The sequence below is a fragment of the Onychostruthus taczanowskii genome, unplaced genomic scaffold (assembly GCF_017590055.1).
Source record: "Onychostruthus taczanowskii isolate IOZ18803 unplaced genomic scaffold, ASM1759005v1 scaffold21, whole genome shotgun sequence".
In the NCBI taxonomy this organism is placed as follows: domain Eukaryota; kingdom Metazoa; phylum Chordata; class Aves; order Passeriformes; family Passeridae; genus Onychostruthus; species Onychostruthus taczanowskii.
This window is the reverse complement of record NW_024499351.1, coordinates 10,764,675-10,908,853: the sequence shown is the minus strand read 5'-3', so window position 1 is coordinate 10,908,853 and position 144,179 is coordinate 10,764,675. Positions and strand designations below refer to the sequence as shown.

Genomic DNA, 144,179 nt, shown 5'->3' with positions numbered 1-144,179 from the left:
ACAGGGCCAGTACTTCTTAGTTCATTCCCACAAACCATATCAAAACATTCAGATCCTCCTTGCTCCTCCCTCTGAAATCTATAAATTCTTCCCACCAAATCCATAGATAAGGGGATGAGCCAGGCCTCTGCATCCATTTTGATCCTTACTGGCCTTGAAGTGGTGTAGAAATCTGATCACTTTATCATTTTCTTCCTGGATTTCTCTTCAGACTCACTCTTCTCTGCACTCACCCCTCATTTGGGTGTTTGTCCTTTCAAGAAAACATAGTAATTGCTCTGGATTTTACCAGGGGACATTTTGCTTGTGGATAAACCTGTCCAGATGTTGGCATTTACATCAGAGCTAGACGTCTAGACATACTTTAACAGTCAGCAGGGAGAAACAGGCATTCTGGGACATGGGTAATCTCATTTTAAGGTAGATGTTAAAAAGCGTTCAGATGAACCAACTCCTAGAAGTGCCTATCTCTCTCCATTGGCTATAAAGATTGCCTGGAGCAGGAGCTCAAACATAAACATCAAAAGTTAAGGGAGATGAAAGTGTATGATCCTCAAAGTGCCTAATAGAAAGACACTTCAGTAGTCACTGGGCTTTGGGTCTTTGTAGTGCATGAAGTAATATCTATGTGTTTTCCATTATGTGATCAAATAGCAACAGCAAAGAAGAAAGAGTATTTTCTATGAAGGAATCACAACTCTTTATTCCTTTTTTAAGGTATCTGCTCACATGCCTAAAGACAGCCAGGCTTCAGCCTCAGCCTCAAGCCCAGCAACTTCAGTTTGAGTATTTTTGCTGCCATCAATGGAACCAAATTGCCTTGTCTCAGCAAGAGGAAGAATGACTCTACAGCAAACTTCATTCAAGGGAAGAGCTGCTTGTCTGGCATCACTGAGCAGATGCAGTCTTCCATAATGCCAGCTCATATGTCCCCAGAGTAATGTGAGGCAAAATACTTAATTGTCTCTAAATTTATATCAGAAAGGTGTATCAACTCAGCTGCCTTCATTAGCACAGCATGCACCTCATTGCCAGTAGGACCTCAGTTTGTCCATCTCATGAGAGGAGGCCACACAGACTCCCCCAAGAGTAGACATTGCAATTACTACCTGCACTGATGATGCAGACCAGAAACCCCAGATAGCAGGCTTTTAATTAACTTGTAATCACAAAATACTCTCATATTTAGACACCAGAGTAATTGTAATGACAATATTATGATAGGTGGTAGAATGAAACTCAAAAGCCTTGACACCCTCCTCCCCAAATCAAACATTTCTTCATGTTTTTCACACAAGAAAACAGATAAGCACTGGTGCATATTTCTGCTTTTTTTTTCCCTTTCTTTATTAGCAAGGCTTACTGTCACTTTATTAAATTTCCTTTCTAAATTTAGCTACATTCACACAATGTCAGCATCTCAAAAAGACTTTTAAAGACACCAGTATCTCTTCATAACTGCAAAGCCCTGGATTGTTGGGGGGAGTCTTGTTGCCCAAAAACAAATTTTCCAAAAATGCCTGAGCAAAGAGGAAGGTTTTTGTGAGTTTCATGCTCCAAACAACCTTCCTAATAATGTGGAAGTGTCAGGGAGATTTTGCACCCTGAATGATCTGCTCTGCAAGTATTCAACACTGCTTTAATTTAATTTGTGTCAAACGCCTAGTGGAGTTCAAAAAGCTATCCACAGTTCTAGTTCTTCTGCCTTTCAGACAGTCTACTGCTAAGGAGTAATTTCCCTGCACTCTCTCTTTGTGTTATGAACTAGGATTGTTTTTCTCAGTTTTGTTTTTCTTGTTCTCTAGGAACACTTATTGGCAGAAGTGTCTTTGTTTCTTAGAAGTTCATCAGCTCTTGCCATCTGTTTCTCCCATGATGTCACTGCTGTCACTTTTGCCTCATCGCTATTTCCACGGCAGTCAGTCAGAATTGGATGCCTCAAATGTCTGACCTCCACTAGGAATTAAAAACCAGAGTAGAAAGGATATGAAGAAACAAGGAAAGGATAATGGGAATCAAAACCAAGGAAAAACAATTGCTCAGAATATCTGACTGTGTCTAAATGTGATTCTTCTGCTAAATTTCTGAATTACGGCATCGTATTTTAAGAATGTCTTAAACTTTGCCTCCAAAGAAAACCTGTTTGAATTTATAGACTTCAAGAGGTAGATATTTAACAATGTTTTCACAGCATTTTAAAAGGAGTGACTTCTTTTCATTTTCATACTCAGACTCCTATAACCTGAACATCAAGACATGGTGTGAGAACTATTGGCACTTCCTACACCATAAGAAAGAGAAAAGCATGTTGACTTTTAAGTAGAAGAACTAATTTATTTTTCTTAATATTAACACCTAATAAAAATAGGAAAAGAATAGTGTCTTTGTTAACAACCACTCTCTAAATTTAGACAGGAGACATCTGTAGGTTCTGAAACATATATCAAAATCAAGGAAAATGCCAATGCAAAAACTTTGTTGTTTCCTTCTGAGAAACAGAAACCTTTCCCTCTTCCCATTTTACTTTCTTGTCCTGATTACACAATGTCAACAAACAAACAAGACCATAAACCCAGTTGTATTTTCACTTGGCAGGGCACCTGTAGCATGTGCTTGTTCTTACATAAAACAGAGCTTTCTAGCCAGTTTTATTGCTCTCTCCAGTATCAAGATGCCCACAACATTCCAGCCAGGAGCTCTCCACTGCTTCTGGGATTGTAACCATGCCAGAAATACCACTGCAAAAAGGAAGGCTTCCTTTCCATATACCAGAAATAATATTTTGCACAGATCCCCAGCTTGCACAGGTTAGTGTGACCACAGGCTTCTTCCTCAGCCCCCTGTAGTGTCTATCATGATGAAAGCTTTTGAAAACGCTTTGTACACTGAATTTCCTGGAGGCGACGGGAGGGCTCAGTGTGGCGTTCTGCAATCTGAGCATCCATCTAAGCGGCTGTGTTCCTCATGGAGTCCCAGCGCTGTGTATGCTGCATAACTGTGCTAGCTATTACTGCAAAGCGGTGCAGCTGAGCCTGATCTCAACACAGCTGAAGCTCAGCACTGCCAAGAACAGAGTGTGTTCGGCGCTGTTTTAGGACGTATGGCTTGTCTTCATATGCAGGAGCTCTCCTTGTTCTTATTACCTCTCTGGAGTGCCAGAGTCCTTGAGGTAAGCAAGAGACTCTTCTCCTCCCTTGCTCACAGTGAAAACTGCTTGCCTCAGTTTGGAACGTCTTTTAGCTAGAAATTATCCCCTCTTGACATTTGTCTGCTACCTGGTTCATCCCAGAGCATATATCCCCATATGCCTATCCAATCATCTCCAGAAGGAATATTCATTTTTGCTTGTGGAGACATCTCTTGCTACATCCTCAGTTTCATCTTCAGGTTGTTTCTTTTGTCTTTGATTTTATCCTTTCACCATCCCAGAAAGAGATTCCTATTCTTGACATCTCATATTTGGAGATGGAGATGAATGAGCACAAAGATTTTTTTTATGGATTATGTGTCTGTCTCATTAGCAGCATGCCTATCTTGGTACATTAGTACAAAAAGGCTGTTCCGAATGGATGGTATATTTTTTTAAAGTTGGGGAGAGAGGCTGTGGTAGAACAATTTTTTTTGCTCGGTGGTTGGCTAGTGTAAGCCAAGCAGAGATAAAGGAGGATGTATTGTCACTGCACAGTCATCATAACCCCTCCAGGTGGCCCTTCCCAGGAGTTCCACGTTCCCCTTGTACAGTTTCAAGTGAAACACCCATCAGTGCCGCCCTCTTCTTCAAACATTACCTGAGCGTAACTGATCCTTTTCAGCAGTTATGAATGAATACACAAGTTTTGACGGCCTCAGTAATCTCCAGCTGCATCATCTGTTTCCACATACTCATAATCAGACTTTCCTCCTCCTCCTCCCCCATTTCACTCTATACCTTGTCCTTGGTTTCAGCTGCCCTTGCCCTCATCAGTTACTCTCCATATCTCAATTTACTCTAGAAGACTCTCCAGCCATCTCACACCATTCATCCTTACATTCCCCAGCCCTACCAGACTTAAAAGTTTAGGGCACAGATTTTTTTCCTCGTGCGTGCGAACAGCAGTGGGTGGAGTGGCTGCTGAAATCTTACTGGATCTGCAATATGGGCAGTGTGGTCTGTATGCACTTAAAAACAAAACCTTGGGGGAAATTCTGGAGCCAAGCTAAAATGTCAGGATTTTGCTCAAAAGGCCAATAGATCTGCAGTTGAGAAAATGAATCACTGGCACCAAACAAGATAAGGAGGAGATGAGGAAAGTTAGGCTGTTTGCCTAGAAGCCCTTCATACTAATCCTGGCCTCTGACTTTGTGACCTGACAGAGGGATTGGTAATTTGCCTCTAGATGAAGAGGCTGCTTCAGCAGGAGAAGTGAGGAAGAGAGCATTTTGGTTTTTTGCTTCACCTAGCCTGGCAATGGCCATTTCACTCTCAACTTCACTGACCCGAGTCTGTCTCATCAAAAGAAACCAGAGTTCAATGTCTATTCTGGGAAATACAGATGGAAGTGAAGTGAAGGAGGGGGAGACCCGTTTCCATGGTTTCAAGCTCTTTCTTTCTCGATGTTGCTTCCCTCCTGTTACACAGATAATATCTCCAGTTTCGAGGCTCAGGCACAGCTCTGCCTCCTGTGGCAAGGCAGGGTCTTTCGCACCTTGGCAAATTGTTCACTGAGACCTAGCAGGGAAGCCAGCAGTCTGCTCCTGCTCATGTCAGGGCAGGCTCTACCATGTGTTGCATCCCAACTTCCACTGTGTTTTCAGGTTGCTGTGTCCTACTGCAACTTCCTCCTTCTCTTCAAGCTGACCCTCACAAAACTGAAATCTAGCTGCATGTCTCCCTCGGCTGCTCTGAACCATGGGGATACCTCTAGGATAAGCTATAACCCTCCTCTGTCTTTCTTTCCCCAGGACAGGAGGGTTATTAAGTCCCCTTATTTCCCTCTCTTAACCTCGCTGAAAGTATGCCCCAGCAACACCATTTCTTCAAGGACATCTTTTTTAATTCCCTTAAAGCCTGCATCTAAGTAGGTCCTGCTGGTGGCATGTAGGTTGTCCTTCTGGCAGGGGCTGAGGTCAGCCCACTCTAGTCCTCTCCCTCCCTACTGGCCTGCAGCAAAACCTCCTGCCACTTTCCCCCTCAGCACTCCCTCATTCTTCCCCCTGCTCAAGCCTCCTTCCCAGAAGATCCTCCCCCAAGACCAGAGGCAGATATTCTTCCTGGAGACTCTGTAAAGGAAAAGAAACAGCTCAGAAAAATCTCTTGTATTGCCCTGGGCTGGGACTGAATTTTCCTGCAAACACCTGCAGCCTGTTTTTTCTAGGAAGAAATTAATGTAGAGAAGCCTAGAGTTGGCCTTATGGCTACAAGTCCAAATGCAAGAAAAGTGAAGAAGGAACTAAAAAGATAGCTACCTTATCATTAAAATTTGAAAATGATTAAGCTTATCTTATTCTTATGAAATAGGGAAAAAGCAAAGCATCAGTGTTAGGGGTCTGCAGTTGAACAAGCTTTACTTGTAGGATAAATGGCTTTTATTCTTGGTGAGAGACCTAAACTGTGTTTACAAATAATGCTGACGGTCCAGCCCTGACTGTGCTCCAAAAATGCAGCATCCCTACTCCTGGATTGCCTCAGCACTGCATCCCCAGAGGCAGGGAGAAGCAATAAATCAAGAGTAGCTATCCAAAACATGAGACAACTTTTGAGCAATATTTTCTTGTGCCTTGTGGTATGTAGAGGGCTTGCTGTCTCCACATCCCCCTAGCAATTGCTCTGGTAACAAAAATATTATTGTCTACATTGTCATGGACAATAAAGACCCCTCAGGCTCATTGTTTTAGTGTCGGGATTTAACCCAAGTATCCTTACCACGCCTCTGCCTCTAAATGCTCTGATTCAGTGACTTGGCTGTGAGGTGGTGAGTCACTCCCTTCCATCTGCTGCTTGGGTCAGCCCTGCAGGTGGGACAGAGGTGATGTGAGGCCCTCGGGCTGGCCTGCAAGCCAATGGCAAGATACACCCCTGAGGAAAACAACGCTTCAGAGCCCTTTGGATTAGAGTACTTGTGAGGCGATCAGTGTGTCTCCTTCACACTCTTGTCCAACCCGTGGTTCTACTCCTATGGACTCCATCACATCCATGAGTTCCCAGGTTCTGTGTCTTCTGAACCCTAGAGGGTACTAGAGAGCAATATTCAGTTTCTTGAGGAGCAGGACATTTGTCTGAGGTCCCAGAGGTGTCTTCTGTGAAACTAGGAAGCAGCCCTATTTACCTTGGAGAAGCCTTGGAGGCACCAGGGCCTGTACATCCCTCTCATTCACCATCACTCTCTGAAGGAACCCAAGCAGGAACTGGCCAGTGTAGGGAACATGCAAAGCCTGGCAAAGGATGTATTTCCCTCTGGAGTTTCAAGACAAGTGTGTCTGGGCCCCAGGTGAGCATAAAAGGATGCTAATGCCTCCACCTGTCAGCACCAGTCTAATAACAAGGGGTCCCCTTGTTAGCAACTCCCCTGCTTTACCAGAGACATTGCTCAGATATTGTGGTGATGGAGACCAAAGAAGAAAAGACATGAGCAGACCAGGCAATCTGTAACACATTATTGCAGCCCTCTGAGCAGCGACTGCACATATTCCAGCATGCAGTGTGAGCACATACCCTGCCCTGCCTGGAATCATAATGCAGAATGGGATCATCCTGAGCCCATCCCATCTAGGCACTCACCCAAGTTTCAAAAGTTCTGCCAGTACAGACACAAGAGAAACATTTCTGCCCTTGCTGCTCTGCCCCACTATGACAGCAGAAGAACAGCAGAGAAGAACAGAGCAGGAAGTCAAGCAGACCCCACCAAATGATGTTTATGAGTGTAATGACCAATCTTGGTGACTTGTTTCCGCCTCCTGGACTATGCAGAGTCCTGACATCAGTAAAGCCCTTTTGCTTCTGGAGGCAGAAGAAACTCTGATTCCTGACAAGCCAGGGAGACAGATGTTAGCAGTGCTGAGGAGCATGCTGGCCATTTGCCAGCTTCTTGAGGTTGGCATGTTAAATACACCTGAGCATAGAGAAGATTTGAATAAAATCTGACCACTCACAGTTGTAACTTTCTACTTGGGCAGCAAAAACATGCAAAATTTCACAAAGCATGGGTTAAAACAAAAATATGCTTTCACAGCAGCAGGAAAAATACCTAAACAACTTTCTAAAGAACCAATGAGTCCTTTGCAAAATCTCACTCCCATTGTAGAACACTAACAAAGGGTTCAGCTTCAAGGTAGAAATGGATCTGTCACTGAACAGCTCTAAACAGTTCAGCAAAGCAATCTTGACATTCCCTGTGCCATTCAGCAGAACTACTGCTGTCATCTTGGTATTGCCTGAGACTTTGAAAGAAGAATGAGACATTACTATGCAGAAGTAATTTTTTAAAAAGTCGCAGTGGCTTTTTTTGTCATCTTGCAAGCAAGAAAAGAAACAACTCATCCTTTGGCCCTGAAATTTGAAAATGCAATATAAAATACAATTTCAATGCTTGTAAAAAGCCAGACCGCATTATGCTATCTTCAGGTATTTTGTTCTTCCATCATTGTAAAACAACAAATTCTACCAAAAATCTATGAAGCTCCTGACAATCACTGACTGTGCTATTAGCCTACAAAAGATATAAGACTTCCATGATCAGCTCTCTGCTATCTGACAAACTTCACTGTGTGAGCAACCATTGAGGATTTACTATTTCTCACGTCCATCACCTAAAGTACCTGTTTGTGGTCACCTGGATGAAGTGTTTCTGCACCCACACAGCTCAAGGGAGAACCTGCTAGGAAGTGCTCTAAACCCCAGCAAGCTTCCCAAGTAATTCTTCATAAAACATTCCCACCCTTATCACAGAATCACCAAATCACAAAATCTTTAAGGCTGGAGGATACCCTTGAGATCATCTGGTCCAACCATCAACCCATCACTGCCACTATCACCCCTAAACCATATCCCCAGGCACAACATCCAGACATCTCTTGAACATTCTTGCTGACTACACCATCTCCCTCGGCAACCTATTTCAATGCTGAACTGCTCTTTCAGTGATTTTTTTTTTTTAATATCTAATCTGAATCTCTCCTGGCACAACATAAGGCAATTTCCTTTCATCATTTCACTGGAGACATGGTAAAGATCAGCCCCCACCTCACTGCAGCCTTCTTTCAGGTACTTGAGGTCCTCCCTTTCTCCAGACAAAACAACCCCTTCCTCATAGGATATGTTTTCCAGACCTTTCACCAGCTTCATTGTCCTTCTTTGGACATGCTAAAGTGCAGAGCACCTGCCAGGCAGCACACACATGGTCACACCATCACTGAAACCACACCATGGTGAGGAAAGCCAAGTGCACCAGTGGTTCCAAGTGCAGGCTTATGCTCAGGCACAAATTTAGGGGACACATCCCTTATGAAACCGTGGGAAAGACAGCAGCTACCCCGATAGCAACAATCAAAGTTCAGGTTTCCAGCAAGCTTTTAAAATTACTAGTCCTCCTGCACTAGCACTGAGATGAAGGCAGATTTAGAAGCTATTTATCACACTTCAGGTTCTATTATCACTCCATTAAAAAAAAAAAAAAAAAAAAAAAAAAAAAAAGTTTTAGACCTGAACACAGTCAGTTATTTGGCTTTTGCTATGCATACACAGGGAAACTTCCTAGTAACTTCTTGCACTGTCATCAAATACCAGGAATTTGTTCCTTTCCCCTGAACTAAGCTCAGGCTTGAATTCTCAATTCATAGACTTTGAACTTGATTCAGGGTAACATAGTTTTAGCTGAAGTTCACAGCCCTTAAGGCCATAGAGAGCCAGCCAGAACATCTCATCTAACCTCATAGCTGCCTCCAGGCCACAGATTTCAGCAGCTCAAGATCTACACTTGCATTCAGCAAATCTTTGCTAGCAGTCCCAGGAAGATCTCCAAGAAGGTAAGATATTTATTAGGTGGGGCTTTTTTCCTAATGCAGCTTTGAAAGAAGAAGCCATACAATTATGGTTCAATCTCCATCACTCCAGTCCTTATACCCTATCTGGATAAGGACAGGCCACACCATTTCCAGCTGCTCTTCTGGGTCTCAATACAGGGCTTAGGATGAGTCTTCTCAAGCCAGTGATTCTGCCATTTCTGGAACACTTCCTCCTGTCCCCAGTTTGCCTCAAGACTCCACTGTTTCATCCCATCCTTCCCCACTGGTAAACTCACAAAAATGACACCTGAAAAAACATTTCTGAAGGTCAGTTATCCAGTCCTAATAAAAAAGGCTAAAATTTCCATGTAATTGCAACCAAGAGGCTATGTTGTAAAAACTGAGCTCATTCATAAAGAGAAACAAAGGGGGAAGCTGTCCACAAGGAACAATTCACAGAGCACATCTCCGTCAGCTTTGGCCCTTTCCACAGACCTTTGCTTTGGTACCCATTTACATAAGGTGTTCCCAGAAAACCTCTAGAGGAGAACAAAGAGAGAGGTGAGATGATCTTCTCTGCTCACATGAAGGCATGAGGCAGAAACTACATGAGGATTTATGACATACTTTTTTTTTTTTTTCTTGCTTTCACCATCTTCAGAGAGTCAAACAAACTGTCTAGCTAGTATGAATGCTCATGGTCAAATTCCTGTGGGAAATATTCTTGCTGAGTCAAGCTGGCGGAAAAACAGAAATTCTGCTTTGTGGGAAATTCCAGGACCTCTGTTTTCTCTCTAAATTAATGAGAAAAGTCAGAAACCAAACTTTTCTGCAAAATGACATTTCCAAGTATTTTTCTTGAATATTTGGAAGAAAAAATAGGCCAGTCTGAGTTTTACAAGCCACAGCTCTCTGAGATGTGTGCCAAGTATAAAACTTTTTTGACATTTCTGTCTGCAATTCCAAAAGCCACATCACACTGCAGTAAACAAGTGCAGCCACAGAGACAGTGCTCCTCTCAGCATCAGATTGCCCTGCAGAAAACAGTGTCTGTGCAGGCTGTGTCTACAACCTCCCCCTAGCAGACACACCAGGCTGGGAGGAGATCCTTTTCCTTGCAGGGTCATTTGTTGGGCTCTCTCTTCTGATATCTGTGCAAGGTGAAAGTGTGTTTACTGTTTACATTGTGAGTACTTTCTCCTTCTACTGTCATTACCTCTCCCACGCACTGTGTGTGTTCCAGTGACGTGCAAAGGAAGCTACAGCTGACAAAGGGAAGGGACAAGCTCTTAAGACCTCCCCAGAGCTTTGAAACAAGGGCTATTACAAGGAACTATCTGTGCTTCATCCAGTGTAGAGTGTAGGCACACCCACACAGCAGCTCCTGGAGCCTGAATTGTGTGATCTTGTGCAGCACCAGTGAGGCTTGGAGCAGGTGGGCTCATATAGCACACACTGGACTGAGTTCATGAGGCTGAGTGAGGAGAACTTCAACCCTACATGGTTTCTCTGCATCAAGAAAAGGGAGTAATGGCCAGCAGAAGATGGCTTCATGACGTGGTGCTCAAAGGATAGACCCTTTCCAGCACAGTAGGACATCGGACCACAGCCTCCAAAGCTCAGGGTGTAATAGGGGTGGGAAGAGGGACAGGAATAAACCAAGACCTGATGCTGCTCTTGTGTGCCAGAGCTGCACACATTTTCTGTAAATCAAGACAGAATCAAGCAAAGATTCCGTTAAATAAGGCAGTCCCAGGACAAGGTCTCTCAAAGTGCACAGATATCAGGGACAAAAGACGGTTTAACAGAAGTAGGATGAAAGAATTGTTCTGTTAAATCCAACAACCCTGCTTCCAGACTGCTCTGTGGCATATTTGTAACAGCAGCATGCTGGGGAGACTGCAAATGCAGGTGTTAAAAGTTACACTATGAGATGCAGGAGGACTTTAGCTAGTTTAGGCACTGAAATTTACCGAGGACTGACTGGAACCCAAAGGAAGTGGTGTGTGTGGGCTTTTCACTGGCAGGCAGAAACAAAAAGCATGACAAATCACTGCAAGCTCCTGATGGGAATTAGTAGACAGAAGGGCTGCAAGGCATAGACATGAAGCACATGTAAAACAAGAAGCAGAGCCTAGGAAACCAATTAACTGGATTATTTCTTCTTGAGCTGGAGTATGAAGTTCCCATCTTGTAAAGATGCTGTATCATTCATCATTCATCTTCAGCAGCTATAAGAGAAAACAATACAACAACAAGAAGGGATTTTTATTTGTAGTTTCTGCTGTCACGGTGCTGTAGGGTTACAAACACAAGCCCTGATTCTACTGTGTGTTTCTCACAGGTGCCATCTCCTCCTCCCCCTCCAGATGTGATAGGGTTAACTCAGCTGTGCACTCATAAATTGCTCTTTACAGGACCAGGGCCAGAGTTTTACCAGCAAATTTAGTTTTGGGAAGTGACTTTTAGTAAGGCTTAAAAGATCTGGAAGAGAAGAGGTGTGAAACTTCCAAAAAGCTTCATCATTCTCACTAATTCCCCCAGACAGGAGAATCAAAGGCCAAGCTACCTGATCACATCCCTCCTCCTTCCTTCTCCACAGATCAGGAAACAGCAGCAGCAGCATGCCAGAGTGGTAAGAGTGACCTGTGGTTGCAGGTACAAGGAGTAGTGAATTCCCAGGAAGCTTTCACAGAGCCATTGCTAAGAGGTTTTTAGGGACAATATCCTACCAAAACTGAGGTGTATAAAGAGAGTAAAAGGAGGAGGAATATATTAGAGTGATAGTCAAAAGGCTAATACCAGCCTAATCTGAGATTTTAGCTGCCTTTGAATCCATGTGGAGTACTTTGGGCCTAAGTGAGATTTCAGTAGATTTCAGCCTGGTGTTATTTTCTTTGCATAGGAGAGAATTCCCACAAACAAAAAGTAGACTGCTATAGAAAATTTCCTAGCTCCACTACCAAACCTCAGAGGGGAGAAGAAATAAAAAATAGCAGGACTAGCAGCATATTGTGAGATTTCCCCAGTTCTTCCACTGCAAGATCCAACCTTTAAGATGCACATGGTTTATGCCAGCAAGTGTTCATCCACATGATAGAGTTAACTCATGTAGTTTACTGTCCAACCTCCCTCTCCATTAGCTGACTTCGCAGAAGAGCAGCTGTGCCTTACTGGCTCCTCTCCATGCTTTTGGGGGCTTATCCTGTAGCCTCATGTGCTGTGCAGGCAATGGCATGGCTCTACAAACCCTTTCCCAGAGGACTGGGAGGGAACATGTGTGTCTGACCCAGAGGAGGGAAGAGAGCCCCTGGAGGACTTGGCAGTACGGGAGAGGGGGTAGCTGCACCCGCATTGCAGAGCAGTTATGTCAGCAGCCTTGGTGTTGCACTCTAGCCTATCTCCTTGGCTGGCCAGCCAGCTCAAAAAGCATCTTCGATTTACAGGGATGTGGGTGTGGATAAGACACAAGTTACCAGCAACACTGGAATTATAATCTCATTAACTCTGAACACCCACGCTAAGCAGAGAGGCCAGAGAGGCAGGATGAATCCTAAAGAGGAATAGGGCAGTCAGGCTTGTAGTACTAGTCCAGTTGTAGCCTTCCCGCTCTTTCCCTTCAACTCATACACCCAGTGATCTCACTGCCAACTGCACAAACTGAGGGCAGGACATGGTTTTCCTGCCAGCATCCAGGATACAAGATCTCAGCAGCAGGACCCCTTCCCCCCGCCTGCATTGCAGCCACTCATCCCTCCTCCACCTCCACCCTGAGACCCTGCAGCTGGGCCCAGAGCACACAGCCAGAAATGGAAGTCGTCAGTGCAATCATTGTTGGTTTCACAACCTCCTATTACTGCAGCTTTACAGTTTATTTGCTCTGTGTGCCAACAAATGTGGACACATGCACTGTTCCTGTGGATATCCATGCACTTGTATGTCATGCTACCCACCTCCTAAAGTAGAGGGGAATGTCAGGCCTGTGAAAAGGTGATATTCATGGTTTGGCTGCTGCACATTTTGTGGTCACTCTGTGTATCAGATGGGCATGGGAAATTCCTGCCAGACTCTGGCAACAAGTTTCTCTCTTGGCTAATTTTTAATGGCAAAGGTTTTGTAATCACCATCCGAGCCTGAGGAGCAGAAATTCCTGAGGGGTAATTGGCTTTGTCGGTCTGTTGGGCGCACTCAGCCTTGATCTCTTCAATTACTGTACGCATGTTCCTCCTCTCACGCTGGCAGTGAGAGCTGCAGAGGGCAGGCTGCCGGCTCCATGGATGGGTGCGTGTCTTCAAGCAGCGCAGCCGCCTGGCAGCTAACGCAGTGCACGAGGCGTGGGGCAAGGCTAGCAAGAACCAAGCCTCAGCTTGGTGGGAGCCAAGGAAAAAGATCACTGAGGAGACCTGTGGGGACAGGGGACAAATGAAGTGGGCCTCCTGTTGGTCCTCTTCTACCACTTGACACAGGTTGCTGACTACAAGCTTCTTCACCTGCCACCACACAGGGCACCTCGTTCTCATTACCAGCAAGGAAAACACTCCCAAATTCAACTCAGCTTCAGCTGGCAAAAAGTCTGCACATGCCAGGGTGGCTTATTTTGGATGAATTTTCTGCCAGCAGAGCAGCACATTATCTTAAGACTTGCCAGCATTACTGTATTGATGGGAGGGACAGGATGACTTTTCCTTCCCTTAATTAATGGAGTTATGCAGGCAAAAATTTTTAGGGAATGGACAAGGCTGATGACCCCTTAATGCTGCCTCATCAGCACACAGCATTTAAAAGAGGTGTATGAAGCATGTGTAACCCTCTTGGGCCCTCTGTGGGGCCCAAGAGGGTTACACATGGGCACAAATCTTCAGGCCTAACATCTGTTGTATCAGATTACACACTGGGGTCTTGGGCACAACAGAGTCAGGATACATGTGCACAATCCTCCTCATGCACCCCATGTCTTCATCATGGTCTAAACACTACATTTCTCCACATTACCCCCAGTCCACCTCTGTCCCACCAGCCCCACATGCTGTTCCCATCCTGCTCCATCTTCCTCATCTCCTCCCAACAGCAAACTCTCTACTACTGCCTTTTCTCCTCCAGCCCTCAGGTCTGTCACCCATTCCCAGATCACCCCAGGAGTTACTGCCCCTACGGCAGTGGCCAGGGAGTTGTTCTCCAGCTCCACTGTCCTGGAGTTCACCACAGGCAACTTTCACTCCCTCATCTCCTCTAATTGCGGTCAGCACCCCCACAGGCTGGGGGATCTCATAAATACCACGGTCTTGTGAGGGAGTCTTCCATCCAGTAATTGACTACACTTTCCAGATGCTCTTCCAGCAAGAAATTAAAAAGCAATGTGACCCTTGTCGAGGGTGCAGGCACCCCCTGCAATGCAAACACCCTCTCCCAGGAAAGCCTGTCCCCACAGACATGGGGCTGGCTGAGCTGGCAGGAGCCACAGTGACTGGAGCCACTGGGGGGCTGAGGGGCCATAAATCAGGCCTCTCCTGGCCCCTGCTCTCCCCCAGACCCTTATCAGCGCCACTCAGCACAGTGGGAGCTACAGGAGGGATGCGAGCAGAGATAAGGGCCCCACTGGGGCAGACCCTGCTCCACTGGGAGTCTCCAGACCCTGCAGGCACACGGGCTGGCTGGCGGTGCCCAGACCTCTCCTCTGGGGCAGCGGGGGGCACACGGGTCTCCTCCCCGCTCCCAGCCCTGGCTCCTGACAGCCCTGGGGGCTGCAACCTGAGTGTCCAGCTCAGCCTGTGCCTCAGCAGAGCTGGTGCCTTAACCTGGGCAGGCTGTCACTGCCATCCCCTTGCACCCTCATCCCCTCCTCCCTTTGTCACATGAGGAACAGCCTTAATGAAGAGGCTTAATGAAAAACAAACAAGCTGGGAGCTTTACACTTGGGGAACAAAAGAGCCACAGGTTGACACTGTGAACCAGTACCAAGGTACCCCCTCCCAGCTTTGGCCATGGAGTCATACTGAATCCCAGAGGACCTGTCTTGGTGGGGACCATTCTGAGCCCCCAGGAGCACCTTTTCCTCAGCACCCAAGCAGTGCCATCCTATTCCAAATGAGCATCTGCACCGTCCAGCAGTGCTGTGATGGGAAAGGAGGCGCAGCTGAGTGTCTTTCTTGCTGCAGGCCTCATTCTTGGCTCAGGCTCCAAAAAATGTGCCACCATGGGGCAGAGCTGACACCTTGCTGGGCTTTGCAAGAGGCCAAATAATTGGGATCAACATAGGGTGCAGGACAAAGAAGTGCAGGGGAAGAGTTCAGAGAAGGGTCGGGGAAGACAGAGGTCCTCAGCAGGACTGAGCAACTTGGGGGTGGGGCCAAGGGACCAGGGGAGGGAGGCTTTGAGAGGGAAACGTGCCCTCTGTGTGCTGGGTTCCTGCACCCCCCAATCCCCAGCACAATGACCTCCAGGGCAGATATGACGGTCTCCAGCTGTAGGGCTCTCAGGCAGGGGAGAGGGGAAATCCAGTCTGAGGGAGGGCATTCTCCAGCACCAGCGAGGAGTGGAGAGGAAAACTCTGAGTGTTGTGGCTCACTCCTGTCCTGCCATAGTTGGTGGCTGGGAAGCAGAAGCCAGGGCTGGTGAGGGGAGGTAAGACCAGCTCTGCTCCAGACTGTGGAGCAGAACAGGGCTCCCTGTGTGGGGCACAGAGGGAAGTGCCTGGGGAGCACCAGTGATTCACAGCATCCAGGGCAGGCACAGATAAGTGGTTGAAAGGTCTCTCACCCTGCTAATCCTGCTTCCTTTCAATAGCTTTAAATCCATCACTTAAAAATTCAGAGTTTCTCAGTTGGAGAGCTGGGTGGCCTACAGGATGAATGGAGCTCTTCACCCCTGGGGCAGGAGGGAGACTCCAGAAAACAGGGCCAGGAAGGTGCTGGCATGTTAGCACGTAGCTGGATTATAATTTACACGCATACGCCATATACTTACTCCCATTAGCATCCTGGCTTGGAAGGCACCCAGTCTCCTTTCACCCCTGAAGGAACTGACCTCATTAGAAAACAGTCAGAAGCCTTCGTGGTTGCCTGCAAAATAGCTACACCTAAACCAAAGCCTTGAACATCAGGCTCATTGCCCTTTGATGGAGTTAAAAAGATGGCACTTTCCATTGCAGGCAATCTCAACGTGGCAAATTTCCCTGAGGGGACACAGCACACAATGGCATCCTTGCTGTGATTTCAGTGACCTCGGGTGGCATGCAATAGGGATCACTTTTGTTTGCATATTTAATATAGCATCTGTGAGAGACTGCCCAAGGGTCTAGTGAAGATCAATTAGCTGGTAGGAGAGAAGTCTTTAACTGCATGGTTAGTCCACATAAATTGTGGCCTTGGAGGCAGTTAAAATGGTATTGAGACCATGCTTAAGTATGGTTTTATTGTTGTCACTAGCACCATTCACATTGAGTGTGACAAATACTGTCCTCCTCCTGCACTCTTCTAGGAAAGGTGCAACCAGTTCAGAAGCTGCAAATAAGTCTTAGAGATAGGTGAGATCCTCAAGGGTCAAACCAGCAGTCCCAGATACACAGAAGGGCTTTGCCTCTGTGTGGACTTGTCTCCAAGCAGCTCACCCACTCTCCCACCATTTTGGAAGGCCACAGTCCCACACCATCCCTTCATGTCTTTTTCCACTGTGTTTCTATCATCTCCACTTAATGAGTGCTGTAAAACCAGCTCCCTGATCTCTGTGGACAGGCCCAGGATTCCAGGTTAGGAGCTGGAGGTAGGAGTGTTGCTGAGTCTGTATATTCTTCCAGATCTCTCCCCTGCACACTCCTCCGTGCAGAAATATCACTGTTCCTATCAGCAGTTTTGGAGCTGACGTCCTTTGTGACGCAGGTAACATCCTCAGGGGTAACGAGGAATCATCTCCCCACACTGGGCTCCAGTGCCCCAGCTGGGGAGAGCTCACGCTCATCTCATTGCTGCTGCTCATGGGATGCTGCTGGATCACACTGGCTCGCTGAAGGCCAGGCCAGGTGACAAAATGGAGCAGTGCAGATTTAGCTCCACACAGAAAACTGCCCTTTGAAATTCTGCTCCCCTGCTCCCAGCAGCCGGTTTTCCTTCCCTCAGGCTGTTAAAAAGCCATGCTGTCAAAAGTCCTTGCATGCCCTGTTGACCAGCACGTCCAAGCACTGAAACCAGTACAGCAAATGTTGAAAGTGCTGGAACTCAAGCCCACACTCCCCAACTGGCCCCTCCATCGTGTTGTCACAAAGAGGACTTGGATCACTTACAGGAACAGTGGACTGTATGCAGTAGTTGTTCCAGGAAAGGAGCAAGATTCAAGGCATGGCCTCAAATGCAGCCTCACCATTACGCCAGCATGTATCTACTGCAGAAAGGTGTTTCCAGAGACCCCATCTCATTCCCTGCCCCGATGTGACCACATGAGAAGCTTTGCAGTAGAAAGACATCAGGCACTGTAGGACTGGATCAAAGGGAGTTCACACGGGGAATGTCTAAAGCAAGGTGCTGAAGTGCTTTCATGCCTTGCTGCTTGGGGTCAAAGCTCTCTGACTAGTTAGGTGCTAAATTCCCTCATTAGCCCCAAGCTACTGCCTCAGGTCAAAAGCAACTTCAATCACAGTGAGAGAAGCAGGTTCAGCTGCTCTTTTAACTTCCTTCCTTCCTTCCTTCCTTCCTTCCTTCCTTCCTTCCTTCCTTCCTTCCTTCCTCAGCATTCCCACACTTGTCCCTAGAGGTCTTCTCTGTTGTGCATCAGCAGCTGCAAGCGGGGACAAGCAGAGCAAGGGACATGAAGGAGAGTTCTGCTTATCTCTCCCGGAGGGAATTTCTCACCTCCACTCTGTTCTGCTCACTGCCCAGGAGGCAGCCCTGTCGCCAAAGACAGCGTCTGGCCGGCTGTGTTGACAAAGTCACAAGAGATGTGGAGTGCACATGGAGATCAAGGCAGGGCTGACTCAGGCTTTATGCTTGTTCCCAGTGTTCTGCTCATCAGAGAAAGGAGGTGGGGGTGTGAAGGGGAAAAGGCCTGTCTTCTGCACTGTGCCGAGACCCAGAGCAGACCTGGGCTCCTCTGTTTCCCCAGCCCCGCTGCTCTCAGCCACTCATACTTCCCTGGCTGGTCTCAACCAGAGACAGCACAGCGTTGACAGCCAGAAGCATCACTCCCTGACCTTTGCAGAGAGCAGAAAATGTTTTCCTCATATTCAAGTAGTGCTGTCAAAAACTGGTGAAAGTTCCTGTGTCAAACACATCAAGGTTTTGCTCCCAAACTTGACAGGGAAGCAAGTTCCTCAGGACAGGCATCCATAGAGCATGCTGTCTCCTTCCTACTCTTCTGCTCTCCTATTGCAGAGTTCCTCATCTGGATGATTCCTCATTCAGATACTTATCTGCTGAGTTTGGCATGAACTCTTAGATCTGAGCGCTCTGCCCACGATCCTGCTGCACCCCTGTTTGTAAAGGATCATGATGATATACACTGTAACTGCCTGGCAGAGGAGGACAAGTTCACATTTGCCTGGCGCTTCTCATGCACATATCTCGACTGATTGCAAGTGCTCATCCGTACCTCTCTTTAGCACGGAGCTCACTTGCCAGGAAGGGATTGCCTGTTTCCACAGACTGGGACCAGAACCACTGCCAACACCTCCAGCAGCAAGGGCAAGCTGCTCAGAGTGCCCCCTCCCCACATCCTCCCAGACATCCAGGCTCTGTTGCCCCCTGCTCACAGCCCCCCAGCTGCTCGCACCACCTGCCCCCTTCATGCCCCTGTCTGCCCCTACAGCTCACTTCAGTTAGGTGGGGAACTCAGGTGCACTCAAAAAAGCCTCCTGCTTGCATTGCAGCTCTCCCAAGCACTTTGTACACTGCTCTCTGGCTGCTAGCACTTGGTAAAACGCCAGGGGAACCTGGTGGGCTCCCAGGATTGAGCACACATCCTCAGCCCTAAATAATTGCTGTCCTTGCCACTTGGGCAGACTGGGATGAGTTAGCATTAACATTTCAGTACTCGTGTATCCTTCAGTGGGTATCCTTCCTAGTATAGAAATGTTGCTTTCAAAAAGCACCCCCTATACCTCTGCTTGTATCAATTTCATTGTGAGACTGACAAAATGAAGGCCAGCTTAGCCTGAAATAGCTGCATTTTTAATAGCGTTCGACTCTCACTGAGGGCAATAATGAATCCCATCCCCCGAGGGGCAGCAGAAGTGGTGCTGAAAATCTGGCCCGCAGTGCTGCCGCTGCCGGCAGCCCCAGACACGCAGCGGTGTGGATGCAGGACGCCTCACCGGGAGGGAAGAACAAGTAGGACTTCCCCTTCCCTGACGCTCCGTCTCCACCTTTGTGTTGCAAAAACAAAGAAGTTTTGGGTGTGATCCCGCCCTGCGCCCAGCGGCAGCTTTGGTGATTGCGTGCACAACGTGCCCGCTCCTGGTGCCGCTCATGGAGGAGGAGGGTGTCTGTGCCATGGGCACGCTCCTCGGCCCCCGAGGCACCATGCTTCTCTCTCCAAAATACACACGCCTGCGTCTCCTCCCATATGCCGGCAGCGGAACAGTTGCTGGAGACTTTTCCATGCTGCAAGCCAGGTTGGATGAGGAAGGCTGGGCTCTCCTCAAGGTGTCCAACTGCCTCCTAGCATGAAATCGTGGAGCTGATCAATGCAGATGAGCACGTAGAACAGTGTGTGCTGTCTCAGCCTGACTAAAAGCGCTTACGGTTGACAGCCAAACCTGGACTGACCTCTTCCAAGATTATCCCAGGGAGCAGGGATCTTCTTCTCTAGTTCTCCTTGTTTCATTTTATTATTCGGACCCTTATAACAATATCCAACTAAGCCCCTCAGGCTAGAAATCAAGGGGCTGCAGTTTTCCTCAGCGGTCAGTGGAAGCCAAGAACAAGGAGAGCCACATGCTAATTCACTTTGCAACCTAGAATAGCACATACAGGGTCAAGGATCCCACTACCAAAAAACAGAGAGAGGGCCTCCATCTGTATGATGGAGGGTATAAGGTGTCAGAAGGAAAAAGGATCAGAAAAATCCTCTGACTCTACTCATGCATGACTGTCCAACTAAAAACCACTGCTAAAGCAAACTGTGAAGACCCCAGGCTGGAAGGAATGGAGTTATAGTAGTAGTAGTTTGGCTCCTGTGATGAGGAGAGGAGCCTGTGGTAAGCAAGATGGCAAAGCCTGCCATAGCCAAGCTATACAGTAACATTAGCTGTCAGAAGCAGAGTCTCTGGATTATTCACTCTAGGCTGCTTTTTTTTTTTTTTTTTTTTTTTTTTTTGTTTTTTTTTTTTTTTTTTTTAGGTCTTACTCTGCTTCTTCCAAACTCCCAATTCTGACAAGCATTCTGGACAGCCTGCTAACTGTGTGCTAAATTTGGCCTGGAAGAATATATAATGAGAATAGAAAGACCTGACTCTCTTGGGAGCTCCTGCTATACTTCAAAGGATCCAGGAGTTACCAAGTGGTTTTGAAACACATCCATGACTTTTGGCCGACTTTCTAATTGCCTCTGAGGAGGGAAGGCTGTGTGCATGCCTGGGAAGTGGCGCAGGCTAGGAGAGGAAAGCAGGGGGTGTTCAGTGGGAGTGGTGTGGGAGACAGAGGGTTTTGCATGCAGTGTGGGGGCGATGAGTCTATGTGCCAAGAGGGGATCAGGAGGATCAGGAAGGATGGACACAGGTTTTCTTCTTGTTGCTAGAGAGTACAGATGGCATGGTGGAGATGAGAGGGTGGAAGTAGAACGAAGAATAGCCATCAGTGTCCAAAGGGAAAGACTTGACAAAAAAGAGAGGTGCAGAGCTGGTAAATAGGACTGGGTATCAAAGGAAGAGTACAGAGAGAAAAGACAGCCTGGGAACACACACATCCACGGCATGGACATCCACATGCATGCTGAGTTGAGACTTCTGATTCTTCATGTGCCCACTCAGTAATAACCCCCTGGACCTCTCAATACCATAAACACCTCTCCAAAGGGAAGTGCTTCCTAGGGCTGGAAAGGATCCATGAGAGCAGGCTCTCTCATTCAAAACTCTTTTCACCTTATACTGGTTTTGCTGCATGTGTCAGAAGGAAGCACGTATGTGTCTGTTTCATGCTGGACACTGCCACACAGGTCTTATAACTAGCTTAAGGTGTCACTGTACTGAGAGCAAGGGGGAAACAAGATAGTTGGGAATGCAAGATCCAACTGGACAGAAAACAGCAGAGGCCCTCTTTGTATCCCTTCTGTCTTGTCAGATCTAACATTGCCCAAGTCAGGGCTGCACATGGATGAGCTGCTGACAGAGCACCATGCAGGCGAAAGCCTGGTGCTATGCCAGGAAGTATGTGTGGCACACTGCTAATTCAGAGAGGGGCTATCACCCTCAAAGGCACCACTGGCATTTCAGTGTCTGCTCTCTCATGGATTTATACACACCTGGCCATCCTGGGGTGCCTTAGGTGGAAAAGCAACTGCAATGCATTTATCACAACACATAGAGATGCTCACCTGCCTGCCAGCTGCTTCCTGCTGGTCTGCTGACTTGCTACATCACTCTGTGATGAAGTGGACGTGAACATCAGCCTTTTTGACACCAGTCAGCAGCATTCATAGCTGTTACTTAATAACTTGCTCCACAGGAGCTGCTTGCCCAGAAATACAGAGGCAATGGCCTGTCTTCTGCACTCTCCATGGCTGCCAGACTGCATCCCTGGGGAGGCCCCAGCCCCACCACCCACTTCCCACCTCCTGGCAGCAGTGAGGTGGGTGGCAACATTTAATCTCATGCATAAACATTGCTGCTATTCAGTCCTCAGAGCTGGCAAGATGAGAGTGTACCACTGGTCTGTACCCCAGATTGTAACATCCAGCCCTCTTACCAGCCCAAGAGTGCAGAGGCACACACACACAGCCTCTCATCCTGGGCCCAAGCACAGCTTCCAATGCAGATCTGCTCTCCTACCCGGCACTCATAGACAATGGGAATGGTCTCATTAAAAAAGCTGTGGACAGAATGAATCACAGCTTCCCTCAGGCCTCATCTCTGGCCCTTCCCAATGAGATGAGATTGGCAAAAAGAAACCAGACCATCACCCAGAGCTGGCTGCTAGCTTTTTGCAGCACCAGGGGGAAACACCCTGCTTGCCACTCTGGGACCAGGCTCACTCAGTAAAGAAGTGGAAAGAAAAAGCACTCCATCGAGATGGTAAAAAAGCCCTGGGTCCACACCAGGGCCTGCCAGGGAACAGCAGTCCTGAAGCTACTGGCCATGCAAGGAGCTGTGAATACTGAGATACGCAGGCAATGTTGTAGCAGAGACAGAAAACAGGTCTTCAGCAAGGGGAGCAGCCAAAGGTTTTCTCCAGCACCCAGCAGTGATGACTGTGTCTTGCTCTGAGCTGGTCTGCTCTGTCCTAGAGAATGTAAGAACTAGCACCTATTTTACTTGTCTCTCCCGGTTCTGGTTTCAATTGCTTGTAACTTTCCTCTTTCGCCACTTGGGCTGACATTTTCCAGGCCAGGCATTTGCCTTAGCCTGTTACAAGAAAAAGAGGAGAAAAAAAGGAAAACAACCCAACAAAAAAGACCCATGCCCATTTAGGGATTTTGACCATTCTCAGACTACCAGAAGGAAAAGGGGTTCTTTTGTCCATGCTAAGAAAATCAACACTTAAAACTTGTTAACTGAGAATTTGCAGTTTAAAGCGAGAACTTGAAATTAGGCAAGAGAAGTGCCTAGGTGCCAAGAATATGTCTCTGCTGTCCCCAAGAAAAATATTGCTGAATTTTGATCCAGTTATGAGCTCGATACTCACGTAGAAGAGATTTGGCTGAGTTGGCGGCTCCATTGCTGCAAAGTTTCTGCCCCAAGTGAGTGTGCTGTATGTCCACATGGAAGTCTCAAGCATCAAACCAAACTGGTCCTAGACCAGAACATCTGCATGTCTCTCTGTCAGTGTATGTGGGGTGCGGCATGTTGATGGAAATGTTACTTTCTATGAAGTACATATACATTTGCCTTGTAAAATCTTGCTGAATCTTCCAGTCCCAGTTTCCAAACATTACCTGAAAATACTTGCCAGGTCTACCCTAACTTCATTCACTTCACACACCTTTTGATTTCTGCCATGACCAAGATTGTGTGTCATAAACACCTCTAGTTTCCTTCCCTAGAGATGACAAATTCATGTTCAGCAATCCTAAAACCAATGTAAATCAGAAAAAAACACATAGGAAAAATGTAACATGATAGTATTTCTATATATCCAATCTCCTTATGTCCAGGAAGTTAAATCCTAGATGCAAAGAAAACCTTAATCCCACCACTTCCTCACTGGAGAGGTTTGACAATATTTTTAACCTCTATTGCTATGTAGACTCTTTCATCTCTGTAGTTTCGGAGCTAGTCCTAAGCAGTGTTGATCCTGACTCTGAGACTTAGACCTCTTATTCTTTTGCCCTGCCTCCAGAGGAGGAACTGGGGGGTATTTTGAAGCCTCCTTTCTCAGGCATTATGCTTTTGGATAGATGTTGCACAGTGGGGAGCACAGCTCGCAGATGTCTGCTCCAAGAAGAGTTCCAGAGAGGAAAACTGACTGAAGGAAAGCCATGGCCCTTTCCAACAAGGGGTACTGAGCTACATCTTTTAAGGTATTTGGAAGTCCAGATTTCCAGATTCAGTTTTCAGATCAGCAGTCCAGAAAGCAGAAAGCAGAGTAAACCACAGCATTGACGTACATAGTACTTTTCATATCAGGACTGCTGAGCATTTTATATCAGTTTCACCTCCCAACAGACCAGACTTTTTCCTTTTGCAGAGTAGAAAACAGACAACGAATATGAGGTGAATTACCCACAGACAACAAGTAAACCATATACAGAGTTATGAGAGGAGCCCAAGTGTTCTGACTCCTTTCATCCTGCTCTGACCAGAACAGTGAGCTGCAGTAGCAAATGCCACATGCAGATAATAATAACAACATACATTTTCGCCTTATAGAAATGCTGCACCCTTTAATTTTTGCCAAGACTTTTGTGTACACTTCTTTCTTGTTCTGCTAAGTATTTATCCATGGCTATGTCTAGCCACGTTGATAGCAATGCAAGTTCTTTCATGGTGCAGGGGTGTTTTGGTCCTTCACTAGTTTCCCTGAGGACACAGAGCATGCTGGAGGGCATGTGTCACATTCTGCATGCCACTGGGATGGCTTTGGGACATCTTAATGATTTTATCCCCTGTTGTTCTAACAGAGTTTGAATTCAGGGTGAAAATGCCTTGCTGTGCCATGTAAGAACCCAGGCATGGACTGCTTTTTGCTAGCCTGACTTATTGTTAGCACCACCCAGAACTTCATCCCTTTGTCTTTTGTTGGCTGCTATTCTGGGTCTATGTCTCCCCACCAGAAAGGGCATAGGACTGAGAGCTCCCTGCAACAGAGGCCTTGCTCTGTGCAAGCTGTCCAGCTTCTCCGCAGGGCTTACAAATGGTTATCTCAACACACGCTCATCCTCAGCCTTTCATGAGTGCTGAGAGCTTCCATCACAGTGACCACGCTTTGTTGCAGCAGATGTTGTAAATCTGGATGACTGTGTAGAAAGCATGGAACGATTTCTGAGGATGACAGAGGTGGGACCGTGTGGGAAGAGATGGGATGGAGTTGGGCAATGGGACGCGCCTGCAGAAGCACATGGCAGCACAAAGGAGCACATGGTAGCACAAAGGAGCACATGGCAGCAGAGAGAGGCTTGTCTCTGCCAGACCCTGAGGGGAGGAGGTATCACACAGCAGACCCCCTACAGGAGAGGAGCCTGCCAGCAGCTGACAGACGGGTGAACAGTGCGGGATCACTCCACAGAAGGACATTTAGAATGCGTATTGCTGATGTGGCAACATGGGATAGGTCACGTAGTGAGAATTACCATATAAGGTAATACTGTGCCTTGAAAAAATGTACAAAACTAGCTCATTTCTTTTGAGTAAACGATTCAGATTTCCTGCTGGTCTGGGTCCATGTCTTGGTCACTCACAGGACCAGAAGAGCCTTCCCTAAAGCCTGGGGGACAACAGTATTCTTTACCGAGTCCCCACCATGTAATTCCTTGCAGAATACTTTCTTCCTGCTGCATCTTGCCCTGTTTCAGATCTCCTCTTCTGTTTGTTCTATGAAACTATCCATTAGATAGTTTCCACAGATGGCCCCCAAGCATCAGTTCACTCATGAACAGCTCTGTGAAAGTCTGCGTGAAATACCAGCAGCTCTGAGGGATGTGCAGGTGCCATGGGATCCTTCTGTCCTTGTCATGAGCGAATCCTTTGGATGGTGCAGATATTCCCACAAAGTGACAAACTCTGGACTGGTTTCCTGAGGTCAGTCTCTCCTGTCATATGTTCATGTCCTTTTGAAGAACAGTGAATACTCAAGAAAGAAACATAATATTCAAAAGCATTTATATAAATTAATAGGTATGGATCAATTTAATCAGAGATGCAAACATCTCTGGGCAAACTGGACAGTAGGACCAGCAATAGCTGGTTCTCCAGCAGGCTTGTGCAGTTTCCACGCCCTTGCTAAAGCAGAGGAGTGTAGAGGTAGATAAATCCATATCCACTGTTTGCTCTATCCCTTTTCCATGCTCTCCTCTATGAGCACAAACCAACCAGAGTATTTGCTTGAGCCTATCCCCAACAGCCCATTTGAACCCTACTCCAGCTGAGATCACATTGGAAGGCATTTCTCAGGATGACGGGCCAGCTTTGCTCCAAAGAAGGGCTTAAAACAAAACAACCAAAGCCATTCAATTAGAGTTTAGGGCTTAGAAGGCCCCTTATCTCATGAAAAGACAGATTTAAGTTCTCTGATAATTTATAAAGTGCTTAAAAGTTTAAAGGGGAATTGGGCTTTTATCTGAACTACCAGATAACACAAAGAGCACAAAGGCCACGCACAAGTCAGCCCCAGGGTGCAGTCACTTCATCGTAGAGAACTTCTGCTTTCAACCATGGATCTGATCCCCAAAAATTAATAGCCAGACTCCCAGACTCTCATGGACTAGTAGCCAGGCCAGCCTGACAAGTCCCTGTGGCTCAGACACACAGTCACGTAACTCTAGCCTAGAAAGTCCTTGGGTGTCCTCACTTAGTGGTGCCTGACAGCTCCTGTGGTGAGATGGGCTGGATGTCCCGGATGCCTTTGAGTGAACATCCTGGCACTGAGGGCTTCTCCCACCACACCAGTGGCCAGTGCTTACTTAATGACAGTGTGTGGTGTGCTTAGCATGCCCTAAGCAATGTATAGTTGGCCCAAATGCTCCCAGAAGCTTGCCCAACCTGTTTTCCTTTCAGCTGGTATTTCAAATAGCCAGTTATTATTTGTGTGGTTGAGGCCATCATTCATTTACTCTCCTAGTAGACTTTTGCTGTCTTCCCAGCTGTCTTTCTCACATGCTCATGTCCACTCTGGCCACTGCTGACAATGGTGTCCTGACAGGCTGAGACCATCATCGAACAGTGGAGGGAGGAACACGTGTGAGACACAAAGCATACCCTGGAGCTGGCCCTGGGTACTGGCACTGGCTCCTGCAGGAGGCTGGGACTCTCAGGCTCACGGCAAAATTACAAGATTCCTCAGCACTGCCCACACATAAAAGAAATAACTTGCCCTTTTAGCTACAGGGCTAGCAAAGCCTGGGGTTCCTGGTTAAAAAGGGATGTTCTTTGTCCCTAGACATCTTCTCCTCACCTGCTGCATTAATTCTTGTCCCACAGCATGCAAGGGACAATAGCAGTGTGCATAACCTAGAGCTAGATACCTGCCAGCGAGCAAGTGGTGTTCACATGTGGTGACGGTGTGGCCAGCTGATGTCTAATGGTTGGGATCTCTTTCCTTCAGAAATCACTTGTTTCTATAATTTCACCTCTTCTGACAGCTACAACATTACTGGTTTTGAAACTTCTACTGCTCTTTCAGATGTGATTGAAGCTGACTGACATGTTACAAAGCTACTGGGAAAAGGGAGGATGGACAGCCAAAGAAAAATTATTTCCTTTGGAAAATGGGCTTTTAAAATACCTGAATATAAACCAGACTTTCTTCTTTTGTGCCGACCTTCAGTAAAAGTTATGTCCTTCATCCAGCACTCCTAACCCCGACAGAGAGACCTGACAGAGAGACCTGGCCTAACCCCTGACAGAGAGACCTGGCCCATCCTTACTGAACCAGACTACTCAGTCTCTCAGGACTGAATGAATCAAAAACTCCACCTTGCATCTGCTTTGCTGGCAGCCCACAAGAGGATCAAAATGTTCCCAAAATAAAGCATTATAGAAATTGTCTGCCAAATACTTGTTTTGAAGGGCCTTTATTGCAGCTTTTCAAGTCCAAGTGAAGGTTAACTCTGGAGATTTTGGAGCATCACTTGGAGAGGCAGCCTTATCAATCTCTGATCTGAGGGCCAGGAAATCTGAGTCCCTTTCCCAGCTCTTTCTAGGACCTTCCACATTATCTTAGAGAAACAACTACTTTTTGTATTTTCTCTCTCAGAGTTTGTCCATCGGCTTTATTTAAACTGTCTTCACTTTGGGAAGGAGGCTGGCATCACTGAAGAAGTGACCAGCATTTCCAGCATGGGGCCATGAACTTGACCAACAGGGCAGTACAACACTAATAGCACACAATAATAGATAAGGACTTGGCAGCTCTTCATTCCTGGAAAAATATTTGCAAGGAGATAAGTATAACAGAATATTCCTAATTGGAAGTGACCAATTAAGAAGCCAACTCCTGGCATTGCCCAGGACAGCCCCAAGAATCACACCATGTGCCTCAGAGTATTGTCCAAACGCTTCTTGAACTCTGTCAGGCTGGTGCTGTGACCACTTACTTCCCTGGGGAGCCTGTTCCTTGGCCAACCACTTTGGGTGAAGAACCTTTTCCTAATATTTAGCCTAAACCTCTCCTGACACAACTTCAGGCCATTTCGTCACGTCCTGTCACTGGCTACCACAGAGAAGAGACCAGTGCCTGCCCCTCCTCTTCCCCTCACGAGAAAGCTGTAACTGCAATGGAGTCTCCCCTCACTTTTGTCTTCTCCAGGCTGAACAGACCAAGTGACCTCAGCTGCTCTTTATATGGCTTCCACTCAAGGCTCTTCAGCATCTTGGTTGCCCTCCTTTGGAAATTCTCTAATACCTTAATTTCCTTCTTATATTGTGTCATCCAAAACTGTATACAGTATTGAAGGTGAGGCTGTGTCAGTGCAGAGCAGAGCTGGACAATCCGCAGCCTGCTCTGGCCAGCAATTCTGTGCCTGATGCTCCCAGGATATGCTTGCCTTGGCTGCCAGGGCACTGCTGGCTCATCTTCAGCTTGCTAACAACCAGGAGCCCCAGGTTCCTTTCTGTCCCACTGCTTTCCAGCATCTCATTCCCCAGTCTGTCCCTACATCCAGGGTTTCCCATTCCACGTGCAGAATCTGGCACTTTCCCTTGCTGAACTACACATGGTTGGTGATTGCCCAGCCCTCTGATTTCTCAAGGTCTCTCTGCAGGGCCTCTCTGACTTCAAGAGAGTCAACAGCTCCTCCCAGTTTTGTACTGTCTGCAAACTGCTTAGTATCCCTTCCAGTCCTGTGTCCAAGTTGTTTTTGAAGTTGTTGAACAGCATGGGGTCTAAAATAAAGCCCTGTGGAACCCACTAGTGCCAGGTCCCCAGCTGGATGCCAGCCCATTCCCTGTAACTTTGTGCCCAACCCGTGAACCAGTTGCTCACCCATTACATGATGTATTTATCCAGTTGTGTGCTGGACATTTTGTCCAGAAGGATCCCATGAGAGATGGGATCAAAAACTTTACTGAAATCCAAAAAGATTACATCAACATGTAATAGATGCATAATATGTAAGTACATAATATATGTCTAAGGGAATGCATATATATATATATATATATATATATGTATAATATTCACATCTATAAAGAACACAATAAAAGGTGTGGGAATTGATATATTTAAAGAAATAATTTTGAAAATGTTTGGAAGTGTTTGGTCTGGTCATTGGTACTGGCAATGTGCATGGGACATAGGAAACTGCTCTCAATAAGTGGCATGTGCCACACAGACAGGCCTGTCCAACACACTCCATGCAGCCAGTGAGGCTCACTCCAGGGACCACTGCATGCCAGTACTCAGGAACTGACAGCCCTTGCCTGCTGAAGAAGATTTTGTGTATACATCAGCCACTTGGCTTGTGTGGTGCTGAGCATGGGAACCCCTGTGAGATGGAGGTGTTCAAAACATTCATGAAACATTAGAACATTTCTGGAGGTTTGTGCTGTGGTTTGTCCTTTGGTTTAGGACACCACCAGAACCAGCCAAGAATACTTTAGCGTAACAACATTCTCATTCGCATGGCTGGCATGCTAACATCCTCATTCTTACCTTGCATGTCTGTCAAGTATAAGCAAAGTGTCTATTAATTGTGTCTGACTGGATTTCAGCTGCTCTTTTAAAAGGTTGCTGATACAAGTTTAGACAATAGGCCAAGAGGAGGCTGAATCCCCGTGGAGAACACACAAGGCATTCTCTTGTGTTGCTGATTTAATAAGGAAGAATTGAATACTCCTGTTTAGAAAGGCCCAAATACTTTGAAGGTTTCTGCTTGAATGGAAGTTGGAATTCACTTTGGCTGTGCTCTGACACTCTGCATGCTCACCTCCCCACACTGCCCCAGCCAAGGATTTTACTGTGGGAACCTCCTCAAGAATAGCATCTAGCAATCTAGAAAATGCTAGCTTTTTGTGGGAAACCCTGTTTCTAGAAGATACCTCCTTCCAAATGTGAGGCTTATCCTCCGAGGCCAGCAACAAGAGGTGACGTGAGATACATGATATTCAACACCCAAGACCATAAATGAGGTGATCAAGAAAATTACATTTACTTTGATTATGAAGCACTGGGGATTTGCTAATAACAGATTTCTGAGAGTTCATCTGTAGGCAAGACATAAATGTATCACTTGAGATGACAAATAATCAATCATAAACTCATGGGCTGCTTAACAATATGACCAGGGTTGAAGTGCCCCAGATACATGGTTGGGAATGTTACTCACTTGATTGCAGTCATGACTCCTCAGGTCCACGTGGAACCAGAAACTCAGCCAAGATCTCACCAAGCTGGCCCTAGCTGCCAACTCCAAACCCCTTCGCTTAGTCAAGTCCTCTGTGCAATACACACTTCCTGCCCTATCCCTTGCCAAAGTCCCACTTATCTGCAGCTCACCCCCAGCAGCAGATGGAAAACATCCACAGCAAGAAGCAATGGGAAAAATCAGCTCTGGTTGGCTCCTTACCTCTCAGCAGGCTCCAAGATCAGTGAGCTGTGCTGGCTCCCTATCCCAGAGAGTGCTGCCATCTCTCCCTTTCCATTTTAACTGCTTCACATAAGGAGTGGAAAATTCTGCAAGGGAATTAAGCTGCTGGGAACACTGGTAGGCATTAAGTTGAGAATAACCTCTCACTTGCCTGAGTCACAAGAAACACATTAGTGATGGAAGCAGGGTAAGTCAGTGCCATGATGGGACACAGGCATGGATGTCTCTGTGCGTCAGATGCCATAAAAAACAATACCCCATGCATTATATTTATTATATATCTTTATAAGAGCCCAGGGCAGCAAGATGTGCCAGTCTGCACTGCATTACAGCTTTGCAGAGCTCCAGACACAAGGCACAAGCAGGCACGGCTCACTCCCTGGCAGAGTATCTCATGGAGCCGTGTACTAGAATTTCGTAAGGGCCGTGTGTCCCCCAGCACGGGAACAGGAACAAATGCCGTGTGCCTAACGCACCCGAGTGTGGAGGCTGCGCATTGTTGCAACTTTCATAATCACAGCTTCATATCTCTGATGTGATAACAGACAGACAGTTTCTATTACGCAAACACCACCAGGTAGGGCCAAGCAACCCACAGCAAGGCATCACTGGCATTCTAGGAATGGCTCCGGTCCTCTGCTGCCAAAACACACCACCCCCAGCACGTCCCAGTGTGGTGATGTGCCAACGGGGAGCTACAACCATCTTTATGTGGCAACATGGAGTGCCTTTTGGGACTGACAAGGAGCATCTTCTGGGAGGGATACTGTGAAGTCCTGCTGCACAAGGCCAGCAGCTGGATGAGTGTGGAGCAGCTCAGGCAAGACCTGACACCACACAGGGTGCCTGTTGCTTATATAAAAAAGCTAATAAAGCTGGTTATCATCCCAGAAACTCTTGCCTTAGGTGTCAGCGGCCATGTGGAGGACACCCAAAAGCAATATACATGCTGGCTTTGCTGCCCAAGGAGAGGAATGTATAGTAGCAACTCAGCAGTTGGATTTTGTTGGTCCTTTAACAGATATCTAGCAACAAATGTGGAGCAAAGCTCTTTTCAAAAGGCACTTAAGCATGTGTGGATTAAAGTTAAGCATATGTATGTGTGCTGTCCTAGATCATATCCATTGCAATCTCAGGGCCTGTGTCTGGAGAGGCTTTGTTGGCAGAAGGTGTCTTAATGCAAAATGCCACCTACTGAGAATAGGCTTTTGCTGGGTCTCCTGCCTACATGGAAGACATAGCAAACCAATGTGCAGAAATAGAGAATCACCCCAGCACGTGTAGAGGCTCCAAACATTTTTAGTCACACTCTTCAGAAAAAACCCAAACAAATCCAACAACCTCTAATAGTTGCATCTTGCTCAGAGACTTTTGTGAAGCAGCCTAGAATGCACATAAAAGAGACATACTCACACCTCTGCCTGCTGAGGACAGACACATTCTTCCATTCCTTAGAGTGAGAATATACTGCAGTGCATTTATTTGCAACCAAAAGCACAACAGGAAAGGCCTCAGCGAAAATTCATCCAAAGAAATTGTAAAAGAACAGTACCAGGGGCATCAAATGAAAGCAGCAAGCAAAGCACACAGTAGGATGTGTCTGTTTACACAACAGGTAGTGAGACTGTAGAAGTTCATAGGGTTTAAAACCAGCAAAAAATAATGTGTTGAAAAAAAAAATGCAACAAAGATACTAGGTCTGACTCAGAAAGTCCCCCCAAATTACGAACTGTGGGACATAGGGGAACATTTGGGAGATGTATTGCTATACATTTGCCTTCAAGTAATGCTCTTTGCATGTGTTATCAGCCACTGTTGGAGACAGGCTGCTGGGCTCCAAGAACCCTTGGTGTGACACGGCACAGCTGTTCCTCCCCTGTGAACACACACTTCTTGCTTGGTGGGGGCAGAAAGAAGCTGCAGACTCCCAGCAGTCAGTGCCAGAAGGAACACCTCAGCTTGGATCAGGCTCCGTCCCATAGCTGGTTGTGCATGATCAGGGATAGATATTTTGCTCAAAATGAGATTGGGCAGAGACTTGAATCTGGGCATTTCTCCCTAGGTACAAACACTAGCATGCACCCCTCATATTTCAGCTCTGAAAAATGTAAGTTTCAGTCTGAAAAGCACATTTCACACACAAAAAGTGGAAATTTGACACAACACATTCTCTGCCAGAATAGCTGAAATATTGTGGCTTCGTCCCAGCATAGACTGAGAGCTAATTAGAAAGTTTTGGAAGTTGTTCCCAAACAGAACTGCTTTCCTCTGGTTATCTACCATGGCAGTCTCACTCCAGAAATACACAAATATGTCCAAAAATACAAGGATGTGCATCAGCAATTCATAAATGTATCTGGAAAAGAATTGCACAGTCTATTTTACACAGAAGTGGTAGCATGACTATGGTTTGAAGCTGAGGCTCTGAGAAGTGCTCAAAGCTCCTTTTTCAGTGTTATGAGAGGAAATGTCAGAGGCCAAGAACATGGGCAGTGTTGGGGGGGAAGCTGGAATATCAGCCACAAAAGGAAGCTTCCATGATTAAAAAACACAGCAGAACGATAGTAAAGTATCATTCTAACACAGTAATGGCAATTCCAGGCACCCATACTCACAAATCAGATTTAAAAAAAAAAATCATGAGCTTTGTTTAAAAATAAAAAATTTAAATACAACATGGTAAGCTATAATTTTTATATCTACAACAGAGCATTTAAGTGTTCAGACTTCATACTCCCAAGCTTTTATTGATGACTCTTTGGGCTGGAAATTTGTTTTTAAAAGTGCAGGAAATGTGGGGAGGAAAAAATCAAACTGATTTCGTTTTTTTTTTTTTTTTTTGTCACAGCCCCTTTGAAATCCTTGCTGTTACATGCAGAGCATCTCCTGCCTAAGTCAGACTTTGGCCTAAATATTTGCCCTGAAAAAGACTTTCAAAAATAGCAAAGTCAGGGAAGAATAGGGCCAAGGATCCATTCATGACTATCAACACTAAAATAAAATTTTAAAATAAGGAAAAAGAAGAGAAACTTGATAAAGATTTTTTTTGTTTGGTTCTTTTTTTTGTTTTGTTTTGTTTTGTTCCTTTTAAAAGATATATATAATCAATAGCGTGAAACAGGGCAGCCAAATTTTATGGATTAATTGATGAGTAAATCCACACAACTCAAATGCCTTATGAGCAGAATAGCTTGCAGAGTGTTAGGAAAAAGAAGGAACAAAGATGTTAGCTGGTTTTGCTACACAGAAAAAAAATACTTTAAAGTAGCTGCTTTTCTGTGCAAACAGTTCCTGACATTCAAGGTCATTACTGAATGATTAACTTACCAACTCATTAGAGGCTATTTACATTGTTTATGAGCATATGAACAATTACACAATGAAGATAGTGAAACATAATCACCTAATAACAGCATATAGTTGTGGCATGGATGAATTGGATGATCGACGAGATCCTGTTTAAGCGCTGCCAGCAAGTTCCAGCCTGCCCTGATCATGGGGTGCTTGGAGGCTCCTTCCTCATCTCCTACAAGCAGCAAGCCCAGGAGAGGCAAAAATAATTCCCAGGGACACTTGCTATAGGGGGGCCACAGAGGGAAAGCAAGGAAGGAGGCATGCACATCCTTGCAGGGAATCACAGGTGAGAGGCCCTGTACAAAGCCTCAATACCAGTGTCACTGCCACAGAGACTGTACTCAGGACAAGTGGTATTTGGGAGTGGTTCTCATTCTGTCCAGAGGCAAACTCCAAATCAATAATTTGATCCTGATGAAAGGTGTTTGACAGGCAGCTTTGAAGATCGAAGGCTTCAAGGTATAAAAAAAGGCAACACATGCAAATTCAAGTTATGTTAACAAATTAACTTCTTACAGTATCACAGCTCCTGCTTCATATAGGCTTCCCCTGAGCACTTCACCATTCAAAAACAGAAAGGCCGACATGGTCCTGTCTTAACCAAAACTGATGTCTCAGGATAAAAGGCTGTCTCAGGGATGGTAAGGAGAAGCAGTGATGTTGGAGACCTAGCTCCAAACTAATACCAAGTTATGGAACAGAAACTCTTCAAGTGCAGCAAGCTCCCTTTGCAGAAAAATCCCATGCAGGAGGAACATCCACCAACACCTCACAGTGATGTGAGCCCTTCTAGCCCATTCAGGCTGAACTTCTTGTGCTCAAAGGATGTTCTGCGCAGTGGCCAGGATCTGAGGGAGTGGCTGATATAACAGAAGGCTCTGCTGCCACTCAGCAGGATCTCAATGGCTGAAGAATTGGCCAGAGGGAAACCTGGTGAGATTCAACAAAGGCAAGCGCAGGGTCCTGCACATGGGGAGGAAAACCCCAAGTGCCAGCACAGACTGGGGACTGACCTACTGGAGAGAGCTCTGTGGAGAAGGACCTGGGGTTCCTGGTGGATGACAAGTTGTCCATGAGCCAGCAGTGCCCTTATGGCCAGGAGGGACAGTGGTGTCCTGGGGAGCATCGGGAAGAGTGGCCAGCAGGTTGGGGGAGATGATTCAGCCCTGGTGAGGCCACCTCTGGAATACTGTGTCCAGTTCTGGGCTCCTCAACCCAAGAAACAAAAGGAGATATTGGAGAGGGTCCAAGGGATGCCACAAAGAGGACGAGGAGTCTGGAGCATCTCTTATGAGGAGAGACTGCAGGAGCTGGCCCTGTTCAGTCTGGAGAAGACTCAGAGGTGATCTCATTAATGCATTTAAACCTCTCATAGGAGGTTGCCAAGAGGATGGTGCCAGATTCTTTTCAGTGGTACCCAGCGACAGGATGAGGAGCCATAAACTAAAACACAAGAAGTTCCACCTCAACATGAGGAACAACTTCTTTCCATTGAAGGTGGAAGGCTGGAACAGGCTGATCAGGAAGGTTGTGGGGTCCCCCTCTCTGAAGACATTCAAAACCCACCTGGACTCATTCCTCTGCAACCTGCTCTTGGTGACCCTGCCTTGGCAGGGGGGTTGGACTGGATGATCTCCAGAGGTCCCATCCAACATTAAAAACTCTGTGCAATTCTGTGTGATCTGGTCAGTTGTCCCACATGCATTGGACTTGCAGATGCACTGCAACAGGGACACTGAAGCATGGGCAGGTCAGGGGAGTGCAAGACTGACTGTTTGCCCACTGGCAGCCAAGAAAGCCAGAGACCCTCAGTGTTCGGTAACCTCAAAACAATGTCTTGGATGAGGTGTATCCAGAAGACAGTGCTTTATGGGAGGTGACAGAATCAGCCAGATGTATGCTACCACTTAAGAATATATGTGGTCTTCTAGAAGCCATCCTATCTACTGCTATCACAGCATCTGCACTTATCAGAAAGCTGCCTGCATCCCCCAAAATGCTCCCCAGGTTGGTAGCAGAGGCATGGCACCTCACACACCCTGTCTTCCTGTGCCTTCAGCACTGGGGGTCAAAGCTGTGACCCCTGGCAGAATAATATGCCCATGGTCATGAAGCAGAGTGGTGGCAGGAACAATGTCAGATCACAGCCATGGCACTATCTGCAGGCACCTGTAAGGGGTTTGGTTTGTTGTCATTGGTGTTTTCTCCAGTCACCTTCCTCAAACAAATATTTTTGCTGCTGTTTGATGGGAAGAGAAGGAGTGCACTTCAAACAGAGCTGGAAGTCTGACAGCACCTCTGAAGTTTCAGTACAGCATGATCACAACAGTCTAGGACATTCTGGGTGGAAGTCACCCACTGCATTGCTGGAAGTGCTGAACAGTCACACACAAAGCACCCTCAGCATAACACAGGGAGAGGCAGAAGAGCCCTTGCCTTGTCTGGGAATGTTTTTTTCCATGACAGTGCCCAGAAAGGGGATGAATGCTCCCCTGATGGGGAAGACAAGCAAGAAGGACATAGATGAAGTCCAATACCAGTTTCTGTAGGCAAGCCAGTGGCAGAACTACTGTGATCTACAGCTCCCTGTGCCTGCAAGCTCCTCATGCTGCTCTTATTCCAACAAGCCCAGTGCTAACCATATGCTACAGTTTCCCATCTGCTTCCAACCCCATCCCAAGCTCATGCCTCCAAAGCTGCCAGGGATTTGTATCCCAAAGCCCAGGGAGTAGTTCCTGCTTTTTGGCCTAAATGCAAACTGAAGTTCCAGCAAGAACTGCGCTATCTCTGAATGAACCACAAGGAAATCTCAGCCCAACTCAAAACCCACAAAGGAGAGGCAAAGGACTCAGATCCCTGAGTTACCCTCCCATCTTCTCTCCCTTCCTGCCCTGAACAGGATGGTCAAAAAGGAACATGGTGATTTATTAGCGTAGCTCTTGTTCTGAAAAGAGGCCCTGGGTACAGAACTGCTGAGCTCAGCTGAAACTGGGCATCTCCCACAGGCAGCAGGACAGGGAAATTTGTGTCAGCTGAGGAGTGACCCTGCTTCACGGTGTCCAGCTGTTTCCCTTCCTGCCTGAGACAGCACAAGCCAGCCTACCCACTTCCCTCCCCCAAACCGACTGTCACATTTGTCACAGACTACATTGGCCTAAATAGCTAGGTGTCACGTAGCCAGCAACCCATACGGGAAGATCTTACATAACTCAGATAAATGGGACAAGGTCAATGCCAAGCCCAAGCTCCTCTTGCAGAAGACCCCATACCAATAGGTTCTTGCAGCCCTCCTGCAGCATGGGGGGCTGTCGGGTATGAGGCAAAGCAGGGGTTGCCCGGGAGCCCTGGCCACTATCCACAGGCAGATCAAAGGGCACTGCTGATATGTGCAGGAAGGGATTCCTGGTAGGATTTGCAGGACTGGAATTTGCCATCATCAGTCACTAACCAGCAGTGCCAGGTCAGGTGAGATGGTTTAGTGAAACCACAGGTGTGGCCCTTTGTCTGTGCCCAGCGTCTGGCACAGTGGAGTTTTACCTGTGTTACCTCACATCCCCTGTGCCTGTTCATTCAGGTTCCTCTCTCTATTTTTAAACAAGGTGTTTAGTGTCACCCAGTCAGGAAAATTACTCTGTGCCTTCAGGAATAGAAGCTGTACCTTATGTCTGCTTGCTCCATCCCAGGGGAGTCTCTCAAGGGTGATACCATTTAGCAGCCGTTAACACTGCTCCTTCTTGCATTTCTGCTGCATCTGCTCTGAGACTGCAAAGCCTGCCTTTATGGGAAACTCACTGAAAGAAGGACAAAGGGAGCTGAGTTGTAGGAGAAGAAAGCACAGGGAGAATAGGGGGCAGGATTGTGTGTTTTACATTTTTATGGAAAAGGAGGGAGGATAAAAAACGCAGTCTGGGGAGATGGGCCAGGGAGGCTGGGTGCTGTGGGCAGCGCTAGTGAAGGTCAACAGCCTCACAGTGCCGGGCCAGGATTTGGGAGCACTGGCCTCAGGAGCAGGGACAGATACCAGCTGGGAAGGACAGATCTGAAGAGGGGCCTGCCCCATGCAACAGGGAGAGGAGAGTGGTCAGGGGGCAGAGGCATACAAATTAGGAAAGGTTTTGTGATAATGTGGGTTTTCCCTGCTTTCACTGAGGGAAGAAAGGACTTGCCTAGAAAAGACAGGCAGTTTCTAGTCTTGGTGGTTTCAGAGAAAAGCTTAGAGTCGTGTCCCAAGAGGAATTTTAAGGGTAAGTGGTTGGAAGTGAGGAAGGAGGGGAAAGGCTGTTAAATACAAATACTTTTACTGATATTTTTACTTAATCAATTTGTTGTGCATTTCCAGTTGGCAAATTTAAGAGTCAGTAGGCAGGGTGGCTGCTCTCTAATCACCTCTGCCTTGCTGGAAGATGCAGCACTGCTCCAGCTCTGTGGTCCATGCTGCTTGGGAAGGGTCCAGCCCCACAGCGAGCCTAGTGCTTCCATCTCACTTCCCTCTCCTGCATCCCCCATGTCCCACTCTGCTTCAGGGAGCATTGACTCCTTTATTCAAATCCCTTTCACACAACCATACATTGTCATGTTGTGTTCTGCAGAGTCCAGAGAGCAAGTGTACATGTGTAGTGATGACTTAGTGTCCTGGTGCCACTAACTCTGACCCATGTGGGGACAGGAGGCCAGCTACAGGTGTCCATCACCTGGAGGAAGCAGTGGATGAAGAGTGTTTTTATCACGTGTGGAGAAGGAAAACCACAGTATCAGCTGGAGGCCAAAAACAACAGCCGGTAGAGGAGGAATTCATTAAGAGAAAAGTCAAGAGAAGCAAAGTATGTTTATGTAAAGGCAGAGCCAGCGGCAAGCCATCCTGCAACCCGCAGCCACAGAGGGTCAGAGCTGGAGCCATGCCCACCCAGCTGCTCCCACACCAGCCATCTCCTCAGCTGGGCTGTCCTGGCACTTGGCAACCCTCCTGCCCTCTCTCAGTTGGCCTGCAGCGTTCCAGCAGAGGGGCTTCACCAATCTTGATGTTTTCACACCCCCCAGCATCATCATTTGTTGCTGAGTTTGGGGCACTCAGGCAGCAGTGGGCCCTGGAGCAAGTAGGTGTTTTTTCAGGGCCCAAGGCTCCACAGGGGACACACACCCCTGCTCCTCATGGCTTCTCAGCTTAGCATCCCCTCTGGCACACAGGCCAGCAAGTTCCCAGCAAAACAGTTGGAACAGACTTCAAAAGGATTTACAGGGAACAACCTTTCTATCTCTTGATCCTCTCAGCTGCACACTGGATTAGGGGCTGGCTGAAGCCTGCAGCCCCCAGTCTGAGGCTCTCTCCCCTCGTTCTCTGGGGATGCACCAAGGACCTGCTTACCCCAAGTCCCTCTGTTTCCCATGCTGGCCTGAGGCAAGTCCTGTCCTGTGTCAATGCCCTTTTCCGGGCTCTGGCTATTGGGGCACAGGGGATCTCACAAGGATGTGGGATGGGTTTGCCCAGTACAACACAACCTGGTAAATCCCAGTAAGGCAGCAGTGTCTTCTCCACCTTGGGACTGCCATTAGGGCTGCCCCAGGCAGAGACCTTTATCAAGGAGGAGAGAACTAACCGAGACCTTGTATTCCCTGACTGTTTTTGTCAAGACTTTTTCCAATAGGTGGGGATGGGATCTGAGGTGGGGTCACTTCATGAAGACAGGAAACTGCTCAAGCAAAGTTCATACTGCAAAAGTGGAGATATTTAGCAATCACAAAAAAAAAAAAAAAAAAAAAAAAAAAAAAAAAAAAAAAGTAGCCAGCATAGTGGACAGGGTTACTGCAGGCCAGAACACCAGGGCTTCCTTCCAAAGGGGAGGAGAAGGGCTGAGAGGCAGCATTGGAGCAGCAGAGCAAGGGTCGAGGAAACAGGGTGTGGAAGCAGCATTGCCGCACTTAAAGCCCACTTTTACCACTGACTCCTTGCAGGGCTCTGTGTAAACCTGCTTTGTGCCCCAGCCTACTCCTACAAAACACAGAGGGGAAAAAGGTGGGATGATTTCCAAGGGAAGGTGAAGGTGTCTTGTGTTTAGAGAGCTGCTGAAAAAGGGAGAGGACTCCAATCTGCCACTGCAAGTGATGGATCCATTAGGCTCTACTGGGACAAGTTGTTTGCTGAACCTTCGGCTCCCATGACACTCTCCCCACAGCTGGGCTAGCCAGTGCTGTGGGGGGACTGCACTGGGAGGTGCTGGGTAATCACTGGACAGAGTCACCACTGCTGCCAGTGCCGCTTGAGCTTGTTTGTTTTCCTTAATCCCAAGAGGCAGCATCTCTGACATGGCAGCAGCGTGATTAACAAGATCCAGCATTGCTGTCACAAGCATGTAATTATAGGTTTCCTGTGTCACTCCTGCTGGGAGGTCAGTGACTTGCCCTCCCTCACTCCAGCAGAGTGAAGCCGCCAACTCCCATTTGCCTCTTAACCCCCTGCCCAGCTCCAGCCTCCAGCCTCCACTGCCCTGGCGAGGGAAGGGACAGCAGGCTGTGAGGGATCAGGGAAACCCAGAGCAAAGAGGAGGGGAACCAGGAAGAATGGAGAAATGGGGGCTCAAAAGGCAGACCACAGAGGATCCTCCCGCCTTGTAGATACTCAGTAGCCTTAAGTTTGCCCACAAGACTCTGTAGCACAGTGGCACATGCTGAGGTGGCTCAGCAGCTGCCAAGAAGGGGCCTGCCTTTCAATAAAGGGTGTCTGGTGCATTTAGGGAGGCTGTCCTTCAGACCCCACAGCAGTGGGAACTGCCTGTTCAAGGGAGACCTTGGTCTCAGAGTGATAGGAAACATTTTCCTCAAGAGCACAGGGCCCTGCTGGAAGTCAATATGAGGATTGCACTGCCCACAGATGCAGAAAAGTGGAAACTGTGCCCTGTTGCCCCTCCCATGATCCTTTTAAGATATCACCATACATCTGAGACCATCCTGAGAGGCCTGGGCAATCTTTCCCATCTCCTACATCCACATACTTCTGCCTACAAGTATATAATACATGGGAGTTTTGCCACAGTTTGCCCATGTTCTCCCAAAGGCACTGCAAAATAATTTAGGAGGCCCCAAAGGAATCATACTGCTCTTCAACATGTATGTTTCCCTTACAACTAGCAGGCTGGTGAGGGAAGCAGAGAGGGGCTGCTCTCACCAGATCAGTTTCTGAAGCTGTTGTACATGGGATTATCTGCAAATTGCAGTGGAGAAGGACCCGCTGCTGGCCTGTCAGAACAAGAAGAGTTTTTGTGCCACATTTGCTCCTGGAGAGGGCCAGGTTTCCTCAAGCTCTGTTTGTTTAGTTACCCCTACAGAAGGGAATCCATCACATAGCCTCCTTTATTAATGCTGGCAATCATCTGCAACCAGCTGTTGCCCAGCTGTCAGAGCTGGTATTGTATGGGAATCCCTGCAAAAAGAGCCACATCTTGTTACAGACCTGGGCTCCAAAAGAGATTTAAGGAAGAGCCTGGGAGGATATGGAGGCAGCCTTTTTAGTGGGGTTACTGGTACAGGCAGATGCTGCCAACCTCACCTCTTAGCCACACAACAAACTGCAGCTTAGCTGTACTCCAAGCTGGCCGTGTCCCCATAGCAGCCAGTATGAACGCTCACCCTAGGCAGGAGCAAATCCCTTCTGTCTGAGGAGCTGCTGCATGGTCACCAGTTCTCAGCCCGAGCAAAGAGTAGCTCTCTCCAAATCACTGCATGCTGTTGTATTTAGATGGGGGCCAAAGCCCAGACTTGTGTGTTCAGGCCAAAACCGACTGGCACCTCATATGTAAAGCTAGCTGTGAAACTGAGTCTCAGTTCTTCCTTTACTGATCCCAAGTATTTGCATCTAGTCATGCATACCTTCCAGAAGATCATCCAGTTTCTATCCAAAGACATCAAGAAATAAAGAAACCTCTATCATACACAACAGAGTGCTCCAGCAAAGAGTTGGCTCCACTACTGAAAAATTCTGTCTTCATCCTAGTTTGGATTTTGCTAGCATGAGGTAAGAAGCAGGCAAACCCTACCTGAGCTGTGTACTCACCTGGCACAGTTACCAAGAGCTTCAGACTTGAAGTAACTGCTGTATAAACCTACATGGGAGCAGACGGTGGGAAACTTTGTTGTGTCAAAAGGTAAACAAGACTCATCCATAAAATGTGCTGTGAGCCGGGGCAAGACCTAGAACCTCAAAGACAGAGGGGGAGGGTTTTAGAGTTCATACCAGCAGCCATCCCAGCCACAAGCCATTGCTCAAATATCGAGGTTTCTCTGACACAGAAAACAAAGGAGCACGGAGGTCCTTCAAATGAGGGCTTCCATAAGCAGCCTCACATCACAAAAAACTGTAATAAATGCACAAGCTTAGGGGTCACTGGGTGACTTAGCTATAAAGATACTTCTTCAAGGGGCAGCACAAAGCTACAGTGGGAGTGCAGAGACAAACTGGAGGAGGCGTGAGGCAGCTGTGTGGATCCTGCCAACCATCCTTCCCACTTCCTCCACAGGGAGCAGAGGGGAATGCTGCAGCATGCTGGCCTGTGGTGAGGATTACTGCTGAAATCCTCAGTGCATGCCCCGTGTCTGTGCAGTGATACAGCACTCTGCACAGACAAGGCCTCCATAAGTAGCCATCTTACTCCTGACCACTGCACAGTCCCTGAAACTCCCCTGTTTTCCTTCCTGCACCCCTCAATTCACATGACACAACACCTTTGTGTTTCTGAGTGTGCTTGGGGTGATTCATAGGCACACGGACAATGGCTTGTTTTAGCGAGAGGCCAGGGAGGAGCTGTGCCTGCCATGACAGAGATACTGCTGCTTTCCAAAACACTTCCCAGAAGGGAAACCCTTCACCTTGCTGAGGGCAATGTCATGTTGGCTGTGCTGCTGCGGGGTTAGCAGTGACTGACACAGGCAGAGTCCCCTTCCAGAATGTGGGAGCTAATCACTTCTGCTGTCACAGCCCCAGAGGTGGGAGTGTGTCCCATAGCAGATGAGACACAAAGTGCAAAGCCCAGAGGTGTCGCTTCTGGAGGGGACTGGGATGATGCTATATACTGAACTTCTACATATATGAATTTCTATATAGTGGAGGGATCAAAATGTTTGCATACAATGCAGGTAACTTTGAAAGCAAAGCACAAGGCATCCTTTAAACACCAGGCAAGGAAGAGGCAAGCAGCTATTTGTCATCTACAGCACTATTAGATTGGTTAGGACCACCACGGCCATCAGTCCCAGTGTGGGCAACTACAAGCTGATCTAGAGAGATCAAGGACATTCACCTCCATCTTCTCCATCACTCACGTAATTAAATGTGTCATTTTTCTCTTCTGCAGTTCACAAGAACATTGCCTGCTGGCTAAGGGAAGCAGACTATGCCATGCGTTACAGAAGATTAAAAATTTGTTCTGGCCAGTCTGATTTGGATGGAAATACTTTCCTGTTCCCCAATCTTGCATTTCCTTAAAGCTTGAACACATGCATTAGACATGTCAGGCAGGTCTTGGAGGTGTTTCTGTGTGCCACTAAAACCACCAAGATACCCCACAACATCTTATATCTAGCAGAAGCCAGTAACTTGTGCATCAAAGGGGAAAAAAAACCCAAAAACCTTTTTAATTTCTTTTCATCATGCTTTCTAAATGAATCAAAAGGGGCAAAAAAGTTTGTTAGTGGGTTTATATGGGAACTTGAGACAGGGATTAATTTAGCAGAATTGTGTATATCCCCCAGAATTAGTTAGTGCGCTGCACCAAACTGAAATGAGATCACTTTTCATGTCCCTTTTGGCAATATCACCAACTGGAACATCCAAATCTCAATATTGCAAGCTTAATCCCTCCAGTCCAGAACCCCGTTATTCTGATATCCGATCCCCTCCATAAACTCAGCAGTCCTGCCAATGAATTATGCAGCTGTCCTAAGTCTTAAGCATCAGCTGCCATCCCCATGTAAGATCAAGATCATGAAGAATGGGAAGAGGGACAAAAAGTAAGACAGTTTGCTTTTTCCATAGACAGAGCATGCCCTATAGCACATCCCAGGAAAAGCGCCAGAACTCCCCAAAGTGCCTGTGCTTTTCTAGTTAAGATGTAGAAGAAGGGTGAGAGGCACTTGATCTGTGTATTGTATTAAGACCATTTGTTGAACTTGTATTATTTTAAGATCTTGGTCCTTGAGATTTCTATGAAACTCCATTTTTCACTGCTTCCTTTTTTTTTTTCTCTATTTATCTAACCCACAGATGTAACTGCTGCGGGAAGTACCGACAGGACATGACTCAGAAATACATACAAGCGTATCACTCTACATTTATGCAAGTAAATTCCCATGGATTTGCTGCCAAGGATGGCTGCATTGCACTGGATGTAACAGGTACTTGTACCAAAGTCCTCAGGGCCCTCTGAGCTGGTGTAAATGATCCCTCCTTGGACACCCGGGGGCCTTCTCCCATGAGAAGGAGCAGCTATACTTACTCAGGCCTGTGACCCACCACCAGAAGTCACAAAATCATAGAATCACTCAGACTGAAAAGGACCTTAAAGGTCATCAAGGCCAACCATTAACCCAGAACTGTCCTACTACTTTCTGCTAACAAAAGCAAGGAAGCTGATGGAGAGTGGCGTGTTTTGGAGTGTGAGGTGAGATCATACACTAGCTGACCCTGCACCAGGAAGTCAAGCCCAGCCTCATCTGTGACACCTCTGTTGGTCTTTATCTGATGGAAATGTGATTAATCTATCCACAGCTGGGTCTGATGGGGAACTTGCAAAAGGTGAAAGCTCAGTGAGGCGAGAGGTGGATGAAGGATTGTTTGGCCCTGATGGATAAAAGCTTTCCTGCAACTCAGGCCGAGGGGAGCAAGACTGTGAGCTCTGTCTGAGCAGGACAGAGGAAAACTGAAAGTCGGCAAGAAAAAGCAAGCTCTAGCATGCTCCTTTGGGATACTTTTTGAATGTCATTACTATCATGCTATGGCCAGCTGCTGAAGGAGATCCCAAATTACAACAAAAGACACAGGTTCTGGGAGTTCTGTAACAATGACATAAAGCAGGACAAACATTGCCACAAAGACATAGGAGCAGCACTGGAGAAGCTGACCCTGCTACCAAGCTCTGCAGAGGAGCACCAAGTCACTGGGCCTTTTCTACATGTCCTGCCTGAAGGATATGTAGATTCATTCCTTCTTGAATTCTGACTGGCAAGGTGCTCCAGAGGGAAGCAGAACTTAAAAAAAAACAAAACAAAAAAAACCAATACACAAATACAGTAGAACAATGACGAAGTAAACATTTAGCTGCAGCACATAACACTTTCATTGGGAATTCCAGAGAACTCCGATGTCCTTCATGACAAGGACCAGTTAAATGGTCCTTGCAAAAAAGGCATTTCCACTTTATCAATCAGGAAACTTAAGCACCAGGAGATTCCAACCGATGTTCCTAAATGTTCTTTTAAGAAGCCTTAAATCAGATGTCTAAAAGCATCTACAGGCATGTTAAAAATGGTCTCAGTCTTTCCAAGATTTTTCATGTCCCAACTGTTGCTACCTGAATAATTGCCAGCTGACCTACTTCAGCATCCATTACCACAAACATTTCCATAAAGCTGACAATTATTATTTTTGATAAGAAGGCATAATTCAACTACTCAATTTTTCTAATTCCAAGGCTCCCAATGCCATTTCCACCTGATAAAACAGAGAAGAAGGTTGTCAAATAATTTGCTTAAAATTTCTCTGAGTTTTCACAGCTACCTCTTGCACAGATTTTTTTTTTCTTAATCTGAAGGCAGCAGACTCATGCATGACTATATGGGGCCATTTGATCCTATCACCAAACAAACGCCCCCCCTGGAAATCAGGAGCTAGCAAGTCCCAGCAAGAAAAATCTGTGTTCCAAGACCATGGATGACTGTAGTTGAGATCTGTATTAACATGTTCTTTCCAGGCTAAAAGAGAATTCATATTTTTTTATTGTAAGTTCACTTTATCCAGACTTCTGGTTTGGATCACTGAATCGGATGTTTGAACAAATCTTCCCACTGCTCCTCTTATGGCAGGATAGCAAGAGCCTTTTTCGACAGGGCTGTTACTATTTTGTAAGATAAAAGCACACAACTTTTTGAACATCAAAAAAGTGACCCTTCATCACTTACAATGCAAGTAGGAATTCCTGACCATGAAAATACTGATCTTAACACTTTCCCAGTCTGTGTTAAATTAGTAGCTTTCATACGCAGCACTTCGGGCCATTTATGAGGCGCATTTCCTGCAATCAAAAACATATGTCCCGTAAATGGCCCTTTTCTAAGTTTGCTTTCCTAGAGCAGCTGGCCATTCCTGAGAATACAAAGGAGAATATATCTAAGCAAGTGTAGTGTTTGCTGATACCCGGAGTTGGCTGGGAAATAGAAATCCCTTCCAGCAAGAAAGAAAAGAAGAGTAGCTGAGTTTCTTTTTAAGGAAAATACTAAACTGAAAAATCAAAAACCCTGTCTTCATTAGAGTTCCACAAAAATTAAGCTTTACAAGAACCATGAAAATTTCTGGCCTCCTGGCTGTCCACCTGGTAGGGATATATTTGCTTTCTAGAGCAGGTGAGCTATCAAAAACCTAAGGGGGTGACTTCCCATCTCCCAGCCTTCTTGCATCTCTGATTGCTCAGCTGCATCTCTGATTTCTGGACCTGAAGGGAAGGCTGCACAGAAAGAAAATTTCTGTTAGTCCCTGCCTACAATGCTCTTGGCAATTATATTTTCTTCTTGCAAAAAAAGAGCCAAGGATACTTCAGTTTGATTTTCCCAATGGAAATCTGCAATTTTGTTACAGAAACTGCTGAGTTAGTGAAAATGGCATTTTCCATTGGAGAATTATTCTGATGGAAAATTTCCCAACTAGCTTTATTAATACCCTTAACATTGTTTTGCCATTCCTCCTATTTGTGTATCAGTGTCTGGCCACTGAACCAAATTTCCAGCCAGGGCTTTCATAGCTATCATTCCCAGAGGGCCATCATGTAATTCTTGGAGTACAGTAGACCTGAGATTTATTACAGTAAGTGCTCTGGTGCCATACGTTAGGCAACCTGGATGTGTATTTCAGTACTCTCTTCCCAGCCAAGAAGGCTCAAAGAGGCTGTGTGCTAATCCCATCTCCTCATCCTTTCATCAGATGTCTCCGTCCCCTTGGCATGTTCTCTCTTTCATATTGTGTTAAGATACCTGCTGCTCTCCAGGTGCTCATGGTACCAGTCACTAGCTATTCCTGCCACACCACACAAGCAGGAAATACCCCAGAAAATCTTCCTTCTTCCTAAACAGACTGTTCCTGCTAACACTGAAGCCAGTGTTCAGCATTCACAACCAGAGTAAATTGTTTCCTCTTGAGATAAGATGTGGTTAAACCGCTGACCTCCCAAGATGACCCATGGGTCTTTTCTCTGGGTGTGAGCACAGCACTACAGACAGATGCCAGCGAGCTCCAAGTGTGGCTCTTTTGAGTATTTTACCCTGATGTCTGGCTTTCAGCATCGGTGTTTCAGGCACATGGCGATGTGCTGCGAGCTAATTCTACAGGCAGTTTCATTTTCTGTTAATGCAAAGTTGTTTGCTTCATCTGGAACCTTGGCACATCATGTGGATCAACATTACTTCTGTCCTTTGTGCACTGGTCTATTTAGGGAGTGTAATAGTGTTGATGTGTTGGGCAAGACCCATTGGTAATAACTGCCTCTCCCCAGAAAGGAAGATAATTGTGACATATCTTGTAGTTGAGGTGCCTTGAGGATAGTCTCATGCCTTACTGTGATTTATGAATATCATCTACAAGACCCACAGCATATGGCTGAGACTCTGGAATAATCACTTTTCCCTTATTTGCTCCACAGCCATTCTTGACAGCCTCACAAGTACCTCTGCAGACACCCCTTGTTGTCATTTCCAATAATCTCTGCCTGCATTGCTCTGAAAGTTAAAAATGTTCTGCAATAGCAGGGCCAAGACCCTCCATCAGAACATGGGTGTGGAAACTATCCTAGTGTTGGCCTGTTATGCTGGAATAAAACCTTGTGTGTCTTATTCACAGGAGTTTTTTGCATTCAGCCAGCAATCCCATAGGCTTGATAAGTTTTGCTTAGTTAAACCAAGGCCAAGAATATTCAAATTTGTTCAGAGCAACTAGGGAACCACCACAAAAGGGAAAACCCCAGTCCTCCTCACTGACATCCTTCCTTAGCAGAGGGAGAGGAGAGGATCCCTGGTCCTGCCCATGTTGTCATTTTGCCTCTACACAGGTTGTCCTGCGGATGGGTTCTCAGAAGAACAAGGGAATTAAAATAATGTTTTTCTTTCAACAAAGCTTTCTCTCATTAATTTTTTCAATATTGGTACTCCCCCAAAGGACTTTCACCCCTCCAAGGGGAGACTTTCCCCCAAAAGGGGAACAAAAAAGTTTTGTTTCAGGCTGTTTGATGCTGTTGCAACTCCCTGTCTTCTGGAGTAGCTGTATCCTTTGACACAGCAGTTCCTAGAGCACATTTTAAGGCCAAATCAGCCTCAGTTAATAACCGTTTTTGTATTGCTTCATTTTACATACCACACACTAACTGCTCCCTTGACACAGTATTTAAACTCTCTCCAAACTGGCAATACACTAGTAATTTCCTTAAACATCCCACTTCCCCCCCTCCCCACACATTTAGAAATTGTATAATTTTCCTTTTTTTTTTAAATTGAATTTTTCAGGAGCCTAAACACAAGACCATCACAAGTGCCTTTATGGAGAGAGGATTTGGGATAATTCCCATCATCTAGGCAACCATTTCACCCACTGGTTTAACAGAAGCCACTATTCTGTGGTTTCCTCTTTAGCTTTTTAGCAGCCACTGTATTCCTGGATTATAATCCCACTCTGGTCACCATTTCTTGTTTTTCTTTCCTTCTTAGACATAATACAAAGAGCCACATGGTCACGGATCAGAGCTTAGTGAGTATACACAACAGTCTCTCCCACTACAACTTGGCCACGAGTATGGAGTAAATGTTGCTTTCTCCTTCAGCATTTTGGCCTGCCTTCTTAACCATTTATTTGCTTGCTGGAGGTTGTTTAGTTTAGGGATGTAAAGAACAGGTTTGATTACATATTCCCCCAGAATATCTGTGAACTGATCTTGGGCACCTGGTGATCTCCATGTCAGGTGCTGCTCTCATACCAGTGAATCCTCTGGGTTCAAACACCCAGGCTGTTTTATGTACGTGGTCAGCGGTGTCGAGGCCTCACCACAGCACACAAATAGCTCACACCATTGCCAACACACGTCTCTGCTCACAGCTTCAGGCCTCTGACCTCTTTTCTTCTCTCTTCTCCATAAGGGACAATGTGGTGCCTTTGTTTCCCACTTTACTGATAGGGAACCTGAAATAAAGAAACCACCACCATGCAGCAGTCATGGGGACTCAGCCTTCCTGTAAGGCACTGCAAATGCAGCAGTTAGCTGCCAGGATGGCTACGAGTGAATGCTCTGTAATTCCTCTCTATGCCATGGGGGATCTCTTGTGGCACTACAGGTGCCAGGCAGAGGCAGAGGTGCCTCATGATGCTTGTTTACTCTGCAGACACTGTCTCTGCTCATGCCTAGGCAAGAAAATGTCTGATGTGCATCAACTGTGGAGGGCACAATTAGGAGCAGAGAAAGGGGGGCCATGCCTCTTAGGAGAAAGAGAGAACTGGGGGGACAGTGCATCAGTACACCAGGCACCCAGGAAGGGAAAAGCATTTTTCACACCTTCCTTCTGGCACCACAGCATATTCTGGCAGGGCTGTGGCAATTCACTTGGGGTGTTACATCATTGGGGCCTGGCAAAAAAATGCTGAAAAGAAAGAAGTTTCACCAGGCACCCAAGCACTGACTACAGGCACAACAGCATTGTTGGAAAGGTACTGAGATGTCAATGAGTCACAGGTGCAGAGTCACATCAGAAAGGGGATACCAGCTTGTCCCCTCCCAGTCCAGTTTCAGAAGGAGTTGCTGGTCCTGCTAGTGGTATTTTCCATGTAAACTTGGCAGAGCTGGTGGTGCCCAGGATTAGCTTCCTTTAAGGGGGGGAAGGGAAAGCCAGGTGATACTTGGAGTTGTGCTAGCCTGATCCTCACACAAAAAGAATACTGGGCTCTTCCCAGGCTCTGCTTCATTCTCTTGCCTGCATGAGAACGACATCACTCAGTGGGGACTGGCTGGGAGGGCAGAGGAAGAAAGAAAAGCCCAAGGAAGCTAATGCAGTTATGCTACCTAGGCTGGACTCATGTACAGTCATTAGGGGCATTACAGGATTCCCCTGTTTCACAGAGGAATTTAAATACCATGACTGCTTATTTGGCGGGGCTTTTCCTTCCTCTCTGACGTGTTCCCGCTGCCCCTGCCTTGTTCATGCACCACGCACATGACACACCTCAGAACAGCTGCAAACTCTCATTGCTGTACAGAAAATAACAGGCCAGTAACTCCTCTCTGTTTTCTTTTAACTTAAATATGATAAATGTCAAAGAAAACATGAGAAATTACTTTGGCCTGAAGCTCAGTATGAACAATAGTGAAAGTCAGGTTTAAGGCAATTTTCTTTAAGGCACTTATCTTACATGTCTTGCAGAGCATTGGTGTCCTGCCTCAGGAGAGGAATATTCCCACCTTTCCAAAAGCACCAGGCTAAGCATCAGCTCTGCACAGTTCAAGGCAGCCTGTCTGCCAAAGCATGGAGCTCCAAGCCATGATTTCACATGAAAAGAAGAAGCTGTTCAGGAGCATCTGGGGGAGAGGGCCTGCAAAGGAGGACTGTGCTATCGCAGGCATTGGGAGGCTGCAGCACACAGGCAGAGCTGGGGTCCAGGGCTGGACCAGCAAAGGCAGGAGTGCGGAAAGATGCTTTGGGCTGGAATGAGTCACAGACAGGAATGGAGAGCACAAGCTGAGCTGCATGGATGATATTTCCACAGTTGCTGTCTGCAATAAATGTGGATCTTGCCTCTGCCCTTGGTCTAGTTTTCCTCATGGATTCCATGGAGCCATGGTTAGTTGGCTGGTTGGTTGAAGCAATTTCAAGCCCAAGAATAAAGCTGGAGCTGCCTGGAGCAGTGCTACTGTCCACACACTGGGTGACCTCATGCATGTATACACCAGGGAGGTACATTCACCAGGATGACCCAGGACCTGCAGCTTTAAACTCCAGCTCTAAGTGTTGCATCAGGTTATGTAAAGTTCAGTTGCATCACGCACTGTTGCACAATGCAGCCTGATGGCAGCATGCCACCTTCATTCATCGATCAGGTCTCATCGGCCACAGCAAGCTGGTCAGGAGAGAGGTGTCTGCTCCTCAGGGTACCCCAGTGTGGGAAAGCCTCTCCCAGGTCACCACACCCTCCCAAAATGTGCAAGGGGAGTTACCACCCAGTTCTCTGTGGTATTTGGCACAACAGCAGCACAAGAGCCCAGTAGGGTGAGCAAGGCATGAGCTGCCCAGGTGGCCTCCTCTTGACCAAAGCTGAGACCATGTCTTTTTGGTGAGACCCTCTCAATGCACTGCTCCATGGGAAGCTCTGCCAGGCAAAATGTGCCATTTCAGAGCCCAGGACCAACCTCACCATGGTGTATCAGTGTGGCACCTCTTGCAGGTGGTCTTGGTCAGCCCAGCCCAGCACTGAACCCAGCCGATGTAGCTGTTGCTCTAAGCATTGCTTCCAGGATCTGCAGAATGCATCTGCAGATCAGCCAAGGATAGGGCACAGCACCAGCACTGCCCTGCTCTAGCAATTCAAGTCATGGGAAAGATGGTGAGTGGCTCTTCAAGGGCCAAAGGTGACAAGAAAGCAGTTGAAAATCACAGACCACCAGGAGCATACTTGAAGTTCAAAGGAAGTTTGCATTTATCTCCAGAGAGCCCCTGCTCAACACCCCTCCCTGGATTTGCTGGGCCACCCATGGTGGCAGGCTCAGCAATGTTCAGTGGATTCACTGCTATTGTGTGAAATGCTGCCTTCTTGCCAAACGGCGCCCCTCCTCTGCTAAAAGCGCAATCCCGCGATGACCCACTCCAGGGCGCGGCATTGCAAGCAGCGGCCCATCCACCAGGATGAACTGGATGAGAGCCCTGCAGCATGGGAGGATCTCTTCTGGGAGGGTGCAGGGGCACCTACCTCTGAGCGAGGTGCTCTGTCCCCCTCCAGTGGCAGAGACCTACAGGAATAAGGCTTCGCTTGGCCAGCTCACCAGCCACAGCCATCTCATGCCTTCCATAGCAGAACGTGGGCATTTTGGCCATCGGGTAATGTCACATGTCATAGCCATGGTTCTGAAGCCACCAAGGCATTGTACCTCTAAAGTCTTCAGCATGAAAGGTGCCCTCGTGTGTGGTCCAGTAGACTGTGGGAGACCCCAGCCAACTAGACCCTGATCCTTTGCAGATCTTGACATCAGCAAAGGCATACAGACCTTCATGGCTATATTTACTTTTAAAAAAATAGTTTTTGACTTCTGCTTCTTCTCTGCCCAAGATGTTGTTGCTAGAAATGGAAGAAGGAAATCCCCAGTGTCTCCGTATACAAAACTACATATTTGTTTTTGCATTTGCCATGCCTGCATTTTCCTTGTGGAGCTGTAGTTGAGCAGGCACATGCAACCCTACCTGCCCCTGCAGTACATGTATCTTCACGGGGATCATCCCAGCTCTTGTGGAAGAACACAGGAAACCCCAATGCAACAGGGATCCACCCAGATTGTGGCATGGAGATGCTCAGGAGATTCTCCTAGAGCAGCTGCTGGTAAGGTGGTAACGCAGCACAAGATGTGGACACAACTTCCCTGCAGACCAGATCACCTTCATGTAGCAGGAACATCCTCCAGCCTGGGCATGAATTTGGCACAGAGAGGATGAAGGTGACAGGTCTGGGAATATAAAGGAGCCTGAAAGGCTGGCATGTCTTGTGATTTTGCTCTGTGCAATGACAGGAGGAGAACATGTCCACACCCTCATGACTGATTTTAACCCCAAGATATTGTACATTAGCTGCAACAGGAGCACACACTGGGGAAGAGAGTTACAACCAAGCCACAGCCCAAGTCTCCTGCAGCTATTTGCTCCCTCCAGGAAGGTACTCTGCAGCCAAAACCTGGCTTTGTCAGGTTTGCTCAGCCTGTTGAGTAGGATGAGGGTTTAATACCAGTCAGTCAATGGTGAAGTGTGAGGGCACACTGAGCTGGACAAGGGCATGGAGTATTTGTTGGACCTACTGTGACCTCTGCTGGCTTGGTCTGAAATTGGTGTGCTGGTTGACTTTGGCTCACCAGAGTGTGGTGGGAGCTGGTCCACCTGCGGCAAGGCTCTCCAGAGCTTCCACACTGCAGTCCCTGCGAATTGCTTCCTCCAGAGATGTCTTTTTTCTCACTCCTGATGTAGACAGAATGCAACACCCTTAACACCTCTGGAAAGAAAACTGGCCCCAATCCTCATGGCAACACCCTTCTGTCATGCCTGGGCATGCCAAGTTTAAGTGGTGATCTCCCCAAAAAATGATATGAGGTCAGGGAGTGCCACTTTGAGACCGCAGGCTTCATGAGGCCGTGGTGTCCTGCTCCAAGTGGACTGGTGGTTTGTGGGTTCCCACCACAGGCCTCCCCCATCCTGCTACTAATGGGCCATCAGAAGACCTATGCTACGGAAGGGACCCTCTTGTGGAGGACGCAAATGATGCCCTGAGCGACTGTGACCATGAGAGGCCATGACAAGTGCCTGCTTCAGTCTGCTATAGATGAGCCTTGGAAAGGACACCCCAATGAGCAGAACAGCTCACCCCCTTCAGAGTTGCTATCTCAGGGTCTGAGTCTTGATCCATTTTTCTCCAAAAACAAAGCAGATTTAAAATTTTCTGGCCTTTCCTAAGCCTGGCTGCTTGTTCCTGAATCCATGCTGCAATGTTCTGCCTTCTCAGGGGCATACTGATGACAAATTTTCCTCAGTGCAAAGTTGCTTAGGAAGCTCCTGCCCTAGCCTGATGTTCCGGACCCTGCACAGCAATGTGTCCTTCCTCTTGTCCCTCACCACCTGTGGTGCCACTACATCAATGTACCTGACCACAGAGACAGCTCATTCATTGAAATGGTTTGGGCTTAAAAAAAACAAAACCAAAAAAAAAAAAAAACAAAAAAAAACCAAAAAAAAAAACCAAAAAAAAAAAAACCAAAAAAAAAACCAAAAAAAAAAAAACCAAAAAAAAAACCAAAAAAAAAAAAACCAAAAAAAAAACCAAAAAAAAAAAAACCAAAAAAAAAACCAAAAAAAAAAAAACCAAAAAAAACCAAAAAAAACCCAAAAAGCTTCTAAAATTAAAGCAAGTTTTGTACCCTCTCTGTGATCCAGCTTGCAGATGACAGCAGTAGCACAACCAAAGGCACAGTCAACCTCAGCAGAGGGGACAGAAACCTCTGGCAATTTTTGCTGCCAAGAAAACTGCAGCTCTGAACGGCACCCTTGGGGTTTTGGGACCCCAGAAGGAGGTGTTGCTTTGCTTCTCTTTAGATCAGGGGTTTGATCTTGCCTGTGCAGGCAGAGAGCAGGAAGCTTTCTGTTTTAAAGGAAATCTGAGCTTTCAGTTTAATCCTGTGTTTTTAGGAATGCCTGGATCTTAATCCAAGCCTGGAGTTTGGACTGTTTTAAATGGATGTTGTGTGACATTTCAGAGCTAGTTGCATTTAATTGGTGACTTAGAGTCTGTTCCCACTGCCTTGTATGAAGTTTTAGACTACAGTTTGATGAGAAACACTGAAGCACATTCACTTACAAACCCCTCTCCAACCTTTACATATAAAAAGAAACATGGAGGGAGAGAGAGAGGCAAAATTATTAACAAACCAGTATGGTACTGAACCTCACTCTGAAAATAAAAACCAGAGACTTATTGGTAGTGACACAATAAAGTCTCACAAGTTATTCCCATAAATGATACTGCAGGACTAGTTTTGGTTTGTGCTTTTTCCTATGCAAGTTACCTCATCTACAACAACACAAATGTTTATTGTAGCAGAACTTTTTCAGTAATTAAGCATTTCAAGATCAATTACTTCTGCAGCACCAAACAGGACTGAATGGTCATACAGATTCAGAATTTTGCAGTCATCTGACCTCTCTTATAATTCAAATACTCTTCATCATAACGAGCACACCTTCCTCTGAGCTGTTTGCTCCTGATAAACACAGGACAGATTCTTACCAGTGCCGCAATATGTACTGAACAAACATTGTATCATGATCTAAAAATAAAACCTGGTGAAATGAAAAACTGAGACATTTAAAACCCCCTATAAGACATTCCTGGGCTATGGGGATGTCTTTTGAAAAGCCAGGACATGCAGACAAATGACACAACACATCCTTATCAGACAACCTTTGTCCCAACCCATCAGACTGCTTCTCTCCCACATGATGTATAGTATGGACTTGTGGACTTGACCTAATTGTGATGCTTTAGTAAGAGCCTTGCCTTTCTTTAGCAAAGGGGATTGTCCACACAGACAAGGGGAAGTGATTGGTACACCACCAGATATCTAACAGTGTCACTGAAGAAAATATTGACAGCACTGAATAAATGATGGTGAAAACCACTAGGCAGAAGCTTTTGTTATTACCCTTACTATTGCATTTGGGTTGCAAAACCACCTAGAAGATTCCAAATCCCATCTTTAAGCCCAGTGTGCAAGGCTGACATACGTTTGCCAAAAGCTGAGATCTGCTCCAAGCAACACATGAACTGAGAAAGGCAAATGAATGAAAAGCATAGAGAGGGGCAAGGTGATGACAGAGGGAGTTCCCAAATACATGCTGTGCCCCACCACAGGATGAACTGAATTTTCCAGGTCTGAAACAAAACTTGTACCATCAAGAGAGTTATGATGATTGTGACTGAGAGAAAAACTATCCTGCAATATCAGCCTTGACCTCAGTGAAGCAAAACCCTCTTAGTCCCTGAGGCAGGGTGGAGTGAAGCAAGATAACTTAAGGAAAAAGAGACTCAAACACTCCCAAAACAAGAGGCTCAATAACAAGCAAAGAGTGACTGAGCAGGAAGGCAGTTGTGGGCTCCTGCAGTGGGCTGCAGGCTGAATCCCCAAAGCTGGAAAGTTCCTTTCAGTGTCCATATAAATATTTCTGTAAGTTATTTTTAAGTGTCTGTTTTGAAACTGAAGTATATTTAGACGAGTTAAATGAAAATGTGGTTTAAAGGAAGCTGCTTCTTTAGAAATTTCCCACACTGGGGAAGTCTGCTCAGCCACGCTCGGTGCATGCCAGGGCTGCCCGGTCCCGCGGGCAGCTTTGCAGGCCGGCGCCATGCGGCAGCAGTGGCACCGCGGGGCAGAAGCAAGGCCACCTCTCTCACTGGGGACAAGACAGCCGTGCAGTAGCCCCCTTGTTGGCACAGGAACGCTGGCAGCCCACACAATGTTTCCATGTTGCTTTTTGATCTTGGCATGCCAGGAGTGGGGTAAGATGTGGTACAGCACATGAGAGAGGAGAAGGGGGAAGGAGGAAGTCCTAGATCTAGGGAAAGCCAGCTTTCTTCTTCCTGTGAGCCATGGCCGAGTGACTTTCCCAGGGCGCAGCAGGGGTCATGACAATAGTCTCTTCCCAATGCAGCACAAATCTGGGGTACTCATCACGTGTGGTCTGATCCCAGAGCACTTGCCACAGATTCAGGATGTTGTTTTGGCCAGGATCCAACCTGGCTTGAGCGGCCAGCACCCTTTTCACAGAAGTCAGAGATCAATAAAGTTCATGAGATGGACAGCATAGTTCCTCTGCCTGGTCAGTGGACCATGGACCACAGCATGCCGTGTTCTACCTCTCTGTTTCCCTGAGGGAGTTTTAGTGGGCTGCAAACTTATTTTTCCTTGCACATCCCAAGCCATTCTGCAGTATACATGGACAGCTTTCTGTCCCACCCCAGAGAGAACTGCTCTGCAACAGGTAATGAAGTCCTCCTACCTGTGCTTAAGGCTGAAGGAGGAACACAATTATTTATGGACTAGTTCACATTAAATAATGTTGGAAGTGACATCATGTAGAAAAATGCTTTTTCTTCAATTTTTTGCTTGCATTATCTGTCATCTCATTAGCAGAATTCTCACAAGCTTTCCTGTGGATTTCTGCTGGCTTGGGTTGATTTAGGAAAAACCTTCTGAAGCTTTTGCACTCCTGCCTGCACAGTTGGATGACTTTTTGGGGGAGTTCTGGGAAGTGCACATCCAAGAAAACCTTTCCAGGACTCTGATTTTCTTTTCCAGCTTTTATAGATAGTCCAGCTGGAACAGCAGCATCGTGTATGCTATAGTTTAGAAATGTGACCTAGTTCTTTTAATCCTCTCTAGCCATGGGAGCTCTCAGAGGGCTCAGAAACTGTGCTCAGCCTCACCAGGTCACTTGCAACACAGGCTTTAAAGAAAAACTTTCATCCAAAAGTAAAAACATTCTTTGATGGATATGAATTTAACGTAAGATAGGGGGCAGGGAAGATTTTAAGCTTAAGCAGCAGCAAAAGTATTATAAGTCTTGTTTTTTCTGCAGATAAATGAAAGTTAAACTCTGTGAGATGCAGCCTCCATCACCCATGAGAGCTTTCTCCAGGGGAATCCCATAAAAAAAAAAAAAAGAAAAAAAAAAAAGAGCAAGAGGTGTATCTGCTAAATACAAATACAGGATTAACAGCAACTGACCCTATGGCAAGACCCCAATCAAGCTGCTGAAATGAAATACAAAGCCTGCAGTCCCAGATTCCCTGTTTGCTGTGCTGTGTATCCCCAGTGCTGGAGAGGCAGTGTTCCCCAGCTGGTAGGCTGCTGTCTGCAGAAAGGCTGCCAGGGGAGGGGGGTGAGACCGCCAAAGTGTTATTTAATCACAAATAAAAGCAATGTTGCTTCTTTCTGCTTCTCTCCCAGTGCTATCCTTAGAGGGCCAGAAGTCACCTCTCTGCACACCATTTCTTTTCCCAGTCATCAGTCAAGCATTTTGATGTTCCTTTTATTTTAACCCTCACACACAAGAGCTTTTTTTTTTTTCTCTTTTCTCAACGTGAGGGCTTACTCCTTGAAATAGGAAAAGGCTGAGAAACCCATTTCTAGGTGCCCTTTTCTCAGTATAAGCAGAGGTTTATATAAACAATATTCATGGTCTGTGTGGAGTCTATTTTCTTCTTACAATGATAGCTGCCACTTAAAAGGAGGAACAGACCTGCTCTCCCTCTAGTCAAAGCCAACGACAACATTTCTTATCCTAAATCACCCTCATCTTTTCCTTCTCTCATAGAAGTGCTTTTCCCAGGCTCCCAGCCTTTTTCAGGAGCAGTGCCCCAACCCCCCTGTTTCTTTTTTACCAAAGCTGGAGACCATATTCCCTTCCCATGAGAAAATGCCACTATAATATTTGCTAGTTTTTCTTTTTTTCCCTCTTTCACCCCACTCCCGTTTTTGTTTCCTTTTGACCCCAGTGACACACTGGGAAGAGCTTTCCACCCAGCCATGCCCACTGATACTGAGCGTCCCAGCCAAGCAACTACAGCTGATTTAAGACAAAGTCCTTTGAACAAATGCTTTGACCAGTCCCTTGCCATGCACCTTCCCCCAGATTGGTTTGCTTCTCTGTGTCTCAGGGTCCAGATGTTCCCACCGCCCTCCACACGCCTCCTTTGGAGCAGAGATAACACTGTCCCAGAGAGGAAACCTTTGTGCCTCATCAGCAATGTTGAAAATGCATTTCAAATGCAGTCTTCATCACAAAGTACCCTGACAGCAGTGACATACTCATCTCATTGCTTTGATCAGGTCACTCAAGAATATCAAGTATACAAACAGGATATTTGCTGAAATCAGCTTTCAAAATTTAAGAGGTGGTCACTGCCTGCCCTGCAACAAAATTCCTTTTCTTAATCTGCACAGGGAAACATTTACAGGATCACTGGAGTTTTGTTTTGCTTGTTTTTAGGCATTGGGAATTTTGGCTTTGTTTCCCAGGTTTCACATGCAGCCAAAGGGTTTTTCTGAAACAAAACCATTACAACCTACAAAAAGACGGGCCCACAGGACATTCTGACTGCACAAAAGCAGAAATATTACACTAACAATAATAATTTGAATCATGAGAGCATTCAGGGTGAGATGGCTGAACAGAAAGTAACAAAGGTGGGTTTTGGAAAGATGTATAGCCCCTGTTGCTGCAGAGCTGCTGCTTCTTTTGGATCCCTGGTGTGAGGAGAAAACCACCCTGGATACAGGTCACATCATCACTGTGAGTGTTCATACACGTGTACCTGTGCAACATCACCATTTGGCTGCAGTGAAGAGGTACCCCAATATTCCCATGCATGGCTGCACTCTGCAGAGGCAGCAAGCCTGTGGGGCCAGCCAGGCATGCATTTTTCCCCCACCTCCTTCTTTTTCAAAGGGTCCTTTCTTATCATTCCCCCCCTCCCCACTCAACCTCCCCATTTCCACATGTTACTGGCATTCAAGGCAAATATTTCTCCCAGACTCTTTGGTCTGGCGTGTCCCCCCTGACTTTTAGGAGGCCCCTTTATCAGGCAAGATCACGGCGAGCCGGGCAAACATTACCTCAGGGGCACCGTGAATCGGGCTGGGGGTGTGAATAGGCCCCACACATTCTCTCCAGCCTCTTCCCTTTCCTATAGCAACCAAGTTGGGAGCAGGCAGGTCACACAGCCCCTCCGTTGTGTGGAGAGCCCTGCCGGGGCCGGGGGGGGCAGCCATTTGGTGGGAGCAGGTCACAGGGGGACGGGATTGGGAAGAGAGGGCACAGGGCAGTCCTCAGCCCTGTGCAAATATGGCAGGGGGCGCCCCGGCTTCCTCTCAGGGCCGGGCCCGTGGCTGTGCCCCACCCGCTGGCGCCTGGCTCTCTCTTCCCCGTTAAGCAGCCATCTTTTCTGGTGTGAAAACGGAGCTGCTCGTCTCCATCCTGGCCTCTTCTGCCCTTCAGAGAGGAAAAAGGAAAACAGCATAACAAAAAATCCTGTGTCAGCTACAGATCCCAATGGAGAGCACCAGGCAAAAGGGAGGGAAGGAGCAGGAGAAGACTGGCAAATCTTTCCACAAGCAGAGGTTCCTTCAGGAGTCTTAGACGGGCCCTCTGTCAGCAGACCAGCACACTGTGTGCAGGGCATGAGCCACTGCTCAGGAGGGTTTATCCAAGGCAGCATCCCAGACCAAGGGATTGTGCCTGCCTCTCCACACCAAGCCCCACATCTCCCTGGCAGACTTCTCTGGAAAGCTCCTCAGCCTTGGTACATACAGCAGCACCAAGGTGGGAGACATCTTCCTGTGCCACCTGGATTTTGCATGACAGTGCCTGGGAGCTGGCATCAGCTGTGCCTCTCACCAAATCTCAAAGCAATGCAGACCTCACTTCAGCAGTCCCCTCGTCCCTCACAAGGTGTGAACACCAGCTCCCTCACAGCACCCAGAAGGTTTCCCACAGCCCTGTGCATGCACTCTCCAGCTCCTTTCCCGGAAGGGCTCTGTGCTGTTTCTTTCCAAGGGAATTTGCAGTGCACAGATCATACAGTGCTCAGCTAAAGATACCAAAGGGCCATCTGTCCTCTCACTTCTGACCTCCTGGAGGTCACCCCTCTCTTGGCACACTTCCCACTGTGTGGAGATAGGGTCTAAACACAGTTGCACAAAAGGACGAGATCTCACCCAGCCCTGTGAAACTCCATGTCTGGGTGCCCTCAGAGACAGCAGACAAGGCACACACCCTGGCATCAGTGACCAGAGACAACACTGATCAACAGCCTGGGAATGTAAGGCAATGCATTTTTTCGCACCGAAAAGGGAAGAGGATGACATTTTGGCTCTGTAAAGCTTTCCCTTACAAAATATTTATGATCTGATATGACAGGGAGAGAGTCATGGGCAAAACTCTATGTGCAACAGCAGCCTCCCTGTGGTTCCACACATAAGGAACAAGCACAGCTGTGCTGAGTCAAAGTGAGCATCAATCTAGCCAAGTGCTCTGTCTCCAATGCTGGCTGATAGATGCCTGAGGGAGAAGAACAGAAGAGCAGGCCAACAGTGATATTACCTCTGTATGCTCTTCCAGGCTGATTGTAGCTCAAGACTTCCCAAGGCAGAAACTGCTTTCATAACTAAGAATCCTTGAGGGACTGTTACTCCTTGTGTCTGATTAATCATCACAGGAGTCACAGATTTGTAGCACTTACTGCATCCTGATGCTTATCCAGAGGTTCTATCAATGACTAATCCTCTTTGATTTTGTACTGTACATGATTTTTGTTTAAGATGCTTCCCCTGGCATCTTAAACAACAAAAAACAAAAACCAAAGCATTAAGTAGGTAATTTTTCTTTTGGAAGCATAGTGGTGTCTGGGACGCCAGACCAGATTCTTTGACCGCAGACTCCTGGTAAGATGTTGGATACACCTGCCCAAGTAATGGGATGCACAGGCACGGGAGCTCAGTCCAGTGTCTTTTCCATCATGCCCAGGTGTAATGGGGCTTGATGCCTTTCCATGCCAGAGACACAGCACCTGGGGTTGATAATGTCCTTAGCTGTTTGGGACAGCTCCTACCTCTGCCAGGGAGCTCTTTCAGGAACTCCTGCAGCATACAATGAAACAACAAATTCATCAACATTTTTCTCACTTTTACCTTGCTCTCCTGTTTTATGTTCAGCAGCCCTCCCCCAGGGAGCCCTTTCAGTCTCTCATACCTCTCACAGAGGATGGCCACAGATAGATACAATGCCTACCTTAGGCTCAGCTTAACCCATCAGAGTGCTCCTAAGCCATCACAGAGGACTTTGTCTTTCAGGAGTGAAAGTAGGATAGATTATAGAGGTGTAGGCATGAAAGTGACCCTGCTCAGGTATCACCAGCACTATCTGAGAGATACTAGTCTAAGCCCCTCTGAAATATCACAGGAAGCATCTTCCATTGTACCCTTAGATTGTTTGCCCCTTCATTAACCAGCCTGACAGTAGGAAAGTTTTTCCCTGCATCATACCTCAAATATTCCTGGATGCCTATGCGTGCTAAGCCTCATACCAGCTGGAGCTTTTCCAAGACCTGTGGTTTTACTCCTAAGTATAGAGGGAAACTGTCAATTTGAGTTCTCATATGTTTCCAAAATGAGTGTGTTGTGGTTATTTTACTAACATTTTTTTATGTCACGGTAGCAGCCATGAGGCACTATGAATTGTACAGATGGTGAGGAAAGAATGGTCTTCCCAAAATCCTACATGATTCATGGAGAATTAGGATGCTGACAAAAGGTGGGTAGCAGGGAGTAGTAGGCCAGGAAAGTGATAGTGATGGTGACTAACATCCTGAAATCCAGGAGCCATTTAGGCTCTCCTACCCACGCCAGAGACCCTCCGACACTCTTGTGGTTTCACAGTCATATATTCCACTTTCTAAAAAAGCTTTCGCTCTCCCCCAAAGTTTGTGCAAGCCCACCCAAACAACGGAAGAAACTCACTGACCAAAGGAAGATTGATTGCACCCAAAGTGCTGACACATGCACCGCATGACCCAGCCAGGAGCTGAGTATGAGCGTTTTCCTCCGCTCTTTGGAACTCCACAGCTCGGCAAGGGGATGGAAAGAACTATGCGAGAGAAGTGCATTTTTAAGTGGATAGTACCCCTTCAACAAGTTGCTACGTCTTCTGCTGAGAGATAACTGGGTCTGTCTCAGGGTATTTTGGGTTGTAGGTAAAACATCTGACACCTCCTACTGGATCAAGGGTAGGGAAAATCATCCTTGCAGGGCTGCTCCCTTGCTCTGTGGAAAGAAGTCCACCTCCATCCTGACATCCATAGCCATTCCCACCACGTGACAAGAATTGCCCTTTTCAAGCAATGGAGAAAACCAGGCTTTTGATCATTCTCTGAAGACACTGCTAGTCATATCACAAGGAAAAGGCTGTGGAATAGCAAAGAGCAGAAACGGTTTGCGGAGTCTGCGACCTGCTCCTCACAGGCCTCTGAGGGCTTCAGAATAGAGGGGATATAAGAAGGAGCAGGTCCTGTGCCACAGAATATGGTCTGGCAGACTTTGGGCTGCAGCCTGCAATCCCAGCTCCACAGGGTGACATGACAGGGTAAGGCAGCACCATGTGTACGATGAGCTACCCAATGTTATACCAAGCATGAGACACAATAGGGCATAGTAATGCCCTCCAACATCACCCTCACCCACATCAGAGCTGGACTGGACTGCCTCAATGTAAATTATTGCCCTGTGTATCCAAGCTCGGGCCACATGTGACCACGGGGAAGGGTTCCTGCTGGTTCCCAACCCCAGGGAGGCTGGAAATCAGCACCAAGAAGGGCTAACCACTGCCATGGCATAGATAGCCTCAGCACGCAGAGCCACCCACATTCTTTCTCCCTGACTCCAGGGCAGAAAACCAGGCACTGCCTGGCAATCAACTGTGTTATCTGGGTTTAGGATATTGGCCACGTTGGTAGATTTGGTGCACTGGCCACGCTGCAGGCAGGGCTGGCTGTTCACAGTGCAGCAGGAAGAACGTGCTGCTAACAGGGCACCAGCCTCAGCCACAGAGGGCTCTTGCCACACTTTTTCCACCAAAAAACTCTTGAAGAAGGATCCTGGTGGAGACGGCAACTCGCAGCACTGGCCAAGAGGATCTGCTGGCAGACTCTTTGTCTTCACAAAGCTCAAAGGCTCAGCAAGGGAAATTATCAGGAGACCTGAACTGTCAGATAATGCTCCATCAGAACACAGAGGTGGCACCAGTCACAGCTTTTGCCCTGAGCCACACAGAATCTTTGCACATCCCTGTTGTTCTTGGCTTTTGCCTCTTCACCAGGTATTCCCACAGAAGAGAAAACATTTGGGATTAAAGCACTGGGCTTAGGTCTCCCTCCCCTGCATGCAGCAGGCAAACCCCTCTTTGCTTCAGTCTCCCCTCCAGGACTCAAGGCTGACAAGTCCCTGCCCCCTTTTCCTGGGGTGATGGGAAAAAAAAATCTCATCTGTTGAGGGCTGTGTAGGCATCAGCCCCCATGCTTCCTGATGGGGAGCAGGTTAACACATAGCTTGTGCGTCATGTTTGCAGTTTATTTAAAATCAAAGACAGGCAGGAGACTAGCAGGGATGCGTTGGCTAAGGGCCACTTATCCTGCTGCCCCCATGTGTGTAAAGTCTCCATTTGAGGCATTTGTGCCTCCCCAAGGACACATCCTCTGCTCCTGGACTGTGGGCAGAGCATCTCTTTCCAGCTGCCTCCTGCCCCCCAGCCCTGCAATTGCCTGTGAATGAAACTGAGCTATTATTGCTACTTCTTTTAAAACCCATTTCCCAGAAAAGAGGAAAAAAGAAAGAAAATAATCCATGTTAACAGGAGCCTTCGGCAAGAAGGCACCCACCTTTGTCTTCCTGCCTCATTGCCACCCACCCAAATCAGCAACAGCAGTGGGTGGCATTTACAGAATATCTCCCTGCTGAGAAGCAAAAGCACTAGGAAGGTGGTCCAGCTACCAGAGTGGGAAATTCAGTGGTCTGAGAGCACTTGGCCCCAAATTGAAGTGGTTTATTTCTGGTAACTCAGCCACAGCAGCTTCCAGTAATGCTCATAAAGCTCCTTTCCGCTCGGGAGACAGTGACTTCCAAGGGCCATCTCAGCTAGCGCTCTAGTCTGGCTTCCCTTAAAGCGTGCTGGTGGTAGGCTGAACTCCATGAGGGAGCTGAAGCTGACCAAGATTCCACGTGGGGGACACGAGAGATCTCTTAGCAGAACCCACAAGGCACTTCTACATCGTGAGTATTGACAAGCCAACCTCATATGGTCTGGCCAGCATCCATGTGTTTAGAGAAAAAGGAAGCAGGATGGCTTATGAAGATTGCCAGTTCCTGTCATTCCCAAGAGCTGCCTTATTCAACTAGGAACTTCCAACCTGCTCTGGACAGGTTGCTCACATCACCTCACTCCCACCAAGCTCAAGACAAGGCAATGTTAGCAGGGAATAATAGCTGTGGCTTCTCCTTACATCTGCTCTAGACCTAATGACATCTGGCATTTGCACTGTCCTGTGGGGAAGCTGGGATGTTGTCTGAAAGACATCTCTTGGGGAAGCTGCAAGAATAAAACCACAGCACATCAAAGCGAGCCTTGCCCAGAGCTGTTGCACATCCAGATCCAGTGACTTCATGCCATAAGAATGCCACCAGAGCTGCACCAAGTGAAGTAAAGCTGAAGAAGGCATGGTCCAGCCAGCTACCACAAACCACTCTTTTGCCATGCCAGACGCCATCACTGATTGTTATCCTGCTTGTTGCCAAACAGAAACAGGAGATCTCATCTATCATAGTGTCCTGCCTCCTGGCCCAAGTGGAAAACAGTAGCAGGGTCATAGAGCATCAGCTTCAGCAAAACATAACCTCTGCTCCCCACAGCACCCCTTGCCCTCTCTAGGGTTTCTCCTGACTGCATGTGTCTACCTATCTACCATGGGCACTCAGCCCTGAGAACCTGACCCTGGCTAAAGCCTCTCCAGATCCTGGCTTGAGTGGCTAAACAGCACCACCTGGGGCACTTTATAAAGCAATTGGCTAATGCTCTTCTTGGTCATTAAAAATATTTCATGTGTTCTGCGCTTAATTTACTGGTTGCACGGGTTGCACAATCATCCCTTTTATCTGCCTGGAGTTTGGCCCCTTTGCATTTCAGCCTGTGCCCCATTCACCTGAAACTGAAAGCTGTGGCACACCAGAGTCTCTCTACATGTCCTTGCAACATTTATTCCACTATTGCACTGCCCTTATTTCCTTTTCAAGCTACTAGGCAGGCCACAGTGCTCCCTTGTTGGAAGCCATGCACTGGCTACAGCAAATCGCTCCCTGTTTTGCCTCCTGTCCTGTCATTTTGGGGGTCAGAGCTGGCCATGCAGCACAGAGATAGAGAATGATGGAGCAGCAAAGAAAGACAAAATCTCTGCCCATGGAAAGCACACCGGATGAGTACACACAGCTTGGCCTCAGCAGCATCCCACTGTGTGAACAGACACATACAAACACAGCAGCAATGCACACGCAGACCCAAGCACCACTGTCCAACACCAGCGCACTGGTTCCAGAGCACAGCTCAAGGGATCTGCCCTGAACTCCCAGACATGACTTCCTGGTTATCCCCTCTCCCAGGGACTACCCAAAGCACTTGTTCATCTTCCAACCCAAAGTCAGGGCAAGGAGCATCAAGGAAATTGTCCCAGCAGATTCCACTTCCTACTCAGGTTGGCAAGCATTGCCATTTTCCTGGGGTCAGCCAGGGGCTGTTGCTAGCACAGAGAGGAGGGATCCCATTTCCAGCTGATGTGGAAGTGATGGGGATCAGCTGAGAGCCCATTTCCCCTCCCTCTGCTGCTTCAGGCTGTGATCTGGCCTTTCCTTAGTCACTTTAATGACTGAGCATATCTGAATTTCCTGCCAAGGTTCAATCACAGGAATGGAGACATGCAGTAAAAGGGAAAGGCAAGTGAGGCAAAGGGAGGGAGAGATATTATCTTCAGCACGTCAGCTTGGGAGAGAAGGTCCTGAGGAAATGAAGGCAAGCAAAGCAATATATGCTAGCAGTGGATGGCCTTTCCCTCAGGCCAGCTAAAGACCAAAGCTGGGCAGGGAGGTGAGGTGCTGCAGTAAGGGGGAAACACAGCCAAAGAGCAAAGTACCCCAGTAGGGAAGGAAGAGGAAGAGAAGGGGAAAAGGTGAATGAGGATGTAAGCATCTCCATCCTCCACACAGACTCCCCGTAATCAGGAGTATGTAGAAGCCTTCAGGCTCTAGACAAGTGAATTAGTGAGAATTAACAGCCAGTAGAGAACAGGTGGCCAGAGCAGCTTGCATGCAGTGCAGGTTTGCAAAGAGTTTGCTGATCACTAAAGTTCATAAACACAAGAGCCCTGTGGTGCATCCAAGTACCAGTGGCCCCCTCTCTGGGAAGCTCAGTCACTACAGCACTTGATTCTAATACATTATATTTTCCAGTAAAGGTATGTTCCCTTCCTGTCTGTGCCTCTGCCTCACCACTCTGCAAAGGAAAATGCCAGCAGGGATGTAGTCATGCTCTGTGTGCCCCAACAGGGCAATGAGGGCAGGAGCATGCCTGTTCTTTCAGTTCCTTGTCTGTTGCTCACCCTGAACCAGGATGTCCCCTCTCTCTGCCAGTGGCTATGGGTGAGGTTTCCTCAGGCTTCTCAGTAACAAACTCAAAACTTCTTGTCCTCATGCCTCTCCACTTCTCTGATCCATTCACGCCACTGCTTCCACCGCACTCAGTTTGCACTCTGGGGAAATGAGCCTTGAACTTGTCCTGTCCTCCTGCAGTGAGCAAATTGTCCCAGGAATGCTGGAAGTGCTCTCCCAGGTCAGCTTTGTTTGTCACTGTGGTGTTTGCCAAGCCAGGACTCAAGAGCAACCCCGCCTGAGCTTCCACAATCCACCTGCCTTTGCTGTGGGGCCCCACACCTCTGGCCTTCTGCACCCCCAGCACCTAAAGGAGAGCAGGAAAAGCTTTTTCTTGGCTTTGGAGAGGGGCTAAAGACAGAGAAGTTGGTAAGATGATAAGAGCTGATGGTATCTGCAGTGTCTTCTCTCTATGCAGACTTGGTTCCTTCTGTCCTCAGTTCTGCAAATAGCAACAAACACTGTGCATTGGTATTACTGCTGATGTTTTAATTACTGTTACTAATAACACAATTGATATTAATAAACAGTGCTTTCTGAGGAGTGGAGGAAAGTCCTACAGCAGATGCAGAGGTGAATGAAGTCAAGGAGACAAACTTGGGTGGATATCCCACACCAGCACTTCCCACACCACACTCCACCTCTACACCATTGCTCTCCCTCACCCCATGGCCCATCTGGTATCTCCCAAAAAGCGCTGTGGCATCAGGACAGAGTCAGTGTCCTGGGCTTACTCTCAGTCTGCTGGGAGCCACCACGCTTAGTCTCACTTCACAGCAGTGCTGAGCTGGCTTGGAAACCACTGCGAGTAGCCAAGGAGAGGAAATTAAATCTGAGGCCACTTTACCACGAAGCCTCAGAAGCTAATCAGAGAACTTTATTAAAAAATAATAATGGCGATAAAAAGAGGAAAAAGTAAGCCGCCTTGGAAGCCGTTCAACTGTGAGCAGCTGAGAGCATGGGAGGCCTTTCCAAATGCAAACACAAGCGAACCTCCTCAGGGCCAAGCTGTGCTCAGGACAGCAGGTTGCAGTTATCAGTCATGCCGAGGTCCAGTGCCAGATCATTTCTGATCAAAACCAGCCCCTGCTGGGAATGAAACACATCCCCTCGCCACTTTTTGCCAGGATCAGTTCCCGCCTGGACAGCAATGAAAGAAAGCATTTCACAGAAGCTGGTGGTGCTTCTTCCCAGAAGTTTTCCCCTCAGAAGCCAGGGAATCCCCAGTGGCATGCCTGAGGCTTACCCAAGTCCTGCTCTGTGGGCAGCCAGAGGTCTTCCAGCACCTGGTGATGTGGCAAGACCAAGATAATCTCAAAAGTCTCTCATTTTTTATTTTTTTTTTTAACAAGTGTTTACAAACAAAGTATTGCTCGCAGGATCAGGGTGCACACCTGGAGTACACTCCCCTTGATATCACAGAAATCACATGGGGCAGGTTTGGCTGTCCTCAGAGATACTTGCACCTTGTAATTGTATTTCCTAAACTCCTTCCTCGGTACTCCCTTCACCACCACTGCTAGGAAGAGTGAGAAGATGGGAAAGTACCACCAATTTCCCTCTAGTTCATTCTCCAGCTGGGAGCCAAAGCATGACTGAAACCCATTCAAACACGGAGCAGCCAGGCCCTTCCTGGGTATAAGGTTCCATGGACTCAGAATCTCCTGTCCCAGCTATCTCTGGATGGTATTGATAGGAAACCAAACATCCTGTACACACACAGCATATGATGTTATGGCAGGGACATGAGCTCATTGCCCATTTCCTCTTGAGCATGTCTGCACCTGCCCTCAGCCCCACTTCCAGCATGTAACAAGAGGTGCAAACCAAATGCCAGCTCATGCTGACCCCTTGTTCTCCAGGCAGCCTCCAGGGAGCAGCTCCTCTCCCCTTTCCGTCCTTGGGGCACAGTGGAAGCAGAAGAAAGTGCTGCTCCTCTGCTCCAGGGAGAAAGGAAACCTGCAGCCCACACTGCTGCAAATCCAGGTACTTTTCCAAGAATCTTCTCCCCTCCAGGTTGCATTTACCAGGCTCAGCCCCCAGCACCTTGCCAGTGTGGCAAGGAACTGCTCCATCAACTGGGTTCACACCTCTCCCCTGGCCCGGAGTCCTGGAGAAAGTCATGGAGTTACAGGAGGAGAGAGCACAGGCACTTAGGGCAAGGAGTTAACAGGCACTGAAAACCTGAGACAAGTCCCTCAGATAAGAGAAAGAGGCACTAGGATCCCTTCAGTATGTCTTGACCACTGTCTATGAGGCTTTCCCCTGCAGTCTGTTTTCCTTTGGGCCAACCCCAGCATGAGTCCCTTTCTACTTCTGTTATTTCCACCGTGTGGTCCTTACACAGCTGGATGTCTTGGACATAAAAAACAGCTCTCATGGCTAAATTGACTGTACTGCCTAATCCTTCATCACGGCTGGGAGTTTTCATCTTGAGGGAGAAGTGACAGAGGTCACTTCACTGCCTCTGTTAGGTTAAATGAGAATCTCTCTGGGGCTCTCCTTGAAAATCAGTCGTCTGGGAGCTGTGAAGTACCCCCAAGGAGGCATAAGCAAGGCAGGGGAGAGCTGAGAGGGAGCAGAAAGCTTACCCACAGACCTGGAGTGCATCTCAAGCACTGATATTGAATAAACCACAGGAGCAAATTCTCCCTTTGCCAAAGGACACCCTCACAAGGGAAAACACATTCATAAGTAAGTCCAGGAGGAGACTCTGCACCAAAAGCCACAAAATACTCCTTTGCCGGCAGCCTGCCTGCAGCCAGAAGAGATATTTACACCTTCACTGAAAGCCCACCAGGATTTTCCTTTCCTCTGCAGTCCACTCTGCCTGGCAGAAGGGGCCAAGGTAGGGAGGTTGAAGCGGCTGCCACAGCCCCTCAGGCTCTTTGTACCCCTCCACCCTGGTCCCAGGCTTCAGGAGATCATTATCAGTCGCAGGTGACTCTCCCGGATTATCTCTCATCACCCTTCAGGCTGCTGACATCGTGCATTCATTACAAACCTCCTCCCTTCTCAGAAGCAACCTGGCTTTCCGGACCCCCCTGCAAGTTTGTCAGGGATGTTGGGACACAGAAAGGGTGGTGGAAGACATAACCAATAGTCCATGAAGTGCTAATCCTGGAATTAGCCGGAGTTCAGAGGTTAATTGCAAAGGTGTGGAGAGGAAGAGGGGAGCACAGGGACCATGGGTAGATCCAAAATGACTCCTCTTCCTAAGCAGTAAGCCTGGCCCCAGGTGGGCTGCAGTTTCTGAGAGACAGTGTGAAGGAGGCAGTATTCTAGGAAGACGTGCTCTCCCACCTGTGGTCAGAAGGGCTCATCCCCCACAGTTGCTGACCCATCTCCAAGCCACTGAGCATCTCCTAAGCCCCAGGTCATCAAACTAGCAGTATTTCCCCTACAGGGGGGTGAGGAAACTAAACCCACTGGAGACTGTGCACATCTTTAATATGATCCAGGCTGTGCATGAACATAAAATAGGAACATGCAGGGCAGCTATTTCAGAGGAAGGCAACAGGATTTGCAAATCTTCCCACCCAGACTGATTTCTCAGACATCTCTGTGGCAGACAGAGGCATCCCGCAGGGAGATCTGAATGGGCTCACAAGCAGGAAGAAGCATAAATGCTTCAACCTCAATTCATTATCAGAAAACATCACTAATTTGCTCCAGTACAACCCTACCAAGTGAGGGGTTTTTTTGCTTCCAGGCCATAAAGTGGCTATCTCTGCTGGATACAGTTCTTGGATTATGTAGCTTTACCCACTTGGGCCCGTGTGCCCAAGCATGGCAGAGGCAGCCCTGTGCTACCCACTGAGCCCTGCTGATCTTAAGGGGAAGAAGGGGAGAGAAGAGGGCCCCTCTCCAGGGTCTCCAGGCAGCAGCTCCTGGGGAGTCAGTGTTGCCAGCCCACCAACAGGTTCCTGGCATGCCCCTCACCCGCTCCATTGCTGCTGCATCCCCAGGGCTTTCCTCTGGGATGTCATTAGCCAGAAACTGCAGCATATGACCACACATCTGGAAGGAATTAGATGACAAGAGCCTCTGCCAGCTGTCTTCATTTAGGTTTGTTCATACTTGGAAGCGCTCTGCAGCGTGATCTGTAAAATAAAAAGTTGTGCTGATTGACACGAGCCAAGGGTTTCCTCTGAGGCACTCCCTGCCCCCATCATTCTGCCCAGGACAACATTAGTACTTGTTACATGCCGGAGGCTGGCTGTGTACTACGGAGGAGGTTGTGTAAGAATAATGATGGCACAGCTGTTAACCATTGCCTTTCTCCATGTCAGAGCATGGCCAATTCCAGCATGGACAAGAGCCCATAGGAATGAAACCCTAGCTGACAATTGGACAGACCCAATGATACCACCAAACATCAATACCTAAGGGGCAACCAATGGATCTTTGGGACAGCCCTGCTGGGAAGCCAGGGCCTGTCCCTCAGGACTTCACCCAATGCTGAGTGCTGCAGTATGGGCATCCCATGGGCTGTGGCGCAACTGATTCCTTCCCTATCCCTACGTTGGGCTTCTCCGGCCTCCTTCCCAGACCCCAGCAGCCCCTGAACTCATGTGTTTTGTTCTGCTCTGAGAGGGAGGAGAGCCCCCTACTGCAACAGTCTGGAGGCCTGGCCTCCCTCCAGCAGCTCCCACAGACCTCGATATGCCAAACTGGGACAGCTGGGCAGGTTGTGCTGCCTCTGCTGTAAAGGAGGAGATGGGGAGAAGGACACCAGTGTTGTGGGACACATGAGGCACTGGGTAACATAGCAGACACCATTCTAGCAGTGGTCCATCAGTAGAGTTGGACACATGCCTGCACAGAGCAGGCATTCCTCACCTGTGAGTTCAGTCTAAATATCTCAGATACCTGCAACACCACTGAGCTCAGGAAGGGCTGCAGAGCTCACCAGAGAAGCAGATAAGAAGCTTGGGAATATCCCTTTTTTGTTCCACACACCAGTTTCCCATCTTAAGCTGTTTTTGCAGGCTTGCCTCCGGGAGATTAACAAGGTCTGGGGTCAACCAAAGGAGGCTATCAGGAGAGTAGTGTCTAAGCTTCACTGACTCTTCATGGATTTGTCAACAGACTTTGGATCAGCTGTTCCCAATCTAATAATCCAAGTCCCACACACGAAGTGAGGGGCTGCTGGGAAAACAGCTGATCTTTTTTTAGGATCTCCCAGAATTGGATCCTTCCCTCAAAAGATGAAGCAGAACAGGAGCAGCTACCCCCTGACAGTGAGTTCTTCCCAAGAAATAGGATGCTGCTGTGCGGAGGGCAATGAAGAGGTGTGATGTTTCCAGAGTATGTACTCCTGCAAGAGCACCATGTGTTCACACAGCCAGGTAAGCTTCCCTTAGCTTCTGCAGGGCACCCAAAAGCAGCACAAGGGGCTCACAACAGAGCTGGGGTGATTGTCTTGGCTGTGTGACACATGATCTCCCAACGAGGCTGCCATTGCTGGGCCCCCGCCAAGGGATTGCGTTCCTAAGGACATGGCTTCAATTAATGTATTTTCTTTCCCATTTTGTTTAAAATTGGGGTTGAGCTGCTTCTAAACAGATGTGTTGGGGTAGCCAAATATTTGTGCTTTTGCTGGCTGCTTGTTTGGCATCCATGCCTGTCTAATGCTAAAATATTCTTTCCTCCCACAGGCAGTGAGTGAAAAGCATCTCAGGGGATGCGGTGGGCACCCTCCACTCAAATGGCAAGACAATCACATTCAGACAGGTCCCTGCTGCCACGATGTCTTATCTGCAACCCTGGCATCTCCCACATCAGCTACATGCTATGGAAGCACAGGAAATATGAAAGCAGTTTCTCCCCTGGGAAACTCAGAAAAGAGTACCCAGCACTGGAAGGAGTGGTCAGGAAGCCAGGGAACAACAAGCAAAGCTGTCCTGCACTCACTCTGCTATTCTGCAGCCCACACCGAGAGCAACCAGACAAGCAAACCCCTATCAGAGGGGTTCCACTAGCCCCTGTCAGGGTGCCAGAGCCCCAGCAACCCAGGGTTTTTTCAAGCCCCCACTCAGCTAGGTAACTGTGTCCATTCTGTGGAGGCGGATGGCTTTGGAGATACCTTGAGCTGCAGGAAATGTAAGGATGCTCTGGAGAAAAATGCACCACAGCAGGGGGTGGCAGCAAGGCCAGCGCCTTCTGTCCCTGTGCTCACTGCAGGGACAGAACCCACAAAACACAGCAAAGTCCTCAGGGACTTCCACCCACTCAGCGACATTCTCAGCTCTGGCTTTGTCCAGGAATGTGTCTTTGGAGACGATTTCCAGCTGCCTGAGAGGAGGCTTCTCCGCACGCAAACCCTTGAGCTGGGCGCTGGGAAATCCCCCTGCTCTCGGCCAGGACCCGAGCGCTGTGATTCAGAGGCAGGTGGCCGGAGGGACGGCTTACGTGCGAGCGCCGATGGAGGCTGAGTCTGCTGCGTGCCTTGGGAGCGGCGCGCAGACACCCCGCGACGCAGAGCAGCTTCGCCAGCCCGGCGTCACAGACGCGGGGGAAACCTCTGCCTGTCTCATCCTTCGCTTAGGAGGCGTAAGGAATAGCATCGTGCAGTTCCCTCCCCCTTCCTTCCCGTGCAGACACAGACCTATTCGTGCTGGCAGAAAACCGCAGTCAGTTTCGGAGTTGGAAATTAGGCTGTCTCCACAGACTCCAGCCTCTTAGCATGCTTGGCCACTTGCAGGGTTAAACGCAGCCCCCTGCCCCCACAAGTGGTCTCACCAAAGCTCCCAGAGCCTGACACGCCACCTTGACTCTGCAACGACCTAATACCAGTGGAGAGAGCATTAAACCAACTGCTCTGGCACAGCAACCTGATCCACCCCTACCCAGTCACGCACCTGGACACTCATCCATGATGCAGACAACCAAGCTAGAAGCAGTCCTAGCACATCCTCTGGCTCTGAGTCTGAGGCACCACGGCGGGAGGAAGATATTTCAGCATTGCAAGCTTCTGTTCCCTTTTGCTAAGGGATAACCCATGATGCTATTCGTTCACCCCAATGCCAGGCTAGCTAAGCCCTCCCTGCCTCCTGTGACCTTTCCCCCCCTCTCCCCCATTTCCCAGGTTCCTCTTTTCTCACCACTGTCCAAGTCCAGATGCTCAGGACAGACCCGGATATCAAAGGACAAAGCACACCAGTCAGGTCAGTCCCTGGATACCCATCAGCAGCTATTTGGGTCTCACTCAGGGGGCTTATTCTTGCTATTGGCTTATGCAACCACCAAACCTCAAATAAATCTGTGACTGCAGCCCCACAAGATGAGGTGTCATAACCTTGAGGAAGAGTGACATTTTACACTAGTCACTTGACAGATTGAGACTATAGTAAAATTCACCCTTGAGCCATCAGCCCGGTGCTCAGCACTTCAGCATCATGTCAAGCCATAGAAAGCCCTTACCCAAAACTGCAGAGTCAGGAGCTGACCCAGGAAGATATCTCTCGCTATGCTTTCATGTAGGGTTTTTGAGTTTGATGTCAGCTCTTGGACCCAGCTGCTTCTAAGCTTCCTCTGATCTCTGCGTCAGCTTCAGTGTCTTTCCTATATTATTTTGTCTTCCATCATTTCTCTGAAACAGGATGCAGTCTCGTCCTCCAGCAGCAGACCTGAGCAGATGAGATACCACAGAGCTTCACCTCAGAGACAAGCAAGTTATTTTGAAAAGCAGGTTAGATGCCAAACTGATCATGTATGTCTGGTTTGCAGTGCTTTCCAGCTGGAGGTCTGTCCTAGGCCTGATACTGAGGTGCTCACTCTGGAGTTTAATGCAGCTCACACAGACTCAGCATCCCATCCCTGGAAGTGTCCAAGGTCAGGCTGGATGGAGCTCTAAGCAAGGTGTCCCTGCCCATGGCAGGGGGGTTGGAACTAGATAATCTTTAAGGTTCCTTCCAACCCAAACCATTCTGTGAATCTATAATTCTATTATTCCATGACCTGCTTTTGGCAGTGGATGGATCCAAACAGTAAGAAATGGGAATCAGTGGCAAGAAATAGTGGCTGGTAGGATATACTGGTTGAAGGCAAACAGTTGGCATTTGTGGTCAAGCTGGTCAGAGATGCAGAGGCAGAGGTTAGAACAGTCCATCTCAATGGGACACAGAGCAGCACCAAGCTCCTCCTCATTGCTCCAAATGCATGGCAGCTCAGTGCCACCAAGGGTTTGTCAGAATGTCCACATAGTTCCCTTCCCTTTCTCTTCACTGAAGTCTTACCTTATCTCCTCTGCCTGCAAAGGCCAAGGGGAGAGAACAATGGTGCAGCCACCTCAGTCAAAGCACTGTACCCCAGCAACACTCTGCAGCCTCCTAAGTTCTCCATAAAAATGCCACAGGCTATAGAACAGTTTCCCTGCAGCTGGTCATGGCTGGGATCCATCCTTTCACCAGGCAGAGGCTCTGCCTCTCTAGTCCTCCAAGTTCAACTTGTCAGGAGACCAGACCATCCTCCCCTTGCTGTCCCACTCTTAAGCCCTTAAGTATGCAAGTACAAAGTGGTGACATGTAAAGGCTTAAAGAAAACTCCTGCTGATCCCATGTCTGGGTCAGCACTGGCTCCTTCCACAGATGGGCCTTTGAAGAAAAGGCCACAGAGCTCAGGAATATTCAGTTTCTTGCCTGCACTTCAGATAATTGTGGGCTCTCTCCCAGTCCCACCACCAAAGACATGGGCATGTTGTGGGTGTGCCCCACAACAGCACATCTGTAACCCAGCTGTGCACAGCTGGCAGCACTGGCAGCATCCAGTGCCTCCAGAGGTCAAATGAATTGCCAGCCTATGTGTGCTGTATTGGCTGCTCCTCTAACTCTGAGCAAGGAGCTGGTGACCCCTCTCAGGAGGGGTTGAGACAGGAGCTGACTGGTGCTCTGTGGAGAATCCCACTCAACAGGACTTTGTGTCTGGATGCCACTCCACAGGAGTATCCAGTTAGGAGGGAGGACAGTGGAGAGACATTGCTTTTTCCTTGATCACCAACTCACTCACAAGCTCATCACAGTGCCCCAGACAGGTCAAACTCGCGAAAGCCCTTCTCCCCAAACACCCACCAGGACAAATTCCTTCCCTCTTAGCAGAAACGTCTCATGATAAAACAGGACTTCCCTTGTTTCCTCAATACCTGTGATTTAGGGCTTTGATTGCCCAATGCTTGTGTGATGGGCTTGAAGGGAAGGGGAGGGAGGTCAAGCTGCTGTCCACAGAACTTGATGACCATCATCCCCAAAAAGCCTCAAGCATGTCTTGGAGATCTGCCCTGAGTCATTCCCTGTTGAACTCAACATAGCGGTACAGTAAACATCCTACTCTTCAAGCCAGCAACGTCAGATGCTGACTGTCCTGACTGGCTGCTCACATACTCTCACGTATTACTAGAGAGCACTCACGGATCTGTCGCAGCATCAGAGTGGGATTGTATTTTTCCAGTCTGTCGTGACTCACTGGTGAGCAACTGGGGACGTGCAGATTGTGTCTGGTGATGTTGTGACATGCATACACACATCTGGGGGAGTAATTAGATCTCTGGCCAAACTCTAACCTCAGCCTTCCTCTGTGGTCCCACACTCAACCTGAAAGCCAGAGATCAAGGGCATAGTCTGGCCTTGCTGACCCCAGGTTGGAGAGACCTCCAATTTGAGGACATTGCTGGGCCAAAAGATACTCTGATGTTCACTTTAGCCCTTACCAACCAGTGCCTTACAGGCACCGTGAATATTGGTAAGATGATGAGAGTGGGAAGGATGCTGGTGAGGCTCAACTCCCAAGGCCCAGCACCAGATCCTGTGGTGCATGTCCCCAGAGTGCACCATTCCCAGCCGCAACTGCCCCCATCATTCTCCCCAGATCCTCAGCTCAGTGGCATGTCAGGCAGGGCATTTTCCAGTGGGTGTAGCCAGTGCAAGCTCAGTTACAGGACATGAGACTTCATTCCTCAGGAGTCCCATGCTGGACAGGCAGAGATGAAATCCCCCAAAATTTGCTCATAGAAGACCTTTTCTCTTCCCTTTGCCTTTCCATACCCTCCATCTCTCTCTCCCCACCTCTGACAGCCCTCCTGTACTCTCAAGGAGGAGGCAATAATAACAGCAGAGCTGGATAATATCACCTCTCTGATGCCTAGAAAGCCTTTGGTATGTTTGCTAAGTGCTGTCTTGGGGAAGCTGCAGTCCATTCTCAGGCAGGCTGACACACGGGGGAGGGTTTCTGCTGCCTGGAGCTCTGGTGGGGAGGATTTGGATTCTCCAGACTAGGCAAGGTGTGAGCAGACTGGGCCCCTGCAGATACATTCCAGGGGAGAGATGGGGTGCAGCTGCTAAGGAGCAGGGAGGGGGCGACCGCCCAGCTTGGAGGGGAATCCTTCTAGATGAAGAATGGCTGTGGTTTAAAAAATGCAAAGTTTTCCCATATCTCCCTACCAGTATATTGTCTACTCCACCTCAGTTAACGTCAGACCTTGGGGAGCACACAAGGCACAGGACAGGCAGTAGCAGGGAAAACCCACGCACTCTCTGGCAGTATCACCATCACCCACCAGCTCACACCGGTGAAGGATCATCCCTGGCTGCCAAAACACCACTGCTTTTTTGTGGGGAGGGCTGCTGCAGGGCCATGGGATAGATGCTGCCTCCTCCCAGTTCTGCCAACAGTAAGGTCCAAGAAACCCAAATCTGTAAACAGACCACATTCATTTTGAAAAATAATTTCATTCTTCCTAAAAGGATATATTGAGGATATCTGTTCCTGTGCTGTGCATCAAAGCTAAAACCAGGTAAAATCAGGCTGGCCTGGCAAAACTTGCCCTGGCTATTATGGCTTGGCACAGCTAGGGACATTTGGTTTGGGGGTTTCACATGATTGTCTTTCAGCAGCTCTTGAACACACAAAACACGAAAGTAGAGAGCTGCTCAACTTCTGCTCTCCACAGAGGAAGCAGAAGTGAGTGTTTGCAGGCTGCTTTTAGAGAAGAGAAGCCCACCCAAGCCCAGCCCTCAGCCCCCTCCAGCCCAGCCCTCAGCCCTCCCCTTCACTCCTTGCCAGTGAAAGGGCTCGCCGGGCCCCAGCTGACTCACCAGATGTTGGTCATTAACAGGGACCAGTGTGAAGCAGGGCTGGCCTCTGGGAGCAGCCTCCCTGTGCTGTTCGTGGTAGTGTGTGTGAGCGAGAGAGTGTTTGTGCAAGGCAACATGTGTGTGCAAGCGTGTCTCCAAGGGCTGCAGTGACTGCTCCTTTGGCCTGCTGCCAGAGGTGAAATGTCTTTCTTGCACACTCATGCTCTTGGCTTGTTGCTCACCCTTGCTCCCTTGCTGTTTTGTAAAGCCTCTGACTTGACAGCTGAACTATCTGGAGGCCAGGAGCTGGAAGTGGCCCCCTTCTGCTGTGTTCACATCCAGCACACGGTGCTTTCTCAGTGCACAGAGGTGCCACCTCCTGATGCCATTTCTGCCGTACCCATTTGGCTCTTGTTCTTGTCAGTCCACTCAGACACACACACAAAAAGCCTAGCCTTCTGATTCATCTACCGTGGGTCCCGAGGAAAATCAGTCTTCAGCTTTTGTTTTCAGAGGATGGAGTGGGAACTGTTTACTCAGCGAGATGATTGAGCATTTTTTTTCTCCTTTACAGCAGTAACGGAAAACCATTTCAAAAGGAAAGGAGTGGGACCGGATCTGGCATCAGACGAAAGCTGAATGAACCCAGACAAGAATCAAAGGCAAACAAAGCTTTTGGATGGCTTGTCCATAATACTGATCAGTCCCAACCCAAGTTCTCTGCCACCACAATCAGAAAAAGATTCTTCATTAAGGGTAAAGCTACAGCCTAGGAATCCTGGCTCCTCATCCCCTCCCCTGGCCAACATCAACCCTTCCTGATGCTAGGACATGATTTCAGCAGTCCTGCTTCACTTCATCTCCTAATGGTGGAAGGGAAGCTCTGGAGTCCTGCTCTGGTTGTTTGGCATTAGTATTTGGAAGAGCTTCTATTCCACCCATGGAACCTTGCAAGGGCTGTGGAGGCACCCAGATATAAAGCAAAAACTGGCACTAACTTTGTCCATACACATGACCCCTTCAAAATATGGACACAGGGTCCTCAGCTCATGTCCAGTTTGATACCAACAGGATTTGAGGTACAGAACTTCCATCCTAGAAGGGTGGACAAAGAGTCTTTGACCCAAACTGAAAGTACAGTAACATTATCTCTAATATAAAGGGTTTTTTTCTCCTCAAATATTTGTCTGATCTTAAAGTCTCCTCCATCTGGCATTTACACACTGCAGCAGATACAGCCAGAATGCGGCAGACACTGGGTGGCTGCTTAGGAAGATGAGCAGAGACTTGTTGCCCTTCTTGCTGCAGGACCCATGGCAATCACTGCTGTTCAGTCATGAGGAGCAGCACCTGGAGATGGCTGCTAGTGCTCAGTGGCTGATAGATTTAGCATTTCCAAAACTTTCTGGGCCACAGTGGCTCAGTGGTCCTAGGGGTGGCCTCAGCTCCCACATGGGCCTCTTCTCACAGCAAAAAAATAAACAGAGATTGCAAAGCCACAGACAATGTATTTTACAAAAACCTGTGTTACTAAGCAGAGATGCAGCCGGGATTGGCACGAGTTGAAGTCTCCCTCATTCCCCTTGGCTCAGTTCCCAGATATAACAAGTTGTATTTAAGGATCTGAGGGGTCCTGCTGCCAGATCTGCATCCAACAGAACATGCACAGGGGCGACCCATGGTCGTGTAACCCCCAGGACTGGAAATGTCATCATTGACTTCACTGGGTGCATTTCATTGCTCTCCAGAACCCCACAGAGCGCCTCACTGACATCATTGCTATGGGCGGGCTTGGCAGGGGCAATGGGGATAAGGCCCAGACCAGCCAGCAGCCTGGGGATGGTCAGCATGGTTTCCACATGTTAGTTCTTCCTCAGGAGTCCATCTTTGCTGCTCAAAAACCTCAAGTGCCCTCTTTAGCTCACCAGTGCAATAACCGTAACTGCTCTACGTATGCAATTTCAACACACTTACAGCAAGACAGCCTGGCTAAAGGAGCAACCAACTGGAAATTCTTCAGCTGATTCTGCTATAGGCAAAGAGAAATGAAATGAGTCATCCATGCAGAGACCATCCTTTTTGTTGAGTTGGCTATGAAATGTAAGGTTTTCACCACTGCTGGAATACTACCAACAATGCACAGCAGGATTTTGGATGTACAAACATCTGTGCTTCCCCAAAGATACCTGGACAGTATGCAAGTGGGATGGGTAGAGAAGAAAGGGAAAAGAGAAGGAGAAAGAGACAGGAGGAGAGACAGCTGGATAAGCACAATAGCAGAGCACTGCTCAAAAAATGAACAGCAGAGAAAGAATAAGGGTTGCCATTATAAATTAACATTATCACATCCCACACTTGTCCATAGAATCCATTAAGCAGACAAGAGGCCACAAGACTCTTTCTCCCAGTAATGTTGCTTTCCAAAAGGAAGTTAAAATGAGCACAGATTTGACTTTATCTGGAACAAAATACACAAACCAAACAATGGTGTTGTCCACAAATAGCCAATGAGAGCGGCTCTGCACCTCAACACCTAAAAAAGAGAGCAAAATGAAAGTTATATGTAACAAAATAAAGAAGATAAACATAATCTGTCGTAATGAGCAAAATAACTAGCTCCTCCAATAGACCAACAACTTGATCTATGTGCACATTATTACAGAGCAAGATATGCTTGAAATGAGGAGAGATTTCATGACATTTTGGAAAGTGAGATGATGAAGACTTACACACACAGTCTTAGTCAGGCTACTAAGAACAGGGCTTTGTTTTCTTATGAAAAATACCAGTGGAGTCATTATTGATGAAGAGGAAGATCATAGGTCTATTATCTCAGCCAAAAGATTGCACTTCCTACACCCTAGTTTCTTCTAGTACTAGGATGTGCCATTGGGTTCAGTAAGGGAAAGTGCCAAATCTTGAATCATCAGGACTTCCTGTGTCACTCCACAGTGACTCAGAAGACATATTTCTAAATTCTATCCACTTCTTGTTTCCCTTTTCACCATGCTGTTCATATTAGATAAGGGTAGTCAGGCAGAAAATATTACACAGCCTGCTTTCTGTTACCTGGTGTGTCAAACTAAAGATCCATTTTGTTGGGGTTTTTTATTTCACTTGCGTGTACTAGTAGGCAAAAGGCTTACTAAGTAACTTTGCAGTGCATATTTTTTCTATGAGATTCATCTGGTGCAGGATGATTTCTGGTACAGATTCTTTTCTGTGTGGGAGACTGACGTGTCTGGACTGCATCTTACCTGATATTTCTCAGCAAGTTTTCTTGCAGATTTTTAATCGAAAAAAAATCAATTTACTGGACATTAACAGCTTTGTGGAAATTTATCAAGGCTGACAGATCACATGGGTCAAGGCTGGGTCTGCAAGAAGGATGCAGGAGACCCAGATTCACAGTCTGCATCAAATGGACCAGAGCGACTGATTCATTACGCTGCTGTGGTTCCTCTGCCAGGATGAGGCCTGTACTCAAATCCCTCACCTAATGAATAGTGAATCCCTTACACAACATGAAACAGCTCCTTGGGAAGAGGGAGACTACCTCCATACAGAAACTTGCAGTATGGGAAAAATGTCTGGGACACTAAAGATTGAGATATCAGTCCCTGCTTCAATCCAAGCAAATATTTAAACAGCTCTCACACAGCATCTTCAAAATACTTTGCGCCACATTGCCCACAATGCTCTGGGTGGCCACTGCAGTGACCCGTGCCTGGCAGGTCTGACCTGAAGCGCTGCTCATGCATCCTTTCACTCAGGGGATTAGTAAGGACGGCTGAGCTGCTCTCAAAGCACATAACCAGTTGTTAAAAGAGTTGAAGCAAAGTGTGGAACCCCTACAGGGTAGTGAATGATGACCACAGATATTAAAAACTGTTTCACTTCATTGCTGAGAAAACAATAGGCCCTAAATCTCCTGAAAGGCTTCCACTGGCACCCCAAAAAGCAGACAGGATTTCAGGTGCTTCAGGCTTCCCATCAGAGGGCCTCCTCACAGGCCACGGACAGTCCCTGTAGGCAGCACCCAGTGGCCCCAAGCAAGTATTTTACGTTATCATCCCCCAGACCCCATTGCCTAAGCAGGTTCCTAAGCAGGTGAACAGCTGTCATCTCCACCAAAACTGAAGAACAAGATAGACTGGAGCAAATAAAAGCACAATGCACACCCTCTCCTCTCCATGAGAAAGCACATGGTCCACAAGCCACATCCTGGTTGTTCAGCCCTTGGTGTCTCAACATGAGTGCAGCGAGTGCAGCCCCCAGCGTCAACCATGCTCTGACACCACCAACAGACAACAACCCTGACTCCCACAGCCACCACAGCCCTGCAGGCCAAGACATAAACAGTAATCCCCCAGCATTTACCAAACCACCAGAAGGATACACTGACTACAAAGCTCAGACCTCGTGTCCTTTTTCTCTACCACCTATACCTGGTGGTGTAAGAGACCTCCGCTGGAGCTGGACATCAGCTGTGGGTTTATTTTTTGTGAGGGGACCTCTCTGCTCACTGCAGGGCCACAGAGCCTCTGCCTGCCTGCAGGCGCCCTGTGGTCAGGCACGTGTTTGCTATTGTGTGGGAAGCTTGGTTATCAGGAGAGCTTTGAAAGCTGCTCCCAGCTGCACCTTGGCAAAGCTGCTTTCTGGCAGAAGGAATTCCTCATTGCTAGCTGGTTGCCATAGGCTAAGGAGGGCTGTACCTTCCTGATGTTCCTCCTGCTTTTCCTCCCCACTCCTGGGTGCTAGTACTTGCCCAGCCAAGGTGCAATCTCTTGCTGCTTTGCTTCAGGGGCAGTAGCTCCTGGGCTGCAGGACCAGCCCTCCTGAGTGCAGTAAAGCTCTGTTCAAGGCAGGTGCCCCCTGGCTCTGCCCTCCCCAGCCAGCCCCACGCCATTCCAAAAGCCCTGTTGGCAAAGTGCCTCTTGGCTCCTAAGAAAACATTCCCTCGGGAGCTGTTCCTAATTGGTGGTTTCCTCCTCTTTCTCTTACAGCGCTGAGTTTTGCTTCCTAGCTCATATTTTATAAGGCTGGTTTTTAAGAGGCTGTGCAGGCTGCCAGACCTGAGTCTACCTTCAAACTACTGAGAAAAAAACATCCTGTCTGCAAACCAGAGGATAGATGTGGCTTTGTGTCTGGATGTGGGCTGGGCCAGTGGGCCCATCCAGAAGCCAGTAAGAACTCTAAACTTTGAGGTTTCAGGCCTTCAGTAATTTGAGTAGCACCCAAGTATCACTGCAGCCCAAAGAATACAACCTGGGGTGGTTTCCAATGTGCCATGGCATAGTATACGTGATGGGTGTGAAGGGCAGGAAAGATCTTCATAGACTGTAAACATCCCATCATTACTATATCCTTCTTCTCCAGGGATCACCAGCTGGGACAGGAATAGATGAACCTGAAAACAGCCCTGTCTGAAATGCAGACAGATTTTATTGCTGCACGCCCCAGTTGCAGAGGGAGGAAAGACTACACACAGGTAAATTGCCAGGACATGGCATACACACAAGAGGAGCCTTCTGCTGTCTTCAGTAGGCCAGGCCTAGAAGATAGAGGCTGGCAGAAACAGCATGGTCGCCTCCAGCTGCCTTGGTCATTTTTGTCTCTGTCACACCCTACAAACCATCTCAGTCTCCCTTAAGAACTAGGACACTGATGTCCCCAAGGCTACTTTGGCCCTTTCCTCCTATGTGGGAATTTGTGGGGATTTGTCTGGGCAGCATAGTTGATATACTGAAGCTGAACACCCATTGCACACCAGAGGCAATTGGGCCAGCCAGCATCTTTCTCTTTGCCCTGAGTGCAAGTGCTGGCTCTGGCAGGGCTGTCACAGCAGCAGGGCCCATGTCCCACTCCAGCCAAGCTGCCACTTGTCTGAACAGCTGAATTTCATGCTCAGGGAGCGGGCAGGGATGGAGGAACATGGCTATGGCTGATCAAAGCCACAAGTTATTCTTCAAGAAGAGGCTCAGGCTGAACTGTAGTGGCAGTTGCAGTTCCAGATTCTAGAGGCAGACTGCAGTGAGAAGGAAGACAAAAAATTCCTACACAAGCACTGACAAAATCTTCATTCCTCCTTCCATCAGATTGTCTCCTTTGCTAGCTGCTCAGCTCCTCACCTCCAAATCCTCACCAGCTCCTGGACCTGAGCAAGTCTGCAAATTATCAACCCTCACCTGCCCTTTTGCTCAGATCACCCCTCCCACCCATTGCCCTCACCACAGGTGCTTGGAAAGGTTTCTCCTCTCCAAGGAGCCCACACACGGTGTGACTGCTGAATTCCACACATGACTGGCAAGTCATGAGGGGATTTTTGTGCTCCCAATCCAATTTGCAGTACCAACCAACATACCATGAATTACAAGTGTCAGATATCACAGGCACATCTCCAGCTGGATTTTCCATTCACAGGGGAGGTATTGGTTCCAGAATTGGCAGCAAGTGCCTTCCAAGTGTAAGAAAGAAGGGTGACTGTCAGAGAAGGGCTACGGATTGATCCCGTGTCTCTATTCTTCCTCTTTGCTCACTTGAATATTCAGTCTGTGTCACATCTTTGAGCCTTTGACCTTATTTGCATAAAAATTCCATTGGAGATAAGGGGTAAAGCAGGGAGACCAGAGGCAGGATAGTTTCTAGAGAGAATAGCATGCCCTCTGTTTTCCCAAAAAGAATCAGGAGCATCGTGCATCCCTTCCAAGACACTGACCTCCTTGTACTCCAGGGATGAGCCCCACTACCCAGCCTGGACACCAGGTCACAAAGAAGGAGCTTGCAACTTAACCCTGTGAACTGCAGAGCAGGGTTTATTTAGGTGTGAGTTGTTACTAATTGCTGTGTGCACTGCAGTAGAACAGAGGGACTCCAGTGGAAATCATGGTTTGCAGGCAGAGACACAAACACAGAAACTCATCCCTGCCTCTGAGCTTACAGACTAAGGAGGACCAGATGCTGACGCAAAAGGTCCCAGCAGGAAGCATCAGAGGCTATCTCAGTCCAACCTGAGTGCTCAGCTATAGGGTAACACAACTAGGGACAGAAAAACACTGAGGGGAAGCAGAGTCTGTAAAAGAAAGCAAGCAAATTACATGGCAGACTTGAGCAAAGAGATTCCCTGGCACAAATCCCCAGCACCATTTATTCTTGCAACCAGAAGGCATCCTGATGAAAGTGTACAAACTACTCACAGAGAGAAAGGCAACTGGGTGTTGCTGCTGTCCTTGGACATACAAGGGCAAACAGATACTCAATTAGATGAGGAAGTAACCAGTCCAAACTTCATCAAAGCAACTGATTTCCTTCACTCATCTGGACTAACCAGCCATCCTGAACACAGAAGATGCGGAAGACAAGAATTAGCAAACCTTACAAAAAGATTGGACAATGTTGTGAATGAGAGGAAACAAAAAGCACACTCATGATAGCTAACAACACTTTTGTAAAATATGCTAAAATTTATCCTCCTGGTCCCAATCCCATCTCAACAAAGAGCAACCAGAAAGTGATGTTAAGTGTTGAACAGATTATGTTACATCTGCCTACTGCAATGTTCTTGCACTTTCCCCTGAAGCATCTGGCAAAGGCATCAAAGAAAACATCAGATAACCAGTGACAGGATCTGGAAATAAATGGATTTTGGTGCTCACCCAGTTTGACCATTTCAAGGTTCCAGTGTTTCCAGGGTAAAGATTGCAGTCTCCATATTTGTGTATACGAAGTCCTTGCAGACACCAAGGAAATGAAGCCATTTGAAGTAGCATTGCCAGTGTTTGTGATGGATCATGGATCTCATTATGCTGCTCCCATTTTTCTTTAAAGCTCCAGAACCTGATGACAGATGATTAGGTGAGAAACACATTATCTGCATAAGACAAGTTTCTAGTCTGTTTGTGAGTGAGGAAAATGGAAAATTGTGATACTAATGCAACACATTTTCTATACAAGAAAGTTTCTCATAGTCTTCACTGTGCATAAAATCTAAAAAATGCTATTTAAAGGCTCAGAAACCAAGGCAAAGAGATAACATGTTGCATTTATTCTTTTATCAAAGCTCATGATTTTACAGTTATCACAAATTTTTGCAGTCCAGCTTAAAACTGAATTTAAGGCAATGTAACCTGCTGTAAGCTCCCTCATATCTCACTTCTTTCTAGCTTCTCTCAGTTGCAGGGCAGCTCAGCAGTTCTTCAGAAGCCCTCCTCTCCAGTGTCTGCCTCCCCCCATGCTGCTGACTTCCTAGATTTCATCAGACATCTTGCTGAAGTCACTATTTTTCTTAAAGCTCCAGCTCTCAGACTCACTCAGTTATGTGCAAACTTACATCATATAAGGAAAAGTTCCTATTCCTTATAGATGCCAGGAAAAGCTAGCAAGAGAGCCCTGCTGTAACCCAAAAGCCCAATACTGAAGGCCTGAGAAAAGCACCAGTATCTTCTTACACTACTGAGACATTTATGATTTGAGAATTCAGGTCTTGGATCATGTATCTGAACTCCTTCTGCTGGCAACATTGCTCTCCCCAGCCTTCGATTTTGAATGGGTCTCTCTTGCTTCCAGCCTGCTGCTGTGCCATTTGCCATTCTAAACTTACATTGCTGCTTCCTAAAAAGGCTAAAAGGCTAAAAAGTGCTCCACAGCAGTATGGATTCTGGACAAAAGAGGGAGACTGATGCTCCCTTGAACACCAAAACTCAGTCCAGCTCAGACACTAGTAATATGTCCTCAGTATGGCCCTGAGCTATGTACCAGCAAATGTCCCAGCAAATGTTGTGTCTGCCTCCAGCTGAGCTCTTTGTCTCTCTCCCTTGTCTCAGGGCACAGCATCCCCTGGCCAGGCAGCAAAAGCAGCTCTCCTCTTCCTCCTCCCCTCCATTCCTGGCTCCCCTGTCAGATTAGCAGAGGTAGCCGTGAGCTGGTAAAGGTTATTACCAGTTTTCCACTGCTGTTGTAATTTGGTTCTTGTTTCTACAGCACAGCATGCTTTTGGGGATGGACTTTTGGAACCCCAAAGGCTTTCTGACTGGAGTTGGAGCTGGGATTAGGGCATTCATAATTTGCACAGGAAACAATTTAATGCTCAAGCTCAGGCTCTGACCCAGGTTTAGCATACAGTGTGAACATGCCCACATACTACAATCTTGTCCTGGGGCCAACATCTTACAGCAGCATCTTGAAGGTGAATGCATACATCTCCTAAATTCGTGTAACCTGCTCAGCGAGGGGTTTCCAGTGCCTCCCTCACCCCAGTACCAGGTGTGTGAGATTTGCATCTCTGGCTGCCGCACACAGGCACAGCTTTCCAGGAAAGGTGTGTTTTCCATCTCTTTTCTGTGCCAGTATTGCCGCCACCTGGAGATGAGAGGAATGAAGGGCTCCCAGCCATTTCCTTACCTTCATCCCTCTCCCTTTTCTCAGCCACAAAGCATCCTCCTCTATTTCAGCTGGAGGGAGAGCTGGCAGCCTCCCAGCTTCTGTGGTTACGATATCCCATGAGTGCAGCCTGTTGCAAGCCTTGCTCTGCGAAGGACGGGGCCCTTACGCTCTTGGTAAAAACACAGCTCCTGGGCACGGGGGGAGGCTTTGGCAAAAGGAAGCAACCCCCACTCAGCTTACTCGCAGTCCTTCACCTTTTGGGAGGAGGCAACTTGCCCTGGGCTTTCCTGTCCTTGTTAGTTTAGAATTCAAGTTGCAGATCTGAATGAATGAATACAGGCTTGTGTGTTCGGCAGAGCTGTGCACATCAAGGAGAAGGGGTTTTGCCCATGTTTTTAATGGCACTGCCCGTGTAGGGAGATGGGAGGGAGCTTCTACAGTGCATGTGCACGTGCACATTTTCATGTTGTCTGCACGTGTGTGCATGCGTATGTGCATTTCCATATTGTGTCTAATAGGCTCTTTGTTTCTCCAGAGAAGAAGGAAAAGGAAATCCGCATGTAATGAATCCATTTATTTTATGGAGCTCCCCTGGAGAGGGGCCGGGGAGCATGATTTATGCAAAAAAACAGGCAGCTGCTGTTGGGAGGGGGGCATCAATCTGGTTTTGATTTTAATTCATAAGTGGAGGTGGCCACACAAGCCAAGGTCTCGTAAACTCCCCATAGAAGAGAGTGGCTCGTTGGTGTGAGGCTGTCAGAGCCTATTTGGCCATTAGTATCGAGCTGCTCTCCACTGCATCCCACTAATTCCCGCCCTGTTGTTCTGCTTTCTTAGGATGTGTTTCCCCGTGTTGAGGCCTCCCATTAAAAGAGAGAGGCAGAGCTGTACTGGAGCACAGACTGAAATCTTTGTATTGAAGGGCAAAAAAGCCCTTTACAGAACATTTGCAGTTTATGTCACAATTCAGTGTACAATGCATACTGATAGAAAAACCAACAGAAAGTAACATGACTTCTATGCTACAGTCCAGTTCCTCACTGCCATTTATAAAAACATAAGGAGTGAGGTGTGATGGAAAGACTTCTGGGCTGGGATAAATTGCCTGGAAACTACATACCACTCATCAGTCTTTTTCCATCCCTGACAGTCTGCATAACTCAATGCATATTGTCAGGACTCTGAGTGTAAAGGGACAGTGAAGAAATGCTTTAACAGGGCAGAAGTCTTCCAAGATTCTGTTTTATTACATGATTTTTCATCAGAATAAGAATCTATGGAATTTAACCATCAGTAGTATAAGAGAGAACTGCCCACAGCACACTCACTCACACTGTGATTGTCCCATATGACAAGAAAGTTGCATTTGGCCTCCTGATCTCCCCCAGCCATCTGTCCATGGCATAGCTGATATGAAAAGAACCTAACTCAGAATCTAACTCATGTCTGTATTCTTCACCATAATCTCACGCATGTCCAGCAGAGGTAGGCAGGTAAGTGGACAGACAGTTCTATTATATCAGTTCAGGAAACCAAGAATTAACACTAGTCTTTCCTGAAAACCATTCTCAAATGCTACCAGCAATTAATTATTGGAGCAAATTAATAATTTTTTTATTTCACTTACTCTGTGTAACTTGGGTCACTGTAAAGAACACAGATTTTCTTGTTCTCAACACTGAATTATATTTTTAGATCACTCAGATACATGTTGTCCCTACAGAGAACAGACAACACTTGTCTGTTGACATTGAACTTTAAAAGACTTTTGCTTGGCAGAATTAAGGCCTAGTGGTGGGTCAGTGAGAAGAATTTGGAAGAAGAGGTGTGGTTCACTTACCGCTCCCTAAAATGCCCAAACCATCTTGCAGAAGAAGGACTTGTTTTGAGAGCTACAAAAAGGAAGGTGGCTAATTTGCATGTTACACCTTTGTTGATTTTCCAGATAGTCTTTCTGTGGCTTTCTAAGAACTTCATTTAGCAGCAGCTTACACATCAAGGGTGTTTATGCTGCCAGCAATACAGCCCCTGGCATCACCCTGCTCTTGCATCACCAAACATTCTGAACCTCCTGTTCCTAAGTATCTGGAAAAAAAAAAAAAAAAACCAAAAAACTTTGAAAATATAAAGGCCAAGAATGCACTGATGTGAAATGCTGACTTTAGGAAGCAGCCACAAGGAATGGTGGGTTTTTTTTGGAACCAATGGGATCAGGCCCTTTCCCTGAAGCCAAAAGTGGTAGGTCAATTGGGCCATCAGTTTTTAGGCTAATGAGAAAGAGGTGCTTTTACACAGATCATGCTGGAAAAAACTCCTGTAACAGAGTCTGGCTGTGGAGAAATGGATCAGGTCACAGAACTTCCTCCAGCAGTAGCTTTCAAGCATAAAGCTGGATCCATTTCACGATTTTATTTTGGAAGAAACCTAATTGCTTACTAATTCTCAGAACTACTAGCCCTGTAGCAGAGACTAATAAAGATTAGCTGAAAGGCCTCAAATTTGCAGTAAAGTGTCATTATCCACACTTGCCCCTTGATAATCACGAATTCAATGATTTTACTGGTTGAGAGACAACACAACAACCAAAACAAAGTGAAAGCCAGGTGAGTAGCTAGAAGTAAAAAGATCACCTTCATGCTCTTCTGTTTTACATTTTCCTTCTTTGTATAAAAACATAAGTGTCTTAGTAGCATTGCAAGGTATATTTATAATTAGGGAAATGTTTGAACTGATCTACCCTTCCACCTTCTGCCTGTTTTTACTTCCACTTATCAAGTGCACATGTTTCAAGTCATCTTATGAATCGTACATTTTATGAAGTCTTGGTTAAATGATGCTGCACCTATCCAAGTTTTAAAATGGTCCCTTCAGCTACAGTTTGTGCAACTCTTAATGTTAATGTGTTCATCTTTATACAGACCTACAGGAGAGAGAGGCACACTTATGTCCCAATTGTAGTGAAGTCCCTGACTAACTCAAAAGACTAAGGCTTGTCCCGCACTTCAAAGGTCATTCAGCCAGAGGGCTGCTGATGTAACTGTGCCAGCAAAACCTCTCATGCAGATATCTTCAAACTGATGCAACCCTATACTGTCCTCATTTTTGTCACTGGATAAACAAGGAAATGGCCCAAGGCTGGGAAACAAGGCAGTAAATAATGCCCAGTCCAGCTTCTAGACATGCAGATCATATTCCCCCATATGAGGTGGCTCAGCCAATGTTGTTATGTTCCTGATCACAGAGTAATTAACTTATTATTCCTCCACTAAAACCACACTTTTGTAGGTACTCTCTTCTTCATGAATGCAAAAGTTTATTCTTGCTATTCTCCTGGAGTTTGACTTTGGCTTCTAAAAATGTGTCCCTTAACTGCTCAGAAGAAAAATATGTTGGAAAAATCACCTCATGACTTTTCAGAGTCACACAGGAAGTGTGTAGAAAAGCAGAGAATTGAGGCCAGGTGGTCTGTGTCCCCATACAGACGCCTAAGAACATGGATCAATGAGGCATGAGAAGCAGGACAGCCTAGAAGCACCCTGAGAAATTTGTGCCATCATCAGATTGTAACAACCTGGAAAACAGAACACACAATAATCCTAGGAGAAAGGATGAGCTACCTCAACAAACAGACTCCAGGGCATGCTTACACAAGGTTAGAGACATGGCTTGCTGAATACTCCACAGGATAACAATACCTACATTGGCGTGTCATGCCAGGCTATGACACCTCCTCTCCAAATGGAAAGCTCTGAGGACAGTGAGAGCAAATATTTTCCTGCACTATTCCTGAAGCTCAAGAGAAGCCTCCACACAACCAGAGTGAGGACCACACAGTGGGATTGAGACAGCAGCTGGGAGCAGAGAAGGTTCCAGCCTGGCCTCTGGACACCCACAAAGGGCATAGTAACTTCTGATGCTCCTTACACAACAGTTGTAAGGCCATTGCTGCCTGTTCAGAATGGTCTTAGTACACAATGAGGAAAGTAGAAAAAAAAAATTCCTGAAGAGACTAGTCTAGCTCAGCTGGTCAAGAACAAAGACCCTCCTAGCAGCAAATAACTGGGCACGGCCCTGACTCCTCCATCTAGGAGGTGACTTTCATCCAAGAGCTCCTCAGGAATTACACCTTTTCAGCCAGCTTTCTGCAGTTCCTACTGATTTGGTCTACTGAAAGTGACTCCTAACCAATACTGGTTTAGTAAAGTTCCCACCAGATCAAAACTGACCTCAGTTGGCTCCTGTCATTTCCAAAAAGCTCCTGCTGATTTGGCTGACTGACTGAGCTCCAGGAAAATTGTGTGTAAGCCTTGCATTTGCAGAGGGTAAATTCTCCCTTTCTGGAACACAGAGGAGAGAGGAACAAAGCCAACAGGAACAAACAGAGTCAATTTGTCTGGATGAAAATTTTCACAGCAACCCCTACTCTAAGGCTACTGCATCTGAGCCAGACACCAAGACATCCTGGGCAGACCAGTATGCCATGCCACAGAGACACAAACCTTCCCAGCCACTGGCCACTTTCCTTCTAGCTATATTTGATTGCCCCAGGCCTGGACACTAGCACAACTGCATGCTGCAGCCATTTGCAGTGAGAACTATCATTACAAACAGTTCCTTCATCTAGCAAGGGGCCAAAAGATTAGGCCCAAAACAGACACTCAAAAGCATGTTGTACTTTGGAGATGAGGCCAACAGGACTTTCGGGCACTTTCCTCACCCCTCTCAAACTCTTGGCAGAACTGTGATTCAAAATTATTGCTTTAATTACAGGCTTACAGCTACTTAAGCATCTGACTTCCATGCATGGCCCACCTGGCAAAGCAGGCACACCTCCCCCAAAGCCACGTTGGGCCCATAACATTTGCAGGCTGTGTGGGCTGCTCTGTTTCAGGGCTGTGGAGCCTGTCGCGTTCCCCTCCAGCTGCAGCGTCGGCAGCGTCATGCTGACAGGTTCAAGCCATGCAGAGATGGTTGTTTTTGTAACCCATTCGCTTTTAACAAAACTTTCCCAAGCTTATTCTTCTGTAATATACTTAAGATCACCTGCTGCTCAAGGAGATTCAGATTCTTAAAGGAAAATTGCAATAAAACCCCAAAAACCTGGAAAAACTGACATATAATGGCATCCAAGGAAGAAGAAAGCACCTCAGCAGTAACCAGTTAGTCCAAACACTGAGCTCTGCTAACATCTCTCACTCCTGACTGGCAACTCCCCTGCTCTCTCTCTTCTTCCCTGATGTCCCCACAAAAACTCTGCTGATCCACAGCTCTCCCTGCTGTTTCAGCCCTGGGACAATATATTCCCCAGGAGTTGTCTTTGAGCCTTGATCAACAGTCAGTGTGACAGTGACATGCTGGTCTACTCAAAAATTAATCACAGCTCAGCTCTGGGATCCCACAACCCATTTCTGCTTCACTCCTGGGCCTTCACTTATGACATCCCAACTGTTCTTCGCTCATGTCCCTCTTCCCTCCTTCCTCTCTTCCCTCAAATGTCCCTCATTCACAGAACAGCCCCTTCCATGCACTTCAATCCCACTTCACCACCTTCTTTAGTCCATACAGAAACCAGCAGATGTGGAGCATGTGAGTCCCTCTGCTGTATCAGTCCGAATGTCTCCATAATTCAGTATTTTTGCTCCTGAAAAAGCTACCAGACTAGAGAGGGGAGGGTTTAAAATTCACTTAGTAGCCTGTCTACCATCTGAATTTGAACTGATATAAGCTTAAAAGCTTGAAACATCATGTTTATTCTGGCTTTCAATTATGTTGTTAATAACTACAGTGATTCTCCACATACTTGCCATTCACACGCTGCCCAACCAAGTAAACAGTAATACTATAAGTGCACTGAGTAGCGCTACTCAGGTCTTTTCCTAAACTAATAGAACTAAATTAGAGCAATTCAAGATGTCTGAACAAATGAGTTTTCTCTCAAACCATGCACTGTCTCCTGGCATTCTACAGGGAACGTCTTTGCCATGGAGCCTTCTCTTCAGTAATTTTAGATGGTTCTCTCTGAACTCCTCTAGTTTTAGTCAACCTAAATTTGGCTAGTGCTCACACAGTAATATTTAAAGCTCACGCAGTGCAAATGAAAAAAATATGCTATAAAAGGATTCAAAACAATACTATTTGTTTTTTGTTTCAAAATTTTGGTATTGAATTTCATGCTATTGAATCCACAGCCTTGGAGACCAAAATCCCCTTCTAAACTCAAAAGGAGCTGCACAGGCAAGACAAGATTCTTCACAGTGTGCTGGAGAATCGACTTCTATGCTCCCTAGTGAGTTTAGACTGAGTAACATTTAGCCCACAACTTTTTTGATTAAACAGTCAATGACAAGGCCTTTTAGAGAAAGGGATATTCTTGCTCACTAGGAACTGGACTACAAAAAACACAACTTATTTCACACATGTACTGCCAAAGAGCTGTCAAATGGAAACAGCTTTTTGTGAAATGTTTTTGTCATGAGAATGAATATTCAGTCAAGAACAAAACAAAACATACCAACCTCTCCGACTTTAAAAACAAAAAGCCCTCTGGCCAAGAATTTCAAAGCTGTTCATCACCCTCCACTGGCCTGAGATCCAGGATCCAACAAAGTTCAATAGCTGCTGCCCAGTAGGACAGAGAATGAGATCCCAAACAGGTGTGGACCAGGTGTGAAAAAGTAGAAGGTTAACACACCCCATCCATCACTGGACAGCACATCTGTAAAAACGGAAATAAATATTAAACTCAAGTCACTATCTTGTCTGGAGATGAGCAGAATTCCCCCCAGTGGCAACTACAGAATATCACGTGGTAAGGACTGCAGCTGAGCTGATTTACTGCTAAACTGTGCTTGTATGTTTGTAGGAGGCTCTCATTCCCTTGCTGCTGAATTGCTTCTTCTTAATACAAGAGACAAAGAGTCCTAGTGCTCTTCTGAATATATCTCTGGTTCATTTTTCCAGTTGCAAAGCAAATGGTTTGAAGTTTGATTGTCTTGCCAGACTCATAAAAATAAACTATCAAGCGCTAGCCAAATTGTGAAGAACAGCATGTTTTATGAAAACCCAATTAAACTATGGCCATCAGCGTCTACTTTCATCTTTGCCGAGCACTGCCTCAGCTTTCTTGCTGCACGCCAAACTCGTATTCTTCTCTGATGCACTCAGTGAGATTTCAGTTAATAATTTTGTTTTGTTGTTTGGGGAAAAACACATACACACACACAGACACAGACACACACACACAAAATTCCTAGTTCATATACTAGATCTGCAGGGTACCAGAAACAAGTATCTTTGGGGCCAGGAGGGGATTTTATTTCCATGTATTGGATGTCAAAATGGGAATTGTTTGTCTTTATCACTCACACAAACAGGCACAGAATGTTTTTCCCAAAAACGAACTGACAGACATTAAATGAAAAGCACTGCAATACACTTTGGTAATCCTCAGCAGTGGAACAGCTTTTTGAGCTGCACAACATGACCCATGTAGATCCTACAGTCCAATGTATTAAGAGATTTGGAAAATGTCATAAAAGTACTCTTTTGGAAATTCTCTTTTTGCTTATCTGTCTCTAAACAGGTCAGGCATCCAGCCATCCACCCTAGAAGATGAAGGGAAATGCAAGATTATATTGTGTTTTCACCTGATGGCAAGGAGGACATCACTACAGCTTTCCAGCAGCCTCCAGGTCTCTTCCAAGTTGATGATTAATAAAAGTAAAGAATTCACTAAAAATGCAATGCAACAGATTGCAAAGCAGAAAGCACGTACAGTTAGAGATGAAGTAAAACTGATTTTAATGGACCATTAATAATAATTTCAGCTTATATAACCTTTCTTTCAACATGCCAGTCCAGGAAGCAAGCTTGATGATGACTGAAACAAAACAAAACAGAGATGTCCTACTGTCTTGCACTGTTATCACTCTTCTATTGTCTTCTCTTTACAAGACCGTCTAATAAGACTGTCCCCTATTACTCACTGCAATTCTGATGCTAAGTGATAAAAATGCATTGAGAAGAGCATTCCCTGCTTTTATTTGTTGTGATATTTGAGGCTTTTCATGTTGGACAATACCAGAAATTTTTTTTAAAAACCAAAAAACAAAACCAGAAAAAAAACCAAAAAAACAACCCACCCAAAACCCCAAAAAACTGGAAAGCAAATGCATTTTTTCCAGATTTTCAGAATGAAAAGGTAAATCAAGATTCAGATAAGACTTCTCTGTGGATTAGACAAATCTGCTGAGACTCAGAGTAGTAGCACACATAGGTGTGCATAAGAAGTGCCATGTTTTAAAATTTCCATCCAGCTGGAAAACAGCAGCATCACAAAGAAATACCATTCTGAGAACTGTATCAACAGCACAGTTGGCTAAGAGAGCACTCTTCTCAGAAATACTTGGAGGAGTTAGATGACTGAAAATCTCCAAAAGTAAAGGACTTTGAGGCGAATCCAGCTGATATATTTGTAATATGGTGCCAGCATAATTTCCCCGAATGGCTAAAGAAAAAGGGAAGCATGAAAGGGGTCAGTTGGGAATATATGTGCATGTGGGGGAGGGGGACAAGGAAAAGGCAAAACTAGCTGAGAACAGGCTCCATTTAAATTGCATACAGACCTCACACAAAGCACAGAGAATTGGTCAGTAGATTGAAGCCATCTGGCTGGAGGAGCCATAAGAGTAAAACCCTGCTGGAGATCTCCCCATCACGTCCCATCATGGTCCAACATCAGAGCACAGCACGGGCTTCCCCCATTCCAATCTCATGGACTGAAATACGGGAAGATGAGCAAGAAGAGGATTGAAAAGTTCATCCTTATGACATAGCCCCTACTCTTTTCACAAAGCACGCTGTCCCAAGGCCTCTCCAATAAATCTCAAGCTTTGGTGGCAACAAGAGAGAAACTGAGTCAAGGCTCTACGTGCTGCAGCCAGCAGCACAGAACACTGACACCAACAGCTGTCTTCAGGTTTCCACGACTCCCCAATGAAAGACCACCCCAGTGCTCTCCTAATGTGAACGAACCAGAGGACTCCGCTCTCCTCCTGCTCACCCTGGCCATTTACAAGCATGTTTGTTGTAGAAGGCAGATGCAGCATTTGTTACAGTGCAGCCTGGAAACATCTGAGGAAGCAATATTTTTATTATAAAAACATACAAATGTATTTTAAAACTTATAAAATGTATCTTGATTTATGTCTCAGATAAAGCCTTTGATTTAATTTAATGAAAATTAAGACTGCTTGTGTTTCAGAACATTGGTATCTGAACACTCAGCAATGAAGTGGTCTTTATGCTAGCCAACCATTACAAATGTAATGGTTTTTTATTGCCTGTTTTTCTGAAGTCCCTCCTTTACCTGGGTTGGAAAATCAAGGCACTTAACATCTGGAAAAATTAAAGCTTTTGGAAGTTTGCCAGTCTGATTGCCATGGTATTGTTACAGAGTTTTTGTTCCTTATGATTCTTCCATAAAGCCCAAATATTAATTGCCAGAGATCAAATCCAGTGCAAGTGGTTCAGTTGTTTTCCAACATTTTAACTTGCCTGTATGGAACATTCCCAAAGCATCAAAATTCATCAGTATTTTTTAAGCACTGAGAAGTTCAGAATTTATCATTTCTATATCAGAAGTAATTTTGAGTGATCCTAAAGTCTTCTCCCTCTAATAAATGCCACCACTGAGGTATTTTAGCTGGTGTCAGCAATGCCACAGATACTGGGTATAACAGTAGCAGTGAAAAAGTATAAGGAGTGTGGTGGGGGGAGAAACAGAACTGAAATGCTCTCTCAAAAGGAAGTCAGATTAATTTTCCCACTGGATTTTTCTTGTTTACACTTAGCTTGAAATCTTGGAAGGAAACGTAATGAAATTATTCCTTGGTTATTTTACTTTGAAAAATAGCCATATCCACTGGGAAAATAAGAAAACCTTAAAAATATAAACAAGTTATATTCAAGTGAGTCACTCGTTCTTCTATCCCAGTGCCATCTCTCTCTGCTCTCTTTGCAGCATTTCCTTCTTACCATCTCCAGCCACCTTTTCGTCTCCCTTCACACTTCCAACTATTAATTTTTGTCCCAATGTCATTCTCCTCCACCCTCCAAAGTCAGTTTGAGAAGCTAGCTGTCACTTCTTCATGGACACAGGCATTTGGGGTACACTATTGTGATGTGGAATGGGCCAGCCCTTCCTGCTGATGAGATCTGGCCACTCTTGACCAGACAGCTGATTCGCATGTGATGAACCCTGCAGGAACTTCCATGCCCAAAAGGGCACTGGACAATCTTCAAGGAAAATTGTGAGCCTAGACAATCTTCAAGGACATTCCTGTATCTCCATGGTTGAGTAGGATGAACTGTATTGTGGTGCAGGATGATTTTTATTCTCTTCCCTTGTATAGACTTATGAGAGTTTTTGTCACATTTGTCTTTTATGATCAGAATTTTGAATTATCCAGGTTTTTGTCTATGTAACTATAAAATATTATAGTAATATGTGGTTTCTAAGTATGGACAACTCACCAGGATAAGCCTGTGAATCTGTGTCACTCTCATTACAGCCAAGCATCCCCAGAATGGTTCTTAGGATCTGTAATACCTAATGTATGTACATATCTAACAAGTAATTTGGAAGAGCTTACTGATTTTCCTCATTTAAAATCTTGGATGATCAGTTGTTGGATTTGAACACATTTCTTTGGCTTTTGATCACCCAACATCAAGTTATAGACTTTAACATAAATGCTAGACGTTTTGCAACCTACTTGTAACCAGATTCAGGTTTCCTAATTTTTCAAGAAGGGGGAAGGGCTGTTGGATGCAAAGTGAGCGCTGACCTGCACTGACCCCTTCTGGAAAGCACCAAGAATGTACCATTGGAAACAAACCTGCACTGGTCCTGGGGGTGCGTGTGGGAACTACTTGACCTAATAGCTTTTTTCCATCTTGATTCCTATGACTTTTAATCATGTTTGGTTGGAACAGCCTCAGCCTTCAGAAGCTATTTGCATGGGTAAGGCTCTGGAGCAAATATACATGTCATCCATTAATGTCCAGCGGACCAGAAAAGACTCACAGGACAAGAAAAGTTTCTTTGTAGATGGAAGCAGATACACTAATACATTACAAGAAACAAGAAAAATAACAAAACATAGTCCATTATCAGACAAGAACAGAACACAAATTAGTAAGAAAAGAAAAATGGAGCCTTACAGACCATCGACAATGTGTAATCCCAAAGCAGTTCAAACAAGAGAATACAATTTCTTTGAGAACTGTCCCACAAAATCTCTGGAGGCTGTGAGCAGTTAAGCACAAGTTTCTGAACTAAAATACCATACTTCCTTGCTCCTGACCAGATTCACATTTGGGAGCACAGGTTTAATTTTTATTCAAAAGGAAAAGGACTAATTCTTCAACTGCCAGTGACATCCTATTCTGCTCCTTGGAAACGTCCAGTTCTAGCTAAACTGGATGACCCACCACAGTGCTGACAAATCACAGACTACAGCTGAACCAGCTTACAGAAAGAAAATCACTTTATTTTCTCTCATGTACGGGGACATCGTATTCAGGGCTATATTTTTTCTTCCTTGAACACAAGGGCTTGATGAAATAAACACATTCAAAAATTATCTGCAAGAAATCAGAAATATGTCAAATTTCCAAATTTGGAAATAGATTATGGGCTTCAACTCAAATTGGCACATGCTTTGTTTTTCTCCTTGGGACTCGATGGTCTGCACTGCTAACAGTTGTAGAAATATTCACAAGACCAAAAAAAAATAATTCTCAGGAGAAGAGACAAATCGCTCAACCCAAGCATGCAGGTTTTTAAGAATGCAACGATCTTCCTTCTTTGCATTAAATTATTTGTCACTTAAAACTCCTTTAGAGACAGCATTTGTTTGAAGGTGAGGCAAGCAAGTGAAGTACTTCCTGCATTTGAACTACCACCATGTCGCTGGTCTCTCTCTGTTTGACCAAAAGCCACACTACTGCTTAAGTATCTGCTTCAAAAGTCCCATGACATGGAGAAATTTTTGAACAGCCACTAATCCTCCGCCTACATAACTTTACCATGGTGAGCCAGCACTGCGCTTATCAACTGTTGATTTCCATCCCATAAATTAAAGGCAACAAAAGGCAACAAAGCCGACAGAAGAAACTGCATTTATTTTAAGCCATTGAGTAAATTCTTCTGTTAGGTTGTTTCTTCCCCTAGGATAAAACTCACTTTATAAAGAAAAAATAACAACAACCAACCCATAAAATTGTGACTTCACTACACCACTGTGCCCAGCGATGTTCCTTCTCCTCATAAGGAAATAATTCCCAGACTGGATGGCAGTAAATATTTTGTTTGGCTCTTATGTTTAAGTTTTTGGACAAGTTGGAGATCACCCTGATTCTAGAAATCATTATATAGCATAAAGCGGCGAGAGAGGAAGAGCTCTCTTCCGGCAAGCATTCTTACTCAATTTGTTCTCTGAATAAATGGGATGGCCCTGTTTTCACTGCTTGGCATAAAGCACACGAGTCTGGACAGAAGCCCTGCCTGCATTCCCACTTCTTTGGAAAGTCCCAGAATTGAGAGCTTAGACCTGCAACTGAAAGATTTGCAAAGTAGACTGTAACAAGAAGCAAGTGTAACACACAAGAGGAAGGAGATGGAAGGACCTCCTGTAATAGGAAGATCAAATTATATTTTACAATAAATTTTACATTTATGTTGCAGTTTACATTTTGCACCACATTTTAGATACAATTTCAGAAAAACATACAGAACATCTTGGATGAGCACTGTTAACCACTGATGAAACAGAATAGCATGAATGTCCATCAGCGTGCATGACTCACAAGTGATTTTAATTTACTCTGTTAGTTTTCACTTTCTGGATTTTTTGAGTTGAAATGACAGAAAACAAACAAGCACTTGGAGAAACTCCATGAATGACCTTTGCTCTCAAGTACAGTTCAACTGAAGTACGTTCTTCATGAAGATGCAGTATTACCATCTAAGACAAATTGTTTGTTGGTATCTGAAATCCCAGTGGACTATGTGAATATGAGCAAGCACCTCTAGGCTACCTTGCACCAAAGGCAGGTATGAGAAGTCAAGCGATGAGGTATGCTAAGAAAGCTGGTGGGAAAAGTGATCTCTCAGCAGCCTTCAAACTGTCAAAGACAAGTGATATTCAAACAAAAATGGAAAGTGCTTAAACTAGACCGACTGTTTACAAGACTTACAGCCAGACAACATACTGCTTCAAATTGTTACCTGCTGAAATGCACAAAACACTGCAGGAACAGGCATGAACCTCAGGATCCCCGGAACATACAGATCTGGTAATTGTGATTTGAAACAAACCCTTTCCCTGAATCCCACAGCTGGCCTGCAACCCTCCTTGATGTGGGAAGCAGTCCAGAGCCCATCCAAACAGAGGAGCCATATAGCTGCAGTAAAACCACCTCTCAGCCTTCCCTCACTGGAGAGCTAGGAGATTCAGGGGCTGTGGCAGGAGTGTAGCTCAGGCTTCCACAACACAAAGGCATTGCTACCACTAGATTTACCTCCATCCTCCTAAACAAGAGGCAGCCTGTGCCCAGGGGGCCACGCCCTGGCCACCAGTGCCAGGACAAGAGGACACAACCTCAGGCTGCGCAGGAGAGGTTCAGGTTGGACAGCTGGAGGAATTCCTCTATAGAAAGGATGATTGGACATTGGAATGTGCTGCCCGGGGAGGTGGTGGAGTCACCATCCCGGGAGGTGTTCAAGGAAAGACTGGATGCGGCACTCCCAGTGTCTAGCTCCCATGGTGGCATTCAGGCATGGGTTGGACTCGATGACCTCAGAGGTCTTTTCCAACCTAGCTGAATCCCTGATGCTGTGATCCCAAGCTGACACGACTGCCAGAAAATCCAAGCCCCCAAACAAAAAAAAAAAAAAAACCAAAAACAACCAAAAGCAACCAACCACCCAACCAAACAACCAACCAACCAACCAACCAAAGGAAAAAAAAATAAAATAAAACCAGGAGAATCCAAGCCCACAATAAACTTAAAAGAAACAAACGAAAACAACGAGGAGAACCACACCACCGACAACACGCCGGGCACGGCAAAAGACTCCTCCTCTCGGCCCCGGCTCAGCCCCTCGGGCAGCGGGGCGGGCGGGACGTGCCCCGAAATGGCGGCGGCAGCGCCGCCCCCCGCCGGCGGAAGCGGCGTGACGGCAGCGCCGGCCGCGGCAAGATGGCGGCGCCCAGCCTGCTGCGCGGGGGCGTGCGGCGGATCTTCTCCGGGCTGCTGGGGAGCGGCTGGGCCGCGCCCCCGGCCCGAGCCCTCCGCCAGGGTGAGTCCGCTGCGGGCTCTGCACGGCCCCGCGCCCCGTTGCCTCGCCGCTGTCCTTGAGAGATGGTTGCGGTCACTGTAATTTGTTCTCTCCTCCCGCCCCCCAAATGCTACTTCTTTCATGCTGCATGGGTCTCATTGTGGCTTCTCGTCTCTTTTTTCCTTTGCAGTCGTGGAGGTGACTGAAGGCAACACGACCACAGTAAGTCCCTGAGCTTCTTTTCCTTGGTAGCTGCTTCTGCCATGGCTTCTCCTTCCTTCAGCCGTGTGTGTGTCCGTGCCCTACCCGACGAGTAAAGGAAAAAAGGGAACGCTTTTCTGCTTGAAAGACTCCTCAGGGTGTGAATGCAGAGCCAGGGTCGGGATTTGCTGCGAGTGCAGGTAGGCAGTGGAGGGTTTGGCTGCTGAAGGAGACAGGATCATCACTCTGTTGCTGGTGACAGATGCCTCCAGTGAGAGCCACTCGTGAGCGCCAAACCCCTCGCTGCAGCCCGGCTAAAGTCGGAATCCCTGACCAGAGGCATTCAGGATCTAAAACACTAGAGGCCATTCTTCGGATGGTTTTGTTTCCTAAACTGGTGCTATTTGGCATCGTCTTGAGTGTGGACAAGCACTAGGGAGGATTGCCAGTGGCTTTGTCACTTCATGCTGCGCTGGCAGTGCGATGTGGCATTGCAAGACGTGTCTGTACCGCCTACATGCCACGCACACCATGCCTTTGATCTGTGTTCTGTTTGTTATCCGCAGTGTGTGCCATGCTGACTTCAGGTGATACAAAGCTTCCATCTTCTAACACACATGGTAACAAAAAAAAGTGAAAGGGGTGTTTTCAAAGGAAGACCTTAAATACTAAATGAAAACTGCTCCTGAAAATGAAACAGAAGGTCTGAAATAACTGGTAAAGAAGAGCATCTTCTTATCTACAGTTTAAGGCAGGAAGGAAAAAATTAAAGCAGCAGAATTAGAAGTTTGCATAGTTAGCACCATCTAATGTGTTACACTTTTATCAAGAGAATTGTCATTCTTTAGAAGCACTGAAATTACTGAAGGGGAAAGGAGATTGCATTGTTCTGCTCACATTTCATATGACAGTAGCACTATATGCCTTGTCTGGGAAGAGATAACACAGATACTTTGATTTATATATGTATATAAAAGATGAGGAGAGTTAAGGAGGAATTTGGGAATAGCTAGAAGAGAGTGCACTTAAATGTTAATCTATATGTACTAAATAATAAGAAAGGCATGGACTATTTTGCTTACTAATGAAACAGAAAAAACCTGCTTGTTTATGCCTTTGAAATTCTTAAGTATTTTTGTCAGAAATATTTTTGTTGAAACTTTGTTGTATTTGTGGTAGCAGACATTGTCATGTCTGAAACCTGCATGGAGCAGATAAGTTACTCTATTTGATATTACATACCTAAAACATATGGCACTTAGGCAGATGTTATAAGACTGTCAACAAAAAATAAGTTTAAGGTGTGATGGAAAGTATCTATTTCTTGCCTTCAAGTGCCAAATTACTAATCTTTGCCCAGAAACCTGAAGAGAAGAACTTGCATGTGTGACCTGAGGTTGTTTTAACCAAAACAAGAGGGGAGTGTGCACACCAGCAAAACACACTCAGTGGATTGCTGTATTTTGCACTCAGTCATTTTCAAAGGGGATGTAAATTCTATTCTCAAAAGTCCAAAACATTAACTGAGGCTTGAAGTAGAAAAAGTAAGCATTAAATTAGCAGAGCCCTTTATGAAAGTAACTCTTCCTGGTGATCTGGATATATTTGCTGTAATAACCTAGCATCAGTCTGGAATCCGTCAGTGCCCCTAGATGAGGAAAATATTGTCAAAAATTGACAAACCAAAGAGCTGATATGTTTTTAAGTGTATCCATTGGTCACTCCATTTATCCTGCCAATTCTACATCAGTCTTCCCTGAATCCATATTTCCCTGCTCATCTTTCTGTGTCCTTGTTTTTAATCAGTATTGAAGGAAGTGTTTGATGTGAACCAGTTAATAAATACAGAGAAATACAGATTTCTTCAGCATTCTGAGAATGTAGAACCCCTACACTCCCTTTTAGATGTTTAACAGAAAAATAGCAACTGGGTGGATTAACACTATAGAAGTCCTCAGCAATTGGGAAGTAATTGCCAAAACTTGTACACTGAAATTTGTCTCAAGAAAAATTGATATTGATGTGGCATTGTGAATCTTTATTTATTTCCAAGATGGAATTACAGTTATAGTGCAGTCTGAAGCCAGACTGGCAAGAATCAAGACTAAATACAGGGGCTTCCCTGAAAATAACTTTATTGATTAATAGAAAATTAGATACTGGCCTACATCTTATATTCATAGTTAAGTATGTGTTTTTGTAAAATTGGCTGTTGTACATGTGGGTGGAGGAATCTTACTTAAGAATTGACCATTCTGTGTGAGGTACTGAGATGCTTAAGCTACAAGTAACTTACTGTTTCTATTTTATCATCAGAAAGGCAGAAATCTGGCATATGATACAGTTCTTTGAGTTCAGCTGGATGCCATTTTTCAGTGTACACTTACAGGAAAGGTCATGCTTTTCTCTTCCCAGGTTTGCAGGCACAGAACCTGATGTTTTCTTGAAAGTAATCTTGCATTCCACCCAGGTTTTCTTTTCAAACTCTGGTGCTTGCACTCTTTGAGGCTGACAGTTGGTGTTCATAATTGGCTTTTAATCTTAATTTCACCAGAGGAAGCTCCAAAATATCTTGGAGAGAAAAATAGCTTAGTTTTATTGTCTCTTCATTTGGGTGCAATTTGAGATAGCTCTTGTTTCCATTAGTAAGTTCTCAAAAAAGAAAAAGACAAGTGCACATGCAGATAGATAGACTTTGTATTTCTAATACATTTATGATTAGGAAACAAATTTGTCAAGTTCTTCCTTTACATACCTCGTACATCTCTTTGCATGTTACTTGTGGGAAAATTTGAGTATTAAATGCCACCACTTTACAGTGATGTACAAAATATAATTTTAAAATCTTGTAGAAGAATTGTTCAGAGTATTAAATGGAATAAAATATTGGTATTATAAAATAAAAGTGCAAGCCCCACAGACATTTCCTAACTATCCTTTCTTAAATTTAAGTTTTGCTCAGAGTTTTCCCTGCTGGTGATTTATAATCCAGCAAGCCCCTATATATTTTCAGCTATAACATGCATCTGCTATTCTGTGACATTCTCATATTCCCAGAAAAAAAGTTATTTTAAAGCTTTTGGCTAAAGGGCCTCTACACTTTCAAGGCATGGTGGTTCAAAATGGTACTACAGTCAGTGGAATTCAGGTGAATATGAGAAACGCACACTGACTGTCAGCTAGTTTACGTTTAGGAAAACATACACAAGAATTTGCCAAAGGGTTTTCTATGCCCTCTGAATTTTTCCTTCTCCCCATAGTCTGTGGCATAAGCATATCAAAGAGCTTGTTATATCTCTCTAAAAGTAAGGTGAATGATGCAGGTACTGTTCCCCTTACATCCTCACAGAACTGGTCAATGTACTGTAGACTCGATGGAAAATATCCTTGAGTCACAGGTGCAGGCAGAGCTGCAAGCTGTGCCTGATCATTACATACTCTGAATTGTTTCCTAGATTGAAGGGAGAATTATAGAGGAAGCTGAAGCACCACCTCCTCCAAACCCCTCTGGCCAGTGTCCCATCTGTCGCTGGAACCTGAAGCATAAGTATGATTATGTGGTAAGTTTAATGAGGGGGTTCCCCCACCCCTCATCACTAGAAAAGTATTGCTCTCAGATCTACATGCCCCACAAACTGCCCCTCTTGTTTTTTCCTGGGTGAAATAAAGATGCTTAACTCCAGCTCTGCTTCTCTTGGGTGCAGCAAGAGCCTCATACACTGTAATTGTTTGCCTTGGCTGATGCTGTTCCTGGGAAAAAGGATGAGCTTGTATCAAATAGGAGATTTGGAATTACTCATGTGGCCATCTGATCTGGAAAGGCTTATAGCTCTTCTGTGCCCAGCTGCCTTTCACCATTGCACTTCCCAGAGAATCAAAGTGGAATGTAGCATTTAGTCAGTGGAAACAGGCCTAGCTCCAGAGAGGCCGGAAAACTTGACTAGGTCACTTATATGACTTCAAGCACTACAATTTCTTATTTGTCATTGTTCACTAAGTTAGTAACTGTTTCATACAGCTTTTAAAACTCTTCATGAGCATGAAGGAGCATACATTTTTACTTACCTGCAAGAGAAAAAGCAGGTTTTATTCAAGCACTTTGTAGGAAATGCTAATAAGAAGTTTATTAACTAATGAGAGGATAACTAACAACACTAAACTTAGAATATGGGAAGGAAATCTTGTAGTGCTTTAAAATAAAAGCACAACAGTCACGAACACTTCAGAATAAGAAGCATGATATAGCAGATGCTGAATGTAACTTTACAAGAGGTCACTCAAACACAGAGTTTACAAAAGGACTGAGTTCCCCCCTTGCATGCTCAAAACCCATCGCTGGAATTAGAAAACAAGAAAAACAGACAGGAACATGCTGTTACTAAGATAAGGCAACAGAAAACTCAGAATAAGCTAATGTCAATAGGATTAGAGAGGGGGATACAAATACATTGGAGAAAAATAAATGTTTGTGAGAAAGTCCATTATTGAGAGGAAAAGGGGACTGAAAGCCACTTTGGTTGCAAAATGACTGTGCTGCTTGTGTGTAGTCCTAGTGCACACATGCAAAGGAAAAGTTATGTTTTAGTATCTGTATATTGGTGGCAATCAGCAAATGTAAAACAACAGGAAAAAACAAATACAGAAATAACTTAAGCATTAGGTAATTGAATTAGGTACAGACTAGCAGGCCTGTGTTGCATGTTGCCTCAAGGTCTTGGAGGAATTAGCTAACAAATACGTTACTTTACTCACAGGATTTTTTTAAAGCATAAAAAAATTCCTAGGGAATCACCAAATGGTTTGAAAACTGCAAGTGACATACTAAGTAGATAAGAGAGGAAGGAGAATGATGCTGATGATTGCTAATTGGTAAATAAATCATTGCAAATTCCAAACGAAAGGTGTCAGCTAGGAGTAAAAGCAAATAACCTGTTGGATAGGACTGATTAAGACTCCTGAATTATGAAGAATATGGCAATAGTACCAGACAAAATACTTTCAATTATGCCAGACAGGTGAAGCAACAGATGTGAGGTGTAATTGAAATATGTTTAGTGTCTTTCAAAGCCTGTGTTGCAGAAATGGAGGCATTTAGAATCTCCTATTGTCAGTGATTCTTACTCAGGCTGGGTGCAATATTAAACAATGAAATAAGTTGGGGGCAGGGGAGTTTTTAGTGTTTCCTGCCTTGGTTTCTCAACAGTGTGGGAAACCTGGATATACAGTGAGTTTGAAGATCATAATAAATTGAGTGAAATGACAAGTACCATTGAGCTAAGCTACTAAATCATGTCTGTTTTGTGTTGCCCATGTTCGAATGTAGAGATTGCTTGTAATTCTTTTTCATGGTTGCTGAATTGTGTAGTGATCAAAAACAACTTATTACTTACTCTGGAAAATACTTTTTTAAGGTTCATATCATTTTATGTGACTTAAAAATGCAAGAAGTAAACAGCATCATTAAACTCAGTAATTCTAGGGATTTACAGAAAGCATTCCATGAGTCACACATTAACAGCCCTTGAGAAACTATAAAGTGATGTTCAGGGATGAAATAATTTATAGCAGTGGATTACATCTTGGAAATTTGTATGTAGACTTACATAGATTCAGTTCCTGCTGCCATGTGTGGTAGAAGACTCCACCGAGTATGTGGAGAGATAATGCCATCAAGAACCAAAGAAATTTTGACAATGTGATTCTGTAGAGTCTGAGTTCCAGGATTAGAAATTGGTCACAGCAGGCAGTGTGAAACATGAGTTTTACATGTGTTTGTAGGGTGAACTAAGTTATGAGTTTTCTTCCACACTTCACTTTGATTCTTAGATCCTGATTTCTACTGTGCATTAAAGGAGGCAAGAGAAAACTAAATGTGAAGAGAGATTCTGCAGCCAGTCTTGAAAATCATTGCTAAGATAATTTCTAAGAAATCGTGGTGCTGAGAGACAATCTATGAGTATGTCCATCTCAGCTGTCACACAGATTTTGAATGCATGTGCATCTAGTGTGTATATATCCAGTGCTCCTGGACAAAGAGCTAAAGAGAGCACTGTGAACTGGTATTTTGAAATAGCAGACGTTTCTTACCTCATATTTAGAAGCATCCCTCTGTGGGGCTGATTAGAACTAGGAGAAATTTGAATTCTGGAGTAGACCACTTCTCTACTTGTCCCTTATGTTTTTGAATGCTTTGTACTAGTTGCATATTTTCAGGATTTTCAAATGTTAAAATCTCCCTTTTCTGCATTAAACTGAATAAAAACGTGAATAAAAATCTTCCTTTTCTGCACTAAAGTACTCTTTGCTATTTTATTCTCTGCTGCAGCTGTGGTGAGCAACAGAATCTTGAGATGCTTAAGTAGTGAAGTGCAGGCGTTTAACTCTGTGGGCAATTAAACAGTGGGACATTTTTGTCAATGATGGTTAATTGTCCTAAATGTCTGTAAATTAAGAGCAGCTATTTTTGTTAAAGATATAGCCTAGTTCATACAGCATAACCTATAAGATGAGCTTGGTGAGCGATTGGAATAGATGGTGGTTCCTTTGAGATTGATAAGCTGAGATCAGTCTGTTGCACAGAAAGGAAAGTGTGAGCTTTTTTGCTTGGGACGCTTGTAATTGGACTGAATGAGGCACTATGAAAAGGGAAGTGTTGAATTAGCCCCTGAGGGAGTTGAGTAATATGACCTCACAGGACTTTCCTTTTGTCATGTGCAGCTAGCACAGTCTAAAGTAGTGGCATAATGAGTTACTCTGGCTGTCAGAGAACTGGGGGACCAGTGTCTCCTAAGTCATTAATCAATTGAACAGGCATTGTGAGCACTAGCGGGTCATGATTCTAACCTGCCTCAGCTGTGGTGTAGAGGGCTGCAGTTGTCTTTCCCAGTTCAATCCTGATCCTCTGCTGTGGCTCAGGAAAACAGAGCTTAATATATAAATTCCCATAGTTTGTGGTCTGCATGTGTCTGTCTGTCCAGTGAAACTGAGATCTCAGTTGATTTTTTCGTATCCATCGGAGATAAAAAAATTATTTTGGTTATTGTAAGGATGCAACTGGATTGAAACCTGCAATTCTTTTACAAAATGCGTGAAGAATCATGTACAGCTCCCAGGAGTGAGGGAGAAAGGAAAAACTAGACTCTTGTATAACTGGAAATAATGACTGACAGACCTGTCTGATACAGCCCAGTAGTAATTTGGCTGCACAGATAGAACTGTTCTTGTGGTAAATGAAAGTTTTAATGAATCACATGTCAGTCAAGGATCCTGCTTTTCCAAGTGTCTGCAGACACTGAAATGCAGGTGCCTCTGCATTTTGGTTACCATCTCTTCACAAGAATACATGGTACATGCTACCCATCTAGCAAGTTTGTCCAGCCCTTTTAGAAGTGGAGGCTAAACTTGTTTTTCGTTTCCCCCCCTTATCCACTTCAAACATCATTAGTTTGAGTAGGCAGTAAATATGTCATCTTGCTTTGGCAACAGTTAGGGGAAATCGAACTGCAGGCTTTGCCTATTAGCCCTAGATTAATTCAGTCCAAGTTGTTTTCATCAAATGCTGCAGATTACAGGGGTGGGAATCTGGGTCCAGCCTCAAGGGAGCTGTCCAGTGATTAAAGCAAATCAGTGGTTACAGGCTTGGCTGTCCACTAGCACAAAATGTGAATTTCATGGAACATGACGGCACCATGAGAACTTGCCAGACGTATTTTTTAATTTGACCGCTCCATGTACTTGTTCACTTCCCTGCACAGCTGCCCTGTGAAGTTGGCTGTACCTGTCTCCTTTGTCCCAGTGGTAAGATACATCTGCGTGAATACTCTGGGAGAGGCACCTGGCCTGTTAACTGTGGGGAATCTTCAGAAATGGACAAACCTTTGGTCAAGTGTGCAGCATTTTAAGCCAAGCAGCGTGATTGTGATTTGGAGCTGTAGCAGCTGGGACATGACTGATGATTTCAGTCAAGAAATGACTGCCACACCAGGGTGTTGGTCAGTTGGTGACACTGTTGGTCAGAGATGATAACAGAGAACAAATTCTCTTGATTTTTTTTTTCCCCACAGGGAGAAAAAAAAATATTATCTCCATTTGCTTCCCAACACCCCCTTTGCATGGAAACACTTGATAACAAGCCTGTGACTCCATGAGGTGTGGTGGTAATATGAGAAATCACTTGGACCACACACACACACCCTTCACAAGTGTGGCCTACTTAGGCTTTCATGGCTGCAAAGACTGAAGCTGCCTCAAATTTGCCATCATCTCCCTTCTTCCTCTTCTCCACAGAGTAATGTGGCAGACTAGCAGCATAGTCTTGCAAGTTTTTCTCTTTTTAGGCACTTGGAGCTGCACAATCCTTTTTCACTTAGGAAAGTGTTATGTGCTAAATGGCAGCTAGCACTGTTGCTGATTTGAAGATCCAGACAGCTAAAGAAGAGGGAAAAGGGGGATGGAGTCCTGCACTGGTTTTCTGAATCCAGTCCAGTGTATTTTAGGAGTAGTCAAAAGTCAGTGCCCTTGGACATTTTGGTTGGCCTCCCTCCAGTTTCTACTAGTGCAGCTGGCACCATGTGATGCATGCCTTGGTTACTGTTCTCCTTGGCAGGGCCATGTTTAGCTGGGCTCAGGGATACTTTGCTTCCCTTCAACCATGGATGGCCTCCCAGGAGCCCACTGCTGGTTACTCAGCTGGGCTTTTCTTGTTCTTGGATACAGTATCATTATGTAGGGTGCCTGATAAGTAGTTTTGTACCAATGAGGTATTATAGTCAGTGTCTAAATGTCAGTGGGCCTACGTGACATGCCACGTTTTCAAAGGAGCTGGATCTGAAAATCAGTCTGAATGTATTCGCTGTAGACAAGTGGATGCAGAAAGCAAGCCAGTTATAGGAAGAGGGAAACTGCGTGTCATGATGCTATTAGTGAGGATGGTACTGAAGGGGGGTGGGAAGGACAAGAACAAACCACAAAACCCCCAAACAAATGAAAACTCTCAACATTTTGTCTCTAACACTTGTAACCAGCATTTTGTCCCGGGTGACTGGAATCCATTTTTAAAAAGGGTGGAAAGGAAGAACCTGAGAGCTACTGACCTATCAGCCTCACCTCTGTGCCTAGGAAGATCATGGAACATCCCCCTAGAAGCTGTGCTAAGGCACATGGGTGACAAGGAGAAGATTTGATACAGCTAACAAGGCTTCACCAAGGGCAAGTCCTGCCTGACCAACCCAGTGGCCTTCGGTGGTGGAGTGACTCCATCAGTGAACAAGGGAAGGGCAACTGAAGCCCTTTATCTGGACTTCTCTAAAGCCTTTGACATGTAAAGCCCACAATATCATTCTTTCTAAATTAGGGGGAGATAGAGTCAATGGCTGGACTGTTAGATGCATAAGGCATTGGTTGGTAGTCACATCCAGAGTTAGTGGTCAACTGCTCAAAGTCTGACAGATGTCAGTGACAAGTGGTGTACCTCGGGGGTCCTTACTGGGACCAGTTCTATTTAGTACCTCCATTAATGACTTAGACAAAGGGATTGAGTGCACCTTCGTCAGGTTTGCAGATGTCACAATTGAGGGGTGGGATGCCATCCAGAGGAACCTGGGCAAGTTCAAGAAGTGGGCCTGTGGGAATTTCATGCAGTTTAACAAGAACATGTGCAAAGTGCTGCACCTGGGTCAGCACAGCGCCCGGTATTGAGACAGGTGGGGAATAAACAGATGGAGAGCAGCCCTGGGAATGACTTGAGGGTGCTGGTGGATGAGAGGCTGGACATGACCCAGTGATGTGCACTCACAAGCTAGAAACCCAATTCTGTCCTGAGCTGCATTGAACAAAGAGTGCCCAGCAGGGCAAGGGAGGGGATGAACTCAATGATCTTTAAGGTCCCTTGCAACCCAAACCTGATTCTTCGACAGCATCTGTCAGAATCCATCATTACCAGAAGGCATCCTAAATTCCAGCAGCCCCCTTGACAGCTGAGCTGGTCTTGTGCAGTGGGGTGGGTGAATAATTCCTAGTTAGCTAGATTTCTGAATACTCACTTTATATTCACTCATGATTATTTGCTTTTGCAAGGCCAGTAAATGAAGGTAAGAATGCTCCAGGGAGCATTCTTTGTAGAACAGCAAGGGTGGAGGGTTAGGAGTAGGTCTGTAAATCTGTGAACTGGCAGTCAGGATCACCCAACATGAAAAGCAACAATTACTCTTTGTTCTTGCCTGTTGCCCTAGGTGAGGGGTGCAAAGTTCTGCCATGCCTCGTTGGAACTCGCTCTGCCCAGACGCTCGCTGGCTGATCCCCTCAGCCTGTAGGCAGCCTCTGCATGGTCCTGCTGCCTCAGCTAGGAACATACAACAGCCGCGAAGGAGTAAACTCTCAACAAGCAACAAGGGGAAAAAACAAGTGGGAAGTCTCTGGAGGCCATTTGGGCCAACTTATGCTGATGTCAGGATGTCAAGAATGCCTGCTTGTATTGGCCTGAGGGGTATCTTTGCACTGGTGTTGTATGTGGAAATGGAGAGCATGGATCTGAATCCTGGGCTGTTGTACTGTGTACAGTTAATGGGACACTTGTGCAACAGCTGTTGCTGCTGTGTTTAAAAATTTGTCATTCCAGCCCTGTGATACTATCTGATCCTAGAGATCCCTTTAATTTTGTTTTTATTAAAAAGACTGCTTTACATTTCTAGGGTTTTTAATTATAAAGGTCAACAGCAGTGTAGTCTAAATTGTTCTTGAATCACAGACAAGCCCTCAGCATGCTTCAAGTGCTCCTTTCGTCCACCACGACTTTCACAGCCCACCTAATGCACGCACAGTTGAAGGACTGAGTGCAGCAATTTATCCTAGTAGTCCTTTGTCATCAGAACATATTCTTTTCTTACATAAAGCTTCCTCATGCAACATCTTGGACCATTTCCCTGCCCTCCACCCCTCTGGAGAAACCTGATGGAAGCTCCACCATGGGAAACTAGATAAAAGTTTGAGGAGTAGATAGCAGAGAACAGTCCTGCTCTGAGGGAATAAGGAAGGAATCAGAGGTGATCTAACACATCTGTGAACTTTAGGACAACAGCTGCGATGGCATTTCAAGTCGTGTAAACAATATCCATCTGTAGGTCTTGTGTAACTCTGAGTACCTAGGACACATTATCTTAGCAAGAATCTTGGAGCAAGTAGTGAAACAGTGAAGGAGCAGGGATTGCAGCTGACATCATGTGTTTACACTAGTGAAGTCGGGAAGACTCAAACCATCTGAGTGACCTTACTAAGCTAAACTGGCAGGCAATGACAGCAAGCAAAAGCCACTTGTTGCCAAGCTGCAGACAAAATGCGTAGCGAGAAATAATTGTTTGTTTTACATTGTTTTGAGTTCTGTACGCAATGCAAGGCTCAGCCCAACACCTGCAGTCACAGCAGTGAAGGTAGCTGGGGCACTGATGGTTTTGCCATTCTCTCTCCCTCAGGATGTCTTGCTGCTGAGTCAGTTTATCCGTTCAGATGGAGGGATGCTGCCACGAAGGGTCACAGGCCTCTGCTTGGAGGAGCACAAGAAGATTGCTGTCTGTGTGCAGATGGCTCACCGTGCAGGTACATAACTCTGCCAGAGATAACCCCTGACTGTAGAATACCTACTGAACCCCTTGAGAGGGGTCTCCTTCCCAGTTGGTGTAGCTCAGTGAGATGTCATTGTCTAGTCACCCAGCAAACTTGTTACGGTCCAAGTGCTGGGACAGGGTGATGGAACAGAGACTACTTGTTCTGCTTTCTCTGTGTCCTGACTTCTGCCTTGACAGCTGACATTTATCCCTGTAAATGAGACAAGTGTTGCAGAAAGATCTAGGAAGTGGCTCAGTCTCCAGTTACTAATGATTAAGCACCTGCTTTTGAAATTACTTGATTTACCTAAGCTTGACCTACCCCATTAGTAATGTGCAACTCTGCCATCTGCCATGTGATGACTTTTTTACTTTTCCCTGGGAGTGGGACCCAGGTTGACACAGTCAAGAGTATTGTGTTGATCTTTATGCCTGGTACCTGAGTTGTATCCAAGTTAAATGGACTGAAAATTTTAATAGTCAGATTTTCCATCCTGGAGATGGAATCTGATACCAGTGCCCTGTGTCCTCTGTAAAAGCCTCTGTGATGAGCCCAAGTGATAGTGTCTTTGGTGTATATTTCCTCCCTATACCCAGCACAACTTCCCAGCTTCTTAGGCTGGGGTGAAGGTTCAGTAGTGACTGAAGATAAAATACCCTTTCTAATGTACTTGAGCTTTCATTGTGCTGTTGCCTGCCTTATGAGGTGTAATGTGAATTCTGAATGCAATAGAACCAAAGAGGCACCGCAGAATATTCTCACATCTTTTTCTGTTTCAGGTTTGTTGCCAAACCACAGGCCTCCACTTCCTGAAGGGCATGTTCCCAAGAAACCCAAGCTGAACAGGTGAATAGTCTTGTCTTTCCACATTTCTCTTATTCAGGAATAAATTGGAAAGGGAAAAGCAGTTGCTTACAACTGGGTGAGAAATGCCTCAGGCAGCAGGGTTCATAAAGAGTACTCAGCATTTTGGAGAAGATCTGTCATGATATTCCCTTGGCAGACTTTTAAGGACAAGTCATATCTCCTATAAACCATTTATTCACACAAGATTAAAACTGCCACACATGTTAGAGTCTGCCTGCCCTCCCTCAGCTGTGCTCACCTCCTCATCACTAATTATCAGTAAGGCAGTCACAGGAGGATGCCACAGATGGAGTCACAGCACCACAAAGTAGCTGAGGTTGGAAGAGGCCTCTGAAGATCATCTAGTCCAAGCTCCCTGCTTAAGCAGCATCACCTGGAGCAGCTTGCTCAGAACTATGTCCAGCCAGGTTTTGAGTATATCCAAGGATAGACCTTCCTCAGATTCTTCTGAGGGCAGCTAGTTCCAGAGAACCAGCCTCATACAAGATAGTGTTTCTTACATTCAGACAGAATTTCTTTCTTAATTTGTGCCCACTGCTTCTTGTCCTATCACTGAGCACCAGTGAGAGGGAAGAGCCTGCCCCTCTCTTCTTTGCACCCTCCCTTCAGGAGCTTATGAACATTGGTAAGACCTCACTGAACCTTCTTTTCTGCAGTCCCTTCTCTCTTAGCCGTTTTAGCCCCCAACAGCAGGAGGGTGCCCAGGCAGTGACAGCAGCAGTGAGGAGGGCAGGCTGAGCAGCCAGCAGGGGCCCATCACAGGCCTGTTACCTTCCGCCCCATCCCAGTTTCCTCCAGTCAGTGATCCGCCCTCTGCCTGCTCTTCCCCCTCCCCATCCTGAATGGCCCCTGGCCTTTGGTGGGCAAAGGGAAAGCCTGCAGTCTCCTCCTGCTCTGTGCTGGGCGCTTGGAGGTGCTAATCCCCTGTTTATAACCTCACACTTTGTTTCCATGGGGATGTCAGAGCATGTACGAACCTCGCATTAGCAAACCGTGGGGTTACCAGAGGCCATGGGGCTGTCGCTGGGAGAGCTTAGACTGCAAGGCTGAGGATGGCTGGAGACTCCTGCATTTCAGGTCTGACTCTGCAGTGGAGATTTGAGAGAGGCTCTTGGAAATGCTGGCAGGCTGCATAATGAGTATCAGTGAGGGTCAGATTAGAGGACTCTCATGTTTGATGCAGCCCCGGTAGCCATCAGATGCTTCAACTGTAATGACTTCTTCCTTGTGTCTTACAAGTCTTGAGGATTCTTTAGTATCTGTGTCTTATCTGGCAGCTGTGGGGTGGAGCATATTATCTTGTTAGCATTCACATTGCAACCCTGAGGAGCAGGTTGAGACTGGAAATGGCATATGCAGTATCTTGCTGGAATCACACCAGGACTCCAGATCTGATGCCCTGACTCTTACAAATTGTTCTATAGACCTTTAGTAAGAACAAAGAATGAATACCTCCAGATACATTCTGCATGCAAGTATGTATGCTACACCTCTAAATTAATTAAATTGGAGATTACTGCATTGCTAGCCCCACCCTACACTACCCTTGTTTTTCTCTTCCCAAAGAGCGAATGTAGCAGGCCCAGTGGAAGCAGTTTAGAAAAAGAGTGCAAAGCTGTTTGCTGACAATTTGGAGTAGCATTGAAGTAGGCAGATTTGGGGTCTGAGTGGAAGACGAGAATAAGATCAAGAAATGGGATTGAAAGTTTTGGTGGTGGGGCTGACACTATACAAATGAGTCCCAAGAGCTAGGATAAAGTGCAGGAGTACTTCAGGAGTGTTCTCAGGGTCCCTCATGACACTGTCTTATCAGCCTGTTGGAAGGGGAGAGCTCTGTGTGTTGGAGCCTTGCAAAATCTTGGCCATTCTGTATGAATTTTGACCATGAGAGCCCCCACCTGTACTTCCCTCGTTGCTCTCTGGAGCAGTGGCTGGCATGGCATAAGGCAGCAGTTACAAATTGCTTCCTTCCTCTAGCCTGAAGTGCACCCACATGCTGAATGACTGAAGTCATTTAGCTGGTACTTATTTTGGGAATGAAGCCAATGCTCTTATCACAAGTTTCCCACATAAATGACTTGTCCAAGCTTACCTTGTCTTTGCCTCTGTACTTGTTTCCAAAGCTTCCTGTAAGTCTGCAGTAACTCGGGAAGCACTCAATCTGTGGTGCTGCCAAATGCAAGTGAACTGACAGGGGAGAAAAGGGGCAGAAGTGGGCTTGAACTTTGGAGTCAAACAAGCTGCCTTGTTCAATGCCATCAGAACATGTCTGCATTATCCTCTAAACATGTAATATCAGGGCTATTCACTTGACTTAGCTTGTTCCTTCATTATGTTTATGTCTGCTGGATTTTTAAGTGGCAGTTCAAGAAGAGATCAACAGGATCTAAAGAGAGCCTGTTGTAGCAGGCAGTGCATTACACAGTTAAGTAATGTATTTTCCAAATCTTTGAACTTCATCTCTTTTTGAGATCGCTGTATTGGCTGTTATAGCCATCTTTACCACTCTGCTTAGATGAGAGGTAGTAGTGCCTTTCTGCACTGCTGCTATGGCCCTGGAAATGTCAACAGGGAGAAGCTGAGATACCTCATAATGTGTTTGGGCCCCTTGTTAAAGCTTTTCCAAGACAGAAACACAGGTGATGTAAGCAATCTGATGTCTCTCTTTACTCTGAATGGAGAAAGTTTTCACTTTTGTAAAGGAAGGGCTTCTGAGAAATCACTGTGTACTCCAGATACTACCTCACACACTTCTGTGGGAATTTGTAGTGTCTGGGAGCTGCCTGCCATCTTACAGTGAGCTGAAGAAAGTTTTGCTCGTGGTAGAGCTCTTGACATACTACACCATCAGCTGCTAGAATGACAAGACTAAAGTCCAAGATAGCCTTAGGGACTGATTCCACTCACACTACCTGAGACTGAAGGAGATTCATCACTTCAGTCAGTTGGGACTCAGAGCCCAGTGCCTCTGCCATGGTACAGACCTGAGCATTGAATTACTGCATGTGGACTTGGAGCAGCAACTCTGACCTGGCTGAAGTCTGGCAGATTACTTCATTTGGATGAGCAATCCCTTTCATTTTTTTCCTGTCTTGCAAAATTCTGGTTGGTGCTCCCTGTGGCCAGGCTTCTTCTGAGGCTGTGTCAGTATTTTTGAGAGCAGCTTCATTTGTTGCCAAAAGAGGGATAAGTGAGCCTGATGAAAAACTGATGTGTCCTTTAGACAATGTACAGGCCAGCTACATAGGCAGAACTCTACAGCTCCTGGGTAAATGTACTAAGGAAGTATATAAAGAGCTGAGGAGCTGCATTAATGTATACTTTTGAAAGCACAAAAAAAAAAAAAAAAAAAAAAAAAAGCTGTTCCTCAGCTATATTTTTACTGCAGTTGTGACTGTCTTGGCCAGAATGTTTGGCCCATGTCACTGTCACCCTGATTAAAGTGAGCCTGCTTCAGATCCAGAGAGTCTGGCATGCACTGGCTAGCACCTAGCTAGGATTAAAAGGTATCATGCCACCATATGGAACTATCAGCAAACTGCCTTGTTTTAACAAGGGTCAGGGGTGCTGACATGCCATTGATTTAGTGTTGTGAAGTGTGGATTTATCATGCAGAACCCCTCTGCCTCTGAAGAAGGTGCTCTTCTGGTGCTTATTCAATGATGTTTTCCAAAAAGCAGAATTCCTGTTCTGTTTTCTGAACTGGTTGTACTATCTCAATTGTACGAACTTTGGACATTCCCTTCTACATGCCCCAGATTTCTCTGCAAAGAGATAAGGATTTCCCTGATTTGCACTGGGTCATTTGGCAGCTGGCCTTCCTCTACCCACTCCATCTCCTTATCCTGTTTCCACTACTGGAATTCAAGAAGAGCAGAATGCTTTGAGAATATCTGCAAATCTGACCTGCAAATCCTGCCTTGTACTTGGTTATGCAGCTGTCTACTATAGTATGAAACATTCATCCGTGATGTCATGTAACACGGAGGAGGAGATTGGGAACTGCAGAAGAAGGCATAAGATGAAAGTGAAATGCAAAGCTTTGTGGTCAGTTAAGCTGAGGGTGGTAGGAGATATATAAGAACACCTTGTGGTCAGAATTCAACTGGAGAGCATTCCAAATCTCCCTCTTCTATCCCCTGCAGTTGGGACACTGTCCAGGTGAGACTTGCCATGATATTTCTCATTTCTTGAAATTCAATTCTTTGCCTTTTTGCTTTCTGCCTGATTTGTTTTTGACAGTGATAGCTCATGAATGTTACCACTTAACTGCTTTACTAGCTATGGTTCTTTTGAAGAAATGGCTGTGGGAGTAACCCACATCATCCATGAACTCTTGAGTCTCATGTCCTCACCTTCTCTTACGTATCATTTGTCTGCAGAAGTTGGACATTGAAAACAAATGAAGCTTACCCTGTCAATGCAGAATTACTCCCTGCAGTTCATTTTCCTCATGTTTGGCCCAGTCTGGGGCTTTCACTCTTTCCCGGGGATCATTCCACAAGCAAATTTGTCATGCAGCCAAGGATTGTTCCCTCATCCTCAGCCTGTGTTCTCCCTTTCAAAACTTTCTGCTGTTATTTCTGCATTTGTTCATGCTCTAGCCTGGCATGTTCCAGTTAAATGCTGCAGCAACAAAATATTTTCATTAACCTGTGAGGCTGAGGAAGTTCTAAGTGATTTCACCAGTACTGTGTAGGGTGACAAACTGTTCCCATACTCCAGAGTCATGTATATGCAAGCCACCACACACCAGAACCATTTGGGAAACAGTCAAGCTCAGCTGTAGGTCGAACATCTTACTTTTAGTAATGGAAACCTGAAGAGCTCAGCAGTTTTCAGCATGGAAATTTTTTGCATGGAAAATGTGGACTAACAGTCCACAGAACAGTCCCTAAATTCAAGCCAGCATCTAGATGCTCTTTTAATATGAATATAGCACTCATGTTCTTCTGGCAATTCCAAAGTATTGGTTAAAACACAACACTGTGAAGTTGTTCCCTATCCAAAAGGACTAGGGGATATCACAGGTTCTCTGACTCTGGGGTCTGTCAACAAGAGGTGCTGTAAGATTATGGAGTACCTGATTTTGAGTGCTCAGCTGCCACTCCATTTCCAGCTTCCTACTGGAAGAGCATAACTTGGCACAGATAGTATCCACCTCCATCACTTGAATTGGAGGACTTGTTCTGTGTTAAGGAAGAGGCAGGCTCCCTACAAATTCCTCATGAATTACAAAGTTCTCAGGCTCTGTGGACATCTCTCATCCCTGGGAGCAGAATCTGGTTTTTCTGCTATCAGCATTTCACTCCAGCAGCATGTGGTTCCTCCCATCTGCATGGGAACTGTGTTGTGCATAGCATGTGTATTCAAAAGCAAAGAGCCAGAGGGGCTGCAGGTGAGCAAAGCCAAGAGGTGTCATGGGAAGGGATGTGGCAGGGAGGAGGCAGTCTCGCCAGCACTTTGATCGAGTGCTTCCTGCAGTCTGGAGCCCTCTGCCTTCTGCTCTTAATCCAAACAAAAGCCATATTGAAAAAATTCAGTGAGGGTTCAGAAGTTCAGACTTGAATTGTACCAGCATGGCCTTTGCTTGAGCTGTGTATGTGGTTTTCCCATTTCCCTTACCCTGCACATGAAAGCCTTGTGCCTACTCTTAGGTCTAAAGTGGCAGCCTCCAAGTGGGAAGGCCTGCCCACTGAACAGAATCCATGAAAACAGACTTCCACATGCTATAGAGATTTTAGGCTATTACTATGACTGCAGGTGAATTAACCACAGTTGTTTCCAGCCTGATTGTATCTTGCCATTTCCCATCAAGGAAATTCCACCAGGGTTCCTATCACGGTTCTTTTGCATAAATTACTCATTTGTGCACTTGGAGTCTAGGAATTCTTGTTCTTGCTCAGGACCCTGTCATAGTTAAGGGGGCAAGCAGAGCCCTGAGGTGAGTCACAATTCCCAAGACTGGCAGTTATGTCCCCTTTGCCTAGAGTGGGAGCTCTGCACGCTGAAGTGTACTGCGGACCAGCCACATTTGTTCTCCACCTGAAGAGTCTGTCTTGACAACCTCCAGCTACTTCAGAAAATTCAAACACTCTGCCAGTGTATGTTTGTAGGTGATCATAAAAACTCCCCAAGACAAATCTTATTGTATACAATGAAAAGTAGGGGCACTTGGTGAGAAAAGGTGTACCCTATCTTACACGGATGGCAGAGTTTGTAGGAAAGTCCTGTGTGCTGAGCTTTGAAGCTCTCCTCTCTGAGTTTTGTGGATTGTTTTTACTCACAGAAAAAAAAAAAAACCCAAATCTGTGAAATCAGTAGGAAATGGAGTTAGTCAAAGAGGAGAAGGAAGTTTGTAGACTGACTGCTCTCAGGCATCAGGCTTTTGCACTGCTGAATCAAGGTAAAAAAAAAAAAAAAAAGAGGCAACAAACAAAATAGGACAAGTTTGAGTTTGGGACAAAGCAAGTATTAAAAGCCCTAAAAGCAAATGTGCTCCAGGAAGGGAAAGCGTCCAAATGTCTGTTTCAGCTAACAATGAAAAGCCCCAGCCTGCAGTCCCCAAAGGAAGCCAAAAGCCTGGACCAGAGGGCTGGATTAGACCTGCTCAAAAGAGAAATAACAAAAGCTTTAAAATCAGGCCATTACTAAATCCTCCTTCCTATGCAGAATTGGGGTGTGCACTTCCAGCCCCCACACAGAAACAGAGGGATTTCTTAAAAAGCCACTGTGTGTCTAAACCTGCATACAGCATTGATGTGTATCTCACATTCACACATTCACTACTCTCCCAGTGAGATCATTTATTATCATAGGAGCACTTTCCCGTAATCGTGTGGACACGTGATCAGAATTGCACTTGGCACATTGATGCATTAAAACAATTTGGGATTTTTTCCCTCCTTTTCTGTAAGTGTAGTCTTGCAATACCAAAATTTATGCTACAGCACCCCCCTTGCAGCAAGGGGAATATGAAAAGAAGTAGGACCTAGCCCATGTGCTCATCTAATACCTCTACAGCTTCTCCCAAAGGAGCTGCCTTGCCATGGTCCTTTGCCAGATTGCAAAGTGGGGACCTGTGCTTGGTCTCTGAACTCCCCTTGCATGTGAAATTAGAGACAGGAAAGTCTCTCCTAATTCCTGTCCCAATGCTGTTATGTAAGGGATTCCACTAATGCAATAGCATAGGACTACAGGTCAGAAGGGATGAGTTTAATGCATATATAGGAAAACAAGTGGCTGGATCTTACTGTGTCGTCATCCAGATCCCTTCTGCTGGTGCTTCTAGGTGCTTTAACTGTCATAAACTCCTCAAAACAAAGCATTTTGAAAGTGGCTTGATTTCAAAGGCAGAAAGCTCCCCATATGATTCATGTTTCAGTTTTTGCTCTTAGGGAGTACTGAGGGAGAAAAGTGCTAAATGGGCTGCTGTTCTACAGTCTGTAGCTGCCTGGCATAGCAGGCTTTCTTTGTAGTTCTCAGGAATGTGCCAAATGCCTTCAAACACGTCTCTGTCCAAAGTTCTTAATATCTCAAATTTGCATGATGCAAATAAAAGGTAACAAAGCTTTTTGTGGGGAGGATGGGTGAGTGAGGTTACATTAAGACCATGGGATTACTCAACAGAGGCGTGCAAACATCGCTGGACAAAGTTTATCAGTCTGTTCCAAATTCTAATTTGTTGGAGCAGTGTTTGTGCCGATTATGCTAAGGTTTTACTTTGGATCTTTATTGTCTGAAAAGACTCCTCTTTCTCTAAGGACCTCTATTCCCCTCTCTACTGGTAGCAAAAGATTTAAAGCCTAACAAAACTCCAGGCCACCCAGCCACAGGGTAAGATTTCCAGTAACTGATTCTGGATCTGAAATCCCCTGCCTGTTTGCAAAGCCAAGTCTAAAACTTCAAATGGTAAAAAGCAGAGGATATTTGCCAGACACTGCTCTTCACAGAGATTTGTAGCTGTGATGATAATTCCATTTTAATACCTCTTACACTGTAGGTGCTGACTTCCTGCACTAGCAAGCTGCAGTAATACTGTACAGAGAACACTGGAGCAAATATGGACGTAAAAATACAAGACGAGGCCAGAAACCCAGTGCATGCAGAAGTAATAACTAATTATCCCCCCCAAAGTAAATTTATTCATTTTTAGAAGCTTTCTCACAGAATTTAGCCTTTGTAATTAGTTTACCTTATTGAGACCAGCTGTTGAAATAACACTTCCCCTAGAGGCTAGATGCATTCAGTCTTGGACTTAGTTGCAATGAAGGGATTTGGCACTCCAGTTTAGCTGCAGGTGGACAACTTGCCAGGAGCCTGGAGACTACACCTGATTTGTTTTGTGAAACTGGAAGTCAAGCAGGTGCCAGTGGGTTCAGTAGAGAGATGAGCTTAGAAATTCCAAAACAAACAAAAATTCCTTTCCAGTGGTCCCTTCTGAATTGAGGGATCTTCTCATGGTTATTCCTTTTATAAAGAGGCATGTTAAGGAGGCAAAGGCTATAGTGCCTTGCTTCTGCTTCAGCTGGAACATTTTCTCAGTGATCAGTCTCAAACTGAAATGTGTTTTTGTTGTTTTGACAGGTACCTGACCCGCTGGCCCGTCAGATCTGCAAAGCCCATTTGGAAGAGGGGCCCTAAGTGGTGCAAAAAGCCCTTTCCAGTCGGACACCCTTTGCTGAAGGATAATATCAAATATACACAAAAGCCTCTTTGTTTAAACCACTAGTGGCCAGAACTAGCATAGTCAGTAAGCACATGTTGTCCACTGTTCTGCTGGGTTTTTTTTTTCAAGTTTGTCAATATCTCAAATTTTCTTATTCCAGCATTGCCTTTAGTACTTTGTATTGTGTCCAGCTGTGATCTTTTTCTCTAGGAGAATACAAGAGCCATCAAAGCAAAGTTCAGTGTGCAGGATGATTTGATGAAAGGGTCAAAGACTTCTACTTCAAAGCCAGAAAGGATCTGTAGGCTTTTGTTTCTTTATGTTCCACAAACAGGTTTGGAAAAGGATGTTTCCTTCTCTTCCTAGCAGTGAGTGGTGTGTCCCCATTAATCTGTTTCAACTCAGATTTGCCTCGTTTGGGCTTTTGTACCTGTGACACAGATGGAAGAAAACTTTCTCTGCAGCACTGTATTTTCTCAGCAGGAACAGAAATTGTTACTGACTACTGAAATTATTTTTTTTTATTATTATAATCTGTACTATCCATAATTTTCAGCAGAACACCTGTGGCAGTGGCAAACAGGTGTGTGTCTTACATGTCCCCTTAAGAATTCCTGGCTTGTTCTTCACTCCTGAATCTGGCAGATACACAGTGTTGACATCCTTGATGACCGCCTGGTTTTTGTCCCCCGGCAAATAAATTTTTCAGAAATCTTCCATGTCAGTGATATGGTTGCTTCCTGGGATAGTTTGGAACTGATTATCTATCCTGTAACTAAAAGGTGGCACCATTTCTCTCCCTGTGTAGTACACATACAGATCTTCCACCTATTGATCATTGCTAATTATGGGCCTGGTATGAAAGGCTCATTCAATTTATCATGGTCATTATTGTTTTGGCTCCATTTCTTTGGTATTTATCTGGGGGCTACAAATCAATAGAAAATTTTTATGTACTACTATGCCAATTAACCTTGTATTGCTTTTATTGGAATAATCTACTAATACCATCAGCATGGACAGGAACCAAAGGTAAGGATAAACCTGTATTATCCAGGAAATCAAATTAGATTTAAATGGTTCTTTTTAGCCTTATTTTGTGAAACAAAAGCCTTAGATTCAGCCCCTTGAGCTGGCCAAGACCTTTTGCTTTGGGAGACAGAGCCAAAACTTCATTAACCATACTGAGATAAAATCTCTGGCTGACTGTATCTGTTTTATAAAGCTTTGAAAGCTACAGCACTTCAGAAAGGAAAATATTTTTCTTTATTCTCATACATAGAGAAGTTACTCTGTCTTCTAGCCCAGGTAGCTCTGCTCAGTGAGCTTTGCTAAAGGAAGAGTCACTGGATTAAACCATTGTCTTGAGATGAACCTAAAAAAGCATATTTTTCAAGACCAGGTGATACCTACAGCTATTTTTTTCCTACATTTTTAGTGACATGAGCTGGAAAGATCCCTCTGATTTTGGTGAAATCTTAACATCTGGAAAGCAAAATACTCTCTTCAGTATGCTTTTTTAGAGTTCAGGGTTTAATACAGATCTCTTACTGTATACATCAGCTTTCTGCCCTGACTCCCTCTGCTTTTGTCATTCATAGATGACAGCAGGTATCATTCATGTTTCCAAATTAGTTCTTTTGTAATCAGACAGATGGCCTGGGTTTGATTTCTGACCTGGAGCTTGCCTGTCAGGGAAGAAAATGCCATTTGTTACTATCTAAAAGATCCACAGTGACACATTACAGGGAGAGCTTGGTGCTAATAACGCCAAGGTTGTGCTCAACCCCCATATGGGCCATTCACTTAAGAGCTGGACTCGACGAGCCTTGTGGGTGTCTTCCAACTCAGAATATTCTGTGATTCTCTGAATTCCATCTGGAGTTCAGGGAGCATTGCATACAATGAAATCCTAGGAAAATAATCAGGGCCAGCATCCAGGCATCGAAGAATCCTGCTCAAAGTGCAGAGGTTTCACATTTTTATTAGAACAAGCAGTAAACAAAATTTCCTAAGTATAAAATGTAGATCTTTTCTAGTTCTTGAATCCTTCTCCCAGACAGAAGAGTCACAGCATGAAGGGCAGATCGAGATTCTTCTCACCAGTGCCAAAGTAGACGTAGCCAAATTGCTTGGTCATTGGGACATGGTAGAATGTCAGTCCCAGCCACAACAGGCTCCGCAGCACCACCACAGTGCCTCCCTTCTCCAGCTGGATACTCCAGGAGCCTGTGTGAGAAGGTGTGCAAGTGAATCACTGGAAAACAGAAAGAGGCAGTGCTCTGACAGCAAGTTAACCTAAGTGAGAGAAGGGCTGCCGTGGGCTCTGCCTGACCAGTTAACAGTGTGCAAGGCTGCACTGGAGTTTGTGACACCTGAAAGGAGGAAAGTCGGGGAGAACATAAACCTCGATGCCCTGTTTTCCTTTTGTCAGTTCACTGCAGGCTGCCCTGGTTCCAGATGTCTGTTGGGTTCACATAGTAGCATATTCCCATGGCTATGGTGGTAACGTCATATGCGTCACAGGAAGGGACCCTCAAGCTCCAGACTGGTATAGCTGATCCCCAGGAGAGGCTGCAGCTATTCTTGGCTCTATCTGAGTGGGCAGCAGTTACTCCAACAAGCTCTGCCACCTACTTGTTGTAGCTAATAGCTATAGAGAGCCAAGATGAGCTATAGCAATCCTGCATAGGAATGAAATTTGTCCTTAAAATAAAGTTCTAGCATTAGTAGTGGGAAGAGAAAGAAGGTGCTTTCCTCCTTCAGAGAAGACTGGTTTCTTTGATGCAGCAACTGGAAAAAAAAAAAGAGAAAATGAAAAGTAGGGTATTTCCTATCTGAGAAATATATGGAAAAGGTTAATTCTCTTCAGTCTTTCTTGGCTCCACTGTTGAAGAGGATGTGCGTGGTAGGGGCAAAGGGATTAGTTTCCACATTAATTTTGTTTTGGCTCCACAGAAGAGGTTCAGAGCCAGTGTGAAAATGCAGTTTCTTCTGGATACAAGGAGCTCAGAGCCTCTGAGTATTTATTTTGCATCTGACATGACAGCTTGGGAATTGTGCCAGAGGGAGGGGGCTGAAGCATCAGCTTGGATTCAGTGCTGGAGGGCAAGGACCTGCCAGGAGAAGAAAATACCAGCTTCAGCACCAAATCAGTAATACCTAGAGGCTACAATGTAGGGAAGAAGGGTCTTCCTGAATCTCTATTTAAAAAAAAACAGGAGCAGGCCCAAATTAAAAAACTGTGGTTGGAACTGTCAGGCTACCATTGGCCTAGAGTCAAGCAGTCAGCCTATCTGTACCCAAAGCCAAAATGTGCCAATTCCAGAATAAGCAGAAAGCACATAATGTGTTGGGCTATTTAGGCAGTACTCATCTTTGTAGATAATTTTAGGCTTATTAATTTTAGGCTCATCAATTTATGCTATGATTCATGCTTACTCATGTCACGGTTAGCCTGGGGAAGGGCTTCTGTGATTGCTGTCAGCTGCGTGTCCTCCCGCTCCCACTCACTCGTGACTCTTGGCCAATTTTAGTCACATCTGACAAAGAGCTGAAGGGCTTTAACACCCCAGGTTCCTACAGCATGTCTCCCTGGGATGTGACCCAAGGGCTGGCTGCAGCTTTTGGAGCTTTGGTCTGCCAGCAGGTGCAAGGAAGCACAGGCTGTCAGGCCTGCCTGGCAGGCACAAAGCAGCAGCTAGCTGGGCAATCTGCACTCGTGCAGCCTTGGGCTCTTGCGTGCTCCCTCGCAGTAGGTGTTGTCTCACGTGCAGTTCATGGCAAACTACAGTAGCTGAGGGAAGGAGGGAGGTTGAGGGCAAATGTTAGTGTGGTGGCTACAGAATCAGAAAGGAACAACACAATTCAAAACCCTGTAAAAACAGGTGTGTTGAATTGTGCTGCTCACCTGTTTCCTAACTCCTCACTTCGTATTTCTGTACTTCTCAAAAGTTTCTTGGACACCACTGTTTCCTCTGCCTCTTTCAGTAGCAAGTTCCACGTTTGTTATACTATAATATGCAAGTCTTGTGTCATCTCTGATCTGCTACCTTTCAAAGTACCCTCTTCAGTCATGTGCAAATGTGGAACTCAGTGAACAGCAAGAATACCTACCTCCTTTCTGACAGACTGACTCGAGCTGCTGGACAGAAGTACAAAACAGACATTCACAGTCAGGAGATTTCTGCTTTGGAGAACTTACTTCTGACTCACTCTACTCCACATTTCTACTAAATACAAACAACTGGGGTTGCAGTAAAGCAGAGGACTACTTAATATCAGACAGTCAATACAGGTGTGTGCCATCTTTTCACCTTCTGTGACATTCTTTACACAAGTCCTAGGTACAACATGAGCTAATATCTTCACAAGCAGTGGTTTCACACACAAGGCAACCCCAATCTCCCATCCGGTCTCTCTAGTGCCACTCATATGGACACAAACTGGCCTGGATCTTTTTCATACCTGGAGTAAAAACGCCTATTATGGTTCAGCCACTGGGATTGCAAATCCTGACTGAGAGGATCTGCAGAAATTCCATCAATTGGATATCATGGAAACCAAGATGAGGAACACTTTGCTACAAGGCAGATCATGCGGTGACTGAAGTACTACAGCCATTTGCTGTCAAAGGACAAGCTTTCAGTTTCTTGAACTTTGTCTCTAAAAGTTTCCAGCATTTGCTAGTGACAGTAGCAGGACTATGTGTAGGAGTGTTGATCAACAAGTAGCAGGCAACTAGGTCTGAATGTAAATAGAGACAAGTAACTCTTAATTTCTCCTTTGAATGACTGCTCCCAGCACATAGTTCTTCAGCTTGAATTTGTATAAATGACATACAAGTCTTTCCTCCAAATACTGCTGGTACTTGTTGCAGCTTTACACGCTGGTTTGTGGGGAAGGGGATGATGACACGCCATAAACTTTTCATAAAGTTTCTCTGACGAAAAGATAATGCAATGAGGAACTCTCATTTTCTTTGATTTAGGACCAGACCTCTGAGAAGCAAGTCTGTCAAGAATAGGACTATGCCTTGCCTTGCTAGGTGGTGAAAACCTTTAGGGATTTTCTAATTTGTTAATGCCTCTCAATGTACTGGAAGCATCTAACAACCTGGGTACGTGTGATAGCTTGTTTATATATGTTCACCTACACAGATGAACCCTCTGCCCCAAACCATTTACACAGAACAAAAAGAAATGCCTGGAGCATGACAACTGGAAAAGGTAAGAGGGAAAACAGGGTTTTCAATGCTCTTAGGAACTGTATCTGGATTTAGATATCTTTTTGTTGGATAAATTCACAGAGGAGGTAGAGTAAATCAAGTTCAACATAATTAAATTCCCTATCTGTGCTCTGGGGCAATAGAGTACATGGATCCATGATCTCCCCAGAACATTTACCCAGTGACACACAAGTTTATCAATCTCAGCAGAGTATTCATCAGCAGTTAACTCCACAAATCAAGGAACTTCCCATGCACCTTCACACCTGGCAGAAATGGACAGATGCAAATGAAAATGGCTCCATTCATTTTCACACTACGTCTCTGAAGGCTGTGATGTGCAGTTTCTACATTTCCCTATCATCTGTCCAAGCAGATGAGACAACTCTCAAAGAGCTCAAATTTGTCATTTCATAAATGTGAGACCTTTGGGGAATATTAATTATTATTGTTATACTTTCCAGCTCCTCTCTGGCCCTTCATTCTGCATGTAGTTCTACACAAATATGAACAGTAAACTTTTGCTGATGCTGCATAAGCCTTCCTGTGAAATGAGGGCCTGTACAAAAACAAGCAGGTTACGTAAGGGCAATCCCATCTGGACCAGCACAACAGAGGTTGAGAACAGGAAAAAATTACAAGAAGCTGTCTGGAACTGTAATGTCATTTTCACTGGCATCCTGTTTTCAGCCAGAATGATGATTAATCCTAGAGCTGTTCTTTATTTTGCAGAGCCAAAGAGTAGCAGCAGTGCCACCTTCCACCTTCTAAGTGGATCACTAGAGACATTTTTCTAACTAATCATCAAAGGTGATTTTTTTCAATATACTTTTCCAGACTGGACTTTTGCAACACACAAAGCCCATTCAGAAACTGCATTTGATACACAATGCTGGTGTATCTTCTAAGAAGAGATTACATTAAAGTTCTGGAACTTCTCTGGGTTCTTTGGACTTTTTCATAAAGGGAAAAAATTAGAACCCATTATCTCATTATTTTTTTTTTTCCCCACACCTCATCACATCAGCTCTATTTGAGGAAATGCTGCATGAAGCAAAATTTGAACTTGTGAGACATGGAGAAAGTTGTTCTCTCAGAAAGATACAGGATACTTGGCTTGTCTGCTATCACAGCTCAAACCCCACTATACTCTAACAATATGCTTTTTTTTGGCAAGGCGCACCTTTCTTGCCGGAGTTTGAAATATTGATGTCATAAATCATTCTAGAAGTACTTTAAACAGTAACTAATGAACAGTATGCAATAATAGCTTAAAATGAATATACCACCCTTTCTTCCCTAAGAGAAAGTCTTAGAAATGCATTTAATAATGCAATATTAAAAGGAATGACAACTACGAAAATTAAATGCTACTTTCATCCTTTTTTTTTTCTTTTTCTCTCATTTGTTTTTTAAACTTCTGTGCTATTACAGATGGTTGTTGCGGTAAAACCATCACATAGATAGCTTCAGATCTGTAGTACCATAAAAATGTAGAATTGGGCTGCTGGGTCCAAATCCTTTCCATCACTGGCTGAGAATATTCCATGGCAGTCCCTGTGTCAGACAATATGTCTCTTAACTGAGAGATTGGGAAGCTCAAAGCATTAGTCTGTAAGGTACACCAAGATTCCTAGATAAAAGTTGTCAAGAAAAAAAGAATTTAAAATATTATTATTTTCATTGGAAGGAATACAAATCAAATTAAGAGACAGCAAGTTAAGGTTGTATTTCCTAGACTTAAATACCACTTTAACTTGCATCTCCATGTGTGCTGTCTCTAAATCAGGCAGCAGAGTTAACTGCACACATCATGTAAAGCTCACTGAGATGCAGGGAACTGGTCATTGCTCTCACACAAGAGATTCCTACCAGTAACACTGCTCTGGTGAGGTTCCCAAAGTTCAAAATACATTTCTTAAAAGAGCAAGTTAATATTTAAGCTGCACCCAGCAAACTTAAGAAAGCCAAGCAGGCTTTCTGTGCTGAAACTATTGCCTGTTGCTGCTCCAGAAGGGAAGGGAGGGAGCTGCTGTGTGGGAGGAAAGAGCATGGGAAAAGTATCCGCTGGATGAAGATCTGGAGCTTCCTATTCCCTCTTTGGATCAGGCTGCAGCCTCCACCCCTCCAAACACAGGCGGGAATTCTGAGGAGTTCCTTACATCTTTCCCAAACAAGAAAGTGCTTTGAAGATCCTGATGCTCACCCTCTGTTAAACCACTGCCTTTTTTATGGCCCTTCAACAGCTGCCAGAACACCAGGGCTGAATTTCAAAAGTCAACCTCCTTCTCAGCTTCTTCTTCCTTTCCAGTCGCCAATAGAAATCCCTGTCTCATCCCCCATGTCTGCCTCAGCTATGGGCTGAATCTTGTAATCCACAGAAGCAATAGGGTGCGTGAGACATGAGCTTTTAAACAAAACCCTTCCAAGAGGGCTGTTTGCAGAAGAACTTTCCTGCTGTAACTGGTCCACTTGCAGGATGACCTCTCATAACACTGCTGCTTTGGAGGTGATTCAGCAATGCCTCATTTCAGGGCAAGCTTGAGAAGAAACAGCTTTAAGAGCTAGACAGCCTGATAGAGAGGCTCCACATTGCAAAAGCTCACAGAGGGTCATAAAAGTGACATTATCAATTCTTCTTCAAAGGAGAAAATGTCTCAAGGGAAAAGCAGCCACAGTGTGGTTGCACTTACCATTAACACATTATGCTGCCACAAGAGCAGGTTACAACATCTCTTGCTGCAGTTAGTCCTGAGTGAGAGTGAAGTATGGAGTCACAGGACAAATATTAACACCCGGAGAGGGGCACCATAACCATTTCCCTCTGCAAAAGCAGCCGCTGCTTGGCTGCATGACCCCAAGCACTTAGAGCTGACAAAGCCTCACTACACCCGTGGGATTTAGCTGCCATTTCCCTCCAACAGAAAATCCTACACGGGGAAGAGCTTCCTACTTCTAATTTGTTATCTGTAGGGAACAAAGACAAATTGCAAACCAGAGCAGCTGTAAGGAAAGGTCACCGTGCTTTGGCTCTCAATAAATTGTGCCACACAGGCATTTCACACACAGCCTACCAGCCATAAGGACACATCCAAACAGTCCTATGTGGGGCCCAAACTCCTTCGTGCCACTTACTGGCTGCAAACTAAATCTCTTCCATTTGCTTGACACACCACCTGCACCCCATATGTTAACACTGCTGTCAATATTTCCAATTCCCCATATAACTATTTAATAATAATTAAACAAAAACACAGACTGGTTGCAGGTTCAGTACTATTTTTAAAAGCCTCCAGAGCCAAGAAAGCACAGCTTACAGTCAGATGCTGCCAAGCAGCTCTTGCATGGTCCTAATGCCTGCCATGTCCTTGACACACACATACCACCATGCCCAAAACCCAAAGTAAAATGGTTGTACTTTAGAGGCTTATCTTCTCCCACTGGGGATGTCTCTGCAGTAGAAATTATTTTGACAGGCCCAGGCCTTCTATTTACACATGAAGAACCTGTTTCCTGCTAACAAGGAACACACAGGGATTGCAGTGCTGTCCCAGATACACGGTATTCAGGTACCTCCAAGTAAAAATGAAATTCAGGCCATATTTAGACATCTGACAACAGTGCTGCTTAATCCAGCTGAAGCAGCCTCTGCCCTCAAACCCTTATTCCCACCCTCATCATTCTTCCATCATAGAGACCACAAAAGTGTTTATTTATTGCTTAGTGAGTCAGGTAGGGGAAATAGTCTGGCTGAAAAATATACTAGAGAGAAATAACATTTTTCCAGCTGGAATCTGCACATCCAGCAATGCCAACACAAAAGAAGGGACAATACACAGAAATAAATGAGCACCAGAGGATGGGAAGGACTGAAAAAGCTAGCACTGAAGTAATACATATCAAATTAGAGCCTCCCTTATAGCCTGTTAGTTTGCCCTTTAGTCCTAAATCCACCTGATAAAACAAAACAAAACAAAAATATTCTAATTAAGAGAAAGATGTTGACTGCACAGAAAGGATTAGAATAAAGGCTTGGAATAGGGCTGTGCACTAGTGGAAACAGCAAGACCATATACAATCAAAACTTAAAAGGAGTAGGAAAAACTGATTAAATCCATGCTATTTGTATTCTGACAACTCCAGTACAGATCACTGAATCTTGGGTTTTCTGTAGTAAATTTAGAAATCTTTCGGCATGGCAAATCACCTCCTTCCAAAGCACAAGTTTATGCCGGGTCTCATCACACTCCATATTTCTTGTTCAGCTGGTCGCTGTGGAAACGTTTTTGGAGCGTGCCAGGAGTCACGTAGCATCTACCTGGGGAGCCCCTGCATTAATCCGTCACCTTCGTGGGTTTCTCTGAGCCCATTGGCTGGTGGGAAGAAAAAGGAGTCTCTCGCCCCTCCCTGCTCGGAATGAAAGACGCTTCCTCTAAATCTTGCTACAGGATTTCAGGCTCAATTCAGCTTCTTTGGGGCTTTTGTCACCAAACAAATGTGATGTCTTTGAAAGAAAGATTAACAGTTTGATGAAAGGATGCAATGGGCAGCTTTGTTCTAGCCTGCTTCCCCTAGAGCTTTTGGTCACTGTCACTTTCTTACCCACGGGAGAATATCTGTTTGACTCTCAGAGGAGATTATGGCCACCTTGTAAGATTTTTCCTCTCCTGGTAACAAAGCACTGGCCACTTTGAGGAGGTGATAATGATGAACAGGGGCTGGATTAGGGGCAAAGAACCTCACATTGATCTCTGAATTCTGAGAAAACACAAAGGAGTCGATGCTGGGATTCAAAACCCACCAAATGCTTAGAGCACATCCAGTTCACTCTCCTGCAGGAGGGGCAAGTCCACAAACCCTGTCAGTCCCCCAGTTGTAGTTCTTACCTCATCATCAAATTAGCAAGGCTAGTTAAAAGAGCTTGGGATGAGGAACAGATGGCATGGATTATAAACTGTTGATGTTTTTGTGCTAAACTAGATACGAATTCTGGACTAAATTACCCGAAGAGTTTACCAGTTTCTGAGAATAATGTCATACTGAGCGTTTCCACATAGCACAGTGCAGTGCTAATTCTGAACACTAAAGGCTAAGCATCTTTTAATGCCTGTGATAGCCTAGCTATTTCTGCTCAGCGTAACTGCTGTACAAATACACCCAAAGATGAACTGTCCCTTGTCCTTTTCCCTTTACACACTGCCACACACCTCTCAGCATGCAGATTTTCAATCCATATGATACTTGTGTACAGTAAAACAAGATGATGCTAACTGGCTTCCTCCTTTCAAAAGCCCTGTGGCCAAATGGGCAGCAAACAGCAAAGCAAAGCTATATGTAGGGCTGGCACCAATGCCAATGACTGCACAGGCAGGAGCTGCCACTCCTTGGAGCCCCTTCAGAAACAGATCACTCCTAGCAAAAGCTGACCTTGTTCTGACTTCAGTGACACACAAACTGTCCTAGGATTTCTCCCACAAGTAATTTTTCATAATTTCCTAGAGAAAAGATTAGCCCAAGGCAGAGTGATGTGGTGATAAACCTGCAGCTTCTGGTTCTATAAGGCTTTATCAGCATTTCCCATCATTTTAGCAAAAAGTTCATCTCCTTATTATGTCCAAGGAACCAGGAGCTTAAATGAAGACAGGGTGGGTCATGATTTCTTTCACTGAGGAGAAAAAACCCTTTAAAAAAAACCCTTTTCAACCCTGGAAAGTTACTATGAAAACTCTGCTTCTGTCCTCATTCTTTCCCTACAGCAGTCTGGAGGGTGAAGGACTCCACCACAGCTTTCAACTGATGGGCAGCCCTGTTCCAGTATAAACTCATCCAAGGTCTGACTAAACAAAGCCCTGAGGTGATATAGACCCAGGACCCAAAAGCAGTGAATACGCTGCTTTATTACCCAAAGACACAAAGCCCAAGGAAAACAGGCTCCTTTCCAGTAATCAAAGCAGACCATGATCAGCCTGTCAGAAGCTCTAATACTAGCTGGCCCAGGAGTCCTCCTACCGTGCTGCCACAAGAGAGGTTCAGTCTGATCTTGAACTCCTGAGCTGGCAGCACCCCTGCTTGTAGGAAGGACAGCATCTTGTCTTGCTCCCGGGCAGCTTTCTTGGGTCACTGCAGGAATGGCCTTAGCAGCCTCTACCCATCACTAGTAAAAATTAAGAGTGACCCTACTTTTGAAGAATGTAGGGGACTTGCTTATATATTGTGTATGTCCATTCACATGCATGTGATCTCTAAGGATGCTGAGAAAGCCATTGAAAAGCTTAGTGATCATTCCAGAAATTGGCTAATCTTGAAAGGGAGAGAACATATTCTCTATACCTACAGTTCAGGAGGCCAGAATGCCACACACAGTCTGGAATCTCGGGACATACCTTTTCCTTGATTTGCTGCTCTGCTCTTGGTGATTTTCTTTCTCATTTTACTTTTTCATGGTTTCCTTTTCTGTGCTCAGCACTGACAATGCTGGCACCATAGTGCACCCTGCTGGAAGGCAGCAGCTAGAGTCATCCTGGAATTATTTCTAGGGATGGCCAACTTCAGTTTGAACAGAGAAATTCAGATACCAATGCTTTTACTAACAATCCGCTAAGCCAGCTACTGGGTTCGATTTTCAGAAATCAGAAATCCTACTGTTCTGATGCACACTCACTTAGTTTTCTCATTCTCTAACACTGTTTTTAAAGCTTGTTTGTCAAAACTACTTGCATTAATGTCAGGTAACTCCATGAGATTCTGTAGCTCAGTTCCTCACATTCACCAAGCCTAAGGTTCACATCTCCTAACGAGGAATGAAGACAGCCGTGAGCCATGCTAGGTATTTCAGTCTACATTTTCGCTACCTCTTTTTATCCTTGCAAACATCAAGTACTGCCCTCTCATTTATTATGAGTCTTTTAGTTTGGATTTCAGTGAGACAGCTTGAAAAGCCTTGTCCCCGTGTGGCTCTTGGCAGGCTAAGGAGTAAAGTGCTCTTGCTCTCGGCTTTCACAGAGCTGGGGAGGTGCTGCTTATTGTTAAGCAATGAAAGGGGAGGGCTCAGGTCACATCTGTGAAATGTTAGTGGAGAAGGGAGGCTGGGTGAAAGTAGGTGGCCAGCACAGCATAGCACTTCCCTGGATTTTGCAAGGCCACTAGGGAGATAGGCAGCCATTTGTCTTAGAGCCCTGATAAAGGGCCCTTGCCTCTGGTGGCTGGCTGGGGGCTGTAAATACCTCTGCAGACACAGACTCTTCAAATGGCTGGAGACCGAGGCTGATAGGGGATTAATCGCCTTGAAGGGAGGAGAGAGGGGGGAGGGGGATCGAAAGCAAGTTAATTAGCTGTGTTAATGTATGGAGATAAAGCAGGGTCGTGCCTCCTGGCCTTCTTCCTTCCTGCACCCTGACTTTTGGGACAGCCATGATGGGGCTACCAAAATGGCCCTGGAGAGCAGCCACGGAAACTATCTCCCACTTAGAAATGCAGCCCCTCCATCTTCAAGGACCCATTAGGCAGCAGCTTTTGCTAAACCGATAAAGACCGTGTTAATGAACCTCAGATGACAGGAGGTTAGTGTTCTAACTGAGGCTACTGTTCAGCAAGCTTACAGAAAAGCTCGTGCTCAAAGTTTTCAGCCAAAGAAATGGCCACAAATCCCTTTGTCTGTAATGCTGCTCCAAAACCACTGCACTTTTGGGTGAAGAAAAAGCTACAATTCAAGTGGCTGTCACTTTCTCCACAGTCAAATGGTAAAGGAGCTGGAATGATCTTGTGCCTAGACACTTCTTCTGCCCTACCTTCATCTTGAAATGGCAAGTATACAAGACTCGCTGATTCACCCTGCCACTGCATACCCATCTAGACTGATGCTATAAAATATCTCCCAGCAATAAAGATCCACAATGGCTGTAAGTCAGGAATCTCCTCAGCCCTCTTTTGAGCCCTCACATATCATAGTTCAGAAAGCAATGCCAGCTGAAATGAGCTGACTTGCACTTGGAACCCACTGTCACCTTTGTGTTACTGTCACTGACAATGAAGAAGTCCAAGCTGAACATCATCCTCCATGGCTGCCATCAAGTTTATGGCCAGGCATACCAGGAATCTGGACTCCTACATACCACTGCCCATTAAAATGAAGTCACTTATGCATATCTGGGACTATCAACTTGTATTTGCATTTGACTGAAACACAGTTCCCAGGAAGACATCCAGCATGATGTTAAGATACCTAGAGACATAGGCTCATCCATTACCCTTGCTAACTGGTAATCTTTTCCCTCTTAGAAATTGTATTACATTGTTCATTTTAGTTCTGGATATAATTTTAGCTGCTGATTCCTGTTATGCCTTTCTGTGCTATAATAAATAGATCTTCAGTACCTAATACTTAAACTCCACAGAGTATTTACACAGTGTAATACAGCCATTCTCACAGGCTTTTCCTCAAGATAAACAGATTGAACTGTTTATGTCTCTCACCAGCCCTTGAATAATTTTGTGACTCTTTTCTGCAACTCTCCAGTTTTCCAATGTGCAGTAATCCAGTTATGATTCCACTAACACTATATGCAAAAGTAAAGTCACCCCTGCTGTTCCTAGTTGCTATGCCCTTGTTTATGTATCTGCAGATCAAGTTACCCTTTTAAGACTCAGGATCAGCCTGGGAGCTGATGTTCAGTGGGTTGTGCCTGGATTTCCTTTCAGAGCCACAGTTTCTAGAATACAATTCCCAAAGTCTGACTTACTTTCCCCATTTGACTTTGCAGTTATGTACACCAAAATGTACTGTATTTAAGTAAGCCCAGTTTTCCAGATCTCTGTATCAATTCTGCCTTGTCATTATTTGTCTCTCCACCAACCCTTAACTATAGATCATTCATAAATAAGTTGAAGGATATCAATATTAGCACTGGTCCCTTTCTGACCTCTCCCAGAAATACATCCATTCACTGAGTTCTGAATCACAGCTGCTAAGGAAGATTAAATTTAGGAGAATAATTCTGCAATGCCAGGATTTATTAAAGATTATTATGCCACAAGTCTCCTGAGATAATGATTTCAGAAGTAACTGATTTGACTCTGCCATTTTAATGTTTTTGATCCACAGTAAATGTTGTATAACTATACCCTCCCTTAGCAAAAACTCTGAAAACTGTCTGAAACAGTATTTTATTGTCTTTGCTTGATGCAAGTCCATATTATTTCCAAAAAGAAAACAGAAAAAAATCGAGTTCTTCAGCCTTTTTACCATCACCACTTAGTGACAGTTTCCAGCACCTTTACTATGCTTTCTTTTCTTCTCAATATAGTTTCAAAAATATCTCCCTTACTGCTGTCATGGACTACTCCAGTTAGTCTGGTTCCCTTTGTCATTCTCTACTTATTATAAATTCCAATTTATATCAATCATTAATCATTCCAAACCTTCTGCATTTCCTTTTTTTTTTTTTTTTTTTTTTTTTTAATTCTAATTTCTACTCTTAATCTACAAGTGAACTGTGGTAGGTTTTCAGCCAAAAGCAGCTATGTACTGACTGGGGGTCATGACTTTTGAAGAAAGTCTTCTCATATAAGTCCTATTTCCACTCATATCTTTTCCTATCTAGACATACCTCCCCGCCTACATCAGTTTTGAGCAGTGTTCTGTTGGCGTCCCTTATCTCCATATCAAAGCGATCTGATTCAGTAACCTGTAACAAACCCTCGGAGTCAAGTTATTGTTTTTCTGAATTGCAGTTTGAAAGTGCCAAAGACCTGAATTCTCCATCCCTTGTCTCACTTCCTTCCAAGCTTTCCATTCTACACTCCTACATCAGGCTTTCACTCATCCCCTTTCTTTATCCTTGCAGAATGGGGCACAGTCTGATCTGATACCAGGGTCACCGTGAAATCAACCTTGCCCCTCCATTTTCACTTCCCCCATTATTATCAGTGCCTGAAATGTGTCTATTATTTCATATCTTCACAACATTAAGTCATCAAGTGAAAATGCTGTAGGCATGCTAGGAATTACTGCTATTTGCTTTGCCATTCCTTTATCTACAAGCAGATGTAAAACTGCCACAGCCCTAGTTCTTGAAATACTACGTCCAGGGTTCCAAACTCCATGCAGCAGAAAGGACAACGCTGGCAATGTGCCAGCTGCTGAAAGGCCACATCTAATTGTGCATAAAGTTGAGCAGATTGTCTGCTTAGACTAGAGCAAATAAGCTTATCTTTAATGCAGACATATGGCCAGCAAAACCTACAGATCCCAGCATGCAACATTCTGGCCAGCTGGCCATTTGGATCAGGATGAAGCATTACATGATCTGATACTGTGGTGACAGAAGATCTGTATCACAACCCCTCCATGTTCATGCTGTCAAGACAAGGTTCTCATTTCCCACTTTTCTCTAGATGCATTTTAAAAAATGCATAAAAAAAAAAAAAAAAAAAAAAAAAAAAAAAAAAAAAAAAAAAAAAGCTGAGTCAGTCACTTGTCTGTGGGAACTGAGATACCAATTAAAAAACAGACAGAATTATTAAAGGAGGAGCAGCAACATATTCTGAACTTTTAAAGTGCACAGATAACCTGATAGACACACAGACAGAATCTGGAACCTGCAAACACCACAGATATCACTGGTAAAGATAAGAATAGCAGACAGTTTTGTTACAAAACTCCAGGTTTTCCAGTTTTGCACTAAACCCTGCTTTTACCATTGTTGCCTTTATTCAACCCAGTTTTAACTTCCTTTCTTCCCACCTCTCAGCTGTCATATAAAATGTTCTCTCTGCCTCCAACTTTCCATTCTGTAAGACACCTCTGCTCTCCTATAATGACACACCATATATCTTATGACAGTTACCCCCTTGACAGCCATCACAGATGCTAAGTCTCCAATTAATAGAGAAAACTATTCCAAAAGAGTTGTTACTTTTAGACAGGTTAAAATCAGCCCTTAATCTCTCTCAGTTCTATTCTTTACGTCTTTTAAGATGCTAGGGGAATTTAGCCAATGCAGGCTGGGAGCATCACTCCAATGTCACTTAGCCCCAAATCACTTCTTATGTATTTATTGAGAAAAGAGACAATTCTAGCTTCAGTCACAATTCTAGATGCAATAAATTTGAGAATTCCTGCTTCTGCTCTGACAATAACTGTTCAAGACAGGATCTAACCAAGAAAGGCAAGAAAAAATTCAGGTCAAAATGAGGGGATTTGACAGAACTATGAACAATATGTCAGTAAATAGAAAAAGCTCTGTCTACTTTTTCTTCTCTGTCAGGACCAACATGCACTGCCAGAGCTCAAGGAAAGTAATCTGAGAACCAGAGTTTGAGTATCTCACAACCAGGAGTGAATCTGGCAAAGCCATGCTGATAAAATCAGCAGAAAGCCTGTATCTGTCCTGTTTTTTTCCCTCCCACATTTTCACAAGCAACCAGTACTTTTAGGCAAACCGAATGCTTGTTAAAGGAGGCTGGGTTGATCTTTCTTTAATGTCAGAGCTCCTATCCGCATGTGACAGAATGCAATTAGAGAGGCTACATGCCTTGCTGATCCTGTAACCAATTCCTGTCTTACCTCCCTCACCTCCTTCACCTCATCCCCAAATTCAGGACAGAGCAGGCAGAGCTGCACAGGTACCATGAAGAATCTTCCCTTACATTAAGAAGCACTCAGCTGCACTTTAACTCAGGTAGTCTTTCAGAAGCAACTTTTTTAAGGATACTGAAATCTACACTAACAGCAACATCCACCCAGGAAAGGGCTAAAGGGTCATGCTTGCACAGACATCAATCTGCCACGGGAACACAATCATGACAGTGTCACAGTTCAGCCCCACTTTCTATCTTCTACCAGGTAAAATACAGCTACAAGTTGAATTTTATTTGAAGACTTTAACAAAGCCACCATCTTCATGTCTAACACAAGGTGTGTCTCCCCACCATGAGGGAGGGAGGAAAAAAGAGAGGGGAGCAGTGGGAAGGCAAACAGTAGCAAAACCTGAACTACCATACAAAACTGCAGATAAAATTTTCTTAGGAAGTAATTAGGATCTAATCCCTCTTGCAATTCTGCTTTGAGTCAAAAGGGCCACCTCGATGAGCCAGTGTATGTAAAAATGTGCAGTCTGTCCAGAATACACCTTTGGAAAATGACTGCATAAGGACACTCCCAGTAAGTTGAAGAGTGGTTTCGATTTTAGTGGTTTATGCTCTGTCAAAAATGTTCAGAATTCAGGCAGGAGCTCACACTCCCAGTTCTTTTTTTGCCTAAGGGATGATCAGGAGGAGGGGGTAAGGAGAGGAAAGGAGGGAGAGAGAATCTGAAAAGCTATTTTCAACACTGGCAGTTCACTGTCCATCCATTCAATTCCATCTGACACAAGTCACCTAGTATCCTATCCTACTACTCCTTGACAGGAATAAAATAAAAAATCTAAGTTTGAATTGTTTCCCTAGAATGTCCCTAGACAGAGAACATGAAAATACTTGGTCCAATCCAAAAAACTGCAGCAAATCAGCAAAACCAGATAGAAACAAATAACAAGCCGCTCCCATCTCTTTAGGGGAATATCTTGCCAGAGAGATCCCTGGAAGAGACTTTAAATATATTTGCAGTTGTCCAGCAGAAGAGTAGAGATGCAAACTGAAGATACAATCCAGTGTGCCTGTATTTTTTTCTCTTTTCACAATCCTGCTACAGTGCAGACTATTCCAACAAAGTTTATCCAAGAGACATTTCAATTCAGCCTCTTCCAGATATCAGCTTGGTGTTAATGAGAGCCCATTTAGATAAAGAAGAGAAATACTGGGTGGAACAAGAGGTGTGAAATACTTCAAGCCACATAAATTCTCTCTATCACTGGTGGAGTTATCTCTTCCAATAGGGTCACCAGTTGCCACAGGCTTCACAGAAGTCAGGAGGGAAAATGGCACTGAGGCAGAGTGTGACCACACCTGTTGAGAGGATGTGACAGACCTGGTACACTTATATCTTTCCGTTTTAAACATTTAGAATTGCTTAAAACAGGAAGTAACTACAATATTTAGTAAAGGATAAAGTTCCTTTAGAGAGTCACAGAAGCTTCTCATACCACCTCTACAGTAACCCACACCAGTCCCCTCAGCGTTTCCAAGGCTACTCAAACTTCCCCATTGCCTTCCCTCTCATTGCATTTGTTGATTTTGCTACCTTTACCTCGTGGGATATCATGCTCCAGAGAATCTAGAAAGTCAGTGGATGGGTCCAGGTCAGCCTTTTCCAGCAGGGTTTTATTCTTCAGGTTAGTAGGCTCAGTGAAATGGAAATAGGAACTTAACTTTTTTGCCTCCACCAAAGACAGACCTGTGAACAGCCATTGGTGAACATTACTACATACATGAATGAAGTAGGGTAACATTCATTATACTATTGAGTATAACATTGTTTCTCTAATGCCCACAGCCCAGAACAGAATCATAATCTTTCTCCAACAGATTCCACAGAAGGCTTGTCAGAAACAGGTGTCAGCACTCCCTGCTGCTGTGCCTTGGAGACCATATTGACTGCAGCCCCAGATAACCAACGGGTACCGACTTGAGGACAACTTTCTGTGCCCATTTGGCCATATCCTATATCTAAATGGACAATTCACTACTTCTGCAATTGTTAAATACTGCCATAAACTACAGTTTATACAAACAAATTACTCAGTTTAACGACTCAGAACTATTACTGACTCTTTTCTCACCTTCCAGAGTTGGAACATTAGTGAACATTAGTGGCACTGAACCTGAACATTAGTGGAAGTGGGTTCTCTCCTCCCTGTGCATCTTATCCAAGGGGAAAAAAAAAAAAAAACCCAACTGAAATCAAAACATCAGTTAGAGAAAGTCATCTTAATTTACAGCCTTTACAATCAAAGTACAGTTGATCCTGATAAAGACAATGAGAATTTACCTTCAAAGTGTCTGTTTTCATGCACAGACCCAAGAGGAGTCTTCACAAATGCCCCCCGGGGGACGATACCAACTGTTCTGTCTATGTGCTCTATCGTAGCTATGAGGCGGGCCTCCTCCTTGATCACAGGCTTTAAAGAAAAATAGGGAAACTTTAAAGGCAGGGCTTTCCTTGTTTTCATTTCTGAAAATAAACTTGAGGTGACACAATGGACTTACCATCTTGGAGTCCAATGGCACTAAGAGGACCTCAAAAGACATTTCATAACATAGGACAGAAAACATGGTTAGGAGCAGACAGTTTAGACTCACCAGAGATCTAACTATCCATCCTTTCATTTGTTCTTTCCTCCCTCTCGATTCACATACTTATTACTTATGTATTCATTTATAAAGAATGCTGCCTGCAGTTACTATTAAAACTTCAGAAACCACAGTGAGGATCTGTACCAGTTGTGCATAATAAAGCATATTTACTATTTCTGAGGCCCGTTGAACTCCAGCAAAAACTGAAGTAAAAATTCAATCAAGCAGCTCTTGCTACACAATGACAGTGAGGAATTACAGACAGTTACAGAATGTTCTGAGTTGAAAGGGATCCAGAAGGATCATCAAATTCAACTCTTAAGTGAACAGCCCATACAGTGATTGAAACTGCAACCTTGGTGTTATAAGACTTGTGCTCTAACCAATTGTGTATCCTTTGCCTGACCACATGCTCATGCTGCTCATTCCAAGCGGGGAGAAGCCACCACCTGTGCAGCGTGAGGGGCACAAATGTAGCGAACAGAGTTCGAAAACGTTTTGCTGTATTTACCTCCTTACCACTTTCAACCAGTCTTGCAGCAGCTTCTGCGTTTATCTCAACCAAGCTGTACTCAAAAGAAGGATCCCCCTGAAAGCGGCCCTTCACCTGCTCCGCCAGTGCAAGCATCTCCTCGGTGGCTGGCGTCAGGAGGCTCCAGTCCAAGCAGTTCAAGCTGCCAACGACAAGCGCGACTCAGGGCCGAGCCCGGTAAAGAACAGGGCTCGAGGTAACTTCGCCAGGCCCCCGAGGGAATTCCCTGAGACTCCCTCCCCAGATCCGGACTAGCACGGCCCCAGACCGGCCCGGCCGGTCCCTGCTCCCCGGGACGGCCCCGCACCTGTACAGGCGGCTGCGGGGCGCGGCGCGGTCGGGGCCCAGCCCCTCGGCGATGTAGTAGGCGCCGCGCACGCCCTGGATGCAGCCCCAGAACCAGACCCGCTCGAAGCGGTAGTCGCGCTGCACCAGCGGCAGCGAGGCGCCCAGCGCCGCCCGCAGCTCCGGGCTGAGCCCCGCGCCGCCGCCCGCCACCAGCGCCAGCGCCGCGGGCACCGACAGCGCCTCCATCGCGCTGTGTGTCCCCGTTGCCGGGAGACCGCGGCCCGCCCGCCCGCCCGGGGTCACCCCGCGCTTCCGCCGCGGCAGCGACGGGCGAGGCGGGCGGCGGCGGAGGGGCCGTGCTCGGCCCACCCCGCCCGGGACACACAGGCGCTGACGGGCTGCAGCTCGGTAGGGGTGCGGGTGCGTGTCTGCCTCCGCTGTGTTCCTCACTTTCAGGAGGCCTAAATCCAAGGGCAAGTCCAAAACGCATACAATGGCATTGCGCCTTCACCGGGATGCCACAAAGGGCTCCATTTGCTTTATTTCTTACACGGACAACAGGGAAAAAAAAAAGCCCTTCTCAAGCTCACTGACTCAGTCAACCAGCTTGACTGGTTACAATGTCACTCTTACGGATCCTGAGGAGGGCCGCGAAATTTATAAGAGGACTGAAGCACCTCCCCGAAGAAGACAGGCTGAGAAAGTTTGGACTCTTCAGCTAGGAGAAGGTTTTATGGAGAATTCATAGCAACCTTCCACTGCTGTCAGGGAAGCCAGAGAGGGACTCTTCAC

At 45.8% G+C, this 144,179-nt stretch overlaps 2 protein-coding genes across 2 annotated transcripts; one reads left to right on the top strand and one right to left on the bottom strand.

Moving 5' to 3' along the window:
* Positions 1-101,670: 101,670 nt before the first annotated feature.
* MRPS18A (mitochondrial ribosomal protein S18A) lies at positions 101,671-123,828 on the top strand. The gene is made up of 6 exons (XM_041404400.1): positions 101,671-101,798; positions 101,968-101,999; positions 105,434-105,538; positions 113,444-113,567; positions 114,356-114,422; positions 123,030-123,828. Exons 1-6 carry the CDS (start codon positions 101,699-101,701, stop codon positions 123,172-123,174), a joined length of 573 nt encoding a protein of 190 aa, XP_041260334.1. The 5' UTR covers positions 101,671-101,698; the 3' UTR covers positions 123,175-123,828.
* A 148-nt stretch (positions 123,829-123,976) lies between these two features.
* On the bottom strand, positions 123,977-143,633 carry RSPH9 (radial spoke head component 9). Its single transcript, XM_041404399.1, has 5 exons — positions 143,407-143,633; positions 143,079-143,241; positions 142,263-142,392; positions 141,522-141,668; positions 123,977-125,340 (listed from the first exon to the last, which is right to left on the bottom strand). The coding sequence occupies exons 1-5, from the start codon at positions 143,631-143,633 to the stop codon at positions 125,180-125,182; spliced, it is 828 nt and encodes a 275-aa protein (XP_041260333.1). The 3' UTR covers positions 123,977-125,179.
* Positions 143,634-144,179: the final 546 nt, after the last annotated feature.

Coding starts and splice junctions, on each gene's coding strand:
- MRPS18A (XM_041404400.1), top strand. CDS start 101,699: ATGGCGGCGCCCAGCCTGCTGCGCGGGGGCGTGCGGCGGATCTTCTCC. Junction 102,000..105,433: donor CTGAAGGCAACACGACCACA/GTAAGTCCCTGA, acceptor ATTGTTTCCTAG/ATTGAAGGGAGAATTATAGA. Junction 113,568..114,355: donor GCAGATGGCTCACCGTGCAG/GTACATAACTCT, acceptor TTTCTGTTTCAG/GTTTGTTGCCAAACCACAGG.
- RSPH9 (XM_041404399.1), bottom strand. CDS start 143,633: ATGGAGGCGCTGTCGGTGCCCGCGGCGCTGGCGCTGGTGGCGGGCGGC. Junction 141,669..142,262: donor TGAAAACAGACACTTTGAAG/GTAAATTCTCAT, acceptor GGCTGTTCACAG/GTCTGTCTTTGGTGGAGGCA. Junction 125,341..141,521: donor GGAGCATGATATCCCACGAG/GTAAAGGTAGCA, acceptor CTTCTCACACAG/GCTCCTGGAGTATCCAGCTG.